The sequence below is a fragment of the Pelophylax lessonae genome, assembly GCF_965119305.1.
Source record: "Pelophylax lessonae genome assembly, chromosome: 12".
Classification (NCBI taxonomy): Eukaryota; Metazoa; Chordata; class Amphibia; order Anura; family Ranidae; genus Pelophylax; species Pelophylax lessonae.
Window position 1 is genome coordinate 106,644,172 of NC_138779.1, and position 144,179 is coordinate 106,788,350.

A 144,179-nucleotide genomic window follows, 5' to 3' on the forward strand; every position below is an offset into this window, starting at 1 on the left:
CAAAATTTACTCGCAGAAAATAAGAAAAACTTTTTTTTTTTTTTCAAAATTTTCTGTCTTTTTTCTTTCTTTTTGTAAAAAATAAAAAACCCAGAGGTGATTAAATACCACCAAAAGAAAGCTCTATTTGTGTGAAAAAAATGATAAAAATTTTATATGGGTACAGTGTAGCATGACCGCGCAATTGTCATTCAAAGTGTGAGAGCGCTGAAAGCTGAAAATTGGCCTGGATGGGAAGGGTGTTTAAGTGCACAGAAGGCAAATGGTTAATGTCTAAACCACTGGAAACAAAAGTGAGTACACCCCTAAGTCAAATGCCAAAATTGGGCCCAAAGTGTCAATATTTTGTGTGGCCACCATTATTTTCCAGCACTGCTGTAACCCTCTTGGGCATGGAGTTCACCAGAGCTTCACAGGTTGCCACGGGAGTCCTCTTCCACTCCTCCATGACGACATCACGGATCTTGTGGATGTTAGAGACCTTGCGTTCCTTAATGTCCTGGGATTACTTCTTTTACCTTGAGAATACTGATGCCTGCTTGATGTACATGAGCCCATACTGAGACCCCCAGGAAGTGATTGGAGAGGCGGCCCTCGGCCAGGGTGAACAGGGTCCCAGACCCCTGCTACATGGGAGCGATCCCCAATATCGAAAAGCGGTTTACCCCTGTAGGGGTATCTACCTCTGGTAAGTGCGGACTACATTGAGAGGGGAGCACAGGATTCGCACCCGCACAGCCATTCTGAATCACTTCAAGGGAGCACTCTATCAATTTTGTGGACTTTGCACCTGTACTGCTTTTGGACTCTTTTGCACATATATTTATATATTTTATATATATATATATATATATAATTTTTTATAATTTCATATTTTTTATATTTCTTGCATTTTTTTGCATCTTTTTAAGGAGTTCTCTACACTTATTTTTTAATAGCTATCATATCACTTATTGATTTAGCACCTTTATATTGGAACCACTAGTCTGGGGGTTAGCACAGTTCTAGGAATCCCGACCACCATTTTTGGCTGCACACTGCCACCATCACCATAATTTTACGTACCAGTTTTTTGCACTTTATATGTCGGGATCTGTGCACACTGATCCTCCACTTTATTATTATTGGTCAATTTATTTAGGATTGATCAAAATTATTTTATATATAAATTTTTCACGTCCACTCAGCACTTTAAATCACGTAGATTTTTAATATATAATATTTTCTATTCATATTTATTTATTTGTTATCACTGGTCGTATATTGCACATATTGCACATTATATATTTTACGTATATGTGATATAAGTAAGGAGAGTTCCTCGAATATATGACCACCTTATTTGCACTTGAGATATTTATGTGATATACGTGTCGATGTTTCCTTGATTTATGGTCACTTTATTTGCACCTGAGATTTTTATCTTGATTTATATGACATATAGGAAAGCATTGGTCTGAGGCTACTGGTAGACCATACACAGCCAGAGGACATTGATTGCTATTTATTGAATTACTGATACCACACAATCTTAAGCATACCAGTTTATTAGACGCCATTCTTGGCAGCGCCATCACTTCACCCCCCCCCTGTTTATACGCTCCTTCACCTTTCGTTTGAGGATGCCCCACAGATGCTCAATAGGGTTTAGATCTGGAGAAATGCTTGCCCAGTCCATCACCTTTCCTCAGCTTCTTACCTCAGCACACAGCCATTAATGTCTAAACCGCTGGAACCAAAATTGAGTTCACCCCAAGGTAAAATGTCTAAATTGGGCCCAATTAGCCATTTTCCCTCCCCGATGTCATGTGACTCGTTAGTGTTACAAGGTCTCAGGTGTGAATGGGGAACAGGTGCTTTAAATTTGGTGTTATTGCTCTCACTATCTTATACTGGTCACTGGAAGTTCAACATGGCACCTTATGGCAAAGAACTCTCTGAGGATCTGAAAAAAAGAATTGTTGCTCTACATAAAGATGGCTTAGGCTATAAGAAGATTGCCAAGACCCTGAAACTGAGCTGCAGTATGTTGACCAAGACCATAGAGAGGTTTAACAGGACAGGTAACACTCAGAAAAGGGCTCACCATGGTCGACCAAAGAAGTTGAGTGCACATACTCAGAGTCATATCCAGAGGTTGTCTTTGGGAAATAGACGGCTGAGTGCTGCCAGCATTGCTGCAGAGGTTGAAGGGGTGGGGGTCCTGTCAGTGCTTAGACCATACGCCGCACACTGCATCAAATTGATCGGCATTGCTGTAGTCCCAGAAGGAAGCCTCTTCTAAAGATGATGCACAAGAAAGCCTGCAAACAGATTGCTGAAGACAAGCAGACTAAGGACATGGATTACTGGAATCATGTCCTGTGGTCTGATGAGACCAAGATAAACGTATTTGGTTCAGATGGTGTCAACCATGTGTGGCGGCAAACAGGTGAGGAATACAAAGAGAAGTGTGTCTTGCCTACAGTCAAGCATGGTGGTGGCAGTGTCATGGTCAGGGGCTGTAAGAATGCTGCCGACACTGGGGAGTTACAGATCATTGAGGGAACCATGAATGCCAACACGTACTGTGACATACTAAAGCAGAGCATGATCCCCTCCCTGTTACAAAAGCTGTACACTCACTACTTTACATTGTAGCAAAGTGTCATTTTTTTCAGTGTTGTCACATGAAAAGATATTTACAAAAATGTGAGGGGTGTACTCACTTTTTTGAGATACTGTATGAACAAAGCACATCTTTCAATGCTGTGTACTTGCCTCTATTCAAAGCACTGTGTGTGATTTCTTTCTGCTGCTTCATTTCTGTTATATCTGCATGAGTCACTTCTGACTAGGCATGTGTGATTCCTTTAATTACAAATCATAATTCAGACAAAATTTTAAATATATGGAAATTCAGATGTATCCAAATTTCCAAATCACAATAGTAACGAATTTCAACAAATCCAGAATAAGTAACGAATTATCCGATTCCAAAATTAATTCAAATTGCAAAATGAGTTTGAATTGGAAATGAAAACATATTGCAATACATATGGTAAGGTATAAAAGAGTAACAAGATGATGGATGATTCCTACTTCTTAACGAATATACTAACCAAATCCGAATATATGAAATTAATTCCAAAAACGAATCATTCTAACAACGAATATGACAAAACAATATTAAGAACCTAATGAGCAAATCCGAAACAGAACAAATTTTTCCGTTGTGCACATCTCTACTTCTGACAGGTTTTCCTGACACCAAGAAACAAAAGGGTGATGAGGGAGGAGAGCTCCAGCACACAGTCTGTGATTCATATCATTAGCTCTGCATGTTCTCTGTGTATTGTGAGAAGGAGGTGTGTCCCTTCCCTCCAATCAGCTCTCAGAGCTCTCCTCACTGAGCTCTGCAATGTGTGATTTCAGCCCGCCGCCCCCCGTTCTCTGAACTCCCAGACAAGCTTTATTAATTCTGGACTTTGAATTGATGTAGAAAAGAGAGGACTGCAGATAGACAGATACAACTTCTGTAGGAGGATTTGTTTTTTTTCTGTGTATCACCTGAGACTAGCCACTTCACTAGGCATATGTAAGAGTTTACAACCACTTTAACCAGTTCCCCGTGAAACGACGGCCGGACGGGAGCTCTTTTGTTCTGGGTGGACGTCATATAACATCCTTTCAGAACCTGCCCCATGACTGCGTGATCTATCACCCCTTGTGCATATAGTAGAGGAATGACAGTTAGCTGGTAATCAGTATGCCTGAACCCAGTGCTGATCCTGTGTGCTCTGTGCCTAGCTGTATACGGTGCTGATCCTGTGTGCTCTGTGCCTAGCTGTATACGGTGCTGATCCTGTGTGCTCGGTGCTGATCCTGTGTGCTCTGTGCTTGGCTGTATACGGTGCTGATCCTGTGTGCTCTGTGCCTAGCTGTATACGGTGCTGATCCTGTGTGCTCTGTGCCTAGCTGTATACGGTGCTGATCCTGTGTGCTCTGTGCCTAGCTGTATACGGTGCTGATCCTGTGTGCTCTGTGCCTAGCTGTATACGGTGCTGATCCTGTGTGCTCGGTGCTGAACCTGTGTGCTCTGTGCTTGGCTGTATACGGTGCTGTTCCTGTGTGCTCCTTGCTTGGCTGTATACGGTGCTGATCCTGTGTGCTCTGTGCCTGGCTGTACATGGGGCTGATTCTGTGTGCTCTGTGCCTGGCTATACACAGTGCTCATCCTGTGTGCTATGTGCTTGGCTGTACACGGTGCTTATCCTGTGTGCTCTGTGCCTGGCTGTACATGGTGCTCATCCTGTGTGCTCTGTGCCTGGCTGTACATGGTGCTGATTCTGTGTGCTCTGTGCTTGGCTATACACAGTGCTCATCCTGTGTGCTCTGTGCTTGGCTGTACACGGTGCTTATCCTGTGTGCTCTGTGCCTAGCTGTACATGGTGCTCATCCTGTGTGCTCTGTGCCTGGCTGTACACGTTGCTGATCCTGTGTGCTCTGCGCCTGGCTGTACATGGTGCTGATTCTGTGTGCTCTCTGCCTGGCTATACACAGTGCTCATCCTGTGTGCTCTGTGCTTGGCTGTACACGGTGCTGTTCCTGTGTGCTCTGTGCCTGGCTGTACATAGTGCTGATTCTGTGTGCTCTGTGCCTGGCTATACACAGTAGCGATTGACGAATATCGGTTTTTCATTGCCGATACCGATATTTTGGCCAATGCATATTGGTATCGGCCGATATGCGCCGATATTTTGAACATTTAAAGTTTTGCAAAATAAACACAATTTTCGACACAAATCTGTTACTGAACATGTTGATGTTTGTTTATTAACATTTTTAACACTACAGTCAGTGCAAATTAAAATGCTAGAAATAAAGCTAGACAACAACAAACAGCTAGACAGTGGATTGACTGCTACAGTAGTGCACTCATTGCAATGATTTTAAAGAGGTTGTAAACCCGATTTTTTTTTTTTTCATCCTGAAAGAGAAACACATAATGAGCTAGTATGCATCGCAGACTAGCTCATTATGAAATACCTTAGAACGAGCCCCCGCCGTGCCGCCCGCTTACCTCTATGACGGGCGACATGTTCAGTCGCCCGTCTTCCGGGATCGCGGCATCCAGCCATCTGATTGGCCGGAGCCGCGGTGACGTCACTCCTGCGCATGCGCAGCAGGAGCCGACGGTAACGGCTCGGGGCTCTGAAGGAACCGCACCAGCGGCCGTTCCTTCAGAGCGCATGCGCCAGTGATTTCACTGGCTGCATGTAAGGTAAATATCTCCTAAACAGTACATGTTTAGGAGATATTTACAGTACCTATAGGTAAGCCTTATCATAGGCTTACCTATAGGTACAACTTGCAGAGGAGGGTTTACTTCTTCTTTAAATCACTAACTGCAGTCAGTGCAAAACTGCTAGAAAAAAGCTAGACAGAGGATTGGAGTCAGTGGACTACTGCTGCAGTAGTACATTCACTCACTGCAATCATTTTAAGTAGTCATTGCAATACAACTCAATAAGAGGAGGCGGGGCGGAGGCGGGGCAGAGAACAGCCTTAATACATTCATACAATGCAACTCAATGAGAGGAGGCGGGGCGGAGGCGGGGCAGGCACGGCTCAGTACAGAAGATACAGCTACTGCGAGATTTCTGGAATAGAATACATCCCAGCAGACACTGCGGATCGCCGAATGACGTCATCGCCGATTGGACCCGGAAGTGAGGAGAGGAGGAATAAAGCCGAAATTAAGGTATTTACTAGCAAAAAAAAAAAAAAAAGTTTCCATTGGTAAAAGCCATTTTAAAGGGGATTACATAGATCTAAAGTTCCAAAAATGGGTGGAACTCCACTTTAAGTAGAACAATATTATAGTGCAGAAAGCATAACATTTCAGCATGTTCACCAGTTAAACGGATTCTTTTTTTTCATAAATTGCTGCCACTTCACTAAAAACACGCTCACTTGGTACCAAGGAAGGAGGAGCAGAAAGGTATCTCCTAGCATGAGAAGCAAGTCTTTTGTAGCTTGCCTCATTGTCTATCCACCACTGAAGAGGATCACTTCTTCTGTCAATTACTGGTTCCTTCAAATGGAGATGAAGTTCATTATCCAGGCTCATTATTGCAGATTCAGAAGAATCCTCCGCATGAGGCCCCAATAAAACACTGTCATCTATTCGACCACAATGACATTTCTCTTCTGTCTGTTGTCTTTTTGGACATTTTTCTCTTTTTGCAGCCTCCTGCTCATCCACATTAGAAATCTGCTCTTCTTGACTCTTCTTTTTGTCAGGAACCTCCTGCACCTCTTGTAGAATATCTTCTGTCAGCCATTGTTTTGCCTTGGCCGATACATCATCACAAGAGAAAGGATGGTTCTTGTATCGAGGATCCAAAAGACATGCAAGCACAACATTTTTATTCTCTTCATGCTTCTCAAAACGTTTGGCGAGGCTGTCCCTCATAGCCTGCCTACATGTTTTAGTGCCACGTGTGTTGGGTCCTTCATTCTCTTGAAGAACCATCTTCAGCACTCTCACACATGGGATGACAGATGACACAGATGAGTCATAATGACTCACCTCTATTGTCACTTTCTCTATGGGGAGGAGGGTCTCAATGACATTGGCTACAATGTCCCACTGATCAGCAGTAAGAAAAGAATGTCCTCCAAGTCCATATTCACCGGAATAGATGGTAAGAGCTTGCTTCTGCTCCAGCATTCTTTGCAGCATGTGAAGTGTTGAGTTCCATCGTGTTGGAACAGCCTGAATCAAGTTGTTTTTGGGTAGGCCAATGTCTTCCTAATTGCACCTCAGTCGCTGCTTGGCAAGGATTGAATGGTGGAAATGGCCTGCACACTTCTTCAGCATGCTAATTATGTCAAGCAAAGCTTTCTGGTTTGACAGACCATCATTTGCCACAAGTTGGAGGGTATGTGCCATGCAACTGAGGTCTGACACTTCAGCAAGTCTCATACCTTTCACCATGGTCGCTCTGCTGTCTCGAAGCACAAGCATCACTCGGTCTTGGAGCTCTATGTAGCGCTGCGGGATCTCGTTGACCCGGACCTGCTCGAGCTGTATGAGGAGATGGTGGTGGAGGGCACAATGCCTCCTTTGCTGAGGGAGGGGATGATCACGATTTTGTATAAGCGAAAGGGGGAGAGATGGGATCTTAAAAATTGGCGTCCCATCTCTCTCTTGAACGTGGCCTACAAAATCTTCGCCAAGGTTCTGGCCAACAGGCTGAAATCTGTCATCGGACAGATCATCCACCCGGATCAGACTTGTGGCATTCCAGGTCGCAGGATTGTGGACAGCCTTGCGCTTGTCCGGGACATGGTCCAGTACATTCAAGGCCGCCGTGTGCACGTGGCCCTGGTCAGTCTTGACCAGGAAAAGGCCTTTGACGGTGTCTCCCATGAGTTTATGTGCAGAGCTCTGCGCAGGTTTGGTCTTGGGGAAATGTTTTGTTCATATGTGAATGTAATGTACCATGACATTTGTAGTACAGTGTTGGTGAATGGCTGGAAAACTGACCCTTTCCCTGTGCTCTCTGGGGGTCAGACAAGGCTGCCCTCTCTCACCTCTGCTTTTTGTTTGCTGTATAGAGCTCTTTGTCGAATGCATCCGACAGAACCCAGAGATCAGAGGGATCACCGCACTGGGTCCGGACAGAAGGGCTGTCAAGTGCTTACTCTCCATGGACGACGTAACAGTGTTCTGTGCTGACCAGCGCTCCATCAACTCGCTCATCCAGACCTGTGAGGACTTCGGCAAAGCTTCAGCGGCAAAGGTCAACTGCGGGAAGTCAGAAGTCATGCTCTTCGGAAAGTGGTTCCTGCCTTCTTCTGCACCCATTCCTTTCAGCGTCCAGTTGGACTTCATCAAAATGCTTGGAGTTTGGTTCGGAGCTGAGGGCGCAGCCCTGAAGTCTTGGGAGGAGAGACTGTCCAAGATGAGACAGAAATTTGGACTATGGAGCCTCAGAGAACTCACCTTTGAAGGAAAAACACTGTTACTTCACAGCGAGATTCTCCCTGTGTTGCAGTACCTCGCCCAGGCCTGCCCCCCCCCCCCCCGGGTCAACACCTGCAAGGCCATCACCAGGGCGGTGTTTCAATTCATCTGGGGCTCCAAAATGGACAGAGTGAAGCGGTCAGTCATGTTCAAGGAACCCCTCAAGGGCGGTAAGGGCTCGCCCAACATTGCAACGTTACTGAGGATGTTCTTTGCTTGCAACTGCATCCGTAGGACTTTAGTGGACAGAACTTTGGACTCTGGCGGCAACTCCATGTCCCGTTTTTTCCTCCTTCCTCTTTGGAGGTCCCTTGGATGGGACAGTTCTATTCCTTACAACTGGGACACTCCTTGGTACTACTTGGACACTTTCAAGTTAGTCAAGGAGCAGGGGCTGCATGGAGTTAAGCCCGACTTGTGGAAGCCAAAAACTATCTACAAGTTGATCAGAGCATCGGACATTGTTGAGACTGTTCCAGGCCTCCCTTCAGCCACTTGCAAAGTGGTCTGGAGGAATGTTTCTTCAAAGGGACTCACAAACAGGCATAAAGATCTGGCATGGATGGCAATTCAAGGGGGGTTGCCGTTAAGGACATTTATGCATGCCGGAAACTTGTGCAGATACAGGCACTGCCGTTTTGCATCATCCAGGAGGAAACATCTTTTCACATTTTCTGGGAGTGCACCTTTGCACAAAGCCTGTTGAGGGCCTTGGAACCTGAACTTAGAGACTTTGTTCCACAGACTGCCATCACACACTTTGGTGTGCTGAATGGACTTTTCCATGGAACTTTTTCCCAGGAGGACATTGACAACGCCTGGCGGGTGTTGTGTTGCTTTAAGGACGCTTTATGGTGCGCCAGAAAGCACCTTATCCACCAGCGGGAGAGGATGTCCATTGAGGACTGCTGAAGACTGGTTCACAGTCTGCTCAGAGACTATAACCTGATGGATCTCATGGAGGAAGAGCAGGTCTGAAGATTTCCCCTTCCCCCCACTCTCCCTTGTGTATCTTTGTCTATTCAATAAAGCTTCGGGTTTGTGACTTCATTCCCCTCCCCTTATCCCTCTCTCCCACCCCCCCCCCCATCACACCTGTTGCTTTTTTTAACGTAATATTGTTTGATAGTTGCAACGTATAGTCAATGATTTCTAGTTTCATGCTTTAGGGGTATTGAGGCGTCATGCATGATGTGATGGCACGGGGTATCCTTACTCCGCACAACACATCAGGCATCATACCGCAGAATGAATGTATTTTGAATGTATTTATTTGTATGATCGGAAACTTATTGTAATGTAGTGTATTTATGCGCTGCGTCACTGTCAGGGACTCAATACCCTGCGCAGGCGCACTGGCGTCGCTAACCGGCGAACACCTATGCGCATGCGCTGAGGCTACCTTTGTAGAGTTTGGGGCTACCTTGGTAGAGTTCGAGGCTACCTTGGCGGAGTTCGAGGCTACCTTGGTGGAAGTTCGAGGCTACCTCGGTAGAGTTTGAGGCTACCTCGGCAGAGTTCGAGGCTACCTCAGTGTAGTACAAGGCTACCAAATAGGCGCCAAAACGGCCTATTTAAACACAGCTGTCACTCTAGGTGATTGCTGTGTTGTCTTCAGCTCTCCTGTATCCTGTGCCTGTTTACCGTACCCGGCTTGTCTTTGGATTCTGATTACCTGCTGCCCGCCCTGACCTTGGCTTGTCCTGACTTTCCTCCTGTCTCGTCCTGATCTGTTTACCTGCTACCGGCTATTGGTGCTGGACCTGTTCCAGGGAATCCGGGGGGGCCGCGACCTGCTGTTAGCAAGCAGCCAAGTCCATCCCCACCATCTGGGGCCCTGGTGAAAACCGGCTAACACTTAGACTCCGTGCCTCTGGTGAACCTGTGCCATGCCAGTTACCCGGTAAGCCACTCCTCTTACGTCAGGCTCTGCCACGTTACCCCGTGACAGTCACAGTACAGGGGAGAATGTACCCCGACAAAGTATTGTTTTTTGTATATTCTTATGCAAATAAAGTATACATTTTCATCTTAGATGAGCCCAAAGATTTGACGTATTTTTGGTTTTTGCAGTAATTCATCCCAAGCTTACATTGTTTGTGCACGTGTTGCACATTGCTGCTGCTTTTCCTGGAGATTGAGATGAGAAATAGTTCCAGACCACACTTTTCATTTTTCTATCTGCATCCATCTCCTTTAAAATTTGAAAGACACTACTGAAATTGAATATAGGTTAAAAAAACTGGCTGGCTGGCACCCTGTTGTGGTGGATGGCTGGCACCCTTTGGTGGGTGGCTGGCACCCTGTGAGGTTGGCTGGCACCCTGTGTGGTGGGTGGCTGGCTGGTACAGGCCCAGGGCCTGTGGCTGGCTAGCTCCTACAGGCAGGGCCTGTGGCTGGTACAGGCCTGTGGGTGTGTGCGGGTGGCTGGCTGGCACCGGGCAGCTGTGGGTGGCCACGGCGGCTGTGTTAAACACACTGTGCACTGTGACTGTACTATATAATTGAGAAAGAATCACTCACTGTCCCGACTGCAGACTCCAGTATGTGGCCATGGCGGCTGTAAACACGCTGTGCGCACTGTGAGACTCCAAACAAGCGTGAGTGATGCGCTCTAAGAAGGCAGAAGCTGTCCCAGTGCGTGGAGGCGCATGGTGCAACATACGCGATGTCGCTGCAATATCGGTAACCGCCAGGGCCGATTCCGATATATCGGGGAAAGTGCATATCGGCCCTCAATATATCGGTGTTGCCGATAATCGGTCGATCCCTAATACACAGTGCTCATCCTGTGTGCTCTGTGTTTGGCTGTGCACAGTGCTGATTCTGTGTGCCGTCTGCAGAGTTAATTTTGGCAATGAATTTCAACGTAGTTTAAGAGCCGGTTCACACTCATGCGGCTGCGGCGTTCGCATGTAATGTCGGAGCGCACTGCTCCTTCATTACATGCGATCGGCTGTGCGGTGCGAGTTTAGCCATACACTTTGCATGGCTAAATTCCCACCGCACCCGCAGAAAACACGCACAGGACCCTTTTTTGCAGCCGCATCAGGATCGGATCGCACAGCGGTTCACACTTGTGCGATCCGATCCTGTGCGAACTGCAAGATCGCACTGCGATATGCGATCAAACTGAGGGTGTCGTTAAGATTACATTGACACCCCCAGCGTATCGCATATGGCAGTGTGAACTGCCGGGGGTGCATTTGCGATGCGGGAACAGGCTGCGGATTCGCACCCTTCCCGCATCGCATAAGTGTGAACCCGGGGCTTAGTCTTAGTCTTTTGACTAATATGCTTATTTCGTTTTAGTCCCATTTTAGTCATCTGCAATTGTTTTAGTTTTAATCATATTTAGTCGACTAAAATCTCCAGTACATTTTAGTCGACTAAAATATATGTTTATTTAAATTGTAATGCATTATTGAAGCATTTCTCTAGATTTTCAAAACTCGTTATACACTCCTGGAGTAAGGTAAAAGACCTAATATCATGTTATTATTTATGGTAAAGTTTGAACAAACTACGCAGACACCGATTTATCCGTTATATTACGTCTTTACTCTGGAAAACCAAGTTTTGTTACAAAAATATTGCTTTTTTGAGTCACAGCTTCATTGCTTTCTATAAAGCGGAGTTCCAGCCATTTTTATGTTTCTTAAAATTCAGCAACTACAAAAAGAGTAGCTGCTGACTTTTAATAAACACACACTCACCTGTCCTGTTGGCCTGAAATGCACAGTGCTCTGGATGCCGGTGGTCAGAGGAGGCCTGTAATACTGCACAGTGCTGGATGGTGGTCTGAGGGATGGCCTGTAATGCACAGTACTCTGGATGCCAGTGGTCAGAGGAGGCCTGTAACGCACAGTGCTCTGGATGCCGGTGGTCAGAGGAGGCCTGTAACGCACAGTGCTCTGGATGCCGGTGGTCAGAGGAGGCCTGTAATGCTGCACAGTGCTGGATGGTGGTCTGAGGGATGGCCTGTAACGCACAGTGCTCTGGATGCCGGTGTTCAGATGAGGCCTGTAATGCTGCACAGTGCTGGATGGTGGTCTGAGGGATGGCCTGTAACGCACAGTGCTCTGGATGCTGGTGTTCAGATGAGGCCTGTAATGCTGCACAGTGCTGGATGGTGGTCTGAGGGATGGCCTGTAACGCACAGTGCTCTGGATGCTGGTGTTCAGATGAGGCCTGTAATGCTGCACAGTGCTGGATGGTGGTCTGAGGGATGGCCTGTAACGCACAGTGCTCTGGATGCTGGTGTTCAGATGAGGCCTGTAATGCTGCACAGTGCTGGATGGTGGTCTGAGGGATGGCCTGTAACGCACAGTGCTCTGGATGCTGGTGTTCAGATGAGGCCTGTAATGCTGCACAGTGCTGGATGGTGGTCTGAGGGATGGCCTGTAACGCACAGTGCTCTGGATGCTGGTGTTCAGAGGAGGCCTGTAATGCACACACAGTGCTCTGGACAGACAGTGGTCTGAGGGGAGGCCTTAGGCCTCTAATTTTAATGTGCACAATCACAGCGCTCTTGTCTTCTCTGGGCTGTCGTCCTTATTGCGAGTTGGGAGTGGAACTGAGACTCTCATCGGGGGCTGCACAGTGCTGCTCTGCTCTGGACAGTCATCTGAGGACTCAGAGGCCTGTAATCCTGCATGCAGAGTGCTGCAACTGCTGCTAAGCGATGCACACAATGGACTCAACTCACTTGCTTACTGGGAGGGAAAGCAGGCAGAACTCCGTGGAAATCAGAATTTCAAAGGGTACACGTCTCTGCCTCACATTTTAGTTTTCATTCTTTAACGAAAATGGAATTGATTTTCATCATAGTTTTCATCAGTGGATGAAAATGTGGTGTACTTTTCGTTTTGATTTTGTCACTGTCAAAATGTCGCTGACAAAAACTTTGATGAAAAAATTAACACTAACTGTCTGTCTGTACTGGATGAGCTGTATGTTTACTGATTGTCTTACTGGGATACTGGGAGTGCAGTGTGTGTCTGTACTCTGTATACTAGGAGCACAGTGTGTCTGTACCAGGTATACTGGGAGCACAGTGTGTCTGTACCAGGTATACTGGGAGCACAGTGTGTCTGTACCAGGTATACTGGGAGCACAGTGTGTCTGTACCAGGTATACTGGGAGCACAGTGTGTCTGTACCAGGTATACTGGGAGCACAGTGTGTCTGTACCAGGTATACTGGGAGCACAGTGTGTCTGTACCAGGTATACTGGGAGCACAGTGTGTCTGTACCAGGTATACTGGGAGCACAGTGTGTCTGTACCAGGTATACTGGGAGCACAGTGTGTCTGTACCAGGTATACTGGGAGCACAGTGTGTCTGTACCAGGTATACTGGGAGCACAGTGTGTCTGTACCAGGTATACTGGGAGCACGGTGTGTCTGTACCAGGTATACTGGGAGCACAGTGTGTCTGTACCGGGTATACTGGGAGCACAGTGTGACTATACTGGATATACTGGGAACGTAGTTTTTCTGTACTAGGTATACTGGGAGCAGAGTGTGCCTGTATTGGGAACACTGGGAGCGCAGTGTGCCTGTACTGGGTATACTGGAAATGCAGTCTGTCTGTACTAGGTATACTGGGAGTGGAGTGTGCCTGTACTGTTTATACTGGGAGCACAGTGTGCCTGAACTGGGTATACTGAGAGTGCAGTGTGCTTGTACTGGGTATACTGGGAGCGCAGTGTATCTGTACTGGGTATACTGGGAGTGCAGTGTATCTGTACTGGGTATACTGGGAACGCAGTCTGTCTGTACTGGGTATACTGGGAACGCAGTCTGTCTGTACTAGGTATTCTGGGAGTGGAGTGTGCCTGTACTGGTTATACTGGGAGTACAGTGTGCCTGTACTGGGTATACTGGGAGTGCAGTGTGCTTGTACTGGGTATACTGGGAGTGCAGTGTATCTGTACTGGGTATACTGGGAGTGCAGTGTATCTGTACTGGGTATACTGGGAATGATGTGTGTCTGTACTGGGTATACTGGGACTGCTGTGTGTCTGTACTGGGTATACTGGGAGTGCTGTGTGTGTGTACTGGGTATACTGGGAGTGCAGTGTGTGTGTACTGAGCATACTGGAAGTGCTGTGTGTCTGTACTGGGTATACTGGGAGAGCTGTGTGTGTGTACTGGGTATACTGGGAGTGCAGTGTGTGTGTACTGAGTATACTGGAAGTGTAGTGTGTGTATACTGGGAGTGCAGTGTGTGTGTGTACTGGGTATACTGGGAGAGCTGTGTGTGTGTGTACTGGGTATACTGGGAGTGCAGTGTGTGTGTACTGAGTATACCGGGAGAGCAGTGTGTGTGTACTGGGTATACTGGGAGTGCAGTGTGTGTGTACTGAGTATACTGGAAGTGTAGTGTGTGTATACTGGGAGTGCAGTGTGTGTGTGTACTGGGTATACTGGGAGTGCAGTGTGTGTGTGTGTACTGAGTATACTGGAAGTGTAGTGTGTGTATACTGGGAGTGCAGTGTGTGTGTACTGGGTATACTGGGAGTGCAGTGTGTGTGTACTGGGTATACTGGGAGTGCAGTGTGTGTGTACTGGGTATACTGGGAGTGCAGTGTGTGTGTACTGGGTGAGCTGTGTGTGTGTACTGGGTATACTGGGAGAGCTGTGTGTGTGTACTGGGTATACTGGGAGTGCAGTGTGTGTATACTGGGAGTGCTGTGTGTGTGTACTGGGTATACTGGGAGTGCTGTGTGTGTGTGTACTGGGTATACTGGGAGTGCTGTGTGTGTGTGTACTGGGTATACTGGGAGTGCTGTGTGTGTGTGTACTGGGTATACTGGGAGTGCAGTGTGTGTGTACTGGGTATACTGGGAGTGCAGTGTGTGTGTACTGGGTATACTGGGAGTGCAGTGTGTGTGTACTGAGTATACTGGAAGTGCTGTGTGTGTACTGGGTATACTGGGAGTGCTGTGTGTGTACTGGGTGTGCAGTGTGTGTACTGGGCATACTGGGAGTGCTGTGTGTGTGTACTGGGTATACTGGGAGTGCTGTGTGTGTGTGTACTGGGAGTGCAGTGTGTGTGTACTGGGTATACTGGGAGTGCAGTGTGTGTGTACTGGGTATACTGGGGGTGCTGTGTGTGTACTGGGTATACTGGGAGTGCTGTGTGTGTACTGGGAGTGCAGTGTGTGTACTGGGCATACTGGGAGTGCAGTGTGTGTACTGAGTATACTGGGAGTGCAGTGTGTGTACTGAGTATACTGGGAGTGCAGTGTGTGTACTGGGTATACTGGGAGTGCAGTGTGTGTGTACTAGGAAGGAATGCAGTGAGTGTGTGTGGTATGAGTTCCTGGTTCCTGTAGGGGCAGAGAGTATCCCGGCAGTAGTATTACGTCCCCTCCTCCTCTCTCCTCCTTCTCCTCCTCCCTCACAGACAAGGCCTAGTCGCACACAGTACACTCCGATCCCCGGCCTATCCTCTCCCCCGGCACAATGAACATCTTCAGGTTCCTGGGGGATATCTCCCATCTGTCCGCCATCATCATCCTTCTACTGAAGATCTGGAAGACCCGCTCCTGTGCTGGTAAGAGCTCCCCTACTCCCTGCAATGTTGTCCGGTCCACCCGGTGCGAACTACAACTCCCAGCATGCTATGCGCACAGAGCCCAGCACTTCCACATCATCAAAGAGCCCCAGACTGCCCTGCACTGCTATAGACTCCCTGATCTGTCACCTCACCCCGGAATGGGGGGCAGGAGAAGTGTCCTGGGGGGATCAGTCATCTGTGGGGTGGGTGGTGATGTGGAAGGTGGGTGACATAAATAGATGAATGTATGGTGACTGGGAGGGCGCTGGCTAAACACTCCTATAAAATACTTCTACAGGAGCTTTTATCTGCCCACGGATTTATATGCCTGTCCATCCAGCTTTGAGATTTTATAGCTCTGCCACACAGCACAGCCCTCTATGTCGGGACAGGGGACCTGATTTTCTTTCTGCTGCAGTTAAATAACCCTGACAGGTCTTGTCCCTCCCCTGGCTGGTGATTGGATCAGGAGGAGCAGACTGGTGGGCTCCTCTCTCTGTCACTGTGCTCTTGTACTGCAGCACACCAGATTGGCTCCTTCCTCTTCTAAGTCTGAGCTCTGCTTCACAGGCACAGCAAGATTCTGATACTTCCATGTAATAAAATGGAAGTACTGTATGTTTAACCACTTGCCCCCCTTTAAGTTACTTTAACTGACAATTGCGCAGTTGTGTGACACTGTACCCAAATAAAATTGATGTCCTTTTTTCCCCACAAATAGAGCTTTCTGTTGGTGGTATTTGATCACCTTTGATTTTTTACCCTATAAACAAAAAAAATGACAATTTAAAAAAAATAAATAAATATATATATATATATATATATATATATATACACACACACTTTTTTTTTTTTTTTTTTTACTTTCTGCAATAAAACACATCCAATTAAAAAAAATCTAATTTCTTCATAAATTTAGGCCAATATAATTGGTTTGTGAAAAAGTTTTTTACTATTTATTATATATTTATTATATATATATATATATTTTTTTTTTTTTTTACTGATAATGGCAGTGATAAGCAACTTCTGGCAGGACTGCAATATTGCAGCAGACAGTCGGGACACTAATGGGCCATACACACTATAAGATTTTCTGAAGACTTTTTCCTTTAGACTTACCAAAACCATATAATGTGAGGTCAAACCTAAACACTTTCACTTTGTATGCAATCTGGCAGGCCCTTGCACTACATAGAAAAGGTAAATCTGAAGGAAATCTAACCACAAAAGTTGGATAGTGTGTATCCAGCTTAACTCACACTTTTTGCGGACCAGTGACACTAATACAGTAATCAGTGCTAAAAAAAAATGCACTGTCAGTGTGCTAATGACACTGGCTGGGAAGGAGCTAACATCAGGGGCAATCAAAGGGTTAAATGAGTTCCTAGCCAGTGTTTGTGCCATCTCACATAGGAGTGCCGTGGCAGGGCTCCTCTCCTGCACTGGATCACGCATCTGATACGTGATCCATCCCTTCCAGGTAGGGGGCCTGCCCGCCACACCAGCTATGCTGTGATTAATCCCGACCAATGAATGCCAGCCGGGACCCCCTAATCAGCAAAGAGGATGACAGAACAGAGCTCTGTGAATGTAAACAACACAGAGGTCTCTGTCCTGTCAGTGGGGATGTGTCAGTTTTTGTTTCCCTGCAAAGCAGGGAGTAAAAACAGCACACAGTGAATGCACCAAGCACTGTAAGGCACACAATTAACCCTTTGATCGCCCTAGATGTTATCCTCTTTATTAGTTCAGTGAGTCATTAGTTCAGTGACAGTGTATACTTGTTGCACCGATCACTGTATTAGTGTCACTGGTCCCCAGAAAGTGCCAGTTAGTGTCCAATTGTCTGCCGCAGTCTACTAGTATAGAAATAAATAAATAGAAATTCCAGTATATATATCATAGTTTGTAGTAGTGATTGACCGATATCGTTTTTTCATTGCCGATACCGATATTTTGGCCAATGCATATCGGTATGCGCCGAGATTTTCGTACATTTAAATTTTTTTTTATTTTTATTTGACAAGTACTATTGTGGAGGGATCTGGGGGTCTAAAAGACCCCAAACCCCTCCTCTGCACTTAAAAGCATTCAAAACGCCAAGTTTGGCTCTTTTGAATGCTATCATTTTTTTGAATCTGGCGCCAGTACCCAGAAGTGATGTCATGACATCACTTCCGGGTTTTTGCATGGAGACCCTATGGGTCCTTTCACACGGCCGCTCCGTGTGTCCGCAAATCATCTCATCCGTTTGCGGATGATTTGTGGACATAATGTAAGTCTATGGCACTGCGGATGTCAGCGGAATACCGTCCGCTGACATCCGATTTTCCTCCTTTCAGTTCTGTTCCGTTTTTTCGAATGGAACAGAACCCTATTTTTCCTCCGTGTAAAAAACGGAAAGGAAGGAAAATCGGATGTCAGCGGTGTCATCCGCTGACATCCGCAATGCCCATAGACTTACATTATGTCCGCATATCATCCGCAAACGGATGGGATGATATGCGGGCACACGGAGCGGATGACACAAATGTCATCCGCTCCGTGAAAAAAAAAAGGACCGCAGCGGACCTTTCACACGGAGCGGCCGTGTGAAAGAAGCCTATCAGAGCCGAATGTGGCTTTGATCGGGTCCTTGGCGGCCATGCAGGTAGGATGCCCGGGTCTCCCGGGGGGATGGGGGGGGGGGACATCCCTTCCCGCTCCTTGTAATGACAGCCGAGCGGCTTCTAATCCTCATCGGTTGTTATTACAAAACAGCCGACCGCCGGCTATGGACACCGGTACCGGGGTGATGCCGCTAGCTGCAGGCATCACTCCGGTACAGCACTTTCCGAAATAAAAAATTTTTAAATGTACGAAAATCTCCGACATATCAAGGAAAGTGCAGATCGGCCCTCAATATATCGGCTTTGCCGATAATCGGTTAATCTCTAGTTTGTAGACAATATAACTTTCGCGCAAACAAAGTAAAAACAAAATAAGCAATATACGCTTATTGGGATTTAAAAAAAAAAAAAAATATGTAGCAGAATACATATTGGCCAAAATTTATGATGAAATTTAATATATATATTTTTTTATTCCCTGGATATGTTTTATAGCGAAAAGTAAATAATATTGTTTTTTTTTCTTCAAAATTTTCATTTTTTGTTAGTTTATAGCACAAAAAATAAAAAAACGCAGGGGTGATCAAATACCACCAAAGAAAGTTCTATTTGTGGGAAAAAAAGGACATACATTTTATTTGGGTACAGCCTCGCATGACCGTGCAATTGTCAGTTAACCACTTCTGGACCGGAAGGTTTTACCCCCTTAATGACCAGGCCATTTTTTGTGATACGGCACTGCGTTACTTTAATTGACATTTGCGCGGTCTTGCGTTGCTGTACCCAAATAAAATTGATGTCCTTTTTTCCCCCACAAATAGAGCTTTCTTTTAGTGGTATTTGATCACCTCTGTGATTTTTTTTTTTTTTTTTTGCACTATAAACAAAAAAAGTGACAATTTTGGAAAAAAAAAAAAAAACGTTTTCACTTTCTGCTCTATATAATTCCCAATATAAAAAATGTAAAAATCTAATTTTTTCTGAATTTTCAGCCAATTTGTATTCTGCTACATGTTTTTGGTAAAATAAAATCCCAATAAGAGTATATTGATTGGTTTGCACAAAAGTTATCGCGTCATTTGTCATTTTTTTTACTAGTAATGGCGGCGATCAGCGATTTTTAGTGGGACTGCGACATTGCGGCAGACAGATCGGACACCTAACTGACATTTTTGACACTTTTGGGGGGACCAGTGACATTACTACAGTAATCAGTGCTAAAAAAATGCACTGTTACTATAATAATAACACTGGCAGCAAACGGATTAACACCAGGGGCGATCAAAGGGTTAAAAATGTCCCCTAGGCTTTGCTTTCTAACTGTGTGGGGATGGGCTTGCTGCATGAACACAGAGACTTGTGTTCCTAAATAAGAGGAACACGGGATCCCTGTGTTAATAACTGACAGAGCAATCGCGGCCACCAGACACCCTGATTAGCTTCCCCTGTGACAAATGGGTGTGCGTGCGCGCCCCTGCTAACGGTCCCGCAAAGTGATGTACAGGTACATCATTTCGCGGGACAGACCTGACTTGCCGCAGTAAAACTATGGCGGCTGTTCAGCAAGCCTTTAAAGTAACGCAGTGCCTTTTTGCAAAAAATGTCCTGGCTATAAAGGGCTGTAAATATTTCGGAGGTGAAGTGATTAAGATCTGAGCATGCACACTGAAAAGCACCTAGCGCCTAGAAGGGTGGCACAGTGCGGCACACTGCATGTGTGGGTCACTTCCAAGGACTTGCATTTTATTGGATTCTGACAGACTTGCCTTGGGTCTTGAATTGCAAGCAGGAGCTACACAGCGCGATACTTCGGCACAGCCTCCTTCAGAGGAAGGTTAAAGTGGAAACCTATTAATTCTTAGCTCTTGTACTTTTGTAGGAGTGGTTAAAATGGCAGGAATCATACATAGCTACATAGTTACTTTTTGTAGGAGTGGTTAAAATGGCAGGACTCATACATAGTTACATAGTTAGGTTGAAAAAAAGACACAAGTCCATCCGGCTTAACCAATAAAAAACAATAACAGGAAAGAAAACCCAACCATACAATCCCATATACACAATCCTATACCCGCAGTTGATCCAGAGGAAGGCAAAAAACCCCAGCAAAGCATGATCCAATTTGCTACAGCAGGGGAAAAAATTCCTTCCTAAAGCCCCGTACACACGCGTCGAAATTCGGCAGGGAATTTTCGTCTGACGACCGATCTGCCGATTTTCGGCTTGTTAGTATGATGCTTCCGACAACCGACTCCAACTTTTCGGCCGAAAAAAATCTGGTGTGCATGCTATAAAATTTCTGTCCTCCGTCAAAACACGGCCGATTTTTGTGCAGTCAGTACAGATTTCAACAGGGAAAAATCTAATGAGCAAGACTAGGCATGCTCAGAGAAGAAAGGACACAAAGAAAGCAATCCAACACATGACATCACTTCTGAAGTAGAATTCTGTCGGTCGACAAAATTCGTGTGCAGTCTAGAGCACATTCCAGCGAACAAAACACCACTCTGGACAAAAGATGGACGACCGGTCGGCGGAAATTCTTTGCGTGTGTACGAGGCTTTATCCCCTGAGAGGCAATCAGATATTCCCTGGATCAACTTTACCTATAAATTTTAGTACCCAGTTATATTATGTACACCTAGGAAATAGTCCAGGGCAGGCCTTTTTTTAAAGCAATCTACTGGGCTGGCCAGAACCACCTCTGGAGGGAGTCTATTCCACATTTTTACCTAACTGGTTACTGATGTCTTCAATGTTTCATAAGTCGAGGTATACAGTGCTCAGCATAAATGAGTACACCCCAACAGATTCTATGGGATACCACAAAATACTTCCACAAATACAGGCCATTGATTGCGAATTTGCGACCAAGATTTGTTCATTTGCACATACAAAATAGTTTTTTTCCTAACAAATTCATTGAAGACCATGTTGCAAAAACGAATACACCCCAATGAAAGTCTTAGGGACAAAGACATAGCATGTAGATAAACTGCCAATCAATGCCCTAAAAAGCACAGTGCTATGCCCGGGAGGACGGTACACAGACACTTATGCTCTCCAAAAGGGACCAATCCCCTTGGTGGCCTATTGGGAGCCCATGACCACACCATTTTTTAGGGCATTGATTGACCGTTTATCTACATGTTATGCTCACACAGAACTGACCCTTTGGCGTACGGATACTAGCGGCTCTTTTTGTGGGGGACCTCCGTGGGCACTGTCTGTGACCCTGAGGTTGTGACACTTCACTGACTCCTTTATCCAGGCAGAGGCAAAATCTCACCCTTTTCTTTTATTACCAGCATGGTCATACACTATCCGATCATCTCAAGTGAAAAATCCTAAATCTTCCTTAATTGAAAGTCAGCTTTCTTTTCCTAAGCCCCAGCCCTCTGATGACCTCGCTTGATTACGCACAGACTTGCCGTGGGTCTTGAATGGCAAGCAGGAGCTACACAGTGCGATACTTCGGCACAGCCTCCTGGGATTTGCGTGACATACTGTGAATGCCCAGAACGCAGAAGACCTGTATTCTGGGCATTCATCCCTGAAGTCATAGGGTCCTAGCACCACTACACAGCATTCAGCCCCGTCCAGCTGCAGCCTGCCATAGATGTTGACAGGCTGCAGGCAGCAGAGCTGGACGCTGAACCTATCACTCACATGTGTACTAGAATGCCAGGAGGGGTGTACAGCAGCTAGATGGCCCCCAAAGGCCTAAAAAGAAAAAAAAATGTATTTCCTTAAAAAAAAAAACATCAGATATTCTTTGCAATTTATAAGAAGAAGGGGGCGTCCAATGAGAAGAAGTTGATTTCATGTGTCAAAGTCCATTTAAAACCTATATCTGTGCTTTCATTACTGTATAGGAATACCAATATCGCCCGTCTTCTGGGAATCGGAAGTCCTCATTTCTGTATTTGCTTTGGGTCTGAGAAGGTATTATAACCAAAGCCTCAGATTGGCAGCCAGGCCACTAGCATTTCCAGAAAGATAGGTCAGCAGCGCCCACCCAAATATTTTTATCATGAGGGCTGAAATTTAAGAATATTTCTGCTTTAATTCCTTTTTTTTTTTTGATCAATTACACTTTATAGGGGCTCCATCCATTACATGTAGTGAAAGGAGAATTAATAGAAGTAATTAGTCTTTTTGTTTTCTGTTTTGTATATCTTCATGTTGTAGCATCATTAGACATGCAGACTGATATGTGTGTTATTGTTAGGGCTGCTATATACAAACTAATTATTTTACAAGACGTTCCGTTTTTGACAGGATACAAACAAGTAAAATGGTGGGGATAATTGAATTCTTGTGTAAGAAAAACAATTACTGATAGAATTGACTGCTCTTTTTTAATTAAACAAGATGGAAAAGCAATACAAAGCCTCTCGAGTTCCAGATCATTATTGTTTTTATATCATTTGTTTTTTTTTTTGTTAAAGCTGAACTCCGGGGAAATTTCAGGTAACCTTGCAAGCGGGGCTGCCCCCTGCACTGTAGGAGTTAAATGCTTGATTTTGCATAGGGTACCATGTAATCCCTTGTGCCTGGCGCTCTCCTCTGCATTTTATGAGCGGGCCCTTGGCATCACATTTCTTACAATACAAGACTGCTGGTTCTGCATTATATGTGATGATGTCAGAGTGCGTCAAAGAGGAGCAGTTTTGGGGGACCAGTGATACGAAGAGGAGAAAGCATGTATGAGCGAGGGATAATGTAAGGATTCGTAATTTTGATGGTACAAATGGCAGTTGGGCCAGTGTTTAAAAATTAGAGGAAGGTTAAAGTGGAAACCTATTAATTCCTAGCTGTTGTACTTTTTGTAGGAGTGGTTAAAATGGCAGGTATCATACAAAGTTACATAGTTAGGCTCCATGTACACGGGACGTTGTAAATGGCCGTTTAGGAGCAGTTGGGCGTTTTTTTCAGAAGCCCCTGAACCCACCTCTATGTTATCTTATCTGTCCATGTACACAGGGTCATTTACAGTTATTTGCAGGCAGTTGAGTTCAGGGACGTTTTTTGGAAAGCAATTATTCGCGTTCGAACGTGTGTTTCCCGGCGTTTCAAACGCAAAAAACACGGCCGAACACAACCAAACGCGATGACCTGCGTTTAGCGTTCGCATTTTTCCATTTTAAAGGGGAATCATTTTTTTTGACCTCTAGGAACGGTTCTAAATGCCCGCTAAACGCGGGTGCAAACGCGACCTAACGGACGTTTCAAACGTCCTAAAAATTCCAGCATTCAAAGTGACTTTTAACAATGTCCTGTGTACATGGAGCCTTAGTCAGGTTGAAAAAAAGACACAAGTCCATCTGGCTCAACCAATAAAACACAAAAAACAGTAAAGAAAACCCAACCATGCAATCCCATATACACAATCCTATACCCACAGTTGATCCAGAGGAAGGCGAAAAACCCCAGCAAAGCATTATACAATTTGCTACAGCAGGGGAAGAAATTCCTTTTTGATACCTCGAGAGGCATTCGGATATTCCCTGGATCAGCTTTACCTATAAATATTAGTACCCAGTTATATTATGTACACCTAGGAAATAATCCAGGCTTTTTTAAAGCAATCTACTGAGCTGGCCAGAACCACCTCTGGAGGGAGTCTATTCCACATTTTCACCTAACTGGTTACTGATGGCTTCAAAGTTTCATAAGTTGAGGTATACAGTGCGCAGCATAATTGAGTACACCCCAAAAGATTTGTCAGAAAACCTTTACTTTCCTTTCAGAATCAACATTTTCCATGGGATACTATACTACAAAATACTTCTACAAATATGGGCCATTGATTGTGAATTTGCGACCAAGATTTGTTAATTTGCACACACAAAATAGTATTTTTCCTAACAAATGAATTCAAGACCATGTCGCAAAAACGAAAACACCCCAATGAAAGTCTTATGGGCCATACACACTATAAGATTTTCTGAAGACTTTTTCCTTTAGACTTACCAAAACCATATAATATGAGGTCAAACCTAAACACTTTCAATTTGTATGCAATCTGGCAGGCCCTTGCACTACATAGAAAAGGTAAATCTGAAGGAAATCTAACCACAAAAGTTGGATAGTGTGTATCCAGCTTAAGTCTCGTATAGCTTCCCTGTATGAAGGTTCTTGTCTTGCGTCATTAGGCTCAGGGTGTGCCCGATAACTTGGAGGAGGGGGGGTGTAGATCTGGGTGAAAGGGTGCTGTAAGAGACATGGATACTGAAGGGGGACTCGGGATGAACTTTTGAATAAAAGAGGGGTCTTTGGCTATCATCACTGTCCTCATCCTCGCTAACCCCATTCTCTGCTTTAACTGTCTCATTCTCTGCTTTTTTCTTTTTATTTTTGCTCCTTTTACTCTGCCTATAACTTACTTTGTCCCAGGATAATTGTAACTTATCAACCATCTCTGACAGGTTTTGTTCACATATCTTTCTAATTCTTAGGCTCCATGTACACGGGACGCTGGAAATGGCCGTTTAGGAGCAGTTGGGCGTTTTTTTCAGAAGCCCCTGAACCCATCTACATTTTATCTTATCTGTCCATGTACACCAGGTCGTTTACAGTCATTTGCAGGCAGTTGCGTTCAGGGACTGTTTTTAGAACGCAATTATTTGCGTTCGAACGTGTGTTTCCCGGCGTTTCAAACGCACAAACACGTCCGAACGCGTCTGAACGCGATGACCCGCGTTTAGCGTTCGCGGTTTTCCATTTTAAAGGGGAATAATTTTTTTGACCTCTAGGAACGCTTCTAAACGCAAACGCCCGCAAACGCTGCTAAACGCGGGTACAAACGCGACCGAACGGACGTTTCAAACGTCCTAAAAATTCCAGCATTCAAAGGGACTTTTAACAACGTCCCGTGTACATGGAGCCTTAAACATTTAGATAACACTTGCATTGCCTTGTCTAAATCTTTCTAACTTGGCCTATCAGTAATATGTGTTAGAAAACTCTTAACAGGTTCATAACTAGTAAAATTCCATCACGTTGCAAACTTTCAAAAATCCAGAATTGTACACATTTAATTCCCTTGTCCAACTCTGTCAGTCTGCCATGATAATTAACTTACACAGAGATCCAAGTTATCACATCATAAGCTCCTTCTTTTGGTATTGGATCTGGTCTGTTTTTAGTCCAATCTATAATAGTCTTGGTGTCATTCCTTAGCCACTGTCTGATCTATCTAACCACAAAAGTTGGATAGTGTGTATCCAGCTTTAGGGCAAAGACATAGCATGTAGATAAACTTCCAATCAATGCCCTAAAAAGCACAGTGCTATGCCCGGGAGGACGGTACAAAGACACCTATGCTCACCAAAAGGGACCGATCCCCTTGGTGGCCTATTGGGAGCCCATGACCACACCATTTTTTAGGGCATTGGTTGACAGTTTATCTACATGCTATGCTCACACAGAATTAACTGACCCTTTGGTGTACGGATACTAGCAGTTCTTTTTGTGGGGTACCTCCTTGGGGACTGTCTGTGACCCTGTGGTGGTGATCCTTTACTGACTCCTTTATCCAGGCAGAGGCAAAATCTCTCCCTTTTTTCTTTTATTACCATCACGGTCAAACACAATCCGATCATCTCAGGTGTAAATTTGGATACATGCATCTCCCCCGCTATACACCTTTAGGCCCCTTTCACACAGGCTTTTCGATCAGGTCCTTTGCAGGAACACAGGATCCATGCCTTCCCTACTGACTATTTTAAACAAGGCAGATTGCCATTCTGCCTGTTTACCAAACGATTGGCAGGTGCTGGGAGACATCAAATCTGCGGTACCCGCTGATTGGCGCCCGCTGTGCACAGTCACAGCAGGAGCGAGGTGCGAGAGTGCCTAGACCCAGCAGTGCAGGATCACATATATATATATATATATATATATATATATATATATATACGGGATCCTGTTCACAGCATCTGTGCCCATCAGAGCCACCTACCAGTGCAGGTCAGTGCTCCCTGCCAGTGCCCACCAGTGCCACCTATCAATGGCCACCAGTGCGACCTATCAGTGTCAATCTGCCCCATCATCAGTGCTGCCTATTAGTGTCACCTACCAGTGCCCATGAGGGCCACCTATCAATGCCATCTATCAGTGCCACCTACCAGTGCCCTCCAATGCCGCCAATCAGTGCCCATCTGTGCCTTCCATCAGTGCCCATCTGTGCCACCCATCAGTGCCACCTATCAGTGCCGCCTTATCAGTGCCCATCAGTGCCTATCTTGGCCATCAGTGCATCAGCGCACATCAACGAAGGAGAAAAAATTACCTGTTTGCAAAATTTTATAACAAACTATAAATACTGTCTTTTTTTTTGGGGGGGGGTTCAAAATTCTTGATCTTTTTTTGTTCAGCAGAAAATAACCCCAGTAGTGATTAAATACCACCAAAAGAAAGCTTTATTTGTTTGAAAGCAAATGATAAAAATGTTATTTGGGTACAGTGTTGCATGACCGCGCAATTGTCATTCAAAATGCGACAGGGCTGAAAATTGGCCTGGGCAGGAGGGGGGTTTAAGTGCCCAGTAGGCAAGTGGTTAAAGACAGAGGTATTTGTTACCAGTAGGGCCATGGGTGTTAAATAGGGGGAAGCTCCGCTTTAAAATCACCGATGTTCCTAGACCTCTGATAACAGTGTAATTGGATGGCTTATTCCCTTAACCACATCCATACCGGCGCATAGTAATATGACGCCGGCAGGATGGCTTTACCGTTCCGGGCGGCCGTCATATGACGTCCGCCCGCTCTAGCTGCTACTGCGCGCCCCCGGGGGCGCGCAGCGCGGCGATCGGGGGTGAGGCTCGTCCCTCGGACATAGCCCATCCCTGATCAAGGTAAACAGCCAATAGATATTGGCTGTTTACCATGTGATCGGCTGTGTCAGTCACAGCCGATCACATGAGCGGCTCCTGCACGAGCCGCTCGTTCTCTCTGCAATGCGCGCCCCCGGGGGCGCGCAGAGCAGCGATCGGGGACGAGGCTCGTCCCTCGGACAGAGTCGATCCCCGATCTAGGTAAAGAGCCAATGAAATTGGCTCTTTACCACGTGACCGGCTGTGTCCAATCACAGCCGGTCACAGATGTCAACAGAGAACACGGTAACTAGCTGTCACCGTGTTCTCCTCCTCACACACTGATCCTGTGTGAGGAGGAGATTGTGGTAACAGCTAGTTACCAAATACAGTGCACCCCAACCACACTGATTGCCCCCCCCCAATAAAGAGTACCTGTCACTAGCCCATCAAAGTACCCGAGTACCTGTCACCAGCCCATCAGGTACTCTGATGACGGGTACTCGGGTACTCTGATGACAGGTACTCGGGTACTCTGATGACAGGTACTCGGGTACTCTGATGACAGGTACTCGGGTACTCTGATGACGGGTACTCGGGTACTCTGATGACAGATACTTGGGTACTCTGATGACAGGTACGCAGGTACTCTGATGACAGGTACTCGGGTACTCTGACGAAAGGTACTCGGGTACTCTGATGACGGGTACTCGGGTACTCTGATGACGGGTACTCGGGTACTCTGACGAAAGGTACTCGGGTACTCTGACGAAAGGTACTCGGGTACTCTGACGAAAGGTACTCGGGTACTCTGATGACGGGTACTCGGGTACTCTGATGACGGGTACTCGGGTACTCTGATGACGGGTACTCGGGTACTCTGATGACGGATACTCGGGTATTCTGATGACAGGTACTCGGATACTTTGATTACCTGTCAACGGAGTACCCGTCATCAGAGTACCTGAGTACCTGTCACCTACCCATCAGAGTACCCGAGTACCTTCCACCTGCTCATCAGAGTACCTGACGCCTGAAGTACCCGAGTACTTGCCGCCTGCTCATCAGTACCCATCACTACTCATCAGTACTCATCAGTACCTATCACCTATCAGTACTGATCATCAGTACCCATCAGTACAGTATCACCTATCAGTATCAGTACTACTCATCAGTACCTATCACCTGCCTGTCACCTGCCCATCAGAGTACCCGAGTACCTGTCACCTGCCTATCGGAGTACCCGAGTACCTGCCACCTGCTCATCAGTACCAGAGTACCTGTCACCTGCCTGTCACCTGCCCAACAAATTACCCGAGTACCTGTCACCCTTCATACAGCCACCATGTCCAAGTCCAAAAAGGTTTATATACATCCTCCGTTTAAACCTAAATACCGGTGTTATGGTAGCAGATAGCTGCCATAACCCTGGTATTTTTTTAAACGGTGGACGGTTGGCTTTCCGATAAGGGTGGTCCCAGCGGCGGATTCGCTGTGGGTTCACCCTTCCGGGATGGCGGAAGAGGTGCCCCCCCCCCTCCCGCCGCGTCCGGTCCTTTTCCCCGCTTACCGGACCCGCCGGCAGCGGGGAAAACGATCCGGTCCCGGATCCTCACAGACAGGATGTCGAGTGAGGGCAAGCTTGCCCTCACTTGACTCTATGGTCTTGGAGGACCGGAGCTACGGAAAATGTTGTTGCCTAGCAACCGGTTTAAATGTCCTTTTTTTTTTTTTTTTCATTTTATATAATAATTTTTTTTTTTTTTCTATCTTTTAGTGTACTTGTGAGATCTGAGGACTTTTTGACCCCAGATCTCACAAAAAGAGGTCCTGTCGTGCCTTTTTCTATTACTAGTAATGTTTACATTTCTTGTAATAGAAATAAAAATGATCAATTTTTTTTTTTTGTTAAACGGTGTAAAAATAAAAAATAATAAATAAAATAAATAGTAAAAAAAAAAAAAAAAAAAAAAATTAAAGCGCCCTGTCCCCGTTAGCTCGCGCGCAGAAGTGACGCATGTGGAAACCCCGCCCACATATGTAAACAGTGTTCAAACCACACATGTGAGGTATCGCCGCGATCGTTAGAGCAAGGGGATTAATTTGAGCCCTAGACCTCCTCTGTAACTCAAAGATGGCAACCTGTAGAAATTTTTAAATTGTCGCCTATGGGGATTTTTAAGTACCAAAGTTTGTCGCCATTCCGTGAGCGTGCGCAATTTTGAAACATGACATGTTGGGTATCTATTTACTCGGCGTAACATTATCTTTCACATTATGGAAAAAAATTGGGCTAACTTTACTGGTTTCTTATTTTTTAATTAAAAAAAGTGAATTTTTTCCAAAAAAATTGCGTTTGGAAGACCGCTGCGCAAATACGGTGTGATAAAAAATATTGCAATAATCTCCACTTTAATCTCTAGGGTCTCTGCTAAAAAAAAAATATATATATAATGTTTGGGGGTTCTAAGCAGTTTTCTAGCAAAACAACTGATTTTAGCTTGTAAACACCAAATGTCAAAAATAGGCCTAGGCAAGTGGCTAGGATGCATGATGATGCGCCTTGGATGTTAGGCCCCTCTATATGGCTAGGCTGTGAAAAAGTCTCACACATGTGGTATTGCCATACTCAGGAGGAGTGGCAGAATGTATTTTGGGGTGTCATTTTTGCTGTGTACATGCTATGTGTTAGGAATATCCTATAAATTGACAACTTTGTGTAAAAAAAAAAAGTTTTTATTTTTTTCCCACATTTTCCAAAAACTTGTGGAAAAAAATGACATGTTCAAAGGACCCATAATGCCTCATAGAATATACGTTGGAGTGTTTGCTTTCCAAAATGGGGTCATTTTGTGGACTTTTCCATTGTATTGGTGCTCTAGGGCCTTGAAAAGTGTGATAGGTAGTAAGAAAGTTTTATGTGTATTTATGCTCCTAAAACGCCTTATGGTGCTACTTGGACGTGGAGTCTCTTTTTGTGGCCAGGCTGTGTAAAAGGCTCACACATGTGGTATCACCATACTCAGAAGGAGTAACAGAATGAATTTTGGGGTGTCATTTTTGCTGTGTACATGCTATGTGTTAGAAATAGCTTATAAATTGACAACGTTTTGGGAAAAAAAAGAAAAAAAATTTTTTTTCTTAATTTTCCCAAGAATTGTGGGAAAAAATTATAACTTCAAAAAACTCACCATGCCTCTTACTAAATACCTTGGACTGTCTACTTTACAAAAAGGGGTCATTTGGGGGGTATTTGTACTGTCCTGACATTTCAGGGCCTCAAGAAAGGAGATAGGCAGTCAGTACATCTGGTGTGATCAATTTTCAGTAATTGGTACCATCGCTTCTAGACTCAATAACTTTCACACAGACTAAATAATATACACTAATTTGGGTTAATTTTACCAGAGATATGTAGCAGTATAAATTTTGGCCCAAATGTATGAAGAAAAATTAATTTTTTGCAAAATTGTATAATAGAAACTAAAAAAAAGTGTTTTTTTTTCAAAATTTTTGCTCTTTTTTTGCTTATATCACGAAGAAAAAAAAACCCAGTTGTGATCAAATACCACCAAAAGAAAGCTCTATTTGTGTGAAAAAAATGATAAAAATTTTGTTTGGTTACAGTGTAGCATGACTGAGCACTTGTCATTCAAAGTGTGACAGTGCTGAAAGCTGAAAATTGGTCTGGGAAGGAAGGGGGTCTAACTGCTCTGTATGGAAGTGGTTAATTGCCTTTAGAGGCTAGAAGAACGGGGACCACCGAATGTGAGACTTTGTGTTATTATATGGGACACAGCTGGTAGTCCATGGACAGATCTAGAGTTTATTAAAACATGCTTATACTGTCCTATGGGATTTTATTCTGTAGCTGTATATGTAGGTCGTACTTGTAGCCCTCCATGACTGGCATCTGCCATGATAATGTATATGATGGTGGCTAATAAACATCTGACCAATGACCGGAGAGCTTCATCCATTATATAGTTGAGGGACTCGGCTCCGAATTATTGTGTGCTTTGAATCCAAAAGTAAAAATGTTCTGCATTAGCTGGTGTACCGTAAAATATTTTAACAACTGGTAGCACATCATACTATGAAGTAGATGTACGGCGGAAGTACTGCAGCTGTGAATCTTATGAGATTTTTCCCAGAAAGGTTCCCTCTGGTGTCATTTAGGGATTGTCTAGGAGAGCTGTAATTTGACATTATTCACAGATGAAAGCTTTTCACTACTACTAGGTGATTGTATCTCTCTGATTTACAGAGTCCATGAATATAAGGGCAGTAGGGTGCTGTCAGCTCAAATCAGCCATTCTTTTCATTAATATATTGTTGAGTTTTTAAAATACAATGACATGTTTCTGATCATTGTTGCATCGTCCTGCATTGCATTAAAGTAGATATCCAACTAAGTTTATTTTATTTTGGTTGGAGGGTGATATTTTGTGCTTTATGCCAAACAGAATATTCAACCCCTTACTGTTCCCAATGGCACTATTCTGTTAATCCAGGGACAGACAGGTCAATTGAAAAGCCTATGCCATGTGATCGGACTGGGGGAAAGAATAAGCATACCTTATGCTTCCAGACCAAGTTCACCCTTTTTCAGAAAATGGCCTATGCAGTGAAAAGGACTCAGTAGATGTTAGAAAAAAAAAATCTGTGCAGCTTTGCAAAATATTCAGTAATATTATTGTCATACCTGTAGGCCATATGTGTCAAACACAAGGCCCCGGGGCCGAATCCGGCCCTCCAGGCCATTTCATGTGGCCCTTGCAGACAGGGCTTTTTTTCAGCAAGAATGTGGGGGAACTCCATTCCGCCACCTCCGGCTCTCGCCCTCTGCTTCCCTTTTCACTACTATCACTTGTAAACAAAGAAGCCTTCTGTGTTTACAAGGACAGCTTTCCTCTTGGTGGCTTGCGGCTCTCACATATACCGGCCAACCCTGAAGGCACTCATGGCGGCGACAGATGACAACCAATGATCTCCCTGCAAGTACACAGTACACTCCTGACCTCTGCATTCTGCACTGTGTAAGTAGCGCACACCTAAACTCTGCACTCTGTATGTAGCACACTCCTGAACTCTGCACTGTGTAAGTAGCGCACTCCTGAACTTTGCACTCTGTATGTAGCGCACTCCTGAAGTCACCACTCTATATGTAGCGCACTCCTGAACTCTGCACTCTGTAAGTAGCACACTCCTGAACTGTGTACTCTGTACATAGCGCACTCCTGAACTCTGTGCTCTGTACGTAGCGCACTCCTGAACTCTGCATTCTGTACATAGCGCACTCCTGAACTCTGCATTCTGTACATATTGCACTCCTGAACTCTGCATTCTGTACATAGCGCACTCCTGAACTCTGCATTCTGTACATAGCGCACTCCTGAACTTTGCACTCTTTACATAGCGTACTCCTGAACTTTGCACTCTTTACATAGCGCACTCCTGAACTTTGCACTCTTTACATAGCGCACTCCTGAACTTTGCACTCTGTACGTAGCGCACTCCTGAACTTTGCACTGTGTACATAGCGCACTCCTGAACTTTGCACTCTGTCCATAGCACACTCCTGAACTTTGCACTCTGTACGTAGCGCACTCCTGAACTTTGACTCTGTACTTAGCGCACTCCTAAACTGTGTATGTAGCACACTCCTGAACTCTGCATACATAGTCTTACAGATACAACCGGCTCTTTTAGGGCAACCATAATGCCGATGAGGCCCTCTTTGAAATTGAGTTTGACACCCCTGCTGTAGGCCATTTGGGCTCCCCCCCCGTCCCCCCCCCTCCCCAGCAGCATGGACAAAAATCTCCCGCATAGCAACCCCCTTGGCCTTCCTTGTCAGAGTGGAATGAAAACTCCTACAAGCTTTAACCAGTACTTTAACCAGTCACGAGACTGCTATATTCAGCTGATGAGAAAAGGTATTTAGCAGGTTATAATTACTAAAATAATTGCATTTCCATGTTCTGTGTACTGTGAGAGACAAGATATAGTGAATGCAGAGTCCTGGGTTTATTAACACTTGAAGTTCATTTTTGGCGAGTCTGAAATATTTATTTTCCTGTTCTGTAACAGGAAGAATACCGCAAATGTTTTTAGAAGTTTGGTTTATGACAATAAAATTAATGAACATTTTACAAAGCTGCACAGTTTGTTTGGTTATTGATTGATTAGTACAGTTGTTAGTTTTTACTGCTGTCTGTGCCCCCGATAGGAGATTCACCCTCTCTATTTGTCTTCATTACCATTCTTATTGAAAGTAAAAGAAAATTTCAAGTTTTGGGTTGTCCTCAGAAAAGTAATAGAACGGATTTCCCTTAATTTGCAGAGATTTCCTCTCCCTTTCCTGTTTGGCTATGGGACAGGAAGTGAAGGGAAATTTCCCCAATGGGACACAAATGGCGAAAAAAAAATCTAACATGTTATAATCCTCCCTTGCTCTATTGAAAATGAAAAAAAAAAAATTGCCTATAATTCTACTTTAATTCAAAACGTTTAACACAAGAATAAGTGGCGGTTCACATATATGCGATGCGGGAGCCCTGCGAATCCACTGCGTGTTCCTGCATCGCATTCAAAATCGCAGGCAGTTCACACTGCCGTATGCAAATTGCTGGGGGAGTCAATACAAAGTTAACGACACCCCCAGATCAGTTCACATATCGCAGTGCGAACTGTCAGTTCGGACATGAATCGGATCGCATAGGTGTGAACCACCATGCTATCCAATTCTGCTGCGGACCCAAAAAAGGGTCTTGCGCGAGTGCGATGCAAATTCAGCCACACAATCTGTATGGCTGAATTTGCATCGCACAGACATCACATGTGATTTGCAGAGCAGTGCCCTCCGAACCACATGCGATGTCTGTCATCGCACAAATGTGAACCGGGACTAAGAGTCTTTATGTTCAACCATGTGACTGTAACTGAAGTTGGTTTATGTTCAACCATGTGACTGTAACTTTGAAGTCTGATTGTATTGTACTGTATTTTTTTTTTTTTTTTTTTAAATAGGAATTCTTGACCCACTGTGATTTACTTCCTATAATTAGTCTGTGCCTTCAGTGATAAAAGTCAGGACAATAAGACAGGATAACCAGCCAATTAAATGCCAGCTTTCACTGTATTACAGATGCTTGGAGGTTTTAATTTTTGCTTCCTACTACCCAAATCTCTGAGGATGCAGAGCATCACAATGCGTCCTGTCTGGCAGAACATCCATGATCTTGTAGGTACATGGAGAATGTTAAATAAACTAACAATGGGTATTAAAGTGATGCTGAAGTCTCTCTTTTTTTTTTATTAAAATAATAAACATGTTATACTTACCTCCTCTGTGCAGTGGTTTTGCATGGAGCAGCACGGATCCTCCCCTTCTCTGGTCCCTGGCTGGAGCTCCTGACCCCTCCCTCCTGCTGAGTGCCCCCACAGCCAGCAGCTTGCTATGGGGGCACCCAAGCCGAGCCACAGCTCTGTGTATCCATTCGGACATGGAGCTGGGGTTCGGCCCCACTCTCCTCATTGGCTAAGTGAGGTTGATTGACAGCAGCAGGAGCCAATGGCGCCGCTGCTGTGTCTTAGTCAATCAGGAGGGAGAGTCCCTGACAACTGAGGCATTCGAGGCCATCTCTGGATCTAGATGGGGCTCAGGTAAATATTAAGGAGGCTGAGGGGGGCTGCTGCACACAGAAGGCTTTTTATCTTAATGCATAGCCTGCTTACCTCTATTGGTGGTCAGATGTAAACGGACCACCTGTCTGTTTACATCTGACTGTCATCCTATCTGCCAAATGAATGGGAAACATATCCCCCATCAATCTGCTTTTAGCGAGTGGAATCAGATTTCAGAGGGTGTCAAGGGACACATGTCCATAAGGAGCAATAGATAGTATGATCATGTCCACCTAAAAAACTGACAGGCGGATTTGATTGGTCTGCCCCTGTGACGGGGGGCCTAAATAACTGACCAGAATAAGTATGTAGAGATAGAGAAGCACATCTGACTTTTCCCTGACTTTCCTGATCTACATAACTGATACCACAGGGTCACTAGTACACAAAAGCCACCATGAAAAGAGAAGAAAATAGGTGTATAGTCCTACCTTTCCAGTAGCCTATATGTTGGAATGGCCACTGCTTTGTTGTTCCACGGTCTCTGAAGGTATTCCACACTTCCACTTGCCATCAGTGCACAGTCTCAGTCATTAGAGCAGTGGTCAGTGTCAGTCATTAGAGCAGTGGACAGTGTCAGTCATTAGAGCAGTGGGCAGTGTCAGTCATTAGAGGAGTGGTCAGTGTCAGTCATTGGAGCAGTGGTCAGTGTCAGTCATTGGAGCAGTGGACAGTGTCAGTCATTGGAGCAGTGGACAGTGTCAGTCATTAGAGCAGTGGACAGTGTCAGTCATTGGAGCAGTGGACAGTGTCAGTCATTGGAGCAGTGGACAGTGTCAGTCATTAGAGCAGTGGACAGTGTCAGTCATTGGAGCAGTGGACAGTGTCAGTCATTAGAGCAGTGGGCAGTGTCAGTCATTGGAGCAGTGGGCAGTGTCAGTCATTAGAGCAGTGGTCAGTGTCAGTCATTGGAGCAGTGGACAGTGTCAGTCATTAGAGCAGTGGGCAGTGTCAGTCATTAGAGGAGTGGTCAGTGTCAGTCATTGGAGCAGTGGTCAGTGTCAGTCATTGGAGCAGTGGTCAGTGTCAGTCATTAGAGCAGTGGTCAGTGTCAGTCATTAGAGCAGTGGTCAGTGTCAGTCATTAGAGCAGTGGTCAGTGTCAGTCATTGGAGCAGTGGACAGTGTCAGTCATTGGAGCAGTGGACAGTGTCAGTCATTAGAGCAGTGGGCAGTGTCAGTCATTGGAGCAGTGGGCAGTGTCAGTCATTAGAGCAGTGGTCAGTGTCAGTCATTGGAGCAGTGGACAGTGTCAGTCATTAGAGCAGTGGGCAGTGTCAGTCATTAGAGGAGTGGTCAGTGTCAGTCATTGGAGCAGTGGTCAGTGTCAGTCATTGGAGCAGTGGTCAGTGTCAGTCATTAGAGCAGTGGTCAGTGTCAGTCATTAGAGCAGTGGTCAGTGTCAGTCATTAGAGGAGTGGTCAGTGTCAGTCATTGGAGCGGTGGTCAGTGTCAGTCATTGGAGCGGTGGTCAGTGTCAGTCATTGGAGCGGTGGACAGTGTCAGTCATTAGAGCAGTGGACAGTGTTAGTCATTGGAGCAGTGGTCAGTGTCAGTCATTAGAGCAGTGGTCAGTGTCAGTCATTAGAGCAGTGGTCAGTGTCAGTCATTAGAGCAGTGGTCAGTGTCAGTCATTAGAGCGGTGGTCAGTGTCAGTCATTGGAGCGGTGGTCAGTGTCAGTCATTAGAGCAGTGGTCAGTGTCAGTCATTAGAGCAGTGGTCAGTGTCAGTCATTAGAGGAGTGGGCAGTGTCAGTCATTGGAGCAGTGGTCAGTGTCAGTCATTAGAGGAGTGGTCAGTGTCAGTCATTGGAGCAGTGGTCAGTGTCAGTCATTAGAGCAGTGGTCAGTGTCAGTCATTAGAGCAGTGGTCAGTGTCAGTCATTGGAGCAGTGGGCAGTGTCAGTCATTGGAGCAGTGGTCAGTGTCAGTCATTAGAGCAGTGGTCAGTGTCAGTCATTAGAGGAGTGGTCAGTGTCAGTCATTGGAGCAGTGGTCAGTGTCAGTCATTAGAGGAGTGGTCAGTGTCAGTCATTGGAGCAGTGGTCAGTGTCAGTCATTGGAGCGGTGGTCAGTGTCAGTCATTGGAGCGGTGGTCAGTGTCAGTCATTGGAGCGGTGGACAGTGTCAGTCATTAGAGCAGTGGACAGTGTTAGTCATTGGAGCAGTGGTCAGTGTCAGTCATTAGAGCAGTGGTCAGTGTCAGTCATTAGAGCAGTGGTCAGTGTCAGTCATTAGAGCAGTGGTCAGTGTCAGTCATTAGAGCAGTGGTCAGTGTCAGTCATTGGAGCGGTGGTCAGTGTCAGTCATTAGAGCAGTGGTCAGTGTCAGTCATTAGAGCAGTGGTCAGTGTCAGTCATTAGAGGAGTGGGCAGTGTCAGTCATTGGAGCAGTGGTCAGTGTCAGTCATTAGAGGAGTGGTCAGTGTCAGTCATTGGAGCAGTGGTCAGTGTCAGTCATTAGAGCAGTGGGCAGTGTCAGCCATTAGAGCAGTGGTCAGTGTCAGTCATTAGAGCAGTGGTCAGTGTCAGTCATTAGAGCAGTGGTCAGTGTCAGTCATTAGAGCAGTGGTCAGTGTCAGTCATTGGAGCAGTGGGCAGTGTCAGTCATTGGAGCAGTGGTCAGTGTCAGTCATTAGAGCAGTGGTCAGTGTCAGTCATTAGAGGAGTGGTCAGTGTCAGTCATTGGAGCAGTGGTCAGTGTCAGTCATTAGAGGAGTGGTCAGTGTCAGTCATTGGAGCAGTGGTCAGTGTCAGTCATTAGAGGAGTGGTCAGTGTCAGTCATTAGAGCAGTGGTCAGTGTCAGTCATTGGAGCAGTGGACAGTGTCAGTCATTGGAGCAGTGGACAGTGTCAGTCATTGGAGCAGTGGACAGTGTCAGTCATTAGAGCAGTGGTCAGTGTCAGTCATTAGAGGAGTGGTCAGTGTCAGTCATTGGAGCAGTGGTCAGTGTCAGTCATTAGAGGAGCGGTCAGTGTCAGTCATTAGAGCAGTGGGCAGTGTCAGCCATTAGAGCAGTGGTCAGTGTCAGTCATTAGAGCAGTGGTCAGTGTCAGTCATTGGAGCAGTGGGCAGTGTCAGTCATTGGAGCAGTGGTCAGTGTCAGTCATTAGAGCAGTGGTCAGTGTCAGTCATTAGAGGAGTGGACAGTGTCAGTCATTGGAGCAGTGGACAGTGTCAGTCATTGGAGCAGTGGACAGTGTCAGTCATTGGAGCAGTGGACAGTGTCAGTCATTGGAGCAGTGGACAGTGTCAGTCATTAGAGCAGTGGTCAGTGTCAGTCATTAGAGGAGTGGTCAGTGTCAGTCATTAGAGGAGCGGTCAGTGTCAGTCATTGGAGCAGTGGTCAGTGTCAGTCATTGGAGCAGTGGTCAGTGTCAGTCATTAGAGCAGTGGTCAGTGTCAGTCTTTAGAGGAGTGGTCAGTGTCAGTCATTGGAGCAGTGGTCAGTGTCAGTCATTAGAGCAGTGGACAGTGTCAGTCATTGGAACAGTGGTCAGTGTCAGTCATTAGAGCAGTGGACAGTGTCAGTCATTGGAACAGTGGTCAGTGTCAGTCATTAGAGCAGTGGACAGTGTCAGTCATTGGAACAGTGGTCAGTGTCAGTCATTAGAGCAGTGGTCAGTGTCAGTCATTAGAGCAGTGGTCAGTGTCAGTCATTGGAGCAGTGGTCAGTGTCAGTCATTGGAGCAGTGGTCAGTGTCAGTCATTAGAGCAGTGGTCAGTGTCAGTCATTAGAGCAGTGGTCAGTGTCAGTCATTAGAGCAGTGGACGGTGTGTAAAAAAATGAAAACTATAAAAATCAGCGCAACCAACACCAATAATGCAATCTAACTGATAGGAGAGGCTGTGGCCACTAATTATGCTTTCTCTGCATGCAATAGGTAGAAAACGACACCAGTGCTGCGCCAATGTACATGATATACAATAAGTGAACTGATAAATGTTATTGATAAAGGAATCGACTATAAAAATTTCATATAATAAACCGTGCAATATCAAAAAAGTCCATAAAGTGCAAAATCAACAAAATATGTAATATGCAGTAAGTAAACTAATAGGTAGGTATTGCACCTTTTGGGGGGGGGCTTCGGTGAAATATCAGGGGTCTAAACAGACCCCTGATGTCTCACTTTTGAAACCGAGAAGGGAGATTGAGGACACGGTCCTCAATCTTCATCTTTGCAGCATCAGCTGCACAGAATAAATGAACAGGAAGAGCTCTGCAACAGTCTCCCTGTTCATTCACAATCTTGAAGCATAATAGACACAGTTTACTGTGCTGCAGCTATGAATGAACACAGATAGAGATTGGTATCGTACTGCCTCACTGTTTTCATTCAGAAAAGGAAGGGGCCAGTAAATTACATATTTAGTGCTTATAGGTGTAGCACCCTCCTAGGTAGGTGCTTGGTAAAAGCATTGTTTGCTTTGCCTGCTTATCAGGAGAGCCTGATTGTTAGTTCTGCCTGTTGCATGTGTCCATGTGTGATTCACCTGGTCTGAGGGAGTGTCTCCTCTGTATCCAATAGGGGAGCCTGTTGGACAGCGGAGGAAACCCAGCCAGTGACACACAGGCTTTTGTGGCTGTCCCAGTGGGTGGGCACAGCAGTGATGCATCCTGGGATAGGCCATAAAAGCCAAGGGCACATGTGACAGGGCGTCTTTGGGCGGGAAGTGAGGTCCCAGGAGGAGCACGACGGCTGTCTCTCCTCTTGTCAGCAAGGAAGGTATTCACAGGCAGTCGGCCTAGTGGACCAAGTGTGTGATGCTGAGCCAGGAGGTCCAGGATACTGATGAGTGGAGCTGAAGGCAGAGCAACCCAGGGAAAAACAGTGTCTGTGAGTCCCGGGAAGCTTGCCAGGGGTCTGCCCAGGAAGGGGACCACTCCGGTGGAGAGTCAGTGGACAAGGGGCTAGCATGCATGGGAAGTGAGAAAGGGGTAGCCAGGTTAGGACCCTGAAGAGGAATTAATTCTGGAACATATCTTCTACTTCACTTCAGTGGCAAGGTGAAGCAGCGGCCTTGCTGCACACATTACAGTCAGTTGTCCTCAGGATTGTGCATAGTTCAAGTTGGAGTATCCCACTCATCCCTTCTCCCATCCAAGTTCTAAAATAAAACACAAAAAAACAAATCCCCTGGACTGTTCATTGTCTGAGCCAAGGGATAAAGTGATAAGTTTTACAGACTGTTGCTATGGGTAACCCAGGGGAATCCAATCTCAGCGGCTCCCATGGGGGCAGTGCTACATAGGCTTACAAGAACATGGTGAAGGTGAGAAAAGAGTGACAGAGGTGATCCTCATTCTGCTGCTTTTCCTTATTCCGACCAGTCACCGGCTGCGGAAAGGACAGGTCAATTGGTACTTTAGTACAGCAGAGAAAGACAGGATTTTGCTGTATGGCGGAGCTGTGTAAATCTCAGAACTGAAAAGAAACCAATTCAAAATCCTTTTTACGGATTTCATTTGTGTATTTAGCTGTTTGCCGGAGGGTTCATTTTTTAAGCCGAACTCCAATCAAAACGGCTGTACTGACATTGGGTTTGAATGTAAACGGACTGTAACAAACTCTAGCTTGAATTTCTATAAGCTGCGGCAAGAGGAGACTGGAAAACAATGATTATTTTCTTGGCACCACTCAGGCTTCCATAAATAAATACGGAATTATATTCCCATTTTTGCATTGTTTATTTCCTACCCATCTTTCATTGTCTGGGATTTAATTTGTATTTCCTTTATAATTTTATTGATTTTTTTTTTTCTTCCATTCTCCCCTAATCTGTTGTCTTCTGTTTATGTTCATGTCGCAGCATGCTTTCATTTGAAATGCAATACATACAAGTATGGACCTATCTAAATGAAAGGAGGTGCATATAGAATAAAATATAATCAGATTCTATATACATTCCATTTTTACAGCCCTTTGATGTGTGAGAGCATTGTATTTTTTTTTAATTTGTTCTCCTTTAGGGTTGAACAAGCTTTTTTTCTGCAGCAGAGTGTAATAGGCACCGTTTCATTCTATTGAAGGTAACATGGACTCATCTTTAGTGATGCCCATCCAGCTTGTGCTCCATGTTGCATTGTATTGAATGGCCCCTATTACAGGGCTTATTCATAGCATAACACATATGGTGTTGGCGTGTCCTCCTATGTGCTGAAAGACAATGCGCCCAAAATGGCAGATTCTGCATTGCATTGCAGTCCAAAACATCATTGTGAAGTGACCCTGTTGAAAGCAATGTCCATGTATTTTACCTGTGCTGAAGAATAAAGCAAAATGTAGGGCAACATATTTGGTGGGAACAAGCACTAAGCTTGTGCCGTATGTATCTGATGCACTGAACATCCTTGTATTTGGAACTAACATTGGGCAGTAAATAGTTCCCAATACAACTCTGTGCAGACCTTGTGTTCAGCACCAATGTATGGCACTTAAAGTTTGGTCTTTGGCACACCTCTGTGCAGACCTTGTATTCAGCACTAACGTAAAGCCTTTGGGTAGTCTCTGACGTACCTTAACGCCAACATATAGCACCTGGGTATTAGACTTTGACTTACCTTGTGTTCAACACCAATGCATGGTACTTGGTAGTGATCGACCGATATCGTTTTTTTTTATTGCCAATACCGATATTTTGGTCATCGGATATCGGTTTTGGCCGATATTTTCAGACTTTTTATTTTTATTATTTTTTTAACAGGTACTTTTGTGGAGGGATCTGGGGGTTTAAAAGACCCCAAACCCCTCCTCTGCACCTAAAAGCATTCAAAACGCCAAGTTTGGCTGTTTTGAATGCTCGCATTTTTTTTTAATTTGGCGCCGAGTAATGTCATGACATCACTTCCGGGTTTTTTACATGGAGAGAGACCCAATCAAAGCCGAATGCAGCTTTGATTTGGTCTTCGGCGGCCGTGCGGGCTGGTTGCCCACGTCTCCCGGTGGGACAGGAGACCTGGCCAAGCCGCAAAGGCGGTGGGAGGGGGGGGGGCGTCCCCTTCAGCTCCTTGTAACGACAGCCGAGCGGCTTCTCAGATGCATCGGTTGTCATTACAAGACAGCCAACTGTCTGCTATGGACGCCGGTACTGGGGTGATGCCTCTAGCTGCAGGCATCACTGTGGTACAAGCACTTTCCCGAAATATCGGCAATATTGGTAACCTCAGGGGCCAATTCTGATATATCAGGGAAAGTGCATATCGGCCCCCGATATATCGGTGTTGCTGATAATCGGTCGATCTCTAGTACTTGGGTATTGGTATATGAAGGAGAAAACATAGCTCTGGTGGGTCTGTGTCCACGATCCATGGTGGGTGCTGAGGGATCTCAGTTGGCCAATTTTGGCGCTTACGCCGGATATGCAGTAGCCAGGAAGCTTTTGATAGTCAAATGCTTTCTATCATCGTTTTTTGGCAAGAGGCTATTTGAATTGGATGCTTGATAGGGCGCTCAATATAGCGATCTCCAAAAGTCAAACTGAATTATTGGAAAATAAAGACAATAAAAAAAATGGTGGATAAAAGTAGTTCTAAATTCTCTAGCAATAAACTCACTTTATCTACAGCTTTCAGTTTGGAATTAGGGGAAATAAGGAAAATTATTAATAGACATTTACCTATTCTTTTTGAGGATGAGGTGTGTGCCAATCTCCTCCGTGATTCCATCAATATTGTCCCCAAAGGAGCACCTACACTAGGTAACTCACTGTCGCCAAGCTTTTTCAACATACCTTCACTCCAATCCACTACATGGATACACTTTAGAGCAGGAGTGTCAAACTCAATTTCATCGCAGGGCCGCATCAGCATTATGGTTGCCCTCAAAGGGCCAGTTGTATCTGTACGTATAGATGTCCAGAGCACCCACCCCCCTTACATGAGATTTCAAGAGCCCCCCACCATCAGAAGTCAAGAGTCACCCACCCTTCCTTTCATCACAATGCACCCTTTACCTTGTGCTACTGCCAGGAAGAGGATGCAGGTAGATCTGGAAAGAAGAAAGTGCAGGGTCTGGGAGGAGGGCTGAAGTCAGCTTCCAGAGTCTGCTGAATGTTGAGACCAGCGGAGGCAGAGAAAAGGTGGTGTTGCGGCTGCACAGAGCGCTGCAGGATCTGTAGGAGGAATTCTGCCCTTCTCTCTGCTGCAGACTGCTGTGAAGGGGGGTCGGGCAAAGAAGAGCCTTTCTGCAGCTGCACAGAGGTGGTCAGGACCTGGCAAATGAGTTCTGTCCTCTCTGCTGCCAACTACTGAGACAAGGTGGGGGCAGAGACTAGGGGGTGCCACAGCTGCAGGAGAGGTGCGAGGGCCACATGAAATGGCCTGGAGGGCCGCATTTGGCCCGCTGGCCTTGTGTTTGACACCTGTGCTTTAGAGTATAAAGAAATAAATGATCTGAAGCATCACAGCAACCACCTCCATCCCTAATAGTTTTGTATACAAGGGGGGCGTAAGGATAATGGGACTTTAAATGAGGTAGGTTGCTATTGCACATATCCAAATAAAGATAAAATAGTTTCAAAATATTAGTTTATTGCTTGCTGCACGATAAAAGAATAGATCATGCAGCAATAATCAATAAATAGAATAAATAGAATCTTGCATATTCACAGTACAGATACAGACAATTCAGGTATGGACATACAAAAGGTAGTAACGGAAATGTCTTGCTAGGCATATATACATAATAAACAGATATATAATAGCAGATACAAATATCATACAACGGCATATATATATCAAATACATAGCAAGAATACATCCAGTGGCTCATAGGCTCTTTCATACATATTGCGTAATCCACGTCCTGATAAATCTTCATATTTCATATTTTAATGGCTCTACGCGTTTCGTGGAGTTATCATCCACTCTTCAGGAGCTTAGTACAAATTTTCTGTAAATAAGAGCTAGTTTAGGCTAAAGAGATCATATATGGATAAAGTTAACACACTGATAAGTTCCCTCAAAAGTTTTCAAAAAATCTATAACTCTGATACTTACATATTAAAAAACGCCCCCCTTGTTGTATACAAAACCTGTGCTTTAGAGAATACTTCCAATATGGTCGGAGTGATTGTTCTTGTTGTCAACACATTACAGGGGGAGACATAGTTTGTTTATATACTAATAATAAAGTAAAGAATATTAGATCCTTTTATAATTGTAACACTACATATGTGGTGTATATAGTTACTTGTCGCATCTATCATGTACAATACATAGGATGTTCTATTCGACGGATGGTTGAGGGATCATTTTTATGAACACTTGTATAGTATTTCAAAAAACAAAGCTACTAGAGTAGCTCGACATTTCAATGACCATCCTGGGGGGATACATCAGCAGTGGAGATACAGGTCTTGGAAAAGATCCACTCCCCAAAAAGAGGAGATGTATTAAAATTGTTATATAAATGTGCGGTATTTTGGATCTTTTTCTTTAAGACTAGGACTTCTTACGGTTTAAACCAGGAATGGGATATTACACACTTTTATGAATTAATCTGCTATCTCATTTTTCTCACCTCTTTTCTCAGTTTTTCCTCTTTTCTTCTTCTTTCTAGTTTCTGAACTTTCTTGAGTTTCTTCCCCCTCCTTTTTCTTTGCATTTATTTACTTTAAATCTTTTTCTCATCTATATATTTTTTTTTTTTATAGACCTACTGTGTTTTTTAATCCATAGGTGGGTGATTACTTAAGCCCCGTACACACGCACAGATTGTTGGCCAACTGATCGGCCAACTTTTGTCCAGTGTTGTTTGTTGGTTGAAATGTGCTCTAAACTTGCTCTGGACTTTTGTTGGCCAACAAAAACCAACTTCAGAAGTGATGTCATGTGATGGTTGACTTTCCGTGTGTTTTTTCTTCTCTGAGCATGCCCAGTCTTGCTCATCTGATTTTTGTCTGCCGAAATCTGTACTGACTAATGGGCCATACACACTATAACAGTGATGGCAAACCTTGGCACCCCAGATGTTTTGGAACTACATTTCCTATGATGCTCATGCACTCTGCAGTGTAGGTGAGCATCATGGGAAATGTAGTTCCAAAACATCTGGGGTGCCAAGGTTCGCCATCACTGCACTATAAAATTTTCTGAAGACTTTTTCCTTTAGACTTACCAAAACCATATAATATGAGGTCAAACCTAAACTCTTTCAATTTGTATGCAATCTGGCAGGCCCTTGCACTACATAGAAAAGGTAAATCTGAAGGAAATCTAACCACAAAAGTTGGATAGTGTGTATCCAGCTTGAGGAACAATTGGCCGTTTTTTGTTGGCCAACAAAAATTTTATAGCATGCACATCAGATTTTTTTCGGCCGAAAATTCGCAGTTGGTTGTCGGAAGCATCATACTAACAAGCCTACAATCGGCCGATCGGACGTTGGCCAACAATTTACGGCCAACAATCTGTGCGTGTGTACGGGGCTTTACATGTATTTGACGATGTCCAAAGATTTTTTTATATGATCTTGATTCTTATATTAATTGGACTACACTTGACTGTGTATCGTTAATACATGTTGGGATAACAAAACAAAAATATTTTTATACAATAGGTTTAAATGATTTTATTCAGAAGGGTGGTAGGCTGAGATTTTGTCAGCGTATGGATCGCGACCGCGTTTCGGAGATTATTGCAAATTGCAGGACGCCTGTGCGTTGCCCGTGATTTGCAATAGCACCCCAAACGCTGAGCGATGTTGCCGCGATTTCCGCCTGCCGAATCGCGGTAACATCGCGCAAAAAAAAATCGCGGGACGCATTACGCCCAAAAAAGTACAAGAGCTTCTTTGGAGCGTATTGCGTCCCGCGATTTTTTTTTGCGCGATGTTACCGCGATTCGGCAGGCGGAAATCGCGGCAACATCGCTCAGCGTTTGGGGTGCTATTGCAAATCACGGGCAACGCACAGGCGTCCCGCGATTTGCAATAATCTCCGGATCGCGGGCGGAATCGCGGCGATTCTGCCCGCGATCCATACGCTGACATGTGAATGCAGCCTAAGTTCACATATTCCCTATTTTTGCACTTCTACTCATTATTTATAAATAGGAGTATTGTTTTATTTATTTTTTCTTTTTGCACAATATCGGCTGTATTTTGTCGTTTCCAGTAAGGGAATAAGTATATGTATTACTTTTTGTATTTTCTCTTTCATCTATTTTTTTATCTCTGTTTTAAATTCACTATGTTGCATTTTCATTGTGCAGGTTTTTTTTCCTTTTTTTCCCCTGATACATTGTTGCAACCCAATACCTGGTGGTTTGCTTGTACTAGGGTCAATATGGGTATATATGTATGTGTGTGTATATATGCATATTTATGTATGTACATAGTTTTTTTTTAATCACAAATATATATATATATTATTATTTATTTCAGGTTCTTATATAGCGCTGTCAATTTACGCAGCGCTTTACATATACATTGCCCTCAAGGAGCTTACAATCTAAGGTCCCTAACTCACATTCATACATACATAGTAGGGCCAATTTTATACAGGATCCAATTAACCTACCAGCATGTCTTTGGAGTGTGGGAGGAAACCGGAGGAAACCCATGCAGGCACAGGGAGAACATGCAAACTCCAGGCAGATAGTGTCATGGTTGGGATTTGAACCAGCGACCCTCTTGCTGCTAGGTGAAAGTGCTAACCACTACACCACTTTGCCGCTATATATATATATATATATATATCAATCACCTTTTAGACTACTTATATTCACTTGCTGTAATGTCATTGTTTTTAAATTTGCAAACTGACATGTGTCCGCTTTGGAGCAATTAGGATGCCAATCAAACATGGGTGTGAGCCTTTGGGGTGAACATTTTAAATAGTGGCTTCCTGTTACATACTTTGTACTGAACAAGCATGTGAATTCGTGTGAAACTGCTGTACCTTGTATGTGTATATGCACGTATAAAGAACTTATTCTCTATCAAATTCCTTGTGGTGTTCGACCACTTGGGTATTGGTCTTTGACACACCTCTGTGCAGACCTTGTATTCAGCCCTAATGTATAGCCTTTGGGTAATCTATGACATACCTCTATGTAGACTTTGTGTTCAACACTAGTACATAGCACTTAGGTATTGGTGTCAGGAATCCTAAGCCAGACAGAGACAGAAAGTGCGGGTAAAATCACACCTTTTAATGAAATGGGGAAAAATAAATCAGTTCAGGAACGTAGTAAAAAAACAGAAGCCAGGGTTTGAATGCCAGAGGGGGTAATCAGATGAGCCGGGGTCAGGAAACCAGAAGTCAGAGTAGTCTGGGTCAGGAAACCAAAAGTCAGAGTAGTCAGGAGCAAAGGTCAGGAACAGAAATCGAAGCACAGGAAGGACCACACTTAGAGATCATAGACCACGCAAGGGCAAGGAGGAAATGAGCTAAGCTGCTTAAATAACAAAAAGGGGCTGGCTGTAGGCTGGGCTAATGAGACAGGTTAATGGTAACCAGGTGAGTCACTGTGGTAACAACGAGTAGCTGGAAATTAACCAACATCTGAGCAGCTTCTGAGCACTGAAAGAAAAGAGCTGTTTGTTAGGTAGCAGGAGCCCAGTCCTGACAATTGGTCTTTAACACATCTCTGCAAAGACCTTGTGTTCAACACCTATGTATGGCACCTGGGTATTGATCTTTGACAAACCTCTGTTCATAACTTGTGTTCAGCACCACCGTTTGGCACTTGGGTATTGGTCTTTGACACACTTCTGTGCAGACCATGTATTTAGCACTAACGTATAGTCTTTGGGTAGTCTCTGACGTACCTCTGTGCAAAGCTTATGTTTAGTTTAACACCAACGTGTAACATTTGGGTATTAGTCTTTGACTTCTCTTGTGCAGACTTTGTGTTCAGCACTAACATATGGCACTTGGGTATTGGTCTTTGACACATCTCTGTGAAGACCTTGTGTTCAACACCTAAGTATGGCACTTAAGTAATATTCTCTAACACTTCTTTGTTCACACTTTGTGTTTAGCACCATCGTATGGCACTTGGGTAATAATCTCTGACACCTCTCCGCGCAGACCTCGCGTTCAGCTCCTACGTAAGCAGATGGATAGGGCAACTGTCACCACATTGCTTTGGGTACTTTGAGGGTCAGATAGCAACCAATTTTTATTACAAGGAATTACTAAGGCAAAATTGCTTGGACAGGCCATCCTTTCCCCCCAAAAGAGTGAGAATGTATTTGATCCTCTTCCCCTTTCCTGGTGAATATCGCTGACCTAGCAAGGATATAATGCACCTGATTGTGCTCATTATGGAGGCAGTTTCACCAATTTTTATTTTTTTTTAATTACTATATCACATTTTCATGTGTGTGGTCATATAGCTTAACAAGTTAGAGCTTAATTTGGTGCTGAATGTACTTATTTATTTTATATATGAGATATAGAACAGTACCTATAAATGGGCAGAATGAGGAAGAAGGAGCAACAAACTGAAACTGGCGCAGGACCAGATAATTACAATTTACAATGCGTATATTGTGTAAAGTAAGACCTTGTTATCTTGGCTTGGAAATAAAAAAAAACAAATGCCTACCTTCATGGTGAAATGAGCAGTGCTATGATTTCAGCATGTCATTTGTAGCAGATATAGATTTCCTTTTTTGGGGTCCTGCAGTGCTGCTTTAAAAACCTTTGTGCTCATTTTATATCTCAGTGCCGTGTATCGCACACTATTGATGTGTTTTCTCAGCAGTTTTAGAACGGGTTGAATAGCACTCTGGAACTACAGAAAAAAAAAGAAAAAAAAAATCTGGGGGTGCGCAATTCAGATAGTTGCAAAAAAAAGTGTGACCTGACAGAAAAGAAAGCAAGCAAATTCTGGGGTGCATCACTAGGAGGATCACCAGCAGGTGGAAGGAGGTCCTGATTCACTTATATTAGTGGTGGGCAACTTGAACATTATAGAAGGCCTCAAGTGCAGCCCTTGACACTTCTGGAAGGTCGCACAATAGTGGCATATCAGTGCCCAAAAGCCCAACGCACAGTGAAGAAGTTGGAGTACAATTATCCCCAACATTGGTGCCAGTTGATGAAATAATAACCCCCAGTATCGGTGTCAGTAGGCGCAATAATAACCTCCAGCTTTGGTGTCAGTGGATGCAATATTAACCCCCAGCATTGGTGTCAGTGGATGCAATAATAACCTCCAGTTTTGGTGTCAGTGGACGCAATAATAACCTCCAGTTTTGGTGTCAGTGGACGCAATAATAACCTCCAGTTTTGGTGTCAGTGGATGCAATAATAACCCCCAGTATCGGTGTCAGTGGACGCAATAATAACCTCCAGTTTTGGTGTCAGTGGATGCAATAATAGCCCCCAGTATCGGTGTCAGTAGGCGCAATAATAACCTCCAGCTTTGGTGTCAGTGGATGCAATATTAACCCCCAGCATTGGTGTCAGTGGATGCAATAATAACCCCCAGCTTTGGTGTCAGTGGATGCAATAATAACCCCCAACTTTGGTGTCAGTGGACGCAATAATAACCTCCAGTTTTGGTGTCCGTGGATGCAATAATAACCCCCAGCTTTGGTGTCAGTGGATGCAATAATAACCCCCAGCTTTGGTGTCAGTGGATGCAATAATATCCCACAGCTTTGGTGTCAGTGGATGCAATAATAACCCCCAGCTTTGGTGTCAGTGGATGCAATAATATCCCACAGCTTTGGTGTCAGTGGATGCAATAATATCCCACAGCTTTGGTGTCAGTGGATGCAATAATAACCCCCAACTTTGGTGTCAGTGGACGCAATAATAACCTCCAGTTTTGGTGTCCGTGGATGCAATAATAACCCCCAGCTTTGGTGTCAGTGGATGCAATAATAACCCCCAGCTTTGGTGTCAGTGGATGCAATAATATCCCACAGCTTTGGTGTCAGTGGATGCAATAATAACCCCCAGCTTTGGTGTCAGTGGATGCAATAATATCCCACAGCTTTGGTGTCAGTGGATGCAATAATAACCCCCAGCTTTGGTGTCAGTGGATGCAATAATATCCCACAGCTTTGGTGTCAGTGGATGCAATAATATCCCACAGCTTTGGTGTCAGTGGATGCAATAATAACCCCCAGTATTGGTGTCAGTGGACGCAATAATAACCCCCAGCTTTGGTGTCAGTGGACGCAATATTTAACCCCCAGCTTTGGTGTCAGTGGATGCAATAATAACCCCCAGCTTTGGTGTCAGTGGATGCAATAATAACCCCCAGCTTTGGTGTCAGTGGATGCAATAATAACCCACAGCTTTGGTGTCAGTGGATGCAATAATATCCCACAGCTTTGGTGTCAGTGGATGCAATAATAACCCCCAGCTTTGGTGTCAGTGGATGCAATAATAACCCCCAGCTTTGGTGTCAGTGGATGCAATAATAACCCCCAGCATTGGTGTCAGCTGACACAATAATAGCCCCCAGCGCTGATGTCACTGCGTGTAATAATAGTGCCCGCCACTACTATTAACCCTTTTTCCTGCATTGTTGGTCAGTTCAGTGATGTTTAACCACATCATGCCCGACCTATAGCAGAATGACGTTCTTAACTGGTCGTCATATGGAGTCCAGCAGGATAAGTAGCTCGCACGTGCCGATTGGTAGTTCGGTGTGTCGTTCTGACACACCATCATCTCCGATCTTGGTAAAGAGCCTATGACGTAGACTCTTTACCATGTGATCAGGTGTGTCCAATCACAGCTAGTCACCAGGAAGTACCGTTTATCAGCTTTTCCTCTATTCCCGCTGACAAGGCACGAGTAAAGGGGAGCTGATCAGCGGCTCTCCTGACAGGGAGGGTCTGCACTGATAATCAGCGCATCAAATATCAGTGCAGACCCATTAAGGATGCCCACAAGTGCCCACCTAAAGTGCCAACCTGTGCCCCACTAGGGATTTCAATCAGTGCCCATTAGGAATGCCTATCAGTGCCCATCAGTAATGCCTGTCAGTGCCTTCTCATAAATGCTGCCTATCAGTGCCATCTATCAGCGCCCATCAGTGGTGCATATTAGTTCCTCATCCTCAGAAAGCGTACTTATTTACAAAATTTTATAACCGAAATTGAGTTTTTTTTACATTTTTTGTCTTTTTTTATTTAGCAAAAAATAAAAGACTCAGTGGTGATCAAATACCACTAAACGAAATCTCTATTTATGGGAAAAAAATTATAAAAGTTTCATATGGGTACAGTGTTGCATGACTGCGCAATTGTCATTCAAAATGTAACAGGCCTGAAAGCTGAAAATTGGACTGGAAGGGGGTAAATGTGCCCTGGATTGAAGTGGTTAACCCCCCCCCCACATTGGTAAGCAAGGCAGAGAAAGTTCCCCCTCATCCCCCCTTCCTGCATTGGTGGTCATGGCAGCAGAAGTGTAACCCCCCCCCCCATTTCTGGTCATGAAAGTGAAAGGGTAACCCCCCACCCTCCGCATTGGTGGTAATCACAGTGAAAGTTACCCCCCTCCATTGGTGATCATGGCGGTGAAATGGTAACCCCCTCCACCCCCATATTGGTGGTCACGGAGGTGAAAGTGTGAAAGCAATTCCTCTGCTCTATTGTTGGCCATGGCACTAAAAAGGTTAACCTCTCCCCAATCCCTCCCCTGAATTTGTGGTCATGGCAGTGAAAGTGTTAACTCTCCCAAACACCCCCCTCCGTTGATCACTTACCTCTCACACATTCCTGCGCTGCTTTCTCTCCCCAGGCTTATACTATAGGTGGGGGTAACCCTGCCCATAGTATAGCCTCTCTCTTTCAGTGGCAGCACTAGATCACAGAGAGCTGTCCGCCATTCTGCACCCCACTGGCACTCTGCTGACTATACAGTATATAGTTCTTAAAGTGCTAGTAAACCGCCAAACAAATAAAAACAAGAGAACCCCCCTGCAGGTTTAATTCATAATGTACTAGTATGCACCTCAGCGCTGTCACAGCTCCCTGGTGCTGCCATCTACACCCGGTCTTCCTTCTGGGTTCTCGGGCCCCCGCTGTATGAATGGCCGGGGCCGCAATAACGTCACTCCTGCACATGTGCCTAGGAACCCTCGGCTCTGGCAAACTAGGGGAAAAATTGATGTCATTTTTATAAATTATTTTTTTTTTTTTTACTAGTAATGGCGGTGATCAGCGATTTTTAGCAGGACTGCAACATTGCGGCGGACAGATCGGACCCCTAACTGACATTTTTGACACTTTTGGGGGGATCAGTGACATTACTACAGTAATCAGTGCTAAAAATATGCACTGTTCCTGTAATAATGACACTGGCAGGGGAGGGGTTATCTCAGGGGCGATTAAAGGGTTAAGTGTATGCCTAGGGGGTGTTTTCTAACTGTGAGGGGGGATGGGTTTGCGGAATCAACACAGAGAACTGTGTTTCAAAATAGGAGTTTTATTTAGTTTTTTTACAACAGCAGACCGTCGTTCTCTCTCCACAGGGAATGATCGCAGGTGCCCGGGGGCAATTGCGGCCACCAGCCCTGTGAGTCAGCTTCCCTGCTTACAATGGCGGTGCGAGCGCGCCCCCAGGAGCGTTACTGTGAACCGGCTGTACAGGTGCCCGGGGGCAATCGCGGCTGCCAGCCCCGCGAGTCAGCTTCCCCGCTTCTAATAGCGGTGCGAGCGCGCCCCCAGGAGCGCTACTGTGAACCGGCCGTACAGGTACGGCGGTTTGCGCAGCCAAGCCTGTCTGCTGCAGTATATCTGCGATGGGCGGTCTGCAAGTGGTTAAGAAAGAAGAGAAAAAAAAAAAAAGGGGGGGCAAGGGAGAGGGGTGAAATGTATATAATATATTTGGTATTTTTATTGAAACAAAAAAATTAGACTTTAGGCTCGGTTCACATTGGTGTGATGGAAGACATTGCATTTGATTTGCAATGCACTGCTGTGCAAATCACATGCGATGTCTGAGCGATGTGAACTGTTGTGCAGTACCCTTTTTTTTTGGTCTGCACCAGAATCGGATGGCATGCAAATCCGATTCCTGTCCGAATTGGCAGTTCGCTCTGCGATATGCGAACCGATTTGAGGGTGTCATTAACTTTGTATTGACACTCCCAGCGGTTCGCATATCGCAGTTTGAACTGCCTGCGAGTCGGATGCAATGCGGGAACCCACATTGGATTCGCAGGGTTTCCTGCATCGCACCAATGTGAACCGAGCCTTACAATCACTTGAAGTTCCGCTTTAAGCACTCGGATGCCTGGACTCGTGTGGGTTAGGAAGTTGGTTTTGGGCTGTGCCTGGGAAAATCTAATTAAGTGCAGTTAAATTATGGGTTACTAATGTGAATGGAATTTTATTTGAAGCAATACTGCAATCTTTTTAGAAAATGTCAACAAAATGTGACTCTGCTAATTTTGGTTTGCCGGTAAATATTATTTGTATATTTGGTCTGTAAAATCCATTTAGATGTGTTTAGGAGCCCACAACGATTGTCTGTCCTTGGTCCTGGATGTGTGTCTATCCCAGCATTGCATTGCACAGGAATTGTTCTTTGGCCTATATACACAATGCCTGAATCCTCGTACAAATGGCACTCCAGAGTCAGATATGCAAAGTGGGCATTGAAATTCACACAGACGCCACAGCTTACATCTTAACTACTTCTAATGTTCATCCTTATATTCATCTTGTGCAGGTGACTGTACGAATCCCCTATGCTGGCCAGAGTCTTCTATATAGCCAGAGTCCTGTGTTCAAATTCAGAGCACATCCCTTGTTATGTCTGTGAAGGTTCTCATTTATCAAGGTCATGGTATAGCTAGTAGAAGTTAGTTATGGTAGCCTGGATGTTGGAGTGGTACAGGGGCACAATGCCACATCCCAAAAATCATTTACGAGAAAGAAAACATAGGGGGCCCCCATAGGGATTTTTTAGGCATGGTACCAACCAGACATGGCAAAGTAGGTAAGTAGTATACTGGACTTGTTCTGCAATGTTGAAGATGTTTTGTAGCTTCTCCAAGCCACTTCTTCAGTTCAAATGAGTATTGGGAATATATCCCGGCATTTCTATCCACGCAGGTAGAAGAGATCAAAGATCATCAGGTGCCCCTGCCTTTTTTTTTTAGGATAACTATCAAGCCCCCAAAGGTCAGTAGTGGGTAGGGTAGTATATAGACGTCAGAAGAATGTAGGGCAGTGCATAGATGCCAGTAAGATCTATTGCAGTGTACAGAGGTCAGTAGGTAGACAAGCAAGGCCAAGAACAATGCGTCTACAGGCCAAAGGACAAGGGGTCAGAAAGGCACAGTACAGGGGGTCTGGAAGGCATAGTGCAGGGGAATCTGGAGGGCACAGTACAGGGGGGCCTGGTGTGCACAGTGCAGGGAGGTCTGGACGGCATGGTACAGTGGGGTCAGGAAGGCACAGTACAGAGGGGTCAGGAGGGCACAGCGCAGGAGGGTCTGGGGGGCATGGTACAGGGGAGGTCTGGAGGGCATGGTAGGGGGGGGGGGTCAGAACGGCACAGTACAGGGGGTCTGGAAGGCATAGTGCAGGGGAATTTGGAGGGCACGGTACAGGGGGGCCTGGTACGCACAGCGCAGGGAGGTCTGGACAGCATGGTACAGTGGGGTCAGGAAGGCACAGTACAGAGGGGTCAGGAGGGCACATTGCAGGAGGGTCTGGGGGGCATGGTACAGGGGAGGTCTGGAGGGCATGGTATGGGGGGGGTCAGAAAGGCACAGTACAGGGGGTCTGGAAGGCATAGTGCAGGGGAATTTGGAGGGCACGGTACAGGGGGGCCTGGTGCGCACAGTGCAGGGAGGTCTGGACGGCATGGTACAGTGGGGTCAGGAAGGCACAGTACAGAGGGGTCAGGAGGGCACAGCGCAGGAGGGTCTGGGGGGCATGGTACAGGGGAGGTCTGGAGGGCATGGTATGGGGGGGGGTCAGAAAGGCACAGTACAGGGGGTCTGGAAGGCATAGTGCAGGGGAATCTGGAAGGCATGGTACAGGAGGGCCTGGTGCGCACAGTGCAGGGAGGTCTGGACGGCATGGTACAGTGGGGTCAGGAAGGCACAGTACAGAGGGGTCAGGAGGGCACAGCGCAGGAGGGTCTGGGGGGCATGGTACAGGGGAGGTCTGGAGGGCATGGTATGGGGGGGGGGTCAGAAAGGCACAGTACAGGGGGTCTGGAAGGCATAGTGCAGGGGAATTTGGAGGGCACGGTACAGGGGGGCCTGGTACGCACAGCGCAGGGAGGTCTGGACAGCATGGTACAGTGGGGTCAGGAAGGCACAGTACAGAGGGGTCAGGAGGGCACATTGCAGGAGGGTCTGGGGGGCATGGTACAGGGGAGGTCTGGAGGGCATGGTATGGGGGGGGGGTCAGAAAGGCACAGTACAGGGGGTCTGGAAGGCATAGTGCAGGGGAATTTGGAGGGCACGGTACAGGGGGGCCTGGTGCGCACAGTGCAGGGAGGTCTGGACGGCATGGTACAGTGGGGTCAGGAAGGCACAGTACAGAGGGGTCAGGAGGGCACAGCGCAGGAGGGTCTGGGGGGCATGGTACAGGGAAGGTCTGGAGGGCATGGTATGGGGGGGGGTCAGAAAGGCACAGTACAGGGGGTCTGGAAGGCATAGTGCAGGGGAATCTGGAGGGCATGGTACAGGGGGGCCTGGTGCGCACAGTGCAGGGAGGTCTGGACGGCATGGTATAGTGGGGTCAGGAAGGCACAGTACAGAGGGGTCAGGAGGGCACAGCCCAGGAGGGTCTGGGGGGCATGGTACAGGGGAGGTCTGGAGGGCATGGTATGGGGGGGGGGTCAGAAAGGCACAGTACAGGGGGTCTGGAAGGCATAGTGCAGGGGAATCTGGAGGGCACGGTACAGGGGGGCCTGGTGCGCACAGTGCAGGGAGGTCTGGACGGCATGGTACAGTGGGGTCAGGAGGGCCTGGTACAAAATAATCTGGAGGCCATGATACAGGGGGTCTGGAGGCACAGCACAAGGGGGTCTGGAGAGCATGGTACAGGGGGGTCTGGAGGGCACAGTACTGGAGGGTCAGGAGGACTGCTGTGGTGTGGCACAGTTACTTGTTCTGGTGCTCTGATACCTGCCAGTTGTCCTCTCGCCACATGATGTAACCCACTTTAATGAACTGAAGAGGAGGGCCAGCAAGGATCATCGCACTGCACTCAGGGCTACAACAGCCTGAACTAGCCTACAGCGAATCCTAGGTGGCAGAGGCACTCCCCGCCCCATAGCTACACATGTAGGGGGGTGGCCTAGAACTGGCGCAAATGCTTCCTAGCTTGACAGTTTAGGCGACAAGACGCCTGAGTTAATTCCTTCCCTGCCAATCATTGTGGGGGGAGGAGGAGCACTTGCAGGTTGGCAGGGCAGAAACTCCATTGCGATCTACCTGTCACCTGCCCATGGTTGACAGGTAGATCAGAGTTGCCGACCCCCGCTCTACAGGGTTCATACGGTCATGAAAAACCTGGAGAAGTCATGGGATTTTAAAATGGCACTTTCCAGGCCTGGAAAAGTGTTGGAAAATGAACTTAACCCAAAAGTTTTGGAAAAGTCATGGAAATTATTTGTTGCATATGCAGAAAAGAGAGAAAGCCGCCACTCTGTGGAGCATGTAAATAATTTTATTGATGCATATTATAATTAAGAAATTACATATAGGTGTAAGCGTCTATCATAGCTCGGCATCCTTCCGGGTCCCCTGTGTTTCCGTCCCAGGCTGGCCAGCAGCCGAGGGAGGGGAGAACCAATCAGGGGCTCAGTGTGATTGAGGCAGCGGTGAAGCGCGCGTGAACCAAAAGCATTCATCAAGGAGCGGTTCACGCATGCTCCAAAACCGGTTACCGCCCCCCCCCCCCCCCGTGTCATCACATTCGTGCAGCTCTCCAGTGAGGTATGCGCTTCACCGCTGCCTCGATCACACTGAGTGCCCTGATGGGTTCTCCCCTCTCCCGGCTGCTGGCCAGCCTGGGAGTGAAACACCGCGGACCTGGAAGGGCCCAAGCTGTGATAGACGCTTCCCTCCATGTAATTTCTTGATTATAATATGTGTCAATAAAATTATTTACATGCTCCACTGAGTGGCGCCTTTCTCTCTTTTCTGCCTGTTCGTGGGACTGTTGCTTCAGTCTAACAAAGAGCTGCCCTCAATGTAAGTGCCCCATTTGTGCATCTGTGCCATCCATACCAGTCCAGCTGCACCTTATCCATCATGACTGCCTGAACTGAAGCTTTATCCCCAAGCAGGAGCGCCCATCAAATCTTTTTCTTTCTCCAGTATATTCCAATATAGTTGATAATATTGGTTAAATTACAATAGTTAACTAAATATTTCATATTCTACTGTACACTACAAAGCATGCCATTTATTTTAGTAAAAATATCCTGGGTGTAACATGGATTTTCTTCTTATTTAACACGTATACATAGACATTTCATGAAACATTAGGTCATGAATATTTACTTGAAGTCCTGGAAAAGTCATGGAAAAGTCATGGAATTTTATTGGTAAAAATGTGTATGAACCCTGGCTCTAACTCATATACCATGGAATGCGTAGACCAGGCTTTCTCCACCTTTTAACATGGCGGAATCCTTGAACTAACTTTCTGGTGTCAGGAAAGCCCTGCTGAATATTACATCTAAAGCTCAGGGTACATGAATGTGACTGTGACCAGGGAGAATGTTCCTTACATTTGTGGTACAGACAGCTGAAAAGATCATTGTTATCATTAGTTGCACATCTGAGAGGCAAAAATTGCTTGTTGCCCAAGAAACCTCTACCAACCTCTGGAGGAACCATGCTTGAGAAAGATTGGTGTAGATGTTGGTTGTCTAAGAAAAGGATGGGAGAGGAGTAAAAGTTGTGGAACTACCTTGTTCTAGTTACATGATCCTATTCTTGGTGTCAGGAAGCCTATATAGATTTTAATAAATCAAAATCAGGTAGCTACATTTTTTCTATTTAATAAAATACATGAAATTATATATTAATTATTAGACCTCTTGCACACAGTACTGATTTTGTTTGAGCTTCTGCTTTATTGGATATAATTTCAGCTGTTTGTTTTGCACGAATTTGCGCGTATAAATATGCGCACAGTACATTCTTAAGGAAAATTCATTCATATCTATTCTCAAATGCACAGCGGTGCAAAATACTGACCCAGAACGCAGATATTTCTATTTTTTTCTTTACTGAGGAATTCTTGGCGCTTTTCTACGCACCTGTGTGCACAGGCACATTGTAAATAATGGGCAACATTTTAGCTCCGTTAAAAAAATTAATTTAGTATATTACAGTTTACCAATCCTTAGGCCTCTTTCACACGGTCCGCCTCCGTAGGCGGATCCGTGTTGCTCAGCGGGGATCGATCCGCGATCCCCGATGAGCCGGCGGATGACAGCTCCGTCTCAGCTTGCAGAGCGGAGAGGGAAGTGTCTCAGCCCCCGCTGCCCTCTATGGGGGATCGGATGAGAGCGGACCGCCTGTCCGCTCTCATCCGATCCGATTACTGAACGGATGGAAAAATAGGGTTTCCATCCGTCCAGATTTCACGGACAGGATCGGATACGGATGGCAGCGGGTGTCAGCGGAGGTGTCTCCGCTGACATTCGCTGCCCCATACAGCTGCATGGAGGATCCGATCAGATCCGCCTAAAAAACTGACAGGCGGATCTGATCAGATCGCCCGTGTGAAAGAGCCCTTAAAGTAGAACTAAAGGCAAAACTTTTTTTCCACTTTGGATAGAATAAGGCAGGCCATAGACGATTCGAATTTCGTTCGAAAATCGTAAATGGCAGTGTTATCGAACGATTTTCGTATCATTAGTGTGGTATGTAAAACGTTCGATTTTCGTACGACAGCAAAAATTCACATATCCAACATGTTGGGTTTTTTTGCGAAAATCAGCCGAATTTCGTATCATTAGTGGGGGAGTTGTATGATTTCGCCTAACAAAACACAGAACAGTAGGGAGTGTGTCCGGTAGAGATGTGGTTAAAAGGCACAAAAAATAGTGTTTTGTCGTACGATTTTCGGCTCACATTGATGGTACACTCGATGATGTGCACGAGTGCCGCTTTCGTTTATCGAACGATAAATCGTACGTAATTCGAATCGTCTATGGCCTGCCTAAGGGAGTATTCTAACCCCTGTAAGGTTTATTGTTGCCATCTGTGTCCCATTGGAGAGATTTCCCTTCACTTCCTGCCCTATAACTGGATCAGGAAGTGAGGGAATCCCTGGTTGTCACCAGAACCAGTGTCTCCATTGGAAGGTTTCCTGTCTGTTGCTATCTTGGGGGACAACCCAAAATTTGGGATTTTATTTAACTTTCACTTTTTGTTGATCATGGTAAACAAGACGTATAAAGAGGGTGAATCCCCCTAACAAGGGCAAAGACAGCAATGAAAACCTGACAGGTGTTGCAGTCTATTTCCACTTTGTACAAAACAATAAAAAAAAAAAAAAAGATTGTCTTTACTTATACTTGTGGTGGCTGCATTAGTTTTTTTATGACTTTTTTCCGATTTTTACCTGGTGACCAGGTCAGTAGGTCTGTTGTTATTTTTCAACGTCCTTTAAGAGATGAAAATTGGCATTTGGGAGGTTGGGATAAACCCTTTAGCACTGACAAGGAGTTCTTCCAGCAGCCAGTGTTTTATGCTTTATTTAAAAACCTGTCTCCTAAAAAGAAAAAAAAGTAAGCTCTTGGAGGGCAGGAATTGATGTGAAGTGCTGCATAAATTGTCAGCGCAATATAAATACCGTAATAAAAATACAAGGGGGTCTTTAAAAAGTTTCTGCATTTATTTCAACTGAGTTTTTTTTAAAAACTGTGGAAACATTTTGAATAACCCTTGTATATGTGCTGTAGTGGCTGTTGCAATAACTGGACAGCATGTACTGTATGTGCAGAAGCAAGCAATATCAAATGGCCAGCCAATTAACTGCTTCTGGACCACCCACCGCACATTTACTGCGGCAGGGCGGCCCTCCTGCGTGAACCAACGTAGCTCTACGTCGGTCGGGCGCCTGCAGCTAGGGGGCGAGCACACGCCCCCACCGGCACGCTCCCGCCGCCACTCGGCAGCGGGCACTCCGATGCACGGGGGTCGGCGACTCCGATTGCCATCTGACACCCGCGATAGTTCCCCGCTGAAAGAGAAGAACGGTCAGCTGATGTAAACACAGCTGACCATTCTTCTCTCTGAAATGATCACTGAGCTCCTGTGATCCTTCTATATAGGATCACAGGTTTCTAGGATCATTTCACGAGCCCAACCCCCATACAGTTAGAAACACTCCCCTAGGTACACATTTAACCCTTTGATCACCCACTGTGTTAAACCCCTTCCCTGCTGGTGTCATTATTACAGTAACAGTGCATATTTTTAGCACTGATTACTGTAGTAATGTCACTGGTCCCCCCAAAAGTGTCAAAAATGTCAGTTAGGGGTCCGAGCTGTATCGCAGTCCCGCTAAAAATCGCAAATCGCCACCATTACTATTAAAAAACAATAAAAATTACATAAATCTTTCCAGTAGTTAGTAGACGCGATAACTTTTGCGCAAACCAATCAAAACCCGCTTATTGCGATTTTTTTTTTTTTCTTTAATAAAAATATGTAGCAGAAAACAAATTGGCCTACAATGTTAAAAAAATTTGATTTTTAAATATTTTTTGGGGAATGTTATATAGCAGAAAGTGAAAACACTTTTTTTTTTTTTATTTTCAGAATTGTCGCTATTTTTTTGTTTATAGCGCAAAAAATAAAAATCGCAGAGGTGATCAAATAACACCAAAAGAAAACTCTATTGGTGGGAAAAAAGACATCAATTTTATTTAGGTACAGCGTTGTACGGCCGCGCAATTGTCTGTTAAGATAACGAAGTGCCGAATCACAAAAAATGGCCTGATCCTTCCGGTCCAGAAGTGGATAAGATACCCACGCGTTGGTTCAGTAATACATCGACAATCCATCATCACATGGGCATTGTCCCTGGTCTACTGGCCAGAACACATTCAGGAAAACTGGACTGGCTCTGCATGCGGGCAACTAACTATCTACACTGTGTGCAGTGCAAAATGTGGACGCTGTAAAGTCCCTAAACATTGGCATCATGACACTATCAAACAGGGATAAACATTTCTCTCCAATCTCTGGAACCCTCCATTATATTGCACACTGTCCACATATGGATGTTGCAGCATAAGCATTGGTAAACAGGCATGTACTTCTTGGTCCGTGACATCCTCTGTAGGCGCCCGCCAGGTGGTGGTGAGATCAGCCTGACTGGTTTTGCCGGTTTGATACTAGCTGCATCACGTTTTGCATATGCCATTGAAAGGGTTTTGTTATATCTGTTCAACAAGTGTAAAAAAAAAACCACATAGCTGCTCACCCAGCCAGAAATCTTGTGAGCTGATACTGCGCTTCCTATACTTGGCCTATGGACTGTTATCAATTATTATTTTTCCAAAATTGGTCGAAACTAGATGGACATGTGTGTTTTCTTTTTCAAACTTACTATGTTACTATGTACCCTGCTATTTCCATGGATTTCAAATCCCCTCCCCATGTTATGTCCAAGGGCAAGGGTCTCCAAACTTTATAAACAAGGGGCCAGTTTACTGTCTGCAGATTTTATGAGGGCTGGACTGTGACCAGTGGGAGTAGAAAATGTCCTGGTGTCAGTGGGAGTAAACAACGCCATATCTTTAGTGGGAGGAATAGTACTCCATCGTTGGTGTCAGTGGGAGGAATAGTGCTTCATCGTTGGTTCCAGTGTGAGGAATAGTGCCCCATCATTGGTGTAAGTGGGAGTAATAGCGTCCCATTATTGGTGTAAGTGGGAGTAATAATGCCCCATCACTGGTGTCAGTGGGTGGAATAGCGCCCCATCATTGGTGTCAGTGGGTGGAATAGCGCCCCATCATTGGTGTCAGTGGGAGTAATAGTGTCCCATCATTGGTGTAAGTGGGAGTAATAGCGCCCCATCACTGGTGTCAGTGGGAGTAATAGTGTCCCATCATTGGTGTCTGTGGGTGGAATAGCGCCCCATCATTGGTGTCAGTGGGAGTAATAGTGTCCCATCATTGGTGTAAGTGGGAGTAATAGTGTCCCATCATTGGTGTCAGTGGGAGTAATAGTGTCCCATCATTGGTGTAAGTGGGAGTAATAGCGCCCCATCACTGGTGTCAGTGGGTGGAATAGCGCCCCATCATTGATGTCAGTGGGAGTAATAGTGCCCCATCATTGATGTCAGAGGGTGCAATAGTGCCCCATCATTGGGTGTCAGTGGGTGGAACAGTGCCCCATTGTTGGTGTAGGAGGGAGGAATAGTGCCCTATCATTGGTGTCAGTGGGAGGAACAGTGCCACATTGGTGGTGTCAATGGCAAGTATTATGCCCCTACTGGTGATGGTAGTGGAAGGAATGGTGCCCCATCGTTGGTGTCTGTGGGTGGAATAGTGCCTCGTTGTTGTAGGAGGGAGGAATAGTACCCCATCATTGGTGTTAGTGGCAAGAATTATGCCCCTATTGGTGGTGTTAGTGGGAGGAATAGTGCCCCAATATTGGTGTCAGTGGGAGGAATAGTGCTCCTTGTTGGTGCGAGGGGCAAGAATTATGCCCCTATTGTTGGTGTCAGTAAGAGGAATAGTGCCCCAAGGGCCAAATTAAAGATAAGCAAAGGGCCGCAGTTTGAAGACCACCAAACTGCCAAAGATCTGCCAAAAGGAACAAGCTTACAGCAGGAGTGAGCAGAGAAATAACCTCATCAGTCTTCTGCTGTTTCTTCGCTGTCCCATTGCAGCAGATGGGGTAGTTTCCCTCTCCTGGCCGTGTAAATCTCAGGACCGAATGGATAAAAAAATGTAAATCATTTGACAGGTAAAACAGCTGTCTCAGATGTTTGCGTGGAGTTTGGCTTTATTCATTGCCTGTTGGTTTTCCATATATCAGGTTGTCAGGTCTATGCACTCCTTGGTGAAAGTACTTTGTTATAAATTAGTTATGCCTTACAGTCAGGCATTCATGACACGTTCTCAGAATAATGATCGATGTATTGCGAGCCATTAAATGCGCAGGCCGTATTCGGGCAGGAAACTGCAGAAGAGGAGGCTCTTGGGATATTAACACTAAAGATGCTTTGATAAAGAGGATTGCACTACTAACAAAGTGAAATATTTTCAAGGAGTCTTAATTGAAATTTATATTGACGGACAGGTTGTTGCATTTTATTTCAGATATTAAAGAAATGTTCTTAAACATGAAAGCATTAGTAAGGCGTTTTTTTTTTTTTTTTTTTTTGGTGTCTGTGTGAATTCCGCAAAGCACATATAAAAGCTTTCATCCTGGCAGTGATACAAAATATATTCTGCGTTGGGCAAACCGAATTAATGTGGAAGATCCATAAAGTACAAAAGATTTTTATTCCTTTTTATTACGCCGAGCAAAATCACTGCAGTTAGAGGATAATAAGGATTTGTCGTACTTTTGCATGTGATTTGATGTTTCTTTCGATATAAAAATGATAATATATGTAAAGCTGGAGATGACATCTCCTTTTTTCTTTTTTTTTCTTTCAGGTATCTCTGGGAAGAGTCAAATCCTGTTTGCTGTTGTATTCACTGCTCGATACTTAGATCTGTTCACTAACTTTATCTCACTCTATAATACCTCCATGAAGGTAATAGACAATTCACCTATTACATCTATTTTTTTTCTTTTTGTCCTAAATACAATAGGAAATGGTTAAACTATTTGTCCTAGTCAACATATCTTGCAGTACAGAAAATGATAATCAAAAAGTACAAATTTACAGTTGTCACTTGAGCAGGAGGTGGGGAAAGTCCCCTGTTCCCCTCACTTTGGAGAAATTTTCTTTCACTTCCTATTGAGTCTGAGGGGCTCTAACCATGAACTCTCTACTATATCCAACTAGACTATCATTGAAAAAATGGCTTTAGATGCACTTTATAGTCCAACTCTATAAAAATAAAAAAAATGTAACCTTTGCAGTGCCACCGCCTCCGTATCAACATCACCACTACTGCAAGAGTTAAATGTTTGGGCGAGCCATGAAGATGGTCTTTCACTTATCTTACACCCACTCTAACCTGCCCCAGTGCACTGTCCTCCTCCTGAAGCTTTGGTCTATGGACTGAGCCTCGAGCCTATGTATTGATCACGTACAATACAAGGACATTAACCCTGTTACCCTTTTATGTATATTTAGGAGGCAGGAGTGCAACCTGAGCTGGTCATAGCTAACAGGGGAGCTGTGGGGGACCAGTTGTGAGGTGTAAGGTAAGTATTTTCTACTTAATTCCCTGCTCTAAACTAGGGTCCCTAAGCTTCCTAAACAAGCGGCCAGTTTTCTGTCCTTCAGACTTTAGAGGGGCCGGACTATGACAAATGGGAGTACAAAATGTCCTGGTGTCAGTAGGAGTAAACATTGCCACATCTTTAGTGGGAGGAATAGTACCCCATCATTGGTGTCAGTGGGAGGAATAGTGCCACATGTTTGGTGTCACTGGGAAGAATTATGCCCCCATTGTTTGTGTCAATTAGGAGGAATAGTGCCCCAAGGGGTGGCAGACATTATGCCCCTATTGGTGGTGTTAACGGGAGGAATAGTGCCCCATCATTGGTGTCAGTTAGTAGTTATTTTGGTTCCTCGGACCAGTGGGTGGGACTTTGAGGCAGTCCCACCCACTGGTCCGAGGAACCAAAATAACTACTACCTGTTCTAATTAGGGATGTTGGCACCAATACAATACACAAACCTATTCTAAACTTTGGTTTTCTAGAGCTCAACTCAAATCGCTTAAAATCATTGGTGTCAGTGGGAGGAATAGTGCTCCATTGTTGGTGTCAGTGGCAAGAATCATGCCCCCAGCGTTGGTGTCAATAGGAGGAATAGTGCCTCAAGGGCTGAGTTTGGAGACCACTGCCCTAGACTAAACAAGCATTTAACCCTTCCAGTGTGGAGGCTAGGGGGTTACTGCAAGTTGGGAATTTTTACATGCAGGCTGTCATTGCTACTTTCCATTCAGAAAATGCTAGTTTCTCTTTCGTTCATCGATGGACACAGCGCTCCATAAATCATAATTACTGGGTTATATTGCCTTCTCCAGGAGTAGGACTAGGCAGAACAAAAACACCTGGCTACGTCCATGGGCTGTCCTCAGCTTGGTATATAACCCCTCTCTCTGCTCTAGGTAATTTGTTTTAATCTGTCTAGTCAGGAGTAAGGACCTAGGCTCCCGGCTGGGATCTCTGGTCCTACCGGTTTTTCTCCTTCCTTACATCTTTTTTGTTTTTTTTCTCTCTGGAGATCTACAATCAACTGCCGGGCTGGGCGATGGGCTGGATAATCTGATCCAGTGGTCCCCCCAGCCCAGCCAGCGAGCGCGTGCAGACTGCAGCTACACGCTAGGTTGGCCGCGACATAGCCCCACGGACAGAGGCTGGCCCGCGAGTTAAACGTCTCGCAGGGTCTCATACAACCGGTCCATTGGTCGACAGCTCCCCTACTTCGGTGGTGAGGATTCTGTCTCGAGCATTACCTGCACCATGGAAGGGTAAATACAGTCCTCCCTCTCCCCTTTGGGCGGTTTTTTGGGGGTGGACGCAGGTAACCTCCAGGGACAGCCGGACCTACCTGCAAGTTCCCTCCTCCCATCCCTAAAATCCCTCAGTGAGCTGGGCTTCCCCCCCTGTCGGCACCTGGAGTCTGGTGGGGGTCCCAGGGCAGAGAATGCAGCAAAGACCTGTGGGGTCTCCCCCGCTATCCCCACTCTGTAAGGGTCTTGGGATAGTGTGTGTCCTGCCCTGGTAGTCTGGAGGGGTCCCAGTGTAGGAGACCCCTAGGGGCATACCCTACTGTTTTCAGTGTGGGTATAGTACAGGGGGGTCCCAGTGTAGAGTGCGCAGCGGAGTCTCCCCTAACGTGTGTCCTACCTTCCGGGGGTGTGGGATCCTCTTGCAGAGGGTGCAGCATTGCAGGGGGTGCAGGGAAGATCCTGGCAGCATGCTTCAGCGTTTGTAGCTGATGGTGGCCATTTTCCCTTAAGCCCCGTACACACGCACCGATTGTTGGCCGTAAATTTTCGGTCAACGTCCGATCGGCCGATTGTCGGCTTGTTAGTATGATGCTTCCGACAACCGACTGCGACTTTTCGGCCGAACAAAATCTGGTGTGCATGCTATAAAATTTTTGTTGGCCGTCAACAGAACGGCCGATTGTTCGTCAGTCAGTACAGATTTCGGCAGACAAAACTCAGATGAGCAAAACTGAAGAAAAAACACACGGAAAGTAAACCATCACGTGACATCACTTCTGAAGTTGGTTGTTGTTGGCCGAAAAAATTTGTGTGCAGTCTAGAGCACATTTCAACCAACACAACAACACTGGACAAAAGTCAGCCGATTGGTCGGCCAACAATCGGTGCGTGTGTACGAGGCTTTAGTCTGACTGGTCTCCGGTTGGCGGCCATGTTTGTGTAGCCCAATTATGTCACGGGGGCCATTTCTCTTTCGTTCACTGACAGACACCGCTTCAAGTCTTCAGACCATTGGGCTTATGCTCTTGCTCTCTAGGAGTAGGACTAGGTGGAAACCTGTTTGTTCGGTGCCTCTATGAAAGAGATCATTATGGGCCTTACGGGAGGAGAGTAATTTGCTTCCACAGGCTGCTAAGGGCAAGGAACTTCGCCGTAAGATGGGTCCCTTCTTTTCGGCTCACAAGCGGCCTTTTCGTCCGTCTGGATCGCAGGAAAAGGGCTCAAGATCCACCCGTAACTTTGAGTCCCTGGAATGGTAAGTCCAAATCGGGCGCGTCTGGTTTCGTAGACAAGCCTATCCCAGCCTGAAGGAGTGCCCTCTCCCGCATCTGGGGTGGGGGGACATTTTCTTATTTTTCTGGATCCGCGGACCTTGCTCATTCAGGACAAATGGATCCACAAACTGATTTGGGTCGGTTACAAGATTGAGTTTCGGTCCTTGCCTCCGGCAAGATTCTTTCCTTCCAACTTACGCCTGTCTCCAGAGCGGCTACATGGCCTCTACGGAGCAGTGCAGGACCTGTTAGCACAAGGAGTTATTGTGCCGGTTCCAGAGTCTGAACGTTTCCAAGGTTTTTATTCCAATCTGTTTACAGTTCCCAGGAAGAAAGGCAAGGTTCATCCGATCTTGGATCTCAAGGCTCTGAACCACTTTGTGCAAGTTCAGAAATTTCGGATGTAGTCCATATGCACAGTAGTAGCTTTCCTTCATCAAGAAGAGCTGATAGCTTTCTATCGATCTCAAGGACGCTTACCTTCATATTCCAATATGTGTTGGGCATCAGCGTTTTCTTCGTTTTGCCGCGGACGAGGAGCACTTTTAATTTGTGGCGTTACTTTTTGGCCTCGGTTCAGCTCCTTGGGTATTCACTAAGGTTTTGGCCCCAGTGTTGGCCTTGTTACGGCAGAAGGGGATCGCTGTACTGGGTTACCTGGACGATCCGCTTCTGTGTGCAGAGTCTTCTTCAGCTCTAGAAGGGGACTTGGAGGTTACACTGCAAACTCTGCAGGAAGCTGGACTACTTAAGTCTGACACAGGATTCAGCAACAGCCCGGGTGTTACTTTCTCAGACAAAACTACTGAAGCTACAGGAGGGTGTTCAGCTCCTGTTGTCCAACCATCGATTGTCTCTCAGGACTTGCATGCAAGTACTGGGTTTGATGGTCTCCACCTTCGAGGTGGTTTTGTTTGCGCAGCTTCACACCAGACCTTTGCAAAGGGAGATTCTGATCAAATTGAACAAGGATGCGCTGTTATTGGACAATCTGATTCTGTTGAGTTGGGGTTCGAGGGAGTCTCTCCTATGGGGGCTCCACTCCCCAGCCCTGCATCTGTGAAAATCTTTTCTTCCGCTGTATTGGACTGTAATCACCACGGATACCAGCCTGTCCGGATGGGGAGGTGTCTTGGGAGTGTGTTCACCGTAGATGTCTGGACTCGGGAGGAGTCCAGGTTGCCGATCAACATCCTGGAAATTTGGGCGATCAGACTCTGTCTCAGTGGACGGATCGTCTGCAGGAGCGCCCTGTGCGGATACAATCAGACAGTGCTACGGCTGTGACATGTCAATCATCAAGGGGGCACAAAGAGTGCCCTGGCAGCCCGGGAAGTGGCCGGCATCTTGAGGTGGGCAGAACAATATGTTCCGGCCCTCTCTGCTGTGCACATTCAGGGAGTGGAGAATTGGCAAGCGGACTATCTCAGTCGGCAGATGTTGGATCCAGGAGAATGGTCTCTTCACCTAGAAGGTATTTCATCAGCTGTGTCTTCAGGGGGGACACCCGATGTGGACCTGCTGGCTTCCCGTCTCAACAGGAAGGTGCAGAGGTTCGTATCAAGGTCTCGGGATCCTCTGGCCGACGCTGCAGATGCTCTGGTGGCCCCTTGGGGTCAGTATCTTTTGATTTACGCTTTTCCCCCAATTCAACTTCTGTTGAGACTGCTACGCAGAATCGAGGTAGAAGGAATTCCAGTCATTCTGGTGGCACCAGACTGGCCTCGCCGGTCCTGGTACACAGGCCTGGTAAGACTGGTAGCAGACGTCCCTTGGAAACTTCCTCTCAGGGAAGATCTTCTGTCTCAGGGACCAATCTTCCATCCTGCTTTACAGTCACAGACTTCAATGGCGTGGCTATTGAAAGCCAGATGCTTAAAGACAGAGGGCTGTCTGAGTCGGTGATTCCTATGCTGTTGAAGGCTAGGAAATCTACTTCCAGAAAGGTTTATCATCGAGTTTGAAAGGCGTACATTACTTGGTGTGAGTCACGGGGGATTTCTCCCCGCTCCTTTTCTGTGTCTCGCCTGTTGGAGTTTATACAATTGGGTGTAGATCAATGTTTGGCTCTGGGCACCATCAAGGGACAGATTTCCACCCTGGCTATTTTTTCCCAAAGGCCGTTGGCGGCAAAGTCCTTGGTTTACACCTTTTGTGCAGGAAGTTCACCATCTGGCTCCTCCGGTGCGATCCCTGGTACCTCCGTGGGATCTCAATTTGGTTCTGTTGGTGCTTCAAAGGCCTACCTTTGAAAATAATTGAGAAATTCCTCTGCTCACTCTGTTGCAGAAGGTGGTTTTCTTAGTAGCTATTACTTCTGCATGTCATCTGTCGAAGTTGGCCGGGATTTCCTCTCGGTCACCTTACTTGGTGATTCATAGGGACAAAGTGGTGTTACGACACTGTCAGTAGTTAAAGTTGTCTCGGGGTTTCATTTGAATGTGGACATTGTGCTACCGTCCTTATGTCCTAAGCCTAAACATCCTAAGGAAATTGCCTTACTTTCCTTAGATGTGGTAAGAGCGATTCGGGTTTACCTGGCGGTAAATGAACCAATTAGGAAATTTGATTCTTTGTTTGTACTTATGGATGGACCTCGTAAGGGGCAGGCCGCAGCTGCGACCATTTCCAAGTGGATCAGGCAGACGGTGTCGCTCGGATCTTAATCTTTCTTCAACGGAGCGTTGATTAGAAGTTGGCCTTCAGTATCATCAGAGGCCAGGTGTCTGCCTTGGCATTCTTTTTTCAGCAACCCATAGCCATGCACTCTTCAGTTTGTACCATTATTCAGGGGGATCGACCTGTGGCTCCACCTGTACGGTCTCTTTTGCCACCATGGGATTTAAATTTAGTGCTTTCGGTTTTCCAGAAACCTCCATTTGAAAATATTTGGGAGATTCCCTTGTTATCTCAGAAAGTGACATTTTTGGTGGCTACTACCTCGGCTCACAGGGTATCGGAATTGGCGGCATTATCCTGTCGCAGTCCCTATTTGGTGGTTCATAGGGATAAAGTGGTTCCTCATCCCTGTCCATCATTCCTGCCCAAAGTTGTCTCTGACTTCCACTTTAATGAGGACATTGTGTTGCCTTCCTTGTGTCCCAGGCCAGCTCATCCCAAGGAATTTGCTTTGCATACCTTGGATGTGGCTCGTGCGATTTGGGTGTATCTGGCAGCTACTGAGTCCTTTTGGAGGTCAGACTCGCTTTTTGTGGTTACGGACGGACCAAGAAAAGGGCTGGCCGCTTTTTCGGCTACCATCTCTAGATGGATCAGACACACGGTGACTCAGACCTATTCCAATAAAGGTCAGGTTCCACCTTTCCCTGTCACGGCGCATTGTACTCGAGCGCTGAGTGCTTCTTGGGCCTTCCATCATCAGGCATCAATATCGCAAGTTTGCAAGGCGGCGTTGGTGCATACCTTCACAAAATCTATATAAGGTAGATACTTTGGCATCTGCAGATGCTTCTTTTGGCCGCAAAGTTTTGCAGGCTGCTGTTTAAGAGGGGCTGTTCCCTCTTGAGGGGTGTTTTTTCTTTTAACCTTTTATTTTTTCAGATGGGGCTTCTTTGACCCGGTTAAGGCTCCTGTGTCTTGGTTAAGAGCACTTATGTTTAGCCTTGGGTTATTTTCCCCACCCCTCATTTTCCATTTGGCACTGCTTTTGATTGTCCCAGTAGTTATGATTTATGGAGCGCTGTGTCTGTCGATGAACGAAAGAAAAAGGGATTTTTATACTTACCATAAAATCCATTTCCCTGAGTTCATGGACTGACACAGCACCCACCTCTCTATGGAATTCTTATACTTCTACTACTGCTTGCTACTAAACTGATTACTTAGAGCAGAGAGAGGGGTTATATACCAAGCTAAGGAGGGCCCATGGGCGTAGCCAGGTGTTTTTTGTTCTTCCGAGTCCTACTCATGGAGGAGGCAATATAACCCAGTAGTTATGATTTATGGAGTGCTGTGTCCGTAGATAAACGAAAGAGAAATTTGCATTTTCTGAATGGAAAGTAGCTATGGCAGCCTGCATGTAAAAATTCCCACCTTGCAGTGCCCCCTAACCTCCACACTGGAAGGGATACATGCTTGTTTAGTCTAGAGCAGTGGTCTCCAAACTCAGTACAAAAATCCCAGTTTCCTAACTGTCATGTTGTTTACCCTTTTGCTTTAAGGGCAGGTGCACACCAGAACACTGTGCAGGAAGGGTGCTTTACATGTACGTTTCTGCATGCGGGTGCCAATGTAATAGTAAAGGCACTCCAAATGCTTTGCATTTCAAATGCAGTGCATTTGGTGGCATTAAATCACAGGGTATCGCAGTACCCTTTTCCTCATTCTGGTGTCATTGGCAGTCCATTGAAATTAATGGACTGCCAAATTGCACCGTGCTGAAATTGCACAGGAATGCAACACGCTTTTCTGTGCAATTCTTGTGAACCGGCACTAATACGTTGTGTCTTTTAGCTGAAACCAACATGTAAAAAAATGATATCTGGCTTTACATATACAGTGACGTAAACCTTATTTAACCCAGTTAGTCAGTGTAACAGCCAGACAACTAGCATTTTTAGAAGATTGGCATAGGTAGCCCTCACAATGGTTCTCTTTAAAATATGTGTCTAGTTAAAAAAATGTTATTTTTTTTTTTAGAAGAGATAGTTTATGCCCTTAATTAATATTAAAATAACCACATCAATGCTGACAAAGGCATGCACCTATGTTGTACATAGTCAAGGGAATAGATAAAGACAAGGTCTCAGAAATATAGCATACACAGAAGGAATGTATTACATCAATAATTGGCAAGGTATCAAGTTGCTGAATACAAATGAAATGAGAGACCTAATCACAGACTGTTTGCATCAGTGCAAAAAAATAAAGCAAAGCCCATATAGACTAATTAGAGTTAAATCTGTTCAGAAATGGTGTGTTGTGTTCCATCTATAGAGATATTTGAAACTTCATAGCCTTAGACCTAAAATATCACAAATTAGTATACGCTCCTAGAAACCGCTGTTCAAAATCAAGTAAGGTCTATGTCAAATGGACAGTAAGTGGAGGATTCTACCAACCCCCCAAATTGTTTTGATTTTTTTCAGACAACCTCTGTGGTCACAGATCAGTTTCTTATCCGGGAGCTTTTTTTTTTATCTCTTTTTTCTATTGTAAGTTAGGCTTGGATCCACTCCTTAGCTGTCAGATTCTTTGCACGTAAAAAAAAGGTGAAAAAAGCTGTGCACATACGGTAAATGTTTAATTCTAAAGACTCAGGAGGATCCCCTGCTGGTATTGTACGTTTGCCTACTGACAAAGAAATTATAAGTTTATAATTTTAATGGTTAATAACAGTGAGAGACAGAATAACAACAAAAATAACCAGAAAAACGCATTTCAAAAATGTTTTAAATTGATTTGCATTTTAATGAGTAAAACTCATTTTTGAGCCCTAACATGACTTAGTATTTGGTGGCAAAACCCTTGTTGTCCATCACAGAGGTCAGACGTTTCTTGTAGTTGGCCACCAGGTTTGCACACATCTCAGGAGGTATTTTGTTCCACTCCTCTTTGCAGATCCTCTCCAAGTCATTGAGGCTGATGCTTGGAAACGCAAACCTTCAGCTCCCTCCACATAATTTCTATAGGATTACGGTCTGGAGACTGGCTAGGCCACTTCAGGACCCTATGTGCTTTTTCTTGAGCTACTCCTTTGTTGCCTTGGCCGTGTGTTTTGTGTCATTGTCATGCTGGAATACCCATCCACGACCCATTTTCAATACCCTGGTTGAGGGAAGGAATTTCTTACCCAATATTTGACGATAAATGGTCCCTGTCCATCGTCACTTTTGATGCGGTGAAGTTGTCCCGTCCCCTTAGCAGAAAAACACCCCAAAGCATAATGTTTCCACCTCCATGTTTAACAGGGGGGATGGTGTTCTTGGGATCATAGGCAGCATTCCTCCTCCTCCAAACACAGGGAGTTGAGTTAATGCCAAAGAGCTTGATTTTAGTCTCATCTGACCACAACACTTTCACCCAGTTCTCCTCTGATCATTCAGATGTTCATTAGCAAACTTCAGATGGGTCTGTACATGGTCCCAGCTGCCTTGAGATCGTTGACAAGATTCTCCCATGTAATTGTGGGCTGATTCCTCACCGTTCTCATGATCATTGAAACTCCACGAGGTGAGATCTTGCATGGAGCCCCAGGCCGAGGGAGATTGACAGTTATTTTGTTTCTTCCTTTTGTGATTAATTGCACCAACTGTTGTCACCCTCTCACCAAGCTGCTTGGCGATGGTCTTGTAGCCCATTCCTGCCTTGTGTAGGTCTACATTCCTGTCCCTGACACCCTTGGACAGCTCTTTGGTCTTGGACATGGTGGAGTTTTTGGAATCTGATTGATTGCTTCTGTGGACAGGTGTCTTTTATAAAGGTAACATACTGAGATTAGGAGCACTCCCTTTTAAGAGAGTGCTCCTAATCTCAGCTCGTTACCTGTATAGAAGACACCTGGGAGCCAGAAAATTTGCTTTTTGATAGGGGTTTAAAATACTTATTTCACTAATTAAAATGCAAATCAACGTACTTTGCATTTTTCTGGATATTTTTGTTGTTATTCTGTCTCTCACTGTTAAAATAAACCAACCATTAAAATTACAGACTGATAATTTCAAAGTCAGTGGGCAAACATACAAAATCAGCAGGGGGATCAAATACTTTTTTTCCTCACTGTTGCCAAGGGTCTAGTTGTACCAAGGAACCCATGACATCATGCAAAAAAGTTTTGATTTGCTTCTATTAAACCTGTATCTGTGGGCAGAACCAGATTAGATGAAAAAAGGAGACATGGGCCCCCTTGACACTTCGGGCATAATGGGTTATAAGACAGTTTGTATCTTGCCAGCCAAATCGGCATCAGATTGGTACGATGAAGTATAAACAGACAGGAGAGCTTCCCAATATGTTTTAAGGAGACTAATCAGTGGCTGGTTAGAACTTTTTTTCAGGTCTCATCAAAAGAACCCAAGTCAGCCTCTTTAATGGGGAACTTTACCCAGAAGGTGAAATTCCTGTTATTTGCATCCTCCCCACCAACTGCCACATTTGACACTTTTTGGGTGGGAGGGGATACCTGATTTTGACAGGTAATGGTCCCCATTTTCGGTCAGATCGCCGCAGCGATCTGTGCAGAAGTTCAGCCCTCTTCCTTCCCTCTGCAGCCTTCTGAGACACAACACAGGTCCCAGAAGACTGCTGAACCATTCATAAATCCCAACACAGCTCACGTATGTGCAGTAGGAAACTCTGTGAAGCTAGAAAGCTACAATGCCGGTTCCCCTTACCTAAGATGCCGGAGCCTGCACCCAAAGCCGATTGAAGAATCGGCTCGGCAAGGTCATCACTGGATTCTTGGACAGGTAAGTGTCCTTATATTAAAAGCCAGCAGCTACAGTATTTGTAGCTGCTGACTTTTTTAATTTTTTGGGGGGAGACTTGAGCTCCTCTTTAATGATAATTCTGGGTAGAGTGGAGTAGAATTTGAACTTAGTACTGCTCAGCAATTGTGCCTTGCACATCCTCTTATCTCAATACAAGTTTGACTACAAATGCACGCCACACTTTTCAGATATTTATTTTTTAAAAAGTTTGAAAACCATTGATCATTTTCCTTCCACTTTAAAATTATGTGCCACTTTGTGTTGGTCTATTATATAAAATTCCAATTAAATACATTTAAGTTTTTGGTTGTAACATCACAAAATGTAGAACATTTCAAAGGGTATGAATACTTTTTCAAGGCACTGTAGCTGCATTGCACAGAACAATAACTCTTCTGCATGATCCAGCTCTCTGTTCTGCCTTAAATCATTTTTTTTTAACTACTAAAGCCCTTCTTCAATAGCACATTGGTCTTTGCCCAGACACCTTGGAGGCTGCTGTCCTGCAGTCATTGGAAGGGCTTTAACTATTACTATATTGTGATCCCAAGGCCCGTTATCAACGAACCCCCTCTATGTTAACCACTCTGTGAGCCTGGAAACGGCCATCCACAGTGGCCCTTTCCCCACATACCCCACTGTGGAACAACCCCTTATTACCCCACTTCTATGACATACCCAACCCTCATGGATGGGCCAAACATCAAATAAAGCTTATCTCGCATATTGTGGAGAATGGTACCCTGGCCCTCTTTTCTCTTCTTTGTTCCAAATATAATTTCCCAGCACATTTTTTTTTCTTCCGCTACTCCCAGATTTCTCTTACCTTTGATTGCCAGTTTGTCTCTAGACAGATTGAGGTGGAGTGCTCTGACTTGAAAGTTTTGCTTCAGTTTAATTGCTTGGAAAAACCTACTTCTGCTATTTATGAATATCTCTTGCTGGAGTCCCTACTAGACCTGTCATCCCTCAGTCAGCAATGGCTGAGGGATATCCTAGATCTCAATGATGATGATTTGACAGATATTAGTAACAATCCATTCAAGCAACTTGTTTCTGTTAGAGACATACAGGTTCAATTCAAGATCTTGCATGGGGCCTACTTCACGCCTACTCATCTCCTCAAGCTTAATCCAATGTCTTCTCTGCCCTGCTGGAGATATTCTCACCAGATGGGGGATTTTATACACGTGTTTTGGGATTGCCCAGATATCTCACAATGGGGGGGGGGGGGGGGGGTAGTGGTATTATTGACATCAGTGCAGTAGCAGGCACCTCCTTTACCCCTTTCCCTAGGATTTGTTTACTGGGGCTCGTAGAAGAGCTTGTCCCCGCCCCAGCAGAAAGGACCCTTTTAGGTCTTCTCCTATTTTTACGACTCGGGAGGCAATTGCCTTGAACTGGGAGAAGTAAACCCCCCTACAGTCCAGTTCTGGCAATAATTGGTGAATACCACTTTGCCTATGTTTAAAGGCACGCATGCTAACAGGGTCTTTTAAAAAAAGTTTGATAAAGTATAGGCGGAGTTGATGGGGAGCGCCAGCACTGCTTCAATGCCTGACTAACCTCGATGCTGTTTGATTGCCTCCTGATGTTTAGTTGCCTGCACTGGCGGATAACCTTATGTTTGTGGAAGCTCCATCTCTCTCTGGTGAGCTATTGAAAGATTATGGTATAGAGCAGGGGTCTCCAAACTATGGCCCTCCAGATGTTCAGGAACTACAATTCCCATCATGCTTGGTAATTTCTGTGAATGTCAGAGTTTTACCATGCCTCATGGGACGTGTAGTTACGCAACAGCTGGAGGGCCATAGTTTGGAGATCCCTGGTATAGAGTTTATCTTTGTTTTTTCTCAGTACCAGCCATATATTCACACAAGCTGTATTTAAGTTTAGTTTGGTGGTTTAGTTTGATTCTTTTTTTTTTTGGCTCTTGTACTTGTATTTTCTGTTTTTTTACACAGGTTGGCGCACCCCCTGCATGGGCTGCACTGCCCTCTTTTGTGTATTTGTTTTCTTTTGTATCGTCATTGAAAATTCAAATAAAAAGGTTACTCAAAAAAAAAAAAAAAAAATCTTCCACACTGACAAAGCCTGCCATGAATCCTCACCTTTGTGGAAGCCTACCCATGTAAATTCCCCCACTCTTCCATTAGAGGAGACATTTCCAAAACAAAACTTTAGTATATATTTATTACAAGTTTTTCTTGTTTTCTTTTTCAGCTTGTATATGTTGCAAGTGCTTATGCCACAGTGTGGATGATCTATGGCAAATTCAAAGCCACATATGATGGGAACCATGACACCTTTCGAGTGGAGTTCCTCATTGTCCCGACTGCCATTTTGGCTTTTCTTGTCAACCATGACTTTACACCTCTGGAGGTAAGTGAAAATGATAAGTGTATGTCCTTCCAGATCTGGTTACTTAGTGGTTAATGAAAGCCAACGAATTCAGTGCCCCATTAGCTTCTAAACCCAGCAGTCCACAGAAACCCGTGGTGCCTCCATGTCAGGTCCTCTTTCCTCTTCTTTGACCCATATGCCCTCAATCCCAGCATGCTCTGTAATATCAGCTTAACTTCCTGAAGCTCAATACCATTCACCTACTAGGCCCCACTGTTGGTTGCTGAGGCTGTCCATCACAGAAAAAGGCCAGTAGTTAGGTGTTGGGGGGTAAAGGGGGGCAGGGCCCTAGCTTAGCAAGCTGGGTCCATGTTTCTGCACTAGACTGTCCTGGTATTCAAGGCATCTAAATGAGGAAAGATGATCCGGCATGGAGGACGGTTGCTCTATAGTGCAAGTGGAGTCCAGACTCTTTCAGTGACATTTTTTAGGTCATGTGCTTCCTCAGTATCCTCCTTCCCTCACTATTGTGTATAGTCCAATGTCCCTACACCAGTCCAACAAGTCATGCCAATGACCATATTAGATAAAGCATCTTTTTCATTTGAATTTTGGATTGTGGGAATGTCCCATCACTCTGAGGAGGCTCATGTACACAGTAGAGAAATGCAGTGTGCCTGATAGGAGCTGAGACTAGGCTCTAGCTGTGGAAGAAAATGGAATTGACCAGTGAGCCACCATGCCTCATAAATAAATATACATAAACTGCGACTGAGAAACTTTACGCTATTTGCCTTCACATTGAATTGTGACTGTGTGAAAATCAAATCCAGGGCCAACCAAAGACTGTATACAAGTGTGTTTAAAATAAAAAGACAGGGCAAAATTGGGGAAAAATAAGTACATATCTGCAGATTTCCCTTTGTTTTATCCCATAAAAGACCCTGCAAGTGCAGAACTGAACCATGCCCCTTCTTGCTCTTCTCCAAAACATAAAGGCTAATTTATCTTTAATAAATAATAAAAAAAAACCTTGCTTGCAATACCTTCAGTGAAATAAGTGTTTAGCAGCCAATCCCAATGTTTGGGAATTACAAACATAAATACAAATGTGTTAAAAGACGCTCTATTGCCAAAATTTGATCAAATACAATAGTGAAAAAACATTTAAAAAAAAATAGAAAGATAAATATTATAAATATATGTATATAAAATAATGAAAAAATGCAATAAGGAATAAAACGGAATATGAAACAATAAAAATAACATAAACATGCATCGCAATTGGTCCAATAAGTGACAGTTCCGATATAGCTTGTGCAAAGTCCAATGTTAATAACATGTACCACTTCTTAAAAAGTACAGTGCTCCACCATGAACCTTCTACCTCTCCACCATGCACAAAAGGCTTTTATTAAAGGCTTACCAGAATAACATACCCTTTAATATGTAAATGGTCATGTTAAGCAGGTGTATATATCTCCTAGTTACTCCGTTCCACCACGATATTCAGATTAGCCACAACTCTCCATTCTGGGGTATAATGCGGTTGCAGGTCTTCAGAAAACAGATAAGGCCACCATAGTGTGAAATCCTTTAAAGGGTAACTCCACTTCCATGGGGAAAAAAATAGCAGATAAAGAAAAAAATATATAGCGTATACAATTGCGGCACAAATCATATTGTAATTGAATGCTATTCAAAATTACCTTTCCTTTTCAGTCTGCAGCTATTGTAATTTTCTGGAAATGCAATGCAATATGGCTACCTGGAGCTGTTCTGTGCACAGAATGTGTACTGAACACACGCCAGAAACATAATTTCCTGCTTGTGTGATTGGCTCACCAATGAAGTCTGCCTAAGATACAAGTCAGATTTCTGGCATCCCCTGCAACAAAAATTTCATTTTTTGTGAGATACTCATAATAGGAACACATCTAAAGGGATGCAGGCCCAGCAGATTTCCTTATTAGAGCTCTGCAGCTGCCACAGCTGATAGATAATTATAAAACCACTCCCATTAGACCCACTCAGCACAGAGGAACAAACAATGATTTCTTCAGAATAACAAAAAAGGTAGGAATCTGCAACAAAGTTTGTTAAAATCCTTGTAATGTACAGAGATCACCCAGAGGGGAATGTTTTTTTTCTCAACAAAAGTGGAGTTACGCTTTAAGACTATATTAATTTTATAAAAAGAATACACTCACATGGTAAATTAATATAAGAAAAGTGATATCCACGCTGTGTAAAATAATTCCTGGTAAGGCTGCTTATACCAAAAAGCAGTATATCTGTGCTTTAGTGAAAATGTACAAAATTAAAGTGCAGCGCCTCAAAAGCAGATAAAACAAAGAACATAAAGCACAAATGAATAAAGCATAAAAGTCCAGATAACAAAGCTGAAATCCCGGTGTATTGTCCAATATAGTGACAGATACAGAGCAATAACACCAGTGTTGATACAGCAATTCTTCTTAGAAGTGCTTCAGTGATCTCCTACCACCAAGTGAATTTCAAACTCACCAAAGCGAGTAGCTGCCATCACAGCAGCGTAAAAATCCAAAACCGCATGTTGATCCAGCAAGGAACATTGCAGGATGGGAACTCCAAGAATCTCTCCTTAGGAAGCCTCCAACTATGGATGATTGAAGCACCAAGAGCCAAAGAAAAGTTCCAATAGCACAGTATTTAATGTAAAAAATATGCCTACAGCAGATATAGGACAGTGAATCAATAAACTCACATCTAAAAGCTGCTGTCGACCCGGAATCGAGCAGTGGCATGACGTCAGCACCAAAATCTCTGCCTCAATGCGTTTCGTCCAATGGGACGAAAATGTTTTTTTCTGGATTTTGGGTTGATTTTCTGTCTCTATCATTTAAAATACCCCGATGGTAAAAAATTATAGACCCATCTTTTCTTTGTAAGTGGGCAAACTTACAAAATCTGCAGGGGATCAAATAATTATTTTCCCCACTGTATAAGTATACATGTGCCATACCTGTGGGACAGCTGTGGGAGGAGAAAATCACTTTAGTATTCAATAATACAACGATCATCACTGCCTTCCAGGTCTCATGTAGAGTGACTTTCCTGCTGCATAGTGACCAGAGGAAGTCACTCACTTGGCACAGGCACCTATCAGAGAAAGGCTTGCATCCTTTTTTTTATAAATGCAAAGAATTCTCTGAATGGATGAAGTGGAGATCATTACATCATTGTCTAGCCTCTCCACCTCTTCTATTCATTGAGAAAAAGGTATTCTGTAAATGATGGAAGTGCTAAGCCAATGATTGCCTATGGTTACCATGCAGCAGGGCAGCTGCTCGGCACAGGAACTGGAACACGGCGAGAATCACTATAGTAGTAGTAGTAGTACTACTACCACGATTCTCCTCTTTTCCACAGTGGTTCCACAGGTATGGTATATGCATGTCAAAATTGGCCCAAGCTGGACCCAATGTATTCATGCCATAAAATCTATATCTGGAGTTCAGTTTAATAAATTCATTAACCAAGGCTGTGGTTTTTGTGATTTTATTTTGCAGATCATGTGGACTTTCTCCATTTATCTGGAGTCTGTTGCTATCCTGCCACAACTGTTCATGGTCAGCAAGACTGGGGAGGCCGAGACCATAACTAGCCATTATCTCTTTGCTTTGGGAATCTACCGTACTTTGTATCTCTTCAACTGGATCTGGCGCTACCAGTTTGAGGGATTCTTTGACCTGATCGCAATTGTTGCTGGACTTGTGCAGACTATCCTGTATTGTGACTTCTTTTATCTATACATTACCAAAGGTAAGCTATGCAGAGAATGGGCACGCTATCTTTGACTAGAGCTGGCCATGCATTATACAATTTTCTTCAATTTCCTTTAACTATGTAGTGCAATGTCCTGCCTAAATGCATACAAATTAAAAATGTTTATGTTTGACCTCCTATTATATGGTTTTGGTAATTTTCAAGAAAAATTGTACAAGAAAATTGTATAATGTATGGCCAGCCTATGAAAAGCAAGTGAGAACTCCTCTATCTCTGTTTTGACTATAGTAAGCAGAAAACATTTTGGTTTCTCCAAACTCCTGCACATGGCACATCATTTTTACTTTGTGAACTTATTGAATTTGTCAGTGTTATACTTCCATCTAAAGCTGGCCATACATTATCCACTTGCTGACTGCCCTATAGCAGATGAACTTCTACAGGGCAGCGGTTCTGTGCAGAATCATGTGTGTATATATTAGGGATAGACCGATTATCGGCAAGGCCGATATATTGGGGGCCGATATGCACTTTGCCCGGAACTGGCCGATATTTTTGTGACGTTGTTTTGCCTTCTTAGGCCGCCTCCCTCGCCTTGGACAGCCTCGTCTGGAGACGGACTAGTCTCGCGGGAGTGTATCACAGCCATACACCCACCCACAGCAGCCCGGTGCCAGCCATATCCACAGGCCCTGTACCAGCCAGCCACCCACAGGCACTGTACCAGCGAGCCAGCCAGCCACTCACAGGCCCTGTACCAGCCAGCCACCCACAGGCCCTGTACCAGCCAGCCACCCACAGGCATTGTACCAGCGAGTCAGCCAGCCACCCACAGGCCCTGTACCAGCCAGCCACCCACAGGCCCTGTACCAGCCAGCCACCCACAGGCCCTGTACTAGCCAGCCACCCACAGGCCCTGTACCAGCCAGCCACCCACAGGCTCTGTACCAGGCAGCCACCCACAGGCACTGTACCAGCGAGCCAACCAGCCACCCACAGGCCCTGTACCAGCCATCCACAGGCCCTGTACCAGCCAGCCACCCACAGCCCCTGTGCCAGCCAGCTACCCACAGCCCCTGTGCCAGCCAGCCCCCCACCACAGTGTGCCAGCCAGCCACCCACCACAGGGTACCCTTTGATCACCCTAGATGTTTAACCACTTCCCAGCCAGTGTCATTAGTACAGTGACAGTGCATACTTTTAGCACCGATCACTGTATTCATGTCACTGATTCCCACAAAGTGTCAGACTGTCTGCCACAATATCGCACTCCCGCTATCTATAAGTCGCTGATTGCCGCTATTACTAGTATAAAAAAAATTCCAGTATATACCATAGTTTGTAAAAGCTATAACGCTCAAACCAATCAATATATGCCTATTGGGATTTTTTTTTTACCAAAAACATGTAGCAGAATACATATTGGCCTAAATTTATAAAGAAATAATAAAAAAATATTGTTTGTTTTTTTTTCAAAATTGGTGGCCTTTTTTTGTTCGTAAAGCAAAAAATTAAAAAATCCAGTGGTGATCAAATACCACCAAAAGAAAGCTCTATTTGTGAGTAAAAAGAAATGACATACATTTTATTTGGGTACAGTGTTGCATCCCCACGCAATTGTCAGTTAAAGTAACACAGTGCCCTATCATAAAAAATGGGCCTGGTCATGAAGGGGGGTAAATCTTCTGAAGTGCAAGTGGTTAAACAATTTCCCTATTCAATTTCCTTTTGATTTACCTTCAACTATATAGTGCAAGGGCCTGCTTGATTGCATGCAAATTGAAAGTGTTTAGGTGTGACCTCCATATTATATGGTTTAGGTAAATCTAAAGGAACATTGTACAAGAAAAATGGATAATGTATGACCAGCCCAAGCTTGGCTAGGTCTTAACTGCTTCTTTACGATTGTGGTTGAGGGTTAGAAGATATAGGTGGTTGAGCTGCGTTTTTATGGCCTCACTTAAGCTGTAAGGGTAGCCAGATGGGGTTGTACACACCCTGCAGCTGTAAAGCTTTGCTACGGGGCCACAGAAAATATACCCCCCTGTAGTGTTTACTGGGCAGTATCACCACCAAATGCGACCGATTCGAGCTGTCCACAAACGTGTGCAATGCATGCAATTGTGGTGGGGGCTTTGCAGTGTTAAAACAGACGATGAGGAGGCAACATATCGCCAACTTACTGCCTGTCAAACACCTCTGAAAAGCAATTTACTGCAGATCACTTTGCTGAGGGGGCGGTAAGGTCTGCCACTAATGTAAACTTACCCAACACACACTATATTACCAAAAGTATTTGGACGCCTGCCTTTTCACACACATGATCTTTAATGGCCTCCTAGTCTTAGTCTGCAGAGTTCAATATTGGGTTGGCCCACCTTTTGCAGCTATAACAGCTTCAACTCTTCTGGGAAGGCTGTCCACAAGGTTTAGGAGTGTGTCTATGGGAATGGTGACCATTCTTCCAGAAGCAAATTTGTGAGGTCAAGCACTGATGTGGACAAGAAGGCCTGGCTCGTAGTCTCTGCACGAATTCATCCCAAAGGTGTTCTATCAGGTTGAGGTCAGGACATTTAAGTTCCTCCACCCCAAACTTGCTCATCCATGTCTATGGACCTTGCTTTGTGCACTGGTCCAAATCATTTGAGGGGGGATTATGGTGCGGGGTTGTCTTTCAGGGGTTGGGCTTGGACCCTTCGTTCCAGTGAAGGGAACTCGTAAGGCGACAGCATACCAAGTCATTTTGGACAATTTCATGCTCCCAACTTTATGGGAATAGTTTGGGGATGGCCCCTTCCAGTTCCATCATGACTGCGCACCAGTGCACAAACAAGGTCCATAAAAACATGGATGAGCGAGTTTGGGGTGGAGGAACTCGACTGGCCTGCACAGTCTTGACCTCAACCCGATAAAACACCTCTGGGTTAAATTCGAGTGGACACTGCAAGTCAGGCCTTCTTGTTCACATCAGTGCCTGACCTGACAAATGCGCTTCTGGAAGAATTGCCAAACCTTCCCATAGACACACTTCTAAACCTCGTTGACAGCCTTCCCAGAAGAGTTGAACCTGTTATAGCTGCAAAGGGTGGGCCAACTCAATATTGAACCCTACGGACTAAGACTGGGATGCCATTAAAGTTCATGCACATGTAAAGGCAAGCGTCCCAATACTTTTGGTAATATAGTATACATTAGGCTCAGTTCCCAAAGCTGCCCATTATTTTACTGATTCCACGCTTTTTCATTCGTATGTTTAAAGGCTCAATTCATAGGTACATAATGAGTATTATTTAGCCTTCTCTGGACATGGTGTGGTGTCACCATTTCTAATGCTATTATGACCTTGTCATTATAGTTAACATTTGTTATGATAAAATCAGTGTAAAAACCAATTCACAAAGATTACAGCACAGATTATAACACAAGTCTCAAGGTGAAGAGAACTGTGACTTTCAGTAAGTGTCGGTTGAGGAAAGAAGCAGTTTGAGATGCTCATAGTATAAGAAAACAACGGTGCCCATTCATGCTGAAAAATATCTTTTGTTTTTAACTGAAGCAGTTTTTGTAATGAATGTCTAGTAAGGCTCCATGTACACGGGACGCTGGAAATGGCCGTTTAGGAGCAGTTGGGCGTTTTTTTTAGAAGCCCCTGAACCCATCTACATTTTATCTTATCTGTCCATGTACACATGGTCGTTTGCGGGCAGTTGCGTTCAGGGACTTTTTTTAGAACGCAATTATTTGCATTCGAATGTGTGTTTCCCGGCGTTTCAAACGCAAAAACGCCGAACGCGATGACCCGCGTCTGGCGTTCGCGTTTTTCCATTTTAAGGGGAATAATTTTTTTGACCTCTAGGAACGGTTCTAAACGCAAACGCCCGCTAAACGCGGGTACAAACGCGACTGAACGGACGTTTCAAACGTCCTAAAAATTCCAGCATTCAAAGGGACTTTTAACAACGTCCCGTGTACATGGAGCCTTAGAAAAAAAAAAATATGAGATAAAATAAAGAGTGGAGGTAAAATAACTCATCTAGTATATTGGAATGAGACTTTTGTGGTCTGCATGATCTATACTTTGGCAGACAGGTTGTGTTCTGATCCTTGCCCCGTTCCCGCATGGATGTACAGTTGAGGATGAGCTTGAAGATCCATGCAGGTCTTTGCAGTCACCCACCAGTCAGTGGTTTGACAAGCTGCCTTTACAAAGCACCTGTGCATCCCATGTGGGTGAAGATGGTCATTTGCACAAGCATGCAGATCGGTACGCCCATGTGAATGAGACCTTACTCTGTATATGGTGGCTGCTATGAACATAAAACAAAATATGTAAAAATGATAAATATACAGATTACTATACAAAGATTGCACATTAAAGAGGTTGTAAATGTTTGTACCCCATGTAATGTTTGTACCTATAGGTAAGCCTATAATAAGGCTTACCTATACGTACTGTAAATATCTCCTAAACATGCACCGTTTAGGAGATATGTAATGTGAACTGTGCCAACTACGTCAACAGCGCATGCGTTTTGAAGGAACGCCGCCCGTGCCATTTCTTCAGAGCCCTGTGCCATGACCGGCGGCTCCCACGCGCATGTGAGTGACGTCACGTGTCCGGCCAGTAGCACAGCCGGAGTCCGCAGACCTGGAAGGAAGACGGGCGAAGATGGATACAGCCTCCAGCAGGGACGACGAGGGCTTCGTTTGGAGGTAAGTGTCACATAATGTGTTAGTATGCGATGCATACTAGCACATTATGCCTTTACTTTCCAGGTAAGAAAAAAAAAAAAAAACAACAGACTTTACTTCCTCTTTAAAGGCTGAATAATTTTTATCTTCATGCATTCTATGCATGAAGGTAAAACACTCTCTGTGTGTAGGATGACCCCCGGCCCCCCCAATACTTACCTGAGCCCCATCTCGATCAAGTAATGGGCACAAGAGTAGCGGCTCTCCCGAGTCTCTCCCTTCTTATTGGCCGCAACAGCAGTGGGAGCCAATGCCTATCAATCACAGCCAGTGGGCCAATGAGAAGAGAGTGGGACGGGGCTGAGATGCGCTCTCTGTGTAAATGGACAAATAAAATCTGCAATACTAAACCTCAAGATATGTATTAGGGATGCACCGAAATTTCGGCCACCGAAATTATCGGCCGAAAATGAGCCTATCCCATTTCGGCCGATAATGGGTTAACATTGCCAAAATTAATATGGCCGCCGTGAGGAAGGGTGAGGGCGCAGCGCAGGGCAGGTTTTAAAAGTCCCGCCTCTGGCCGGCCACCCGCCTCTCAGTGACGTCACTACTACTACGATGTGTGTATGAATGAAGGGACATACCAGGCGGGAGGGCGGGGCGAGCGGCCGCTAATGGATATAACTATGTGATCCTTCCCTGTCAGCGGGACTGTGTGTGAATGAGAACTGACCTGACACCGGGCGGGGGGAGCGGCCGCTAATAGCTGTAACTATGTGAGCCTTCACTTCCCTGTCAGGCATGCATCTCCGCTGACAGGGAAGTGAAGGCTCACATAGTTATAGTTATTAGCGGCCGCTCCCCCCGCCCGGTGTCAGGTCAGTTCTCATTCACACACAGTCCCGCTGACAGGGAATCGAAGGCTCACATAGTTATATCTATTAGCGGCCGCTCCCCCGCCCTCCAGCCAGGTGTGTCACTTCATTCCTACACAGATCGTAGGAGTGACATCACCGGGAGGAGGGACGCTGAGCCAGAGGGGGGGAGGGTGTACTGCCGAGGGGGACGCTGAGGCAGTGGGGGGGGGGGATGGGGGAGAGCTAAGGCAGCTTACCAATGGTATTTGTATTATGAAGCATGAGGGGTTAATGTATTGTCACTGCTGGTCACTCATCTATTAGTGACCGACCAGTGGCAGTTAATTAACCCCTTTGTGCTGCATTAGTGCAACCAGTATCAGTGCAACCAGTGTTAATTAACACTGGTTGCACTGATACTGGTTTCACTAATGCAGCACAATGGGGTTAATTAACTGCCACTGGTCGGTCACTAATAGATGAGTGACCAGCAGTGACAATACATTAACCCCCTCATGCTGCATAATACTAATACCATTGGTAATTAAATTAACCTCTTGCCAACCCATCACAGTACATATACTGTGACAGGGTGGCAGTTTTTGGTGTATGCCCTTGTTCTATCTATTTTAAATTTTTTTGGGGGAAAAAGCCATTTTCGGTTTCTGTTTTCGGCCAAGGGCATCCTGCATTTTCGGTTTCGGCCCAGAATTTTCATTTCGGTGCATCCCTAATATGTATATAAAATCAGAAGTGCAGAGTTGTGTTACAAATAAAGACAACACATTACATAAGAATAGGAATATCCCCAAAGTAATCCAAGAGGAAAATATCCTATGCAAGTGGAAAGAAAAGAGTCCAGCAAAAATGTAGTCTTCCAACAATCCCACAATGGTGCAAAACCCAGTGTGTGAATCCACTCAAATCCACCTGTGAAGAAACCAGAGGAATCAGATGCTTACCATAAGAAACATGACCAGTACTTATCCAGCAAATGGTCAGTCAGTGCTCATGGGTTTAATTAGGGCCACCTTCCAGGCGATGGATTGCCACTGCTCAAGACCCTTGAGCCGCAATTTCACTCAAAAAACAAAGGGAAGCGCTTCCATAGTGTAAAACCCCATGAAAATGTTTATTATAAATAAAATTTGTATATGCGCTGTAATCCCAGCATTCAGCATTCCAATGGGCTATCCTAATTTGGCTCCACGTGGCCATTCCTCTGATGATGTCATCTGTGACTAAATGCGTCCGGCAGGGCCTTAGTGAGTGACATCATCACGCACTGCAATGGATTGGAGGAGCGCTCCTTTTTTTTTTTTTTTTTATGAGTTACATTGTGGCTCAAGGGTCTGGAGTAGTGGCCATTAATTGGCTGGAGAGTGGCCAGAATTAACCCCATGAACACTGACTGATCATTTTGTGGATAAGTAATGGTCATGTTTCTTCTGGTAAGCGTCCGATTTCTCTAGTTTATTCACGGGCGGATTCACACACTGGGTTCTGCGCCATTGTGGGATTGTTGGAAGATTCTGCATTTTTGCTGGATTCTTCTTTGCACTTTCACAGGATTTTTTCCTTTTGGATTACTTTGGGGACTTTTTTTTATTCTTGCACCTTTTGTATTTACTCATATTTCTATGATTTCTTATGTCATTAAGCCCTGGTTCACACCACTGCGGCTTTGAAATTGAGCTACTTCAGCACAATTTCAAAGCCGCAGATCAGTTTCATTGCAGCTTGCAAATTCTTTTAAAAGAAGTCTATGCAAGTCACAATGAAATGGGATAAAAGTAGTGCAGGATCCTTTTTCAAAATCGCTGCAATTTGAATGGTTCCATTGCCAGCAATAGGGTGAAACTTGTCATGCGGTTTGAAACGACCAAAATGTATGACAAATCGCACCGGCTTACAGTGCCCAACCTTCAGAGCCCATGCCAGAAGCAGCGTGCATCCGTGGGAGGGACGTCATCGCGCCCCCGGCCACTCATGTAGCTGGAGGCCGCGAACCCGGAAGGAAGACCGGGGGAACATGTCAGCCGTCTCAGCAGGGACATTGCGGCGCTGGAGGACTTCGTTCTAAGGTAAGTTTCTCATAATGTACTAGTGTGCGATGCATACTAGCACATTATGACATTTTCTTGCAGGAATTTTTTTTTTTTTTTTTGGACCACTAGCAGTTTACTACCACTTTAAAGGCTAAAGGCCCGTACACACGTAGCGATTGTCGGCCGAACGATCGGCCGTCTTTTGTCTGGTGCTGTCCTGTCGGTTGAAAAGTGCTAAAGACTGCACACGAATTTTGTCGGCCAACAACAGCCGACTGCAGAAGTGATGTCATGTGATGGTTAACTTTCCGTGTGTTTTTTCTTCTCTGAGCATGCCCAGTCTTGCTCATCTGCTGTTTGTCGGCCGTTCTGGTGTTGGCCAACAAAAATTTTAAAGGCTGCACACCAGATTCTGTTCGGCCGAAAAGTCGCAGTCGGTTGTCGGAAGCATCATACTAACAAGCCGACAATCGGCCGATCGGACGTTGGCCGAATATTTACGGCCGACAATCGCTATGTGTGTACGGGCCTTAAGTTCACCGTTTGCACTGTTACACCCGTATTTAGGGAGTAATGTTTAACATGGTTCAAATGCCCCCCAACCCTACCCTTACATCTGCTGATTGCAGGTAAAATCGTAAATGCACATTTTTTTCCTGCAAAAACATGTCTAATGTTTTTTGTAAATAAAATGCACCTAGCATTTAATTGGAAAACCTCTGCAGTTTTGAGGGGATCTCAGTGGTTTTTGTCATCAAGAATGAAAATCCCTCTTTACATGTCCTTTTCAAATAAATCATTATCTATGCAATGCTAAGGGGTGTATTTATAAGAGAAAAAAATCTGCAAAGCAATTCACCCAGTGAAAGTGCATGTATGTTAGTATCCAGCACAGGAAAAAAAAAATCAACACTTTTTTTGCACAGAGCAAAGAAAATAAAATGGAAAATACTGCATTTGGCCACTAGATGGCAATATAGGTGTCCTAGAACATTCTTATGACACTGAGCTCCGTCTAGTGGCCAAATGCAGTATTTTGTATTTTAAATCAATGAAAATCATTTGATCAGCACAGGAAAGAGCCTACTAACCTCTGCAAATTCTTTATAAATGCGCCCCATCATGAGCTCATTTTGAAGAAGGTGAATGTGGCTGAATTTTTTAATTCTCTCCTTATTTTCTTTGTCAATTCCAGTTCTAAAGGGAAAGAAGCTCAGCTTACCAGCATAAGCCAATAATGCTCGCACGGTCCTCTTCTACAGTGTGAACTCGTCTAGTCTCCGCTAAGAGGAGAGGGATGATGCAGGGAAAAAGGATTTGTACCACTTCAAGTACAAACTCCAGGGCGTTATGACACAAAAAGCTGAATAGGAGCTGCTTTCCACTTTCTTCACCTCCGAAACACTAAGAAGAAGAGACTTCAAGAAGACAAGTGTCCCTATCAAGCTGACCTTTGATCATTTCTTACCGAGAGCGGTTTCCATTACGCCCATTCTTTATAGTTTGGGCCTTAAAAAAAAATCTAACAAAATACTTTCAGTAGAGATTTCTTCTGTATTCCTTTTCTAATACACTTTGTTCTTCTTATTTTCATCCCTTATCTTTTGCTGGCGATGTTAGGGTGTGAAAAAACACACAATAATGTAACCTTATTTTTACCTTTTTTTTTTTTTATAGCAATTAAAGCATTCACAGCCAGTGTAAGAGGCCCGGGTTTCCTTTGATAACAAGACACGTTTCCCTTTTTTTGCAAATTGTAGGTGTTTTTAAAAAATAGGCGATAAATGGAATTTTGAACTGTACATTGTTCCTATAACAGAATCTGTATATTTTTCACAGAAACATCGAAAATCGAAATTTTGAAAAAAAAAAAAAATTGAAAATCTTTCTATGCAATCTCAAGATTTGTACACATTAAATGATGTTGAATGTTAGAGATCTGTTTATTTATTGTCCGTAAACTTTTATGAAGAAGTGTTGTCCAAGTTGCTATTGGAGAGGGATCAAAAGCCTGCTATGAAATTAAACACTCTAGGCACAACTTGAGTGTCATTGAACTTAAAGTAGTATTAAACCCAAACCCGAAAATGTATTAAAATTGCAGCGTACCCAGTTTTAGATGTGATGGCTGCATACGTTTTACTTATGCTTTTTATCTTTATTTTCACCTGGTGATCCCGCCAGTAAGTCTGTTATTTTTCAACTGAGTAACAAGAAATGCTGGCACACAAATGCTTCGTTTTGATGCATTTTATTACAGCAGTGTACAACATGGTAAAATACTAACGCGTTTCAGCCGTAGACTTACAAAAAAAAAGCCCTGTCAAACAGGGGCGGCATATTCTTGATTGCAATTAAGATAATTGAAAAACACACAAGTGGGATGCTGAGGCCAGTTTGAAGAGGGGAAAGAAAATAAAATAAAAAGAAAAGCAAAAAATACACATTATGGATACAGAGAAATTATTAAATATTTTTCAACTATCTTTAACAGACGAATCTGGCCAAACAAAGTAGCAGCATACAATCACCTTTAGATCTACCAGCAAGTATGTAGTGTATGAGTCTACCTGATTAAAGCAGTTTTAAACCCAAAGGCAAACATATTACATTTAATAAAATAATATAATATATATATATATATATATATATATATATATATATATATATATATATACACTATGTTGTCAAAAGTATTGGGACGCCTGCCTTTACATGCACATGAAATTTACTGGCATCCCTGTCTTAGTCCGTAGGGCATGGGCATCGGCAGAACTTTTTTCGGGGGGGCATCATTTTGTGCCCCGCCCCTTTTATGACAATGTCATGAAGTGGAGGGGCTTAGTCATTATCAAATAAAGCTAGTCATTATCAAATAAAGCGCAGGCATGCAAAGGTTTTAGAAACCTGATGCAAAAGCTTAATACAGTAGAAGGATCAAGCTGCCATTGTCTGATTAGCAATTTCTAACCTTTGTTTTTGGTTTACACTATTGAAAGGGGCCTAAGACACCAATATCCCATTCCCTAGGATTAATATCCTTCACTTTAAATCACCAATCATGTTGTGTGAGTTAGTGGCAGTGCTCATGCCATTAGTTGTACATCTTCTTCTGAGTCTGACATTCTGATCAGTGGCGGCTGGTGCTCCATTGTTTTTGGGGGGGGGGGCCGCAAACAAACCCCCCCCCCCCCCCCCAACCCGCTCACCAGCCTCACACTTAACTCATTCAGGTCGCAGACGGCTTCCCCAGCTTCTCCTTTCAGCCAATCCGGTCGCTTTTCCTCCCGGCAAATCCGGTCTTAGGACCCGCTTCCTGTCCTGATTGGCTGGGAGGAAAAGCGGGAAGACAATAGCGAATGTTCAAACCTCGTAGATCTCTACGCATCTGGTGCCCAGCATGGAGGAGATTAGGGGCAGACACATAGAGATTAGGGGGGGGGGTGCCCCAGCGCCCCTTATGGACTGTCCACTGCTGTTTGGCATCCTTACCTTGAGCACAAAAGGAACATATACCGGCGGCACTGTTCCTTCAGTAGTATGTATGCATTGATGTGAAATCCATCATGAGTCTTGGATGATGCTGGACTCTGTGTCAGGTCTCTGTGCAGGGGCAAATCAAAACACACCGATGAAAAATCTTGTTCATAGGAGCGAAGTGACACATGCCTGGTGCCCAGGCTTTCAAGCCCTGGCTATTGGAAGGAAAGCAACTATTGCAGATGAAGAAATGTTATTCCAGCAGGATAAATATTCCCCGAATCCATATTTATTATGCTTATCAGTAATAGAAGACATCTACTGCCAATCAGCCATGTTGGATATGGCTATCATGTCATCACGGGCAAACAAAACTATTTCAGATTTCCATGCAGTTTTTGGCAATAGAAAAGTCTCAATCCTGCTGGAGTAATATTTCTTCATCTGCAATAATTGCATTCCTTCCAATAGCCAGGCCTTGAAAGCCTGGGCACTGGGCAGGCACCATTGGATATCAACATTTACCCCCAGATCAGGATAGCGTGGATTCAGGCTGATTTCCTTTGAATAACTTTCCTCAACTTCAGACACAGTCCTCTCAACACTCTTCACTCATTGACAGCTCAGCTGTCTATATTGCGACTCAAGAGTCAGTGACAACATGGCTGGCGTGCCACTGCCTGGCTGAGAGATGCCTTAGCGTTGTGTTCCACCATGGGACGAGAAGCCAAAGTGATGCGATTTTGTGATGATGCTGAAAGCACCGCCCTACGCTCGTCTAATCACATCAGGACAAATTTAAAAAAGCAATGCTAAAATGAACAGTGGGAGTGTTCGGAGCGCATCGCTCTGCGCCCTGAGGAAAATCTGGAAGCAGCCAATAAAGCGCTCAGCCTCAGTCACATGATTGTAAAAAAATTATGCATCCAATACACACCTATTAGTCCGGCACCCGGGGCACACTTGAACGAACAAATTTATTTTTTTTTTAAATGAAAATATTAGGTTGTAAACTTTGGGGGGCGGCGCCCCTGCACCCCCTATCAAAAGGCCGCCACTGATTCTGACAATCAATAATTAGACATTTAGTTCTACTGTACATCTTCTGACAATCAGACATTTAGTTCTACATCTTCTGACAAATTGTCAGAAGAAGAGGTAGAACTAAATGTCTAATTGATTGTCAGTGACAGTGACAATCAGACTTACTTCACCGCCCTCCGCCACCCCTCATGTCACATGTGTGTCCCCATCTCCGAGTCCCGCTTCCTCTCTCCAGGGCAGGCTGAGGCTCCTCTCTCCTATGCGGGCTGCAGCCCCGCCCCTCCTGACTGACATCAGCAGGGAATCCCCGGCCCGCCCCCTGCAGCTGTCGGAAGGGCAGCTGAGGACGGAGAGAGGAGGGAGCCAGAGCCGGCGAGCGGATCGAGTTGGTGACTTGGTGGCGATCAGCGCTGCGCTGCACAGAATGAAATAGCTATTGTGTGTATGGAATCAGATACTGTATTTGGGAATGGAGCTGATATTCCAGGGGGGGGCACTTGCCCCCCTTACGGACGCCCATGCTGTAGGGTTCAATATTGAGTTGAAAAGTTGGCAGCCAGTAGGAACTGCCCTAAGGATCATATCTATGCACCACCGGAGAATGGTTACAAAAGTCAATAACACAAATAAATATAAAAATATCACAAACTTTATTAAATACAAATAAATCAATGAACACAATAGAAACTGGAACCCTCCACCATCACCAATTAAATAAAGACAACATTGTCTAAACTGTGCCAAAGAAAGTGTGGCTGACGCCACACTCACATGTACACATTACAATAAACCCAATGAGCGCTCAACAAGCGATAGAAGGCAATAGGGGAACAGTGTGCACACAACTCACCTAAAGAGACTAATCCAGACAGTGCAGTAGGTGCAGAACAATCAAAAAATCAAAAAAGTTCAAATCAATCTGGGTCAATGGAAAGTCTGTCACCGTTGCAGCATCCGGAGAGATCTAGGTTACCGAGTACAAAGAATAACCATGGGATAGAGATTGAATAAGCTGTGCTCACTGTCCATGAATGATAAGGGCTAAGGACAACGTATCTATATCACTGTTCAATGATCATCGAATGACTGTTGCCGACCATATACTATGACTGAATACACCAGATTACTGTCCATATGTGACTATTGATATTGTGGTCCTGGCATAGATGGATGAATGGTTGAAGTGATGGTGAATGGACATATAGAGCAAGAGAGTAGGTGGCGGGAAAATGGGAGGCAGCACAGAAGGCACAGCAAGCAGAAAATCATAGCAGGAGATCTTAAGCAGCAAGCATGGCAATAGAGCAAGGAGCGAAGGGGATAGTTCACAATACAGGTGGTAATTTCTCAATCCATATCAGTCCTAATCCAACCTCTACACCCCACGAGCAGACCGCTCGTTTTGAATGCAGGATGCCAATCCAGGTGTCCTGGCAATAATACATACACCATGTGTGTGCCAAACCTGGTCGCTGGATGCTCTTCACTTTGTCAAAGTAAACAGCTCAAGTAGATAGGAATGAAGGCTCACTCCATGCCATGAAACAGGATGACTACACTCTGCCAAAGTTAGCCTCCACCGCGATCGCTCAAAGCGTCCGCTCCAGCTTCCCATATAGGTGGAGATAATACAAAGTTAGTATCCTTTTTACACTCTTTTAATAAATACATACCTAGCAGTATTCGCACTTTGGGTGGCCTCTGCTTTTCTTCTTCCATGGTGGCTGATTATTGCAATTTTGTCTGGAGTACTATTCTGAGCATTTGATACCTATGTCTGGAATTCAATAGACAGAATCTAGAGAGCCGTAGGATACCTGGGGGTGTTTGATATACACTATATTATCAAAAATATTGGGGCACCTGCTTTTACACGCACATGAACTTTAATGACATCCCAGTTGTTCAATATTGAGTTGGCCCACCCTTTGCAGCTATAACAGCTTCAACTCTTCTGGGAAGGCTGTCCACAAGGTTTAGGAGTGTGTCTATGGGAATCATTAACCATTCCTCCAGAAGCACATTTGTGAGGTCCAGCATATCCCTTAGTAAAAACACCACACTGTGTACACATAAACACTGGTTGGCACACAGTTAACCCTTTGATCGCCCCAATGTTTAACCCCTTCCCAGCCAGTGTCATTACAGTGACAGTTTATATTTTTAGCACTTACCACTGTATTAGTGTCATTGGTTAGTGTCAGACTGTCTGCCGCAATATTGCATATGAGCTGCTGATCGCTGCCATTAATAGTTTAAAAATAAATAAATAAAAGTTCCAGTAAATAGACTATAGTTTTTAGACGCTATAACTTTTGTGCAAAACAATCAATGTACGCTTATAGGGATTTAATCTTTTACCAAAAACATTTAGCAGAATACATATTGGCCTAAATTTATGAAGAAATTCGATTTTTTTTATTTATTTCTTTATTGGATATGTCTTATAGCAGAGAGTAAAAAAAATATTGGTGTTTTTTTTTTTTTTTTTTTTCAAAATTGTGGGTCCTAAAGATATGGATGAGCAAGTTTGGGTGAAGGAACTTGACTGGCCTGCACAGAGTCCTGACCTCAACCAGATAGAACACCTTTGGGATGAATTAGAGCGCAGACTGCGAGCCAGGCCTTCCTGTCCAACATCAGTGCCTGACTTCACAAATGTGCTTCTGGAAGAATGGTCAAACATTCAAATAGACACACTCCTAAACCTTGTGGACAGCCTTCCCAGAAGAGTTGAGGTTGGTATAGCTGCAAAGGGTGGGCCAACTCAATATTGAACCCTATGGACTAAGACTGGGATGTCATTAACCTTCATGTGCGTATAAAGGCAGGCATCCCAATACTTTTGGTAATATAGTGTAAGTGTCCAGACTCTGCTGTAACTTTGTCAGGGGTGTCGTGGCAGAGTCTGACGTAAGAGGAATGTCTCACCAGAAGTCTGGCGTGATACAGGATTACCAGAGGCGCGGAGTCTAAGTGTTAGCCGGTTTTCACCAGGGCCCCCAGATGGTGGGGATGGACTTGGATGCATGCTAACACCAGGTCACGGTCCTCCAGATTCCCTGGTTGAGCCAGAAGCAGGTCCAGGACCAATAGCCGGTAACAGGTAAGCAGATCAGGATAAGGCAGAAGAATAGTCAAGACAAGCCGAGGTCAGAGTCCAAAGGCAAGCCGGGTCAGGTAAACAGGAACAGCAGATAATATTAGATACAGGGAACAGGAGAGCTGAAGATCACACAGCAAAGATTCAGTGTGATCACTGGCTTTAAATAGGACGCTTGGCGCCAAAGAGGATTGCGTGCACGTAAGCGCGAACGCAGAATAGCCGCGGACTAATCAGTGGTAGCCTCAGCGCACGCGCACAGGCGTTCGCCGGTTAGCAGAGCCAGTGCGCCTGCGCATGGTAGTGAATCCCTAACAAACATTTTTTAATTGATAATAGAAGTTCCCTAGTAAAAATAAGGGCAATGGATGAGTCAGTGTAAGAAATGGGGATTTCCACTTCCTACAAGTTTTAAAGTTTACCTGACCTGCCTCAAGAAAACTCACTTAAAACCGTTTACAAGGCCCACATAGGCACTGTTTACCTCTTAATGCCGTGGCACTGCTTATGTGAGCTCTGTGATTGGCTCTCAGTTCTGCCCCTTCATCTACCTGTCTGTAAATTCTGTATAGCGGATTGCAAGAAGCAGTTACCAAGTCAAACTTGTACTAATGTATTAACGAGTACATGGCTATCATTTATATCTGCCTGGAGTACAACTATAAAAAAACAAAAATGATTGCGCTGGTAGATCAAATAAAAATAAGCCGCTGGCAAAAAAAAAAAAAACATTCGGATGGAATTGTAAATAGCATGCATAAGATGAGGTTTGCCGCGCTAACAGTAAATACAATGCGATGTGACAACATATAAAACAAGTGTATTTCAAAAAGTGAGTCCCATGTAATAAAACAGTTCATAATAACACAACATGAAAGTTCCAAGTGTGAAAGTTCCAATTTCATATACGCCAAGCAAGTGTGTCCAATGTATAAATATAGATGACAAGCCAAAGAGTGAATCACCCAAGAGAACCTCCGCCATAGAGTAAAAAATGGCTTCTTACCAGAAGTTATGGACTCTTAGTCAAAAAGAGTCAAAAGTCCTCTATAAATAAAGTATCATTAGAGATGGAAACCATTCACTTCCTTCCTCCTCTATAGTTAGTGCAGTCTCACAAATAATGGAAGGGATTGCTCCATCATAGCACGTAGGGAAAGTAAATCGAAAGATACTCACATGGTGAAAAACTGTATGGTAAATTTATTAAAAGCAAGAAAGTACTAATCACTCCCAACGTTATTCTTATGGGAAGTTCACGCTTGTAATGTCACCACGCACACCAAAACCACAAGGTGGTTGGATCAAATCCCGGGACCAATATTCTTTTATATACAGGTGTATCTCATAAAATTAGAATATCAACAAAAAGGTAATTTATTTCAGTAATTCAATTCAAAAAGTGAAACTCATATTTTATATAGATGTGTTACACACAGAGTCATATATTTAAAGCATTTTTCTCTTTTAATTTTAATGGCTATGGCTTACAGCTAGTGAAAACCCAAATTTCAGTATCTCAGAAAATTAGAATATTACATAAGACCAATAAAAAAAGGATTTTTAATACAGAATTGTTGGCTTACTGAAAAGTATGTCCATGTACAGTATAGTATGCACTCAATACTTGGTCGGGGCTCCTTTTGCATGAATTACTTCATCAATGCCGCATGGCATGGAGGCGATCAGCCTGCGGCACTGCTGAGGTGTTATGGAAGCCCAGGTTGCTTTGATAGCGACCTTCAGCTCGTCTGCATTGTTAGGTCTGGTGTCTCTCATTTTCCTCTTGCCAATACCCCACAGATTCTCTATGGGGTTTAGGTCAGGTGAGTTTGCTGGCCAATCAAACACAGTAATACCATGATCGTTCAGCAAGATTTTGGTACTTTTGGGTGTGTTGGCAGGTGCCAAGCCCTGCTGGAAAATAAAATCAACATCTCCATAAAGCTGGTCAGCAGAGGAAAGCATGAAGGGCACTAGAAATTCCTGGTAGAGGGCTGCACTGACTTTTGGGCTCTCTGTCCTCCTAAGTTGGTGGTGGTGAGTTCCTGGGGCTGTACATATGCCCTCTTCTGCTATAGCAGCGCTGCTTGGTGCGCTGGGACCTGTGGTGCCATCAGTGCAGTGGTGGGGGGTTTTACATAAGCTGCATCCTCGGATTCTGAGACTGATCCGGCCACCTCGGACGCAAGTCACACCTTGGGGTCTGCGTCCACGCACTTGGAGTATTTTGACAGTGAGGATGATTCCTCTTCCACTACATCTGCACAAGAAAAGGAGCTGGTGGAGGCACTGATTGTATCAGTGCGGGAAAATTAAAAAATGGAGGACACAGCTAATGCGCCGGTGCAGTTTGGTACCCGCAGACCATCCAAGGTGACTAAGGTGTTCCCCTTTCATGCCTATTTCGACAAAATTGTCGCTAGTCAGTGGGGTTCCCCGAAATGCATGGTTGGTATACCTAGCGTTTCGCTAGGAGGTATCCTTTTGAGGAGTCCGTCTTAAAGAAACTGACAGTTCCACCAGGGGTGGATTCTCAGGTTTCAAGGTTAAATAAAGCCACACTGCTACAAGTGGAGGACGCTCAAGTCTTTTAAAGACCCTGTAGACAGGAAGGCGGAATCTCTAGTCCGCAACCTTTTTACCATGGCAGGTTCTATTTTGAGGCTGGTGTTTGCCATAACCTTGGGTCTCCAAGACCTTGACGGAACGGGCAAAGCTTTTACGCCAGGATTTTGAGCTGGCAGATCAGTTGATACAGGGGTTACAGTATATGTGTGATGCCTCTCTGGATGCGGCTCCTTTGGCCTGCAGGATGTCTGTGACAGTGGTGACTCTTCGCCGCATGATTTGGCTGAAATTATGGTCTGAGGATCAGGCCTCCAAAAATGTGCTGACGGATCTCCCCTTTGTGGGGGACCGCTTATTGGGAGTTTCTATGGAAGAGATCAATAAAGGTCTCATGGGAGGTAAGAGCACTCTGCTTCTGCAGGTTACTTAAAACAGAGAGCCTTGCCATAAACGTAGTCCAGTCTTCTCTGCCCACAAGCGGCCCTTTTGTCCCGCGGGGTCGCAGGACAAGGGTTAAAAATCCTCCCATATATTCTCGGGAGGTTCCAAAAGACCCTGGGTTGGTATATCAAAAGCGGGCTCCTCTGGCCTCGCAGACAAGTCTTCCTCTGCCTGAAGTAGCTCCCTCACCCGTACATGGGGTGGGGGATGTCTTCGCTCCTTTCTGGACCCGTGGACCTCCTTCATTCAAGACAAATGGGCCCACAAGTTGATCCAGTCTAATTACAAGATCAAGGTTAGGTCCTTGCCTCCGGCAAGGATCTTTTCTTCTACAGGACCTTCTCGGGGCGGTTCAGGATTTGCTCTCACAAGGAGTCATTGTACCAGTTCCAGAGTCTGAACTTTTTCAGGGGTTTTATTCAAATCTATTTACTGTCCCCAGGTAGGAGGGCAAGGTCCATCTAATCTTGGACCTCAAGGCCCTGAACCGCTTTGTGCGGGTTCAGAAATTCAGAATGGAGTCCATTCGCATGGTAGTAGTATCCCTTTATCAAGGGGATTTTCTGTCCTCTATCGATATCAAGGTTGCTTACCTTCATTTCCCAATATATGTTAGACATTAGCGTTTTCTTTGTTTTGCCATAGGCGAGGAGCACTATCAATACGTGGCGTTACCCTTTGGTCTGGCCTCAGCTTCTCGGTTGTTCACAAAAGTGTTAGCCCCGGTGTTAGCCTTGCTCAGGCAAAGGGGGATTGTGGTACTGGGGTACCTGGATGATCTCCTTCTGCGAGCAGAGTCTCCGTCTGTTCTACAGGACTATTTGGACATCACTCTGTGAACTCTGCAAGAGTTTGGTTGGATGCTGAATTTTCAAAAATCCGCTCTGACTCCATCCAACAAATTGGACTACCTGGGTCTGACTCTGGATTCAGCCTCAGCTCGGATGTTTCTTCAAGAAACAAAACTGCTGAAGTTGCAGCATGTCATATGGCTCCTGTTATCCAACCGCCGGTCGTCTCTCAGGACTTGCATGCAAGTGCTGGGTTTGATGGTCTCCACCTTCGAGGCAGTTCTGTTTGCTCAGTTTCATGCCAGACCTCTGCAAAAAGAGATTTTGGCCAAACGGGACAAGAATCCTCTGTCCCTGGACAATCTGGTCCTGTTGTGCTAGAGTATGAGGAGATCCTTGCTGTGGTGGCTCCGTTCCTCGGAGCTCCGGCAGGGAAAGTCCTTTCTTCCCCTGTACTGGACGGTGGTTTCCACGGAAGCCAGCCTATCCATGTGGGGAGGTGTCCTGGGCACAGAATTGACCCAGGGAGTTTGGTCTTGGGAGGGGTCTAGTCTGCCAATCAATATCCTGGAAATTTGAGTCATCAGGCTTTGCCTGTCCCAGTGGATGGATCGTCTGCAGGGGTATCCAGTAAGGAATCAATTGGACAACGCCACGACTATTGGCATATATCAATCAAGGGGGCACCAAAAGTGCCCTAGCGGCCAAAGAAGTGGCTGGCATTCTAAGGTGGACAGAACGCTTTGTTCCAGCCCTCTCTGCTGTGCACTTTCAAGGGGTGGAAAATAGGGCCTGCCGACTGAGGTAGTCCGTCTGCCAGAGTCCGGGCTAATGGTCCCTTCACCAGGAGATGTGTTAGCCTCTCGTCTCAACCGGAAGGTTCCGAGGTTTGTGGCAAGGTCTCAGGATCCCCTAGCAGACGCCGCAGATGCTCTGGTGGCCCCTTGGGGCCAGTATCGTCGGATATATGCCTTTCCTCCGCTACAGCTTCTGCTGAGACTTCTGCGCAGAATCGAGGCAGAAGGGATTCCAGTCATTCTGGTGGCCCCAGACTGGCCTCAATGGTCTTGGTACGCAGGCCTGATAAGACTGGTAGCCGATGCCCCCCGACGACTCCCTCTCAAAGAAGATCTTTTGTCTCAAGGACCGATCTTCCATCTTGCTTTACGGTCGCTGGCTTTAACGGCCTGGCTGTGGAAAGCCAGGTACTGAAGGACAGAGGGTTGTTGGATTTGGTAATTTCTTCACTGTTAAAAGCTGGGAAATCTACTTCTAGGAAGATTTATTATCGGGTTATCATCAAGTTTGGAAGGTGTACATTACTTGGTGTGAGTCTTGGGGGGGTTTCCCCCCTGTTCCTTTTCGGTGTCACGTCTTCTAGAGTTTCTACAAAGAGGTGAAGGTCAGCGTTTGGCCCTGGGCACCATCAAGGATCAGATTTCAGGTTTGGCAATTTTTTTCCAACGCCCGTTGGCCACGAATTCCCTGGTTCAAACCTTCGTGCAGGGGGTTCGCCATCTGGCTCCTCCCGTAAGGTCCCCAGTGCCTCCGTGGAATCTTAATATGGAACTGTCGGTTCTTCAAAAAACGCTTTATTATTATTATTAAATATTTGTGAACTTCCTCTGCTTACTCTTTCACAGAAGGTGGCTTTCTTGGTAGTCATTACTTCTGCACGCAGGGTCTCAGAGCTGGCTACGTTGTTCTGTCGGTCACCTTACCTGGTGGTTCACAGGGACAAAGTGGTACTACACCCCTGTCAGTTGTTCCTTCCTAAGGTTGTCTCGGGGTTCCACTTAAATTAAAACATTGTGTTGCCTTCATTATGTCCTAAGCCGAAACATCCAAAAGAAATTGCCTTGCATTCCCTGGATGTGGTTCGGACCATCGAGGTGTACTTGGCGGCAACTGAGTCAATTTGCATATCAGATTTCTTGTTTGTCCTTACGGATGGTTCTCTTAAGGGGCAGGCTGCATCTGCTGTGACCATTTCAAGAGGGATCAGGCAGACGGTGGTGCAGGCCTATTCTATTAAGGATCTAGTTCCTCTTTTCCCTGTTAAGGTGCTGTTCTGCAAGGGCGCATTGACGCCTGATGATGGAAGGCCAAGGATACACTGTGGTCTAGGTTTGCAAGGCGGCCACCTGGTTGTCTGTGCACGCATCCACAAAGTTTTACAAGGTGGATGTAATCGCATCTGCGGATGCTGCTTTTGGTTGCAACGTTTTGCAGGCTGTTGTTGCAGAGGCTCCTGCCTCTTGAGGGTGTATTTTCTTTGGTAGGTAAGCTCCAGTTGTTCCTGGTTGAGCTCCTGGTTTACTTGGTTGGCTACACTTAGCCCTTTTGGGAAATATGTTTATTACTGTGTTTTTTCCCATCCCTCATGTTGACACTGCTTTGGGACATCCCAAGGGTCAAAGAAGATATGGAGCTGTCTGTCAATGAACAAAAAAGAAAACTGGATTTTCGTCTTACCGTAAAATCCTTTTCTCTGATGTTCATTGACGGACACAGCACCCACCCCTCTGTTGAGTTGGGTTATGAATTCTTCTGACACTGCTTGTTACAAAACTGAAGTCCTATAGCAAGAAGTGGGGGTATACCCCCTGGGACTGCCCTATAGGCATAGTCAATTATTTTCCACCTCTTGTCCTACTCTTAGAGAGAGCAGCATAACCCAAGGGTCAAAGAAGATATGGAGCTGTGTTCGTCAATGAACATCAGAGAAAAGGATTTTATGGCAAGACAAAAATCCAGTTTTTTATCTGTTGTCACATGCATTGTATTTACTGTTAGCACGGCAAACCTAATCTTATGGAGTAGAACTATAATGGGGCTGCCGGCAGTACCTTGCAATAGTCTTTAGAAAATCTGCAGGCTTTCAATCAATTTATCGCTGTGTGAAGATTGCAAAAGCCTACTAAAAGTTTGTTCAAAGTGGCAGGCAACAGTCTCACTAAAATCTGTATTAAAACACTTGTTGACTGGAGCTGACCGATAACATAAAGCAAACCTGTCACAAACTTGAGCAATTTAAACTTAGCATATGATAAAAAAAATGCACAAGCAAATGATAAAGACCACATTTCAAAATGATAGGAAACTCAGAGATCTAGGTAACTGAGGTTGAATGCAATTTTTGACTTTCCATAGAAAAGTCAACCTTGATCACACCCGAGCCTCTCTATTGGTCACTAACCCCACCCCAGTTATATAGGGATGTTTGAGGGTGGGCCTGATTGTTTTTCATGCACTTTTATTCTGTGAATGTTATGTGTTTCTTCAAGCAGTATTAAAAACAAAAATGTAATATATTGCAGCTTACCAATCATTAGATGGGGTAGCTGCATTTGTTTTCTTTTTTTTTTAAGCTTTTTCCCTCTGTTTCACCTGGTGTTCTGGCCAATAACTCACCTCCTGTATTTGAGTGCCCCTCTGGATGAAGGAGCACAGTGGGCACAGTAGACAGCAGCATTGCCAGATGTACTAACAGATTACATGAAACCAGACTATCTCAAAGTACCAACTGTGAAAATTGTGTTTGGTTTTCAGTCCTGTATTAAAGGCCTTTGTCTGGCCCTAGCCAGTGGATCTACAATAATACCAACACAACAATAAATTACTCTGGTCCTGCAATCATTGACATAAAAGTCATAACTAAAAATGTCTAACCTTTAATAGAAATGGGTTTTGTATTTTTCCTATAACAGAACTCATTTTTTTTCTCTTTAAAACTGGTGCAAAGCTCAGCACAATGCCGCTTGCAAGAAAAAATACAAAGAAAAGTGTATGGGAGGGGGGAGCTATTAACTAATTTCAGCAGCCATGCCAATTACTGTAAAATCACTGAAGTATGTAGACAGTTCATTATAGGATTATATAAAAACACTTAGTATCGAACAGACACTTATATCATTTCATCTCACAGTTAACTCTTAGCTTTTAGGCCCAGAACTCTGTTCGTGTTCAGCCTGTGTGAATCAATAGCTCGAGTCAAAAACATTTGCTGTATAAGTATTGTTGTACTTCTTTTTTTATGAATTTTATATGGATGTAGCGCTGCCCCCTTGAGGGCTGCTGGTTTTTCACACTTTTAGATTCCCCTGGGTTACCCGTAGAAACTGCATGCAGAATCTTAACACTTTACTTCCTTGGCTCAGTCAATGAACAGTCTAGGGGTTGTTGTTTTTGTTGTTTTATTTAATATTGGGATGGGAGAAGGGATGAGTGGGATACTCCAACACTTGAACTATTCACAATGCTGAGGACTTCTAACTGAGATAGCAGCCAGGCTGCAGCTTCATCCTGCCACTAGATGAATCTGAGGTAATGTTCCTTTTAGTACTTATCTTCAGGGCACACACCTAGTACCCCCTTTTCTTTTCAGCAGCTGACACCAGTCCACTGACTACTCTGGAGTGTCCCCCTTCCTGGTCAGGCCCTTAGACACGATCCCCTGTACTCGCAATACTGCTTTCCAGGTTCTCCAGTGTCTCAACTCCTTCATTCAGCTCTCCTGGACCCCTGGGTTCAGCTCCACACTTCTGGCTAACCAGGCCGACTGCCTGTGACCATACACCAACCACTTCAGAAGAGGAGGCAGCCGCCACCCTCCTTCCGGGACTCTGCTCACCAGCCAAAGACCTTGAGCATATGTGCTCCTGGCTTTTTATACCACACCCCACAATGCACCTAGACAGCAGTCTGTGCCAATCCCTGGGATTGCATCAAAGCCTGTGTACTCATTGGCCATGTTTCCTCCACTAACCAATGTGCCTCCCCATGGGATCAGTGGGGACACTCCCCCAGACCATATGAATCACACACTGAGCACATTGAGCAGACCTAACTCACAGATCCTGCTCCCTGTTAGGTAGAGAGAATATATAAATTACCTGCTGCTCCTCTGATAGGCAGACAGAGCCAAAAACTATACTCACTCACTAGCACCTAACTAGGAGGGTGCTACATGGATTTTAAAATATTAGGCACCTCTTCCTAGTCTTTTGAAGAACTACTCTGAGTGCAATTGCATACGGATGCACAAGGCAGAACTGTTGTTGCCATGCCACTGACACCTATCATCGATAGCTGGGATTCCAAATATACTTTTTGCAAAAACGTAGTGCAGCCAGGAGAAGTGTGTAAAGGCCTCAATTTATGGAATAGATGACATTATGCGGCTGTTTTACTAAAGTAAAACAGGCTGTTTATTTTGTAAGAGAATTTTCCCTTAGCTTGGTGAATGAGGTGAACATTCACTATGCAAAGAATACCTATTCATGTGCAAGGAAAATAAAATAAAAACAATATTTTTGTTTGCACGTGAGTGGATGATAGAAGAGCTTGACCTTATTCACTAAGCTATAGGAAAATTCTCTTTTAAAGTGAACTGCTATTTGCCTTTGTAAATCAATCCCTCTGTGTCACAATACTTGCCTAAATCATTGGTCATATGTTGCACTAGTGTTTTTCTGCTTTGAAATTACAGAATAGGAGGGACTTTCTTTCCCTATCCACGTCACTACCTGGTGTCTTGGGCTCTTCCCATTGGTGCTTACAAGCAGCTTGAGGCACACAGCTTTTCACTTGCATAAGCGGCTATGAATGGCAACTTGGCGCAATAGGCGCAGAAAAATGCTTTACATGCTTCAAATTTAGGAGCATGTAAATGTCCATGTGCATGAGACCTTACACTGTGAGTTGTAGAAGTACCTTCAGAGTTCAAGGACATAGGCTTTTGTTTGTATCTAAGCTGCATTTCTTCCCCTATAAGTCAAGGTGAAAGTGTATGTATAGCCAAAACCTCTTGTTTTGGATAGAGCAGCGAAGAGTTAGAACTAGCGTTGCATGGATACCGATACTTGTACTTGTACTCGTGTAAATGCTCAGATAACGATACCTTCAAACAGGCCCGGACTGGCTTGATAGGCAGGATTGTCTTTACCTCCAAGGTAGTAGAGGGTATTTGGTTGTCTGGTGGATGGAGGAACAGGACTGGCAGTGGGGTAGTGCAGGGGGGGTGGATGGAGGTGTGGGTCGGGGATGGCAGTGCCGGCTCCTGGTCAGTGTGGTGTAAGGCAGATCCCAGTGATTGGTACTCTGCTTGGCTCTCAGTGACTGATGTGGAGCAACTGATCTGAAGTGAATGGGGACAGGGCACTGGCTGAGTCTGTGTCCCCAAGTCCCTCCCATGCGTCCCGGTCTTTGGGTCTCTCCCTCTCAGTGATGACTCACACCCCCCAGCCAAGCGGATGTCCTTCAGGAAGAGACCAGGCTCCTCTGCTGCCCAAATCGCAAGTACCAGCTGCCCCCTCCCTGCTCAGCTCCCCCAGCTCTGATCAGTACAGAGGGCTCTGATCCGGGGTCCTTCTGTCCATTCCAGGCTGTCCAGGGTCCCCTCTGACACTGGCCTCTGTCTTCTACACCTTTCCTGACCCTGTGCAGCAGCCCTTTCCATCCTGTACCTCCCATCTACCCTGCACACCTCACCCTATACTGATATACAGTTTTTTTCATTCGTTTAAAAAAATTGTCAAAAGGTATCGGTAATTGGTGTCGGCGAAAAAAAAGTATTGGTACTCGTAGCCTTAAAAACTGGCATCGGTGCATCCCTAGTTAGAACCATTGTCAGTTTTTTTGTTTTTTTCTGTATTTGTCCCACTGAGAAGATTTCTCATCCTTTCTTGTCCTGGATATACAGCAGGAAGTGAGAGGAAATCTCGACATAGTGAGCAGAATTCCCTTGTTAGACAATTTACACCGGAACCGGAACAGATGTCCCCATTGGAAGATTTTGGCCCCGATCATACCAGAATGTGGTGCAGGAAACTCTTGTCCCGTGGGTGTTTTCAGCACCGTGTTCAAAACACAATGCAGTTGCGATCTGCAGAGGGTGTCAATGTAATTTAACAACACCCCAAACGCGGGTCGCACACGCAGTTTGTTTGCCTGCACCGTGTTACATGGTAGAGTTGTACCATGCGATTCGGTTGCAGTGTGTTTCCAAATATAGTGCATGCACTACTTTTGGTGTGGGTGCAGTGCGAGTAGAGTCCATTCAAAATTCACTGCACAAAACCTTGTGTAACATGCAGCGCATTCCTGTGCAATTCTTAGTGTGAACCGGCCCTTACACTCACCTCTTGTTTTGATGACAGCTTTACATTTTGTATTCCCCCTTACTTTCTGAGTCAGTGACAACAGTGAATAAGAGAAATAGAGACTAAAATACTGCCCAGGGGGTGACACTGTCAACATTAAAAACTTGACAGGGGTACTAACCTTTTTACTGCTCTATCAAAAATATACATTTATATATATATATATATATATATAAAAAACATATAAGATGAATATTAAAAAAAAAAAGTTTGGTATACATGAACTTTTATTCTAAAAAAAATTTAAAGCTCAAAAGATACTTGAAGCAACTTCTTGAGCAAATGAAATGCAAATTACAGAAACTTAGACACCCATGGCAAAGCAATCTAGAAACATCTGAAAACCACACTTCTTAGTCAGAAGCGCATCTACACAAGCTTACTGAAGTTGAACCCAATTTATATTTTGCTGCTGGCGTTCACATTGCAAAAAGTTTCAACACCGGTTATATTTACAGACTGTTACCATATCTCTGGACCATTGAGAATAGGGGGTCCATGCATCATAAGCTATATTTTGTATACTGTATACGTGCAGCGCTCAAATCATTTTCTGTCTTTTTAACTTTGCTATGCCCTACTGAAATGATGACTGAAATTGCCTTTAGGCAAATCATTATTTTCTGCTTTTGGAAATATATGGTAAATACCTCTTCTTTTAAATTAAACCATTGCTGCCCACTATACTTTAATTAAAGCGGAGTTCCACTCAAAAGTGGAACTTCCACTTTAAGACCTCCTCCCCAGCTCCTGATTGTGAAACTGAGCTTTTTGGGAGGAAGGGGGCAGGGGGGGGGGGGGGACAGGTACCCGATTTTGACAGGTACCTACTCCCACTTCCGTTCTGGTCGCCTTAGGCGATTGGAAGCAGAAGTTCTCCTTCCTGAAGTCTGGGACACATGACAGTCTAGAAGACTTTGGGACCAGTCACAGAGCGCAGCGCCGCTCGGGCATACGCAGTGGGCACCCGGGTGTGAAGCCGCAAGCTGTCACAGCCAGATTCCCATAGTAGAGATGCCGGCGCCGCCGAGGGATGGCATGGGGAGAACATGGCTGGGGTGAGTACACCGCTGGATCGTGGGATAGTTGAGTGGCTGTTTATTAAAAACAATTTTTTTGTAGCTGCTGACTTTTAAAAAACAAAAAAATGACTGGAACTTGCATTTAACATTCTCCAGCACAATGCCCTGTGCCAAGGAGATGTTAAAAAATCATCTTTCTCTTTGAAAACAAGCAGTCAACACTTCACATGGCTGTCCTCCCACCCATTCCTGCCTACCCTCAGAGTGCTTCCTGATCACATGACCACTATGTCGTCCTGGGCATCTAGGCATCAATGGCCTAATGGTTAAGAAAGGGTTAATATGCTTTACAGTAATACCAACAATTTCTGGAAATGTAATGTTTATGAGAAGTTTATGAAAATTCTGCATCAACATTGCAAATATCCAATAAAATGAGCAGGTGCTAATTATTTTCCAATATTTAGAGCAATCTCCAACAGACTGATTATGTTGTAATGTAAACATTTTTAAACTGTGAATGTAATTGCTTTTACTATACTAAAACTTAAAGCAGTAGTAAACCGAGTAAAAAAAAAACAAAAAAAAAAACTGATCTCCCTGCAGGTAATGTTATAATGTGCTAGTATGCACTGCACTCTAGCACATTATGACAGACTTACCTAAAAAACAGATCCCTCCAGTGACGCGCTCTCACCACTTCCATATTCACACGGTCTTCCTTCCGGGTTCGTGGGCTTGGGACGTTTGAATGGCCGAGCCACTATGACGTCACTCCCGGACATGCTCGCAGGAGTCACGGTCCCAGCACAGCTCTCTGAATGGAGGGAATACTTGAGTGTGCCATCTATGAGAGCACAGTGCGCATGAGCTGGTGACGTCACTTGCTGATACACATGTAATTATCTCCTAAACAGTGCACATTCAGGAGATATTCACTGTACCTGCAGGTAAGACTTATTATAGTCTTACACGTAAGTACAGGATACAAAGCGGAGATTATTATCACTTTAAGGTGGCTGCAGATGACTCATTTTTTTGTGATCAGGCTGCAGGCGAATCAGGAAAAAAAAAAAAAAAGAATGGATTTCATCACCTACACAATTGAGGTGGATAGAGGAGTCCTCCTCGCTAAGACAGAGGAGGGACTCCCAGGGTCGATCCTAGGGTCACAGACACCTGGGTGCAGAAAAAGGTCTGGCACCTCCACATGGCCGTGGTCATCTTACTAACCCCTCCCCTTTACAAATGTTTCTATGGCAACAACTTAAACACAGAGATGCTCCCCTAAGGAGTCTTTGTTACCCTGGAATCCTCCCACGATCTCTTAACATTAAAAAAAATACAGGAAGAGAAGCAGAGTACTCTAATGGGGCCTGGAGGGCCTCTGTTAGAGAGTCTGTTAGAAAGAGCCCCCAGACATATTGCAGACCTACTATAGGAGATGGTCAGAGACTGCAGACATACTACAGGAGATGGTCAGAGACTGCAGACATGATACAAGAGATAGTCAGAGACTGCAGACATACTACAGGAGATGGTCAGAGACTGCAGACATGATACAAGAGATGGTCAGAGACTGCAGACATGATACAAGAGATAGTCAGAAACTGCAGACATGATACAAGAGATAGTCAGAAACTGCAGACAGGATACAAGAGATGGTCAGAAACTGCAGACATGATACAAGAGATGGTCAGAAACTGCAGACATGATACAAGAGATAGTCAGAAACTGCAGACAGGATACAAGAGATGGTCAGAAACTGCAGACATGATACAAGAGATGGTCAGAAACTGCAGACATGATACAAGAGATGGTCAGAAACTGCAGACATGATACAGGAGATGGTCAGAAACTGCAGACATGATACAAGAGATAGTCAGAAACTGCAGACAGGATACAAGAGATGGTCAGAGACTACAGGCATGATACAAGAGATGGTCAGAAACTGCATACATGATACAAGAGATGGTCAGAAACTGCAGACATGATACAAGAGATGGTCAGAAACTGCAGACATGATACAGGAGATGGTCAGAAACTGCAGACATGATACAAGAGATGGTCAGAAACTGCAGACATGATACAAGAGATGGTCAGAAACTGCAGACATGATACAGGAGATGGTCAGAAACTGCAGACATGATACAAGAGATAGTCAGAAACTGCAGACATGATACAAGAGATAGTCAGAAACTGCAGACATGATACAAGAGATAGTCAGAAACTGCAGACATGATACAAGAGATAGTCAGAAACTGCAGACATGATACAAGAGATGGTCAGAAACTGCAGACATGATACAGGAGATGGTCAGAAACTGCAGACATGATACAAGAGATGGTCAGAAACTGCAGACATGATACAAGAGATGGTCAGAAACTGCAGACATGATACAAGAGATGGTCAGAGACTACAGACTCGATACAAGGGATAGTCAGAGACTGCATACATACTATAGGAGATGGTCAGAGACTGCAGACATGATACAAGAGACGGTCAGAAACTGCAGACATGATACAAGAGATGGTCAGAGACTGTAGACATGATACAAGAGATGGTCAGAAACTGCAGACATGATACAAGAGATAGTCAGAAACTGCAGACATGATACAAGAGATGGTCAGAAACTGCAGACATGATACAAGAGATGGTCAGAAACTGCAGACATGATACAAGAGATGGTCAGAAACTGCAGACATGATACAAGAGATGGTCAGAGACTACAGACTCGATACAAGGGATAGTCAGAGACTGCATACATACTATAGGAGATGGTCAGAGACTGCAGACATGATACAAGAGATGGTCAGAGACTGTAGACATGATACAAGAGATAGTCAGAAACTGCAGACATGATACAAGAGATGGTCAGAAACTGCAGACATGATACAAGAGATGGTCAGAAACTGCATACATACTATAGGAGATGGTCAGAGACTGCAGACATAATACAAGAGATAGTCAGAAACTGCAGACATGATACAAGAGATGGTCAGAGACTGCATACATACTATAGGAGATGGTCAGAGACTGCAGACATGATACAAGAGATAGTCAGAAACTGCAGACATGATACAAGAGATGGTCAGAAACTGCATACATACTATAGGAGATGGTCAGAGACTGCAGACATGATACAAGAGATAGTCAGAGACTGCAGACATGATACAAGAGACGGTCAGAAACTGCAGACATGATACAAGAGATGGTCAGAAACTGCAGACATGATACAAGAGATGGTCAGAAACTGCAGACATGATACAAGAGATGGTCAGAAACTGCAGACATGATACAAGAGATGGTCAGAAACTGCAGACATGATACAAGAGATGGTCAGAAACTGCAGACATGATACAAGAGATGGTCAGAAACTGCAGACATGATACAAGAGATGGTCAGAAACTGCAGACATGATACAAGAGATGGTCAGAGACTACAGACTCGATACAAGGGATAGTCAGAGACTGCATACATACTATAGGAGATGGTCAGAGACTGCAGACATGATACAAGAGATGGTCAGAGACTGTAGACATGATACAAGAGATAGTCAGAAACTGCAGACATGATACAAGAGATGGTCAGAAACTGCAGACATGATACAAGAGATGGTCAGAGACTACAGACTCAATACAAGGGATAGTCAGAGACTGCATACATACTATAGGAGATGGTCAGAGACTGCAGACATGATACAAGAGATGGTCAGAGACTGTAGACATGATACAAGAGATCAATGCAGCCTCACCAGTGCCCATCAAATGCAGCCTACCAGTGCCCATCAAATGCAGCCTCATCGGTGTCCACCAAATGTAGCCTTATCAGTGCCCACCAAATGCAGTCTCATCAGTGCCCATCAAATATGTGGGTGCGTAGAAACATGGATAACAGCATACCTCAACGCTAAATAGATATTAACGGATTTAACGGACAATTGCGCGGTTGTGCGACGCTGTACCTAAACAAATTTGACTTCCTTTTTCTCCCACAAACAGAGCTTTCTTTTGGTGGTATTTGATCACCTGTGCGGTTTTTTGATCATGCGCTACAAACAAAAAAAGAGCATACATTTTGAAAAAATAACAATATTTTTCACATTTTTTTATATGAAATTCCCCCCCAAAAAAATGTAAAAATCAAAATTTTTTTAACATTTTTGGCCAATTAGTTTTCTGCTACATATGTTTGGTAAAAAAAAAATCTCAATAAGCGTATTTTGATTGGTTTGCGCAAAAGTTATTGCGTTTACTAACTACGGAAAGATTTTTCTTCATTTTTGTTGTTTTGGCGGCGATCTGCAATTTTTTTTGCGGGACTGCGACATTGCGGCGGACAGATCGGACCCTTGACTGACATTTTTGACACTTTTGGGGGTACCAGTGACATTACTACAGTAATCAGTGCTATACATATGCATTGTTACTGTAAAAATGACACTGGCAGGGAAGGGGTTAACTTTATTGGAGAAGGAGGGGTTAAGTGTGTCCCTAGGGGTGTGTTTCTAACTGTGCAGGCATGTGGCTGTTCATGTAACAGCAGAGATCTACGGTCCTACATAGCAGGACCGTTTGAACTCTGCTGTTACACAAGGGAGAATGACAGGCAGCTTTGTTTACATTAGCCGCCTGCCTTTCTCCCTCTGTAACTGACGATCGCGAGTGACCGGCGGACCCGATGTCACTCGCGCGGAGGTGTCCGTGAACGAGCGGGGGCGGGAGCGCACCTCCGGCGGCGCGCTCGCCCCCTATTGGCTCACAGGTTAGTGACGTACAGGTACGTCACTTTGCCTTCACGGGGCTGACCGCTGCAGTATATGTACTTGCGGTGGTCGGCAAGTGGTTAAAGTGTTACTAAACCCAGGAGCCTGCATTCACTATATCTGGTCTGCCACATTACACAGAACATGGAAATGCAATTATTTAGTAAATATAAACTGCTAAATACCTTTTCTCATCAGCAGTTAGAGCAGTCTTGTGACGTCTATCAGTGACTGGTTAAAGCTTGTAGAAGGAGTTTTCATTCTCCCCTGATAGTCCTATGAGGCTGCAGGACCAATGGCCCTCTGTCTGGACAGTGCTGATTGGTCCTATGCTGATCATATGCACTCTCCCAAGAAAAAAAAAACTCTCTAGCAATACACACCAAACTGAGCATGTGCAGAGTGCTCCCAAGGCTCTGTTCTATCAGCAGATAAATTGGCAACATTGAAAGAAGTGGAGGTTAAGAGAAGACAGGATCAAACCGCCTTTTTAAACAATGCAGAGGATTATCCCCTTGGGTTCCACAGTGAGTATAACAAGCATGCTTTACTGCATATTCAGACTGATTTTACTGTTGTGGGTTTAGTAACACCAAATCCAAGGTGTTCAACTTATGGGGTGTTATCATGGCAGCGTATGACAGATTACCTGCTGACTTCATTTTAGGTATAGGAGGAGAACATTTGCTCAGAGTGCTCTCTGCAGGTCCCCATGTGATTTTCTTGTTTCAAGAAATAGCCCCGTACTTATTCATTCAAATCAAGCCAGGCATTGCTTTTTACCTTCACTACTTCATACTTACAAATAGGGGCCAATTCACGTTATGTGGTGACAGATATTTTATTTCACGGTAAAATGTCTCTCAGTTCAGGAACACACAGGAAACAATTGTTTCCTATGTGTTCCATTCACACTGCAATGCAACTTAGTGCTGCAACGCAGCATGCTGAAGTAGAATGCATACATGTTGCACTTTTTTACAGCGCACCAGGCCAAATCGCATTGCAACGTTGGGCAGCACAGCACAGAACATTGCGCTTCCTGACATTGCAGTGAATGAAGCATACGTTTTGTACAATTTAAATAAAGCTTGCACAAAAAAAAAAAGAAGTGCTGAATCATGCACCACACCGCCCCCTAGCGCAGCCTGCAACACAGAGAGGCTAGAGCGGTGAAACACTCCAGGTGCTCTGCGATTTACCGGCTTTATTTTGTGAATTTGCCCTAAATGTTAGGCCATTATGCAAGTTGAAAGTGCTTGCTATTATCTAAACCAGCCTTTTTCAACCTGGAGTGCCTTCAGGTGTCTTCAGGGGGGCCTTGCAAAATGCCTAGAAACTGCCAAAAAATGGTATACAAGCCAGCAGGTGGATTAAGCCTGCCTATTAGTTACTGAAAGGGTAACTCCACTTTTGTGGGGGAAAAAAATAGCAAATAAAGAAAAAATAATATAGGGCATACAATTGCGACACAAATCACATTGTATTTGAATTTAAAAATGACCTTTCCTTTTCAATCTGCACCTGCTGTAATTTTCTGAAAATGCAATGCAATATGGCTACCTGGAGTTGTTCTGTACACTTATGCCTCGTACACACGTATCGATAGTTGGCCGTGAATTTTCGGCCAACGTCCGATCGGCCGATTTTCGGCTTGTTAGTATGATGCTTTCGACAACCGACTCCGACTTTTTGGCCGAACAAAATCTGGTGTGCAGGTAATAAAATTTATGTTGGCCGTCAACAGAACGGCCGATTTTCCGTCAGTCAGTACAGATTTCAGCAGACAAAAATCTGATGAGCAAGACTGGGCATGCTCAGAGAAGAAAAAACACACGGAAAGTAAACCGACACATGACATCACTTCTGAAGTTGGTTTTTGTTGGCCGAGAAAATTCGTGTGCAGTCTAGAGCACATTTCAACCAACACAACAACACTGGACAAAAGACGGCCGATCGGTCGGCCGATAATCGTTGCGTGTGTACGAGGCATTAATGTCTACAGAACGGCCCCCAGAAACATCATTTCCTGCTTGTGTGATTGGCTCACCGATTTTCCCAGAAGTCTGCACTTAGATACAAGTCAGATTTCAGGCATTCCCTGCAACAAAAATGGTGAGATACTCCCAATAGGAACACATCTAAAGGGATGCAGCTTTCCTCATTAGAGCCCTGCGGCTGCTGCAGCTGATTGATAATTATGAAACAACTCCCATTAGATTCACTTACCACATGGAAACAGAGAAACACACAGGGATTTCTCTCTAACAAAAGATAGGAATCTGCAACAAAGTTTGTTCAAATTTTTGCAATGTACAAATATCACTCAGAAGGGGAATGTTTTTTCTCAACAAATGTGGAATTACGTTTTAAAGCCACAGGTTATCATTGTGTACCGTTACAACCATCTAGCCGCCAGTGTCCTAACAACCAATGACATCATTGGTTGATAAGGAGAACGTTGGGCACCTGCACAGCACCATAGTTTGCCCCTCCCCTTCCCCTTTGTCATCAGCTTTGGGGTGATATTAGCTGAGTGAAAGAGAGAAACTGAGGGAGAATAGAAACATTGGAACACTAGTCAGTACCAGTGTGCAAAGGTGTTTGCTTTGGAAGAATACATCACCTCTACTGTTGGGTGTCCTACACACATTGTTGTTGCTGCATTATGTAAAACTATTAAGTTTTTTTTAAATTTTGGAATGGAGTGCCAAGATTGTGAGACATTGTAAAGGGTGCCTTGACCGAAAAAAAGATTGACAAACACTGATCTAAACATAAGAAAAAGCCATAAATTTAGAAGCAAAATATCCATTGAAGCTTCAGCATGAAGAAATATGCAAGCCATCAGTAAGACACTGACATTGCCTTTGTATATGCATAGGTTTATTTGGATTTGGAACCTAATGTGGTCAAAGTGCTCAAAGTCTGAGCAAAATGGGACTTTCAGAGTGCATTATCACACACAGAGATAAAGTGGTTAGTCGTAGCAACAACCTGTGGACCTTTATGTAAGAGCAGCTACAGACTTAGAGGAGTAGTGGTGTTCTTTTATATTAATCAGTGACATTTTCTTTATATGCTCTCTGTGAAAAGGTTCCTTGCTTTCTGTCAATGAGATCCTATTATCTACTTTTAAAGCTGTTTCCTTGAATCTTTTGAGGTGCTGCCATTCAAGAACCACCCTTTACAATCCTTCCTTAAATCAAAATAGTGAAAGTTTTATCATCAAAATTGCTGAAAATACATTTTTCAGAGGGTTTATTAGCTGTCATTTGACGTCTATTTCCATTTTTCAGACTATTGAGGGTGGGGAGTAAAGCCATGTAATGGAGCTGGAGATGATGTCAATCATCTATCGGTCACCATCGGTCCCCTGTTTCTGCCAATACTGGGGGGGGCAGGGCTTTCAAATGGACCTTGAACTGCAGTCAGTTATTGCCCACTAGCCTTCTATTGCATTTGCTATTCACAACTCAGCTGCTTATGCTGTAAAAAGCTCAATAACAGAAAAGGAGTTCAAGTCATGTATAGACATAGTGTGCATTACCCTGGAACATGATATGAGTCTCAGCACTGACAATGCTGGAAGGAATAGCAGCAAAGACAGAGTGTTGTTGTGTCCAGCAGCAAGGAGTTCGATGAAACTGGCAGGGCTACAAGTATGTAGGCGGGTTGCCTACTGTAAGTATATTTAGCCTCCAGCTGCCCAGGTCATGAGGAAGGGGTCAATGTTTTGCTTTCTTTCCCCGGTAGGTTTGCGGGAATTACCTGGGGTCCAGCCTCCCTTCCATGTGCTATAAAAGGGAAGAGGTCCGTATCCTAGGGAGGCTCCCTGGAATACTTGTTGGGACCTATGGTTCATTCTGGAACGCTGATTCCGTGAATGAACATGGACTTCTCTGTTAGAGCACTGCCAAGTTTGAACTTTCCTCTAAGAGATTTAAAGAAGAAGTAAACTCTGGGGGGTTTTTTGTTCTTTTTTTCTTACCTGCAAAGTACAGGCATAATGTGCTAGTATCAAATAAACTGTTGGTGCAAAACACCTGTCCCCTGCGCTCTGAGTGGTGCAATCCTCTATCCAGCTTGGCTATAAACTTGCAGATGTCAAAAACTATAGACACGGCAACTCTGGAATGCTTCAGCCTTGCAGCCCCATCACAAGACCAGGGAGGTCTGGAAACTCTAAAACAACAGACAAACACAAGGGCGCACCGGCCTAATGTATTATCCTTTGAGCAGGTTTATTAAAAGAAATAGATTAAAAATACTCACAAACGAGTTCTTGATAAAAGCACATCAAACAGAGTATAAAATCCTCAGCAGCGTGGTTATGGATCCGATCGTCCCCCGAGGATGTATAGGCTTACGCGTTTCGAGGCGGCGCCTCTTCCTCAGAGCCTAGAGAGCATGTCTAAGCCCATGCTCTAAATAGTAGTTGGTCTACTTTTTAGAGCATGGGCTTAGACATGATCACAGCACGGCCAGCTTCCTGTGATCACTGCGCTACAATAACTGGTTTCTGTTAAAGGGACATGTCCACTGATTATCAGTGTCCTATTTATCAGTGCAGTCTCAACAGTGCCCACCAGAGCTGCTAAACAGTGCCCACCAGTGCTGCCCATCAGTGCCTCCTCAACAGTGTCACCTATCAGTGTGGCCTACCAGTGCCCATCAGTGCCACCAGTCAGTACCCATTAGTGCTGCCTAACAGTGCCTCCTGATTAGTGCTTACAAGTGCCGCTTCATCAGTCTATCAGTCAATCATCAATGCCCATTAGTGCAGCCTATCAGTACTCATCAGTGCAGCCTATCTGGGCGCAGCAGTGCAGCCTCATCAGTGTACATCAGTGCAAGAGAAAAAATTACCTGTTTGCAAAATTTAATAACAAACTATGAAAATGTGTTTTGTTTTTTGTTTTTTAAATTTTCAGTCTTTATTTGTTTATTTAGCAAAAAAAAAAAAAAAAAAAAACCCCAGTGATGATTAAATATTACCGAAAGAAAGCTTTTGTTTGGATAGTGTTGCATGACCACGCAATTTTCATTCAAATTGCGACAGCACTGAAAGCTGAAAATTGGCCTGGGCAGGAAGGGGCTAAAAGTGCCCAGGGCAAGCGGTTAAGATTAGATCACAAACACAATGAAGTGGGACCTGTGTCTCTAAATGAACTTGAAGAAATGGGTTTTACGGTAAGTACAGATATCCTGTTTTCTTTCTCATTTTTTTAAAGGACACAGGATTCAGTTATTCTGAGACAATCAGGTCTTTCAAAAGCAGTCCAATTGAGGGGTGGGCAACAGTATCAGACAAAAGAGTCCCAAATAACAAAAGCAATGAAACTAGAGGCAGCTTGCAGGTTAAAGAGTTGCCTGAAGCATCTTATGTCTAAAGCTGGCATCAGATGAGGCCTTAACAACTCTGTTTTTTATTTTTTCAAATAACAAACAGGTTTGTATTTACCTGCTCTGTGCAATGGAATAGCACAGAGCTGCTCCAACCCCCCTCTTCAGGGGTCCCCCCCCCCGGCGTTCCTGGCTCCCCCTCTTCTCAGTGTGCTACCTGCTACCATAGGAGGCCACTTCCTATGGCGGCACACCCGCAGGCTCCATAGATACAGTATGGGGGCTGAGCCACACTATCTGTGTATATGGACACAGGCAGCATGGCTCGAGATTGTGTCCACATGAGTCCCTCCATAGTAAGTGGCTTAACATGGGGGCACTCTGAAGTGAGGAGGAGCCAAGAGCACCAGTGAGAGACCCCAGAAGAGAAGGTTTGAGGCTGCTTTGTGCAATACTATTGTATAGAGCAGGTAAGTATAACGTGTTTGTTGTTTAAAAAAAAAAAATAAGACTTTACAATCACTTTCAGTGGCATCTTATATAAAGAAAGGGTTATGCACTTTTATCAAGGATATTCATAAGCTAATACAAGTCACATTTCTTTTTTGTCTGGTGTTCCTTGAAGCCTAGACATATGGGCTTGAAGACCAATGCCTTTGCATACTGCGTAATTTCTTTAAATAATTTATTACAAGTGAAACTGAATAAAAATTCACAGCAACAACTCAGAGGAAAGTGATAATTCCAACCCTGACATGAGGTCAAACCTCAGAGGAGTAGGAATGACTACTTAATAATAAACAATGCCCTTAGTATGCTGGAAGACTCTGCAGAGATGTCATTTAAATGAATACATTGTTTTTTTTTTTTGTACTAGACAGTACACTTATGTTCATTGTTAGTTAGCACTCCATATTTTCAATGTAAAATTTCCTTTAGCAATTTAATTGCAATTTTAAAGAGCCAGAACATGAAAAAAACATACTGAGAAGGTGAATGTTTTATTCCCAGCAATTACTTTTCTTAATGACACGAACATAGGGACATTTTTTACTCCTACTGACCAAATTTTTTAAGCCGTTTGCGCCTAAGGATAAAACAAATCCTAATGACTAAGCACAATTTTACAACTTTGACATGTGTTAGAAAAACCGTACATATTATCACAACTTGTGCATCCGGGTAGAGCAAGGACAGAGGGAGATTTGATGTATCTCTTTCTTCCATTCACAGAGAGAGAAACACAGGGGTGGGCTTCAAAGTAACTGATCACTGTAATAGCCAATCAGAGGCTATCACGGTGATCAGGTGACCCAGAATCCAAAGTTCCAGGTCCTGATCATTAGCACAGGGCATGAGACCCCAGTATCTGTGCTGGGAGCGGGAAAGTTTTTTTATTCTTAATATGAACTTAAATTTGGTGCTAGAGTAAATAAAATTGTCTGCTTACAGTACAGGATTAGTCATTCATTAATTTTCTGTATGTCTCTGATAAGGTGAATATATTCCCTGGTCTCCACACTTTGTGGAATTGTGTTGGGTTTTCTTTTTTTTTTATGGCTAATGTTTCTTCCATTTCAAATATTGTGTTAAAAATGTTTAGCCAATCTTTGAATGTCGGGATGTTTCTTGATTTCCAAAACAGGGGAATTAGTGCTTTGGCAGCGTTTAGAAGATGAGGTGTAAGAGAATTTTTTGTATTTTTTGTAAGAGTAATTATTGACATGTAGTAAACAGCATGCTGCGTTGAGTACGAGTCGAGTATTAGTGATGTGAACTATCCAATATTTAATCTTTTCCCAGTAAGTTTGGATTAATGTGCAAGACCACTATGAATGCAGAAACAGTCCTCTTCTCTTACTACATCTCCAGCAGATGTCTGACTCCTGAGGAAACCACGTTTTGAATTTAATAGGCGTAACATACCATTGGGTACGAACCTTAAATTAAATTTCCTAAATGCAGATGCTCAAAGAGCATTTGTGTGTAAAGACAAAAGCCTTTTCCCATTGTTTATCTGAAATTTTTTTTCTTGAGTTCCTCTTCCCAGATTTTTTTATACTTATTTGGTGAGTTGGTAATTGGCTGTGAGATCCATCTATGTAAGAGAGAGGCAGCCGTTCCTGGTGTTTGGTTTGTAACAGATTTGTACAAAGTTTGTTAGAGGTCTTGATAGTACTTCTCTGTTTTTGTTGTTTTGTATAAAGTCGTGTATTTGAAGGTATGTCCAGAAATTTAAATTTTTTTTTTTTTATAAATTCAAAGTTTATTAGAAGAGGAAAAGGCACACAATACAGGCAGGATCAGCAGTACAAGTCCATATACATCAAATATAGAGACAAACAGCTCAGAGTCTCAAGCATAAACTAACAGCAAAAGCCGCCCCTAAACCAGAGGGCAGTGATATCAGACGTCGTATCTGACCGCCACAGGGGAATAGGTCCCCGGAGAGGCCTCCCCCTCCACCGGCATCTGTCACATGGCCGGACTACGGAGGCAGAGAAAAAACAACCCCGGTTGCCCATCTCCCCACAGCCAGCTATGCGAAACCCCTGCATGTATGCCCGTGAGGGAAGGAGCGAGGAACAAAAAAAAAAAAAAAAAAGAAAGCAGGGTGATTAACATTTCCCTTCCTCTCCTTTTCATCCTTTAATATTATCCCAAAGAGGGTGGGGAGATCCCACCTAACGAGAGAGAAAGACAGGAGGGTGAAAAACAGTAGGGGGGAGAGGGGGGGAGATGAAGGAGGAGACAGGGGATAGAAAAAAGGGGGGGGGAGGGAGATGGCCACCCGGCCCGCCATAAAAGAGCTAGATCACCAGGTCTTTGTATTCCGCAGAGAAACTGAACTCATGCCAGTAGTACCATCTTTTGAGGAACTTCTCCCTCGTGCCCCGTTCAGCAGCCACAAGGTCCTCCATTTCATTAATGCTAGCTACTTTCCGCAACCACATAGCTACTGTAGGTGGCTGGGTCTGCTTCCAGAGAAGAGGGATACAGCTCTTGGCAGCCGTGAAGAGCAGCGGCAGAATGGATTTTTTGTAGGATGCTCGCGGGAAACTGTTGTGGTGAAGGAGAAAGAGAGCAGGATCCAAAGTGAGGGCATGGTCTGTGAATTTTTGTGCGATGCCCAAAAGGGTTGCAGGCGGCTACAGGACCAAAAAATGTGGAGAAGGGACCCCACCTCCTCCCCACATCTCCAGCAAAGGTCCGAACAAGAAGGGAACATTCTGCGTAATCTGACCGGAGTGTAGTACCACCTGGTGAGCAGCTTGTATCCCATTTCCTGATATTTGGTACAAGTGGAAGTTTTGTACGTGAAAAACATAATGCGATCAATCTGGTGATCCGTGAAAGAGAGGCCTAGGTCGCGTTCCCACCTGTCAAGATACAGGGGGCGAGAGGAAGGGTCATCCGACGGCCCCGTTAACAGGCGGTATATCAAAGAAATGGTATGTCGTAATGGAGAGGTCGACGCACACAGTTCTTCAAAGGGCTTTAGGCGTCTATTAAATGAGGTTGCAGGTGGAAGGGACTGTAGAAAATGTGCTAGCTGCACCTTCTGCCAGAAGGACAGAGCAGCAAAGGAGTTACTGGAAAAGAGAGCCTGACGCGAGACCCATTTCCCTTGAGCAATGAAGTGCCTAGCCTGGTGGAAGCCGTCGGACTTCAAGACGTGGAAGCCCTTATCCGTCCTACCTGGGGAGAAGTGCTGATTTTCGAGCACCGGGAACAGAGGCGAAGGAAGAGAGGCAATCAGGCCTGCCTCGCATATCCTACGCCCCAGCTTAAGGGTAGCCCCCACAGTCGGATGCTCCATCACATGCTTAGGCAAGTCAGAAGCACCCCACAGGAGGGAGTCCGGAGGGGGATCCCCCGGACTTCGCTCAATCCTGATCCACTGTTTGAGGTGACTATGAACCTGCCAGTCCACAATCCTGGTAAGGTGACATGCTTCGTAGTACATCGTCGCGTCTGGGAAGGCCATGCCTCCACAAAGCTTGGGCATTCGGAGAACCTTGAGGGCAAGGCGGGGGGGGCCCCTCACCCACAGAAATTTACGGAAGGTTTCATTGATTTTGCGCAGGAAGGCTGAAGGGACCGCGATTGGAAGGGCTTGCAATACATATAGCAAACGAGGCATGACATTCATTTTGATAATATTGCAACGCCCAAACCAAGAGAACAATCCCTTCTGCCACTCCTCCAGATCCTTCCGAATACGAGAGAGGAGAGGAGGGAAGTTAAGTTCGAATACGCGGCCGGGGCTGTTGGGGAGGGAGATACCCAAGTATTTGATATGGGAAGAGCTCCACTTAAATGGGAAGTCTTGCCGGAGGAGGGCCAGCAAAGCCGGAGGCATGGCCACAGGCAAGGCCTCCGACTTCTGATGGTTAATCTTGTAAGACGAAAGAGCTTCGTAAACACGGAACTCCTTCATAAGATTAGGCAAGGATATAAGAGGTTTTGAGAGGAAAAACAGGAGGTCATCGGCGTAAGCTGCAACCTTCGGGGCCAGCGATGAGGAGATGGTCAACCCGGCTATGTCCACGTTGGCTCTGACGGAGCGCAAAAAGGGCTCCAGCGTCAGGACAAAGATCAGGGGCGACAGGGGGCAACCCTGCCGCGTCCCATTAGAGATCTCTAACGGGTTGGAGAGCAGACCATTTATCTTAACACAGGCCGACGGGTTGGAGTAAATCGCACGGATCCAAGACAACATACGTTGCCCGAGGCCGACATGCTCCATCGTCCCCATTAGAAAATCCCAGTTTACCCGATCGAATGCCTTTTCGGCATCCGTCGAGAGAAGCAGCAGAGGGGTCTTCCGCGCACAGGCCAAATGCAGCAAATCCAGGGCTTTCGTTGTATTATCCCTGGCCTCTCTGGAAGGCACAAAGCCCACCTGGTCGTCGTGGATCAACTGTGGGAGCAGAGGGGCCAAGCGAGATGATAGGATCTTGGTAAACAGTTTCAGATCCACATTTAGGAGCGAGATAGGCCTATAGCTCTGGCAGAGGAGGGGATCCTTGCCCTCCTTCGCGATCACAGTGATATGTGCGCGAAGCGAGTCTACCGGAAACTCAGCACCCAAGCCCGCCGCATTATATGCAGCCAGAAAGTGCGGGGAGAGAATGTGTGCAAAACATTTATAATAGGTCAAAGAATATCCATCTGGGCCCGGAGCCTTGCCTTTCTGAGAGTTCGCCAAGGCGCTCAACAGTTCATCGGGGTGAAGAGGTTCCTCCAGGCGCTCCACGGCATCCAGCGGGAGGGCAGGAAGACCAGAGGCACTAATATATTCCTGAATCCGAGAGCGGAGGTCGCCCCGCGCAGACGCAGACGTGTCAGGGGTCAGGTTGTATAGAGAGGAGTAGTAGCGGCGAAAGGCTTCCGCTATGCGGTCCGTTGCGTGTACCTTCTGGTTCGGGGAGGCGAGGATTTCCTGGATGAATGTCTGCGCCCTCCGCTGTCGCAGTGCGCGCGCCAAGATTTTCCCACATTTGTCCCCATGTTCATAGAAGACCCCTCGACACTTAGCTAGCGATGCCTTAACCCTAAAAAGGGTCAGGGAGCGCAACTGCTCACGTAGAACAGTTAGTTCCTGAAGGACAGACTGGGCCAAGGACCTCTTATGAGCAGCCTCCAGCGACTCCAATCGCATAAGAAGATCGTGCATCTGACGGGCACGCTCCCGTTTACGCTGTGAACCGATCTTTATTAGGACCCCCCGCATATAGCTCTTATGAGCTTCCCAGACCATCAGCGGAGAACTCTCCGGGAGGGCATTGGAGGAAAAGAAACGCCCAAGCTCGACTTGCAACTCCTCCAGGACTTTGGGGTCCTGGAGGAGACTGTCGTTCAGCCGCCACTGCCACTGCCGAGGCTCCGGGGACCGCAAATCCAGCTCAAGGATCACCGGTGCATGATCGGACACAGTGACAGGGCCGATGGAAGACGAGATGACCTTACCCAGCAAGGCCTGCGGGATCAGGAAGTAATCGATACGCGTGTAGGAGGCGTGGGGGGAGGAGTAGAAGGTATAATCCCGGGATGACGGGTGAAGGATCCGCCACACATCCACAAGGTGAAAGGCATGAAACCCCTTTTTGAGGCGCTTGAGAGCAGCATAGGAGATGTGGGAGGTGCCTCTAGACGCATCCTGGACCGGATCCATGACGAAGTTGAGATCCCCCCCCAGAAGGACCTGACCCTCCATGAAGTCGTGGAGTTGCGACAACAGTGGTTCGAGACAGGATATCTGTCCAGTGTTCGGAAGGTAAAAATTGGCGAGGGTGACCGGGACAGAGCCCAGACGGCCCTTAACAAAAAGAGCCCGGCCCAGTTCGTCACTCCACGAATCCAGAAATGTCCACGGAGCTCGTGCGCTAATCAAAATGCTGACCCCTCTCGATCTGGAATCAGGTGAGCAGCTGTGGTAGACAGTGGGGAACCGTCTGTCGCCCAACTTCGGAAGTTTGGCGGCTCTAAAATGGGTCTCCTGCAAGAAGCCAACGTGGGCCCGAAGACGGTGAAGGTCATTCAAAATGATGGAACGTTTCTCCGGGGTGTTAAGTCCCTTGACGTTGAGGGACACCAACCGGACGGGGTCAACCCGGGAGGTGGCCATCTCAAAAAAAAAAAAAAAAAAAAAAAAAAAAAAGGGGGGGGGGGGGTGGGGAAGGAGGGAGCAGGAAGAGAGGAGCAAATCAAGAAATAAAGGTCAGGAAGCGGAGGAGAAGAGGTAGCAAGGAGGCAATAATAAGGGGGGGGGAAGAAGGGAAGAAACTACTGTGCCAATGGGCACTATGAGAACTAGTCTCAGGACTCCTGAGGTGCCAGACCCACCACCCCTAACCTGGGTGGAGTGTGGGGAACCTCGGCCAAGGAGATCCTATGGGGGGAACGGGGAAGGACACCAACAAAGGAGGAAAGTGGTGACCGCTCCCATCCGTCCCCCTCTCGGCAAAACACGCGATATAAACCACAGACATGTAAGAAAAAAAAAAGAGAAAAAAAAAACGTGAAATAAGAGTGCAACAACACATAGAAACAAGAGCGTCCAACATGAGCATAACGTAGGGAGAGTCGGAAGGAGGAAGACCCCCAGGAGATGCATACCCACATCTCCCCGAAGGGCCCATCCCGACCCCCGACACCCCATGTGCATCCAGACCCCACCCCATCAAGGCCCCACCGGCCCGCGGCCCCGCGAGGCCCGAGGGGGGTCCCTACCAGCAGCATAAGACCGGTCCGAGCAGGATGGATGGCCCCGAGGGGAGGGACTGAGGAGTAGGAAGGGGGGAAAAAGAGAGAAGGGAAGGCGGGAGGGGGGGAGGAAGGAGTGTGGGAGAAGGGTAGAGGAAGGGAGGGGAGTAGGGGGAGAGGAAGGAAGGGAAGAGGAGGAGGGGGAAGGAGAGAGGGAAGAGGGGGAAGGGGGAAGAGGGGGTAACGTAGAAGAAGGGAGGGGAGGATGGGGGACATGGAAGGGGGAGAAGAAGGGAGGGGGAGGAGGAGGGGAAGGAGGGGGGAGGTAGGAAGGAGGAGAGGGAGAAGGAGCAGAACATACCCCAGAACAGCCTGTCACAAACAACTAAGCACCAATCCCAAATAGTAACCATGCAGCCCAAGAGCTCAGAGGCCAAGCACTGGGCAGCGAGCGGGAGGACCCAGCCCCATCCACCCAAAGAGCAGGGCAATAGGCGCCACGGAAACATCGCTAGTGTGAGCGCAGTCGGGCCGGGCCCCCCCCACCCGCACCCATGCCGGCATCACAGAGCGGGCACCCCACGGCCCCCCACGAGGCGGAGCCCGGGGCCCCGCGCCACGGAAGCCCGGGTCTCGGCAGCCCCCTCCCCCCACACATATCAACAGCATTGCACCTTAAAACTACAGTGACAGCAGTCCCCAACGTCCCCCCACCCCCCCCCCCCCAGAACCAGAGTCCGGAAGCTTACGTCCAATCTGGAGCATACACATCCCTGTCCCCGGGACAATGGAGGGGAAGGGACATAGCGGCCGGGGGGCAAAAGCATCCAAGGAAAGGGGAGCCACAATCGTCACCGGGAAGCAAAGCAATGTCGGACCGTAGTCCAGAGGGGAGGGGGCCAATGAAGCAGGGGCCTGTAAGGTTCAGCAAGGGGCATCAAGGGACCGCAGGAAGACTCACGAGGGATCAGGCCGCATTGCACAGTACCTGGGTCATCAGGGAGCCACACAGGAGGGAGGGGGGGGGGCAGCACGGAGCAGGCCACAGCAGTCTGACAAAAAGTTACAGGGGGGATAGTGCAGGAAGTCCATGGGCAGTTCTGCTGCGACAGTCACTAGACAGCACCGGGGTCGGAATGGAGGGGAGATAGGAGAGCGGGGCCATACTCACAGACCGATGCTGGTAGTGAATTAGGTCTCAGGGGCCGCGACCTCCGGCCCACGGGAGCCCTCTCTCGAGCGCTGATTCCAACGACGCTGTCTTCTAGGCAAGGGGCGGCTGAATCTCCCGGCTCCCCGGCCAGGGTCACGGTCCGGGAGCAGCGCCATCCAGTCCGGGAGGTCCACAGGGGATGTACCCAGGAAAGCAAACAGAGCCGGCAGATCAGCGTGCTTGCGGAGAGTAAATGAGGATCCATTCTTCCTTATTGTGAGCTGCAGGGGGAATCCCCAGCGGTATGTGATCTCCGGGCTCCTGAGCTGTTCCAGCAAGGGCTTCAACATCGCTCGACGCTGTAAAGTGCCGCGGGCAACGTCCGGGAAGATCTGTACCGTCGCCCCATCAAAGTCCACCGGACCTTTTGCCCATGCCTCTCGAAGGACCCTCTCCTTCACCGTGTACCGGTGGAGACGACAGATCACGTCCCGCGGTCTGGAGGGGTCAGATGGTCGGGCTCCCAGGGCTCGATGGACCCTGTCAAATTCAAAGGGGGCCTGAGGGTCCGGGGTGCACACCAGGGAGAGAATGGCTCGCACTGTCTCCACGAGATCCTCAGAGCCAGTAGCCTCCGGGATGCCCCGGAGCCGCAGGTTATTACGGCGGCTCCGGTTTTCGAAGTCCTCCATCCTGAGCTGGTGGGCAGCGAGGGTCTCGTCATGCGAGGTACGGGCTTGCTCCAGGGCAAGTACCCTGGTCTGTAGGTCACCCACCGCCGCTTCCCCGGCCGAAATGCGCCCGTCCAGCTGAGCCACCTCTCCACTCAGGTGTTGAAAGTCCTTTCTATGTTGCTCTGCTACTTGCGCAACAATGGCTTCCATGTCCGCTCTAGTGGGTAGAGCCCGCAGGAGAGCCCACAGCTCGGAGTTGTCTCCTATCTGGACTGCGGGAGAGGGTTGAGAAGCATGCAACGATCCGGTGGTGGCCATAGTGCAGGCGGGATGCAGAGGTGAGGAGCTCATTCCCGGCAGAGAAGGAGCCGCGGGTCCCAGGCCGCCCCCCGGAGTTAGGGACAAGGCCGCGGATGATGGGCTCGCCGAGTCCGAGAAAAAGGAGCGGATGGGGGTGGTTGTAGCCTTCCTGGAGCACGATGCGGATGAAGACTTGGTCTTTCTCTTTCTATGGGCGCTCATAGTAGCTAGGAGAAAGATGTAGGTGCCGAGAAGGGAGGACAAGGAGCGGGAGCACCATGCAAAAGCGACCTCACACCGCCATGTCCAAGCCACGCCACCCAGAAATTTAAATTTTTATTGTCCAACTCATTCCTTAGGCTTGTAAAGGATTTTAACTTGCCTTTATGCATACAGTGGAGGGCTAATAATGGGAAATTATTTTTCGCATTGGAAAGTGTTTTATTATTTTGACCAAGAGGGAAGTCTGGATTGTTTGCTAACAATAACAGGGGGCTGGGGTTTGTGGATAATTTGTGTATGGAAGCAATTTTATGAAATACCTTTAAAGTAGTGTTTATTAAAGGATGCTTTTTGATTGTCAGTAGATATTGCGAGGGGTCTGACCAAGGTAGATGTTGTGTGTGGCGGTTTGACCAAGATCTTTCTAGATCCACCCAATCCTTATTTTTGTTAGGACAATGCCAGTCTACAATTCTGGTCATGTGTGTAGCGAAATAATACTTCTGGAGATCGGGGAGTCCCATTCCACCTTTCTGTTTGGGTAATTGTAAATATCTTGTGTGCGAGGTCGTTTGTTAGCTCATATAAAAGGTCTTTTGAACTGCTGCCAGTTTTCTGAAAAAGTTAGTAGGAATCTCTGGAGATCGGGGAGTCCCATTCCACCTTTCGGTTTGGGTAATTGTAAATATCTTGTGTGCGAAGTCATTTGTTAGCTCATATAAAAGGTCTTTTGAACTGCTGCCAGTTTTCTGAAAAAGTTAGTAGGAATCTCTGCCTCATATGTGCACTAGCAGCGCTGATAAGCTCTTGCTTCCAGGAGCCTCAAATATGTATAACAATCAATAAAATAATCAATTAGCATGAATATGATCATCTTGTTTGCTAAATAACATATGAAGAGTGGTTACTGCAGCCTCTTGATATATAAACAATGGGAAATGATGAGCAGTGCAAGAAAGTCCCAAACAGGTCCTCTTCAAATACCCAAAGTAGCAAAAAGAGCCTTCACCACACCCCACTGTGCATCCCCTAGGTAATGGAAACGTACCCTTATTGAAAGGATCAAGCACTTTGGAAAATAAGGTGATCATCCACCTCCAAATGGCAATTCACATCCCGGTCAAACATCCGGGATCAAAAAAGCAGTGAATACAGGTATAGAGATCAGGCAATCTGTGACATAATCCTGGCTGCATAAGGCTAAGTCCTGACTAGTTTCATCACAACTGATTTCTTCAGAGGTAAATGCCATAGCTTATCAGCGCTGCTAGTGCACATATGGGGCTTTGTTTTATATATGCACCTAGCTGAATTTGATTTATGGTATAGCAGCAGCTTATTCAAATATTGTTTGCTAATTTTTTTGTCCTCAAGTGGTGATTGCCACTTTTGGATCGCATAGCACATTAGGGCTGAGTGGGTGGGACAGGGCCTGCGCCCTGGTTTTGCTTGTTTCTTTTGGTGTAGTAGGAATATCTATTAGTAGTGTGTGTGATATAGGTATAATAATCTTGGCAGGACTGTCATTTTCAAGATGGCAGCCCTACCAAACCAGGAAAATTGTTTAGCGTTCCAATTCTTGAGGTCATTTTCTATCTTTTTTAATAATGGTTGGAAATTATGATCGTGGAGAGACTCTAATTTTGGGGTCAGTTTAATGCCAAGGTATTTTAGGGAGTTTTTTGTTCCCCATTTATTTTTTGTTGTTAGGTCTTCTGTGTCTTTTGAGAGCATTAAGCTCATTGCTTCAGATTTGTTGTGATTGACCTTAAATTTAGAAAGATATTTGAAAAATTGGAATGATATGTTTAAATTTGGAATGGTGATATGTGGTTGGGTTTAGAAAAAAAGTAAATCATCGGCATCAGCCGCTATTTTGTATTCCCTAGCTCCTTTTAAGAATCCATGAATCCCTTTGTGTAAGTTTATAGTCCTTATTAGGGGTTCTAATGTCAAAATAAATAGTAAGGGAGATAGAGGGCATCCTTGACTGGTTCCATTCTGGATTTGTATCGGCTCAGTTGTCTTTAGCGTCACAGCCTGGCATGAAGCCTACCTGTTCCGGGTCGATAAGCCCTCCTAAGAGAGGTCTGATTCTATTGGCATTTACTTTAGCTAGTAGTTTCAGGTCTAAATTTAATAGGGATATTGGTCTGTAATTTGCACAATTAGTGGGATCATTGTCAGGTTTTGGTATGAGTGGTATGTATGCTAGAAGGAATACTTTAGACATATTTTGGTCTGTATTGATAAAGTGGAGAGCCTTTGTTAATGGTTCATTAAGTGTAGATTCAGACATTTTATAATATTGTGATGTGAAGCCATCTGGGCTTTTCCCTGGTTTTAGATCTTCAATGGCCGCCCTAACCTCTTTTGAAGAAATGGCTTCTTCTAATTGTTCAGTTTCTTTCAGGGTGAGAGTTGGCATTTTACATTGGTTTAGGTAATCCTTGATTATTTGTTCTCTATTACCAATAAGGTTTGTGGGTTTACTTTGTGAGGGGATATTATATAGTTTAGTATAATATTCATGAAGGAGATCTGCTTTTTTGTTTGAGCCATAAATAGGTTTACCTTCTGCATTATAAAAACAGTGGGTATTCCCTGCAATTTTTGTTTCTTTAAGAGCTTTTGCCAAATATTTGCCACCTTTATCTCCATGCTCGTAGTATATAGATTTTTTGAGGAATAGTGATCTTTTTATTTTGGAATCCATTAAATGTTTGAGGGTTCAAAAGATTGTTTGTGTGATGTTTCAAGGTTTGCTATTTTAGACAGAAGATCATTAATAGATTTTTCTTTTTTTCTTTTTTTTCCTTACCCCTATTTGATTAGCTCCCCTCTTATCAAAATTTTGTGAGCTTCCCATATAGTCATAGGTTATACATCTGGTGTGTTAATTGTTTGAACGTATTTCAAAGGTGAGTTTTGAAGTTGGGTTTGAATAGAAGGGTCAATTAGGAGTGTGGCATTTAGTCTTCAATTACATTTTTGTGAGTGATTTTTGGTGGTTTTGAGTGATCTAGAGATTGGGGCTTGATCTGAGAAGGAAATTAATCCAATCTCAGCCCTCTCAAGATCAGGTAGGTCTCTTTGAGTAACAAAAATATAGTCTATTCTGGTCAAGTGTTTGAGTGGTGTGGAGTAGAATGTGAAATATTTTCCTGCCGGTTGTAATGTTCTCCATGTGTCAATCAGAGAAAGAGATCTTAGTAGGGCTTTTTATTTTTTTATTTTAAAGGCTATGCAGGTTTTACCTGACGATGTATCCTGGATCGGATTCAACAGGATGTTAAAGTCAGCTCCCAATAGTATGCATCCATTGGCAAAACATTTAAGTTCATCTATTATATGTTGGCAGAAAGTGATGTGTGCTTTATTTGGGAAGTAAACGTTTGCCAGCATCATGGGCTTGCCGTTCATGGGTCTTTTGTTAAGCTAAATAACTATATAACTATGATATACCCACTGACTGATGTGGAAATTACTTTTCTACAATAAACGTAAAACATATTGCACCAGCATGTTATACACGACATGTGTAGATATATTAATTTATGGCTTTCTATGCAAGGAAAATCATTACTATTTTGCTATGATGCCAAGCTGAGACATATCCTTCAGTGGAGCTGAACCTAACTCACTCACTACAGAATGAAGAAGGAGGCAGCTATGATAGTACGGGCACTTTTAGGTGCCATTTAATAGATATACAGTGGGTACGGAAAGTATTCAGACCCCCTTAAATTTTTCACTCTTTGTTATATTGCAGCCATTTGCTAAAATCATTTAAGTTCATTCTTCTTCCTCATGAATGTACACATAGCACCCCATACTGACAGAAAAACACAGAATTGTTGACATTGTTGCAGATTTATTAAAAAAGAAAAACTGAAATATCACATGGTCCTAAGTATTCAGACCCTTTGCTGTGACACTTATATATTTAACTCAGGTGCTTTCCATTTCTTCTGATCATCCTTGAGATGGTTCTACACCTTCATTTGATTCCAGCTGTGTTTGATTATACTGATTGGACTTGATTAGGAAAGCCACACACCTGTCTATATAAGACCTTCCAGATCACAATGCATGTCAGAGCAAATGAGAATCATGAGGTCAAAAGGAACTGCCTGAAGAGCTCAGAGACAGAATTGTGGCAAGGCACAGACCTGGCCAAGGTTACAAAAAGATTTCTGCTGCACTTAAGGTTCCTAAGAGCACAGTGGCCTCCATAATCCTCAAATGGAAGACGTTTGGGAGGACCAGAACCCTTCCTAGAGCTGGCCGTCCGGCCAAACTGAGCTATCGGGGGAGAAGAGCCTTGGTGAGAGAGGTAAAGAAGAACCCAAAGATCACTGTGGCTGAGCTCCAGAGATGCAGTCAGGAGATGGGAGAAAGTTGTAGAAAGTCAACCATCACTGCAGCCCTCCACCAGTCGGGGCTTTATGGCAGAGTGGCCCGACGGAAGCCTCTCCTCAGTGTAAGACACATGAAAGCCCGCATGGAGTTTGCTAAAAAACATCTGAAGAACTCCAAGATGGTGAGAAATAAGATTCTCTGGTCTGATGAGACCAAAATAGAACTTTTTGGCCTTAATTCTAAGCGGCATGTGTGGAGAAAACCAGGCACTGCTCATCACCTGTCCAATACAGTCCCAACAGTGAAGCATGGTGGTGGCAGCATCATGCTGTGGGGATGTTTTTCAGCTGCAGGGACAGGACGACTGGTTGCAATCGAGGGAAAGATGAATGCGGCCAAGTACAGGGATATCCTGGACAAAAACCTTCTCCAGAGTGCTCTGGACCTCAGACTGGGCCGAAGGTTTACCTTCCAACAAGACAATGACCCTAAGCACACAGCTAAAATAACGAAGGAGTGGCTTCACAACAACTCCGTGACTGTTCTTGAATGGCCCAGCCAGAGCCCTGACTTAAACCCAATTGAGCATCTCTGGAGAGACCTAAAAATGGCTGTCCACCAACGTTTACCATCCAACCTGACAGAACTGGAGAGGATCTGCAAGGAGGAATGGCAGAGGATCCCCAAATCCAGGTGTGAAAGACTTGTTGCATCTTTCCCAAAAAGACTCCTGGCTGTATTAGATCAAAAGGGGGCTTCTACTAAATACTGAGCAAAGGGTCTGAATACTTAGGACCATGTGATATTTCAGTTTTTCTTTTTTAATAAATCTGCAACAATGTCAACAATTCTGTGTTTTTCTGTCAGTATGGGGTGCTATGTGTACATTCATGAGGAAGAAGAATGAACTTAAATGATTTTAGCAAATGGCTGCAATATAATAAAGAGTGAAAAATTTAAGGGGGTCTGAATACTTTCCGTACCCACTGTAAGGTATAGATGAGCCAGGAAGCAGAATTCAATAAACCAAAGGGTGGTACAAAGAATTGGTAACAAAAAAATATTAGTTATCATACAAATATCTTTCATTCAAACCATGTAGTACAATGTTTCAAGCAGAAAGAAAATCTAATTAAGATCTAATTTCATTAACAGCTTGATTACCATCTAAAATCCATTACTGCATAAATTACATACACTTGTATTACACAAAATGATCAACTATAAAGGAGTTTTGCATTATTAAAATATTCTAAAAAAAAAAAAACACTTTGCCATCAGCAAGATAAGTGTGTACTGAAGATGAAGCAGACAGCTAGCAACTTTGTGAAATTATTCTTCAAAAAACAGTATACTGTATTTTTAGTAGGCACATATTTTATCTGCAGCCTTAAAGCTAAAATCCAGGCAGATATAAAGTACACAAATTACTGCATCTCTGTAATTGCTAATACATTACTAAATGTAATTTTTATTTAATGTAAGCAGTGTAAGTTCCTGAATTTGACCTGACATCAGTCTGGGGTAGTCCTTGCAGTCCAATAGAGCTTTGAAAAGGTGAGGGAGAAGCAGTACAGGGAGCCAATCAGGTGTGCTGCAGTGCAAGTAGTATGAGGAGATAACAGTAACAAATAGATGAGCTGCTTCTCCTTTCACTATCCCGTTACAAGGTAAATGAGGGGGAGAAGAAACCCCATTAGTTCCATAATCTTGAGATCCTTTATGCCATGGCCTTCTGCTGCAGAAATCTGTTTTCTTGTTGTTAATTGTGAATCTTTGAAGATAGATGGCAAGTTAGACCCATCTCCCCAACATAGAGTCAGAGTCCTGTAGGGCAAATTTTACAAAATATGAGTTATACCAAGTTTTAAAATCTGAAGTTAAAAGTCCAGCAAATGTAGTATTCTGCTATGATGGAAGATAAATCGATGAGCCAAAATTTTTTGGAACCGAAAAACCGTCTCTGGAAACTCACACAAATTGATATTGACATCTTCTTACAAAAAAAAGGTAAAAAGTTTGCGCTCAAGATGTTATTTGAAATAAATAATATGTCAAAGGTCCACAAAGTCCATGACAATGTCCATTGAAAATCAAAGGGGCTTGTGAGACAGGCTGTGAAAAGGCTTGTCTGGGGAGGCGATCCAGCAGCGGAGAGATCTGTGCCTCCGGTCCAGGTAGATGTGATGCCACGGTATAGCAGGGAACTCGCCAGTGAGGACTGAGTGATTCTGGGTTGAAGCTTACTTGGACATGCAGAGGGAGAGACACAGCAGCACTGAATAAAGGGTGAGACCGCATGTCCGAGTATACTTCTACCCGGAATCACTCAGTCCTCGCTGGCAGGTTACCTGGTATACAGCGGCATCACATGTACTTGAGCCGGAGGCACAGGTCTCTCTGCTAGATCGTCACCCCCAGATGAGCATTTTGAACTTGTACTTCAAGTGAGTTTTTATTTGGCTGATTGTTCATTTGCATAAATTAAAATATTACACTTAGAGGTGCTTTTCTGTTTTTCTTTTGTTTTTCTTCTTACAGAAAGGCTAATGTAAAAACCATGCCTGTGTGGACTGCAGAATTGCACAATGTATGCCAAGTTTCCAGGGGGATGTCAAAGGCTATGTGGAAATGTGCATAAGGATATGGTTTAAAATGTCCATAAAAAAGTCCATGAGCCACTCTTATCTGCCGGGGAAGAAACCAAGGAGAAAATGGATTGTGAAGGGATCTGTACAGATGTACCTGGAATAGAATTTTCAGTGTAAACCCCAACATTACCTTGATTGTTTGCAAGGTCAGTGTTCTCAGATACCATGGGATCTGTTTGTGTATCAGAAATAAAATTCTTGGTGTCTACCCTGACATTACCTTGGTTGTTAGCAGGATCAATATTTTCAAATTCTATGAGATGTGTACATTTGCGTTCTGCACATGCCTGTAGAGTGTGGGTCTGTATTGTATCAGTGGATCCCTAAACTTGAGCCTATTTAGATCCCCCAAATTTATGATGATCAAAGTGTTTTAAATCATTCTTTTATTTCAGAGAGTGTAATGGCGGAGAGCAGTCATATTGAGTCAGATACTTTTACTTCTGCATATGGGTAATGTCAAAATTTGGTCTAGGGTGAGGAGCAGAGTGGAGGAGCAGTGGAAGCAGGGTGGTGAGTTCTCCTTTTTTGGTTTACTATTCCATGAGATTACTTTTCCGATAGTCCTCCGCATCTCTCTTCAACTTCCCCAATTTTTGTAATGGTTGTCTTTTCAAAATGGCTAGTCCTGTTATGTAAATGAAGGAGCTATGAGATAAAAGGACATAAGCATAATTCATACATAACTGCTGTGCAGAGCTTTTCCAAAATGGCAGCCAAAGTGTATATATTCTGATGCAGCTCTAAAGATGGTTGCCTTGCCAAAGAGGTAGCACCACCCCAAAATACTTTGCCACATTTCCCTGTTACATCATCATGCCCTCCAGATGCCCAGCTCCCGCCCTGAATGCCAGTACAGTGTACAGCTGATTGCTGATCCAGGAGAAGAACAACAGGCTGTTCGCAGGTGATGCTTGGCTTGGCTGTGGCTCTTTTGTCTCCTCCTCTTTTATTTACTGTATATATTACAGGAACCTATATAGCGTTGTCAATTTACACAGCACTTTACATATACAGTTTATTGTATATTCACACCTGTCCTGTCCTCGAGGAGCTTACAATCTAAGGTCCCTAACTCACATTTATGCATACACATACTAGAGCCAATTTAGGCAGGATCCAATTACCCTACCAGTATTCTTTGGAGTATGAGAGAAAACTGGAGTACCCGCAGGAAACAACGCAGGCGCAAGGAGAACATGCAAATTCCAGGCAGGTAGTGTCACGGTCGGGATTTGAACCGGTGACCCTAGTGCTGCTAGGTGGAAGTCCTAGCCACAAACACTCAAAATTCAGGACCCTACTTCCCCCCAAAGATCTGAAAGACTACAATATAAATGATCAACATTTGCTACAGCTTAAAGAGAACTAAAAAAAAAGAGGTAATACAGAACACAGCAAGACTGCTGGAGAATGACACCACAGTCATGTTAGATAAACTACAATCTTTTTACAAAAGACTACAGAGAATTCTAATTAAAAGAAAAACATGTTTAAAGGACCTAAATTGGGTGCCTCAACTCAGAAACACAAAACAGCCAAATTGTGTTGTCAACCTCGCCTCATACAAATCTACAGAACGAGAAAGAGCTGTATATTATGCTCAGCAAAACCCACAGACAAATTTAAACAATGCGGTGTCAGTGGAATTCTTTAAATAAAAATATGATTTAAAGAATACTTCCATCATAAGTTGGACTGCAAAACAGCCAATTTTAAAACTAAAGAAATACAATTCTTCACAAAAAAAAAAATCCATTTGGACTGCTAGAGAGGGAAGGAACCCTACTCTAAACAAATATATAACCAGTTCTGGCAAAGAGTCACAGACAGAATTCTGCAAAAAAAAAAAAAAAGGGCAAGTGCGGAAACCTGCACAGGAACAAACAGCCATCAGCTCCTTGAAAGGAAAGTAGGTTATCAAAAAGCTTGCAGACAAAGGGGATACTACAGGGAGGTGCTTTTATAATTAAAGGATAAGTCCAGGCAAAACCTAACTAATGCTGAACCTGTTCTGTGCCACAATCATAACCCTAATCTATCTAACCCTGTAAAGCAAAAATCACTGTACTTACCTATTCTGCAGCTGATCTGGTCCAATCTCCAGTGGCAGAAGCTGTGTGCAGGAGAGGATCAACAACCGCTGTGAAATGCCTGGGAAGTGACGTCACCCATAGACTTACTATGGGGCTTCCGTTGTCGGATGCCTCTCCTGCACCCGCCTCCACGTTGAAGCTGCCGCTGACAGCTGGTGCAGAGACTGGACTGGATTGGCTGCAGAATAGGCAAGTACAGTGATTTTTGCTTTACATGTTAGATAGATTAGGGTTTGAATGTGGCACAGAGCAGGTTTAGCGTTAGTTAGGGTTTTGCCTGGACTTATCCTTTAAAAACAGTGACAACATACAGGAGGCACACAAGCAACTACAAAACAACACACCAAATTACAAAAGGAACCTACAGATGCCTACAAGAAAAAAGTCACAAACATGGCCTACCTTTGGGAAAAAAAAATCACAAACTCACAGCCTATTATTCAGAAATTATTATCTGAGGAATCAAAAGTGGGCTGTTTTTACATGCTTCCCAAAATCCATAAAGCTCAGTTCATACTACTGCGACCTAAAAGTCGCACAACTTTCTGGCTATTTGCTCCTGACTTGGTGCGACTTAAGTACTACTTTGATGCCACTCTAAAGTGATTTTGTCTTGTGCAGGTATGCAGAGATAACATCATATAGAAAGATGCCATATACTGCCTGGGTGTAACGCTCCGGCATTTGTTTAGTGAACTGAATTTGCAGCTGCAGAATTTCCACTCAGTAGTCGTGCAGAGATGTGTTGAATCACCATATCCAATGCTCCAGACTCATCATTGTGGCCCAGCCTGCCTCAGCATGCAAATATACAGGCACTCAGATAAGATGTTCCTGGAGTGATAGGTTGTATACGATAGTATAGAGGTGATGTGCTGAAAGGACAGGCGTGAGTAGTGATAGTAATGATAGGCACTCAATAGTAATGTTCAGGAGTGTTAGCAGATGGTGATAGATAGTATGCAGATAGGTTAGCAATCATGTACAATTAACAGGTGGTAGGGGACAGCAGATGAAGTGTACAGGAATTGCTAACTCAGTGCAAGGATATAGATGGTAGTAGACTCAAGAGCTAGCAATCTATGTAACAGTGCAGATGATAGAAATAGTAATGCATAGATAGCAACAGTCTTTAGTATACAAGAGTAGATAGTGTAAGTTGATAGGAAGGAATCCCCTGCGGGGTACTTATCACTAGTTGGTTTTAGAGAGATGAGGGGTCCGGTAATGAGGAGAAGGATTGGTAGCGAGATACAGGATCCGTAGCGAGATACAGGAAATAGCTGGAGGCTTCGGCAGCGTCAGACAGGGCTGTGTAACAAGCAGTTTGCACGAACACCTTGTGAGTGAAAACCGGCGATTGAAATAGCCGCTCAGAGCGGCGCCTAGTGATGACGTCATGAGATTTAAAGGGGCAGGTAGCTATATGCGGAAGAATTGGGCTGGAAGGGTACCGAAGGTACCAGAATCTTACAGTACCCCCCCTTAAGGCCGGCTCCGGAAGGCCTATAGCATTGGTCTCTCCGGGTATTTGGAGTGGAACCTTCGTATAAGCCTGGGAGCGTGAACGTCAGAAGTATCCAACCAGGTGTCGTCTTGGGGTCCATAGTTTTTCCATCTTATGAGATATTGGAGTTTCCCTCTGTGGATACGAGAATCCAAAATCTCCCTAATCTCAAATTCTTCTCCGCCCTCAACTTGTACTGGAGGTGGAGGCGAGATGGTAGGTCTTATTCCTTGGTTGGGAACATGTGGTTTCAGTAGCGACACGTGAAAGATGGGGTGTATTTTAAGATCTGCCGGTAAGGTGAGTTGAACTGCAGCTCTCCCAATGAGCTTCTCAATTGGGAAAGGTCCTAGAAACAAAGGCCCAAGCTTTTTACTGGGGATCTTTAACCTTAAGTTTTTCGTAGATAGCCAAACGAGATCCCCAATAGCATATTGAGGAGAAGGTCTTCTACGGAGGTCGTAGTACCTTTTTTGTTGGCTATGGGCATGTGAGATGGTGGTGTTAAGTAAACCCAGAGAGTCTTTTATTTGGGTAAGATAGTCAGAGGCTACTGGGTTACTTGATGGCAGGATGCGTGGTGGAAGAAGTGTGGGATGAAACCCATAGTTTAGGTAGAATGGACTTTGCTTAGTAGTACTGTGGGTTGCGTTATTGTAAGCAAATTCTGCCAGAGGGAGGAGGTCCACCCAATCATCCTGTAGGTATGAGGTGTAGCAACGCAAATATTGTTCAATGCACTGGTTGACTCTTTCAGTTTGTCCATTGGTCTGAGAGTGGTAGGGAGAAGTAAGTTTTCGCTCAATTCGTAGTATATGACATAGAGCTTGCCAAAACTTGGAGATGAACTGTGAACCTCCGTCAGATAAAAGAGTCTTTGGAATTCCATGTAGCTTGAACACATGTTTCACTAGTAATTCCGCTGTTTCCTTAGATGAAGGTAGTCTGCGAATAGAAATGAAATGTGCCATCTTTGTCAGATGGTCCACTGACACTAGAATGGTAGTAAATCCTTTGGAAGGTGGTAATTCTACTATAAAGTCTAAGGACACAACTTCCCATGGAACTTTGGGTATTGGTAGACTGCAAAGTAGACCAGATGGTTTTGTAGTGTCAATTTTGGACCTTGCACAGATGTCACATGAGGAAACAAATTTTTGTACAGACGTCTTCATATCAGGCCACCAAAATTGCCTGGTGAGCAAATTGAATGTCTTATGTCCTGCCATAGGTACGTCATGTGATAATTCCAAGATCTTGGTACGCATACCAGGAGGTATGTAGAGTTTGTCGTTAAAGTAGAGGAAGCCTTCTGCATCAGCACTTAGTTGTGGTGGTGGTGAATCCAGTCCTATACTGTGCAGAATCTCTTCCTTCAAGGAACGAACAACACCAATAATACGGTCATGGGGTATTATAGGAAGTGAAGGGATTTCGGCGCAGTTATTTTCGGTTAGCTGTGATAGCGCATCCGCTTTTTTGTTTTTGTCTGCAGGCGTGTAGGTCACTAGGAAGTTGAATCTTAGGAAGAATAATGACCAACGTACCTGCCGGTGGGAAAGAGTCTTGTTGGTCTGAAGGTATTGGAGATTCTTATGATCTGTATATATGAGTATTGGCAATCGAGTACCTTCAAGTAAATGTCGACAATTTTCTAGTGCCAATTTTATGGCAAGCAACTCTTTTTCACCCACTGGGTAATTCACCTCTGGGCTACTTAGTGATTTAGAGAAAAAAGCAACTGGGTGGAGTGGTGAAGTATTCGTTGGTCGTTGAGAAAGAACTGCTCCTACAGCCATATTTGACGCATCTACCTCCAGGATGTATTGAAGGGATGGGTCTGGATGGCGTAGTATGGGAGCAGAAGTGAAGCTTGATTTTAACAAGCGGAAAGCTTTATTTGCTTCTTCAGACCATTTGAATGGTTTCTTTACACTTGTAAGTTGTGTGAGAGGTCTCACAATAGAAGAGAAGTTCTTGATGAACTTCCTATAGAAGTTTGAAAATCCAAGGAATCGTTGTAATGCCTTACGAGTTGTTGGTACAGGCCAATCCAGTGTACATGATATCTTGCTCATATCCATCTTGATACCGTTCTTAGATATGATATATCCTAGGAATAGTACTTCTTCCTTATGAAATAGGCATTTTTTTAATTTTACGTATAAGTTGTGTGCGAGTAATCTGGATAGCACAAGTCTTACATGTCTTACATGTTCGGACAAGGACTGAGAATAAATGAGTATATCATCCAGATATACCACAATCGTTGAAATGCTGCGGGAGCATTACACAACCCAAAAGGCATCACTAGATATTCGAATAATCCGTATCTGGTTCTGAATGCCGTCTTCCACTCATCCCCATTACGGATTCGGATAAGGTTGTATGCCCCTTTTAGGTCCAATTTTGAAAAGTAGGTAGCTCCGCGCACTTGTTCAATGAGTTCGGGAATGAGAGGTAAAGGATAGCGATCCTTTATCGTAATGGTATTTAATTGCCTATAGTCAATAATAGGCCTGAGACTTAAATCCTTATTGCGGACAAAGAAAAGTCCTGCAGCTGTGGAAGAAGTAGAGGGTCTAATAAACCCTTTCGCTAAATTCTCATCCAAGTATTCCTTGAGATGAGAAAGTTCATCCTGAGAAAGAGGATAAACATGACCAAAAGGTAGTTTACTATTAGGGAGTAGATCAATAAAACAATTGTAGTCCCTATGGGGAGGCAATACTTGAGCATTTTTCTCAAGGAAGACTTCTGATAGATCCTGATAACATGGTGGTGGTGAAATTTCATCTGACACCATGGACAGGATTTTTTTATATGATTGAAGGTTACACGTGGTCTCGCAGTAGTGAGAGGGGAAGGTTAAAGTCCGTGTTTTCCAATCAATGATTGGTTGATGTATGTGTAACCAGGGAAGTCCCAAAATAATGGGAAAATGGGGTGAAGGTAATACATCAAAAGTGGTGGTCTCAGCATGAGACTCGTTAGCAGTAGCAAGGAGTGCTTGTGTCTGATTGGTAATTGGACCAGAGGATAACGGAATACCGTTAATAAAACTAACAGAAACAGGTTTAGATTTTGAAATAATAGGTATTTTATTTAAAGCAACAAAACTAGTGTCAATGTAGTTCCCACAAGATCCTGTGTCGATCATAGCCTTGGTGGTGATCCTATTATTGTCCCACTGTAAGGTCAAATGAATAAAAAGATAGGGATTAGAAAAAGAAGTCGTTAATCCCCCCAGCAAGACATGTGAACACTCACCCTCTTTTTTGCGGACAAGGGGACAGACGCTTATCAAATGATCCGGGGAGGCGCAGTACATGCAGAGATTTTCAGATCTTCTTCTGGCTCGTTCAGTAGACGATAATGGTGGGCGTATGGTTCCTACCTCCATAGGAGTAGAGTCAACGGGCGAAACCCGAGAAGGATTGGATAATGGTACTCCCATTTTCTCAGCCTTTCTTTCTCGCAGTCGCCTGTCAATATTGATGCTGAGTTGTATTAAGGCATCCAAAGTGCCAGGTAAATCCGCTCGGGCGAGCTCGTCTTTAACGGCTTCTGATAACCCGAGTCTGAACTGGGTTCGCAAAGATGCATCATTCCACCCTGAATCAAGGGTCCATCTTTTGAACTCTGCTACGAAGTCTTCAACAGGTCTCCTTCCTTGTTTTAAAGCCCTCAATTGGCTGTCAGCAGTACTCTGCCTATTTGGGTCTTCATATAGGCTAGCGAGTTCTGCTAAAAACAAAGGATAAGAGTTAAGAAGAGGGTCATTTTTCTCAAAGAGAGAGTCTGCCCAAGCCTGTGGATCACCCGACAAATATGAGATAGTGGTGCAGACTTTAATTTGGTCTGTAGTGTAAGTACGAGGTTTTAGATTAAAAAGCAATTGACATGCGTATTTAAATTCACAAATTTTTTTTCGATCACCTGTAAACACTAGAGGAGGGTTTATTTTGGGCTCATGAGGTTGAGCAGCAGTGAGCTGTGAAATACGAGCTACCTGCTGTCTCAAAGTCTGATTTTCATTTTCCACTTCGGTAAGGGAAAGGATTAGTGCATCTACCTTTTGTGTTAGTTGTAACACATGAGTGGCTAATTCTGCTGAATCCATTTTTTTTTTTTCAGGTTCGTGCAATCTGTAACGCTCCGGCGTTTGTTTAGTGAACTGGATTTGCAGCTGCAGAATTTCCACTCAGTAGTCGTGCAGAGATGTGTTGAATCACCATATCCAACTCTCCAGACTCATCATTGTGGCCCAGCCTGCCTCAGCATGCAAATATACAGGCACTCAGATAAGATGTTCCTGGAGTGATAGGTTGTATACGATAGTATAGAGGTGATGTGCTGAAAGGACAGGCGTGAGTAGTGATAGTAATGATAGGCACTCAATAGTAATGTTCAGGAGTGTTAGCAGATGGTGATAGATAGTATGCAGATAGGTTAGCAATCATGTACAATTAACAGGTGGTAGGGGACAGCAGATGAAGTGAACAGGAATTGCTAACTCAGTGCAAGGATATAGATGGTAGTAGACTCAAGAGCTAGCAATCTATGTAACAGTGCAGATGATAGAAATAGTAATGCATAGATAGCAACAGTCTTTAGTATACAAGAGTAAATAGTGTAAGTTGATAGGAAGGAATCCCCTGCGGGGTACTTATCACTAGTTGGTTTTAGAGAGATGAGGGGTCCGGTAATGAGGAGAAGGATTGGTAGCGAGATACAGGATCCGTAGCGAGATACAGGAAATAGCTGGAGGCTTCGGCAGCGTCAGACAAGGCTGTGTAACAAGCGGTTTGCACGAACACCTTGTGAGTGAAAACCGGCGATTGAAATAGCCGCTCAGAGCGGCGCCTAGTGATGACATCACGAGATTTAAAGGAACAGGTAGCTATATGCGGAAGAATTGGGCTGGAAGGGTACCGAAGGTACCAGAATCTTACACTGGGTAATCTTCCTGTAATGTCGGATCCAAATAACTTCAATAAATGTGAGGATCCGACTTGGAGGCGACTTCCATTAAAGTCTATGGACACAAGTAAGATAGTAGTCTCAAAACCAAGGAAAAATGGACCTCACTCAGGAATAGATGAAATTAGAACGGTCGTTTATTCCTCATGAATACATCCATACAGACAGTGCATCAAAGACATGCAAATAGGTTGACGCGTTTCACGATACAGAGGATCGCTTACTCATAATTACAGTGTGGTTATGAGTAAGCGATCCTCTGTATCGTGAAACGCGTCAACCTATTTGCATGTCTTTGATGCACTGTCTGTATGGATGTATTCATGAGGAATAAATGACAGTTCCATTTTTCCTTGGTTTTGAGACATTTTCTGGATGGCGGATCTGACCAGCACCGGAGTGCCTTGCCTCACCTGAGCGGCTACCCCCTTCAGCCTTTATAGGATAGTAGTTTTCTTGAAGTAGAACAGGATCCTTTCCTAAAGGTGGAGCAACTTCAGCCGTGCTAATTTCACATGTCATGCAGTGTGAAGTGAGCCTTAAGAGGGAGCTCAGGCAGACCCCTAATCTCAAGTATATGAACACTCACTGAAAATATTTCACAGTAGAAAGAATCGTAATATCTTTTGTCCAAAAACCACATAACTACATTCAAGTCTATGTGTGTTCCCGCTGTAGTCCTCAAGAGGTGTGCCACATCCCTGAATTGTAATTAAACAATATGGGTTCCCCTGGGGGTGGGACTTTTTAGGCACAGTATGATAATAGTAACAATAAAAATGTATTTAAAAGTATTTATTTTATTACACAAACATGAATACAGAGATAGGGACAATAATATCTTGATAAAACAGTTTTAGCAAGCAATAATTCATATATGCAAAATAATTTGACTCAACCATCCAGTCCAGACAAAATATCTGACGCGTTTCAAGGTTTATCGCCTCTTCATACTGTGCCTAAAAAGTCCCACCCCCAGGGGAGCCCATATTGCTTAATAACTACATTCAACACACAATCAATCTAATAAACAAACTTGCTGTCATTGGACCTGGAGAAACCATCCCAGCCATCATGGGTGTCTAATTGCTATTTACCAACATCCCCCCATGATGGCGGTATGATAGCTTCCATCCCAGGTACATAAAAGGATCTGTCATCTTAGTCCAGCCATAAAATAAAATCAGATCTGTTTGGAAATTAAACACAGAAATGTTAAACTGAAACACCTCTGGAGGGGGGGAGGGGGGGGTTCATTAAACAGGGGTTACAAACCACTGACAACTAACACAGAGTTTAAGAAAGCAATTAACATCCCCACAAACAGTCTATTAAATTATAAACAGACTAAAAAGATAATCAGGTCCCATTTATCACCTATAACCCACAATTAAAATTTTAGGAAAGATAACCAAAAAATTCCAGCTTCTTCTGTTCAAAGACAAATAATTTAGAAAAATATTCCCATATCCAACTATTCTAGTATATCAACAATTACCCAATCTAAGACAGCTTATAGTGATAAATGACCTAAACAGCTTATTACTAAATGAGCCATCCTCCTGCATACAGAGAGGCTGGAAGGTGATGTAAATTTGCA

General features: G+C 44.7%; 1 protein-coding gene across 1 annotated transcript; it reads left to right on the forward strand.

The window, feature by feature from the left end:
* The first annotated feature begins 15,401 nt into the window (after positions 1-15,401).
* On the forward strand, positions 15,402-89,227 carry KDELR1 (KDEL endoplasmic reticulum protein retention receptor 1). The gene is made up of 5 exons (XM_082274540.1): positions 15,402-15,575; positions 63,284-63,384; positions 76,209-76,367; positions 79,880-80,132; positions 88,892-89,227. The coding sequence occupies exons 1-5, from the start codon at positions 15,485-15,487 to the stop codon at positions 88,924-88,926; spliced, it is 639 nt and encodes a 212-aa protein (XP_082130666.1). The 5' UTR covers positions 15,402-15,484; the 3' UTR covers positions 88,927-89,227.
* The last annotated feature ends 54,952 nt before the right edge of the window (positions 89,228-144,179 follow it).

What these genes read in the sequence shown, in the direction of transcription:
- KDELR1 (XM_082274540.1), top strand. Translation starts at nt 15,485, where the DNA reads ATGAACATCTTCAGGTTCCTGGGGGATATCTCCCATCTGTCCGCCATC. An exon ending in GAAGACCCGCTCCTGTGCTG is followed by an intron (nt 15,576 to 63,283) that starts GTAAGAGCTCCC and finishes TTTTTCTTTCAG; the next exon opens with GTATCTCTGGGAAGAGTCAA. An exon ending in ATGACTTTACACCTCTGGAG is followed by an intron (nt 76,368 to 79,879) that starts GTAAGTGAAAAT and finishes TTTATTTTGCAG; the next exon opens with ATCATGTGGACTTTCTCCAT.